Source organism: Nilaparvata lugens, chromosome 2, assembly GCF_014356525.2.
Source record: "Nilaparvata lugens isolate BPH chromosome 2, ASM1435652v1, whole genome shotgun sequence".
NCBI lineage: Eukaryota > Metazoa > Arthropoda > Insecta > Hemiptera > Delphacidae > Nilaparvata > Nilaparvata lugens.
The window spans coordinates 3,229,171-3,351,066 of record NC_052505.1 but is presented as its reverse complement, the minus strand read 5'-3'; the positions used below and the strand labels follow the sequence as shown (position 1 = coordinate 3,351,066).

At 36.4% G+C, this 121,896-nt stretch overlaps 2 protein-coding genes across 3 annotated transcripts in view; both read right to left on the bottom strand.

Annotated features, from left to right (window-relative positions):
- Positions 1-3,100: 3,100 nt before the first annotated feature.
- LOC111064443 (ras GTPase-activating protein-binding protein 2) lies at positions 3,101-59,100 on the bottom strand. 2 transcript variants are annotated; one of them, XM_039420330.1, is made up of 11 exons: positions 58,872-59,100; positions 48,090-48,258; positions 43,120-43,303; positions 38,767-38,988; positions 36,583-36,786; positions 21,843-22,122; positions 18,021-18,121; positions 14,896-15,094; positions 10,876-10,994; positions 8,374-8,523; positions 3,101-5,747 (listed from the first exon to the last, which is right to left on the bottom strand). In XM_039420330.1, the coding sequence occupies exons 2-11, from the start codon at positions 48,185-48,187 to the stop codon at positions 5,436-5,438; spliced, it is 1,869 nt and encodes a 622-aa protein (XP_039276264.1). In that variant the 5' UTR covers positions 48,188-48,258; positions 58,872-59,100; the 3' UTR covers positions 3,101-5,435. The 2 variants fall into 2 exon arrangements, with proteins under 2 accessions (XP_039276264.1, XP_039276265.1); XM_039420331.1 differs by lacking the exon at positions 58,872-59,100 and adding an exon at positions 58,303-58,515.
- A 13,120-nt stretch (positions 59,101-72,220) lies between these two features.
- LOC111056054 (leucine-rich repeat serine/threonine-protein kinase 1) overlaps positions 72,221-121,896 on the bottom strand; it is a 236,411-nt gene continuing 186,735 nt past the window's right edge. Inside the window, 11 exon segments of the mRNA XM_039420334.1 lie at positions 72,221-72,787; positions 77,958-78,091; positions 79,210-79,406; positions 82,677-82,931; positions 87,398-87,590; positions 93,240-93,438; positions 98,307-98,429; positions 100,702-100,811; positions 102,588-102,729; positions 110,022-110,273; positions 118,723-118,929. Of these exon segments, the coding sequence (XP_039276268.1) occupies positions 72,473-72,787; positions 77,958-78,091; positions 79,210-79,406; positions 82,677-82,931; positions 87,398-87,590; positions 93,240-93,438; positions 98,307-98,429; positions 100,702-100,811; positions 102,588-102,729; positions 110,022-110,273; positions 118,723-118,929 (2,127 nt within the window). The 3' untranslated portion in view covers positions 72,221-72,472.

The window sequence follows — 121,896 nt, the reverse complement described above, 5'->3', positions numbered from 1 at the left end:
CAGTAAGAAGTGGAAAAAAATCTCTCAAAATCCTTGTTTTTATGGTCTATGATGCGAGAAACACGAAACTGGAATCAGATTTGCAAAATTCCTCACCGTTCAGTTGATATGCCATTTGAAAATTTGCAAATTCCATGTTTGCAGCTTCATAACTCACCCTGTATAGTATATAACTATTTGTATATAACTCCCCTGCTGGGGGAGCCAAATTTGGCTCCGACATTTCTCAGGTCAAGCTCTATCATTGGAGCAAATTTCATCCAAATCTGAGATACTCATTGTCCCAGTGTGTTTCATGATGGTTAGTCCATGGTTTCTATCGATTGTCTGTAAAAAATAAAAATCGCTCAAACTTTGTAATCTTATGGTCTTTGATGCGAGAAACACGAATCTGGAATCAGATTTGCAAAATTCCTTACCGTTCAGGAGATATGACCATTTGAAAATTAGAAAATTTTATGTTTGCAGCTTCATAACTCATCTTGTATAGTAGCTGGGGGTGCCAAATTTGGCTCAGGTCATGCTTCATCTATTGTGCAAATTTCAGCCAGTATAGTATAAATAGTATAAATCATGGAAATTTTAATTTCCCGCTCAAATAGTATAAATAATAAGAAATTTGAATTTCCCGCTCAAATAGTACAAATCATGAGAAATTTGAATTTCCCGCTAATCATGAGAATTTTGAATTTCCCGCTCAAATAGTATAAAAAATCATGAGAAACTTGAATTTCCCGCTAGTCATGAGAAATTTGAATTTCCCGCTAGTCATGAGAAATTTAAATTTCCCGCTTGTCATGAGAAATTTGAATTTCCCGCTAGTCATGAGAAATTAAATTCCCGCTTGTCATGAGAAATTTGAATTTCCCGCTCAAATAGTATAAAAAATCATGAGAAATTTGAATTTCCCGCTAGTCATGAGAAATTTGAATTTCCCGCTCAAATAGTAGCTCATTTGCATATTAGAAATGACCAGATTTCTACCAGGGCAACAGAAACATGCAAGAGGTACACAAACTAGATCAGTGTTGCGGGTTGCCTATGCTTGCATTGGAAGGCGTTGAAAAAAAAAACCTCTTGAAGTGTTCTGACTCCCTGGTACGGAATTAAAAACCAACTAAATACTACCAGGGCAACAGAAACATGCAAGAGGTACCGACTGATTTGAGCGGGAAATTCAAATTTCTCAGAATTTTTGTGACTACTGAGCTCATTTGTATTGGATGAGAATTAGAACAGCACAGCAGAAAAAAGCAACAGGTAACGGATTCATTTTTCATGAATCCAAAAATTGATTAAAATTGCTATAACTCTCAGCAATGAGAAACTCAGCAACAATATATCATCACATTGGCAAAATTCCTTACCGTTCATTAGATATGGTCGTTTCAAAATTTGCAAATTTCATGTTTTAAGCCGCATAACTCATCCTGTATAGTAGCTGAGAATGCCAAATTTGGCTCCATCATTAATTTCTCAGTTTAAGATTCATCTATGGTGCAAATTTCAGCCGAATCCGAGATACTTGTTGTTTGTCCATGGATTTTGTCATTGATTTGTGAAAAATAAAAATCGCTCAAACTTCGTGATCTAATGGTCTTTGATGCGAGAAACACGAATTTGGAATCAGATTTTCAAAATCCCTTACTGTTCAGAAGATATGAACATATGGAAATTTTATGTTCATAGCTTCATAACTCAATCTGTATAGTGGATAAGGGTGCCAAATTTGGCTCAGACATTTCTCAGGTCAAGCTTCATCTATTGTGCAAATTTCAGCCTAATCTGAAATACTTTTTGTTTCAGTGTTTTACGATGGTTGTTAGTCCATGGATTTTATAAATTTTTGTGGAAAATAAAAATTGCTTAAACTTCGTAATCTTAAGATCGTTGATGCGAGAAAAACGAATCTGGAATCAGATTTGCAAAATTCCCTACCGTTCAGGAGATATAACCATTTGAAAATTTCATGTTTGCAGCTTCATAACTCAATCTGTATAGTAACTAGGGGTGCCACATTTGGCTCTGACATCTCAGGTCAAGTTAGTCCATGGTTTCTATCAATTATTTGTGAAGAATAAAAATTGCTTAAACTTCGTAATCTTAAGATCGTTGATGCGAGAAAAACGAATCTGGAATCAGATTTGCAAAATTCCCTACCGTTCAGGAGATATAACCATTTGAAAATTTCATGTTTGCAGCTTCATAACTCAATCTGTATAGTAACTAGGGGTGCCACATTTGGCTCTGACATCTCAGGTCAAGTTAGTCCATGGTTTCTATCAATTATTTGTGAAGAATAAAAATTGCTTAAACTTCGTAATCTTATGGTCCTTGATGCGAGAAATACGAATCTGGAATCAATTTTGTGAAATTCCTTACCGTTCAGGAAATATGATCATTTGAAAATTAAATGTTTGCACCTTCATAACTCATTCTGTATGGAAGCCGGGAGTGCCAAATTTGGCTCTGACTCAGGTCAAGCTGAGTTTCTATGGTGCAAATTTCAGCCAAATCTGAGATACAGTTCTTTTTGTTTCAAAAATAAAAAATTTGCTCAGACATTTCTCTAACCTCTTGTCAAGTACCATCATTCCTAAGAGTTTGTGTAATTTCAATTTTCAACCATTTTTGCAAAAATCCATGGATTTCATGTAAAATGCAAATTTACCAGATTTGATTGTTATTCGGCTATGGATAGTGGTTGCTCTAACAAATGTCATGCAAAAATATGAGACGTTTCTCTACAATACAGGGTGAGTTATTCACTGAAACGTGCAAAATTTAGAGATCTAAATCATTCCCGTTTCTCCGGTATGCAATCCACAAGTTGACATGTTCTGATGCGAACAAACACAACCTACTCTCTCTTATTATATAGATGATTCCCTTTTCAATATTTTTAAATACTGTAAATCCCAGTTTCTAGGACACTCATTAAATCTAATAGATCAATAAGTCTATCAGTCCATTAGACTTAATAAATGTCCCAGAAACCAGGTCTTAATCAATTCTCTGAAGAAAATTCATATAAAAGTTGATTGAGAATGGAAAGCGTATATAAAAAGATGCACAAGGTATGAGAAAATGCACACAATAATTATATTTTGAACTGGTATTCGTTCATGTATGAAACTTTAATTATCAGTTTTTACATAATATTATTATAAATATTATGAATAATTTCACTCAAAACTGCACTTGTTTTTCGACTTCCGAATTATTAGATGAATATATTATCATCGTCGACTCTTCAAGAAAAACAAATAAAATTAATTGAACTAACATTAACTAAGTTAACTAAGAATGGATCACCACTAGTACAATAAGAATACTTGAACAGAAAGATTCGCAATACTTCTGGTATTGTTCTTTTATAGATAATCAATTCACGCCAGACTATTATGCTAAAGAAATAAAATTATAATTTGATCCAAATCAGAAAAATGTAATTTATTGGAAAAAAATTAGCACATTAACATGTTATCACAATATTCAAACACTAGAAGTTAGCAAAGAATTTTAGTCTTCAATTTTGTAGATCCTAAGCACTAATATTCCCACTTTAAATTCTGGCTCAATTGTCGATTGATAAAGCAGGAAAACGTTAAAGCCTCTAAGAAATGAGTATTTAACAGTATTAATGAAATAAATGTCTATATATTGAAGGCATCCCAGGTAAATGCCAGAAGTATGTAAGAGAAGAAACCATTAGCAAGCAATGCTCAACTTAAATTTAGGCCTGTTCCAAGTTTTAAAAAATTTGACAAATAGTTCAATAAATAATAATCAGGTACAATACATCAAAGTTATCAGAGACATAAACTAAACTGCTCGAATTTGTAACAAGTTCTTGAAAATGTGAAAGAGACTATTACAAGAATGCAAAGTGCATAGCGAGTTAATGTGAAAAATTAGTCAAAAAAATTGTCAACCAATGTAAAATGTTCATGCTGCAATTTTCCGGAATAGTGGAGAAAGATATTATGATAAAACCATTTTCAATAAGAAAATTCTAGACTTTGTCTATTTCTATATAGTGGAGATTGATCAGCAATGCCATTATAAGGCAGCCTTTGACTTCTAAAACAATAAACGATATACTATAAATGGCATTATTTTCGATTGAAAAATTTACGAAGGCAATACAGTTTGAAATGCTGCAAGTGGAAAATGAGCTCTAAGAAAGCTTTACCCATACGACGTTCAAGCTTATCTCAAATGTTCTCGTATTATAACTAAAATACATTGAAATAATCGTGTTTAAAGATTTGTTTAATCAACTATTGCTCTAAGAATAGTAGAGTTTTATGAAGCTTCGAGAATCTATGGGACATGAGCAAAATTCATCGACCAAGCTCTGCTCTGTAGAGTCTTATTTGCACAAGTAAATTTTGGAGATCGTTCGCTGTTTACAAAAGAATACGACAAGAACAAAACAAAAATAAAATATAAATATATACATACGAAAGAATCATCACCGCTATACAACACCATTCTACAGTTCTCCAGGTAAAACACAGTTCTAAGTGATATGTAATACACATGGAAGATTTTCAAGACGAAACCATAGAGAAACGATAGCATAACAAGATATCCCAAGGTATAGTGCAGTGCGTTCATGTTCCAAATTTCAAGTCGATTTCTTTGTCATCTCAAGCCGACTACGAAGCTCCAATCTACGAATAGACATATTATTATTTCACGTATAGTGAAAAAGTACTGTCGACTACTGTATATTGTCACTGTTTTGGCCAAGTGAGAGTGGAAGAACGGCACAGTAAGGCTAGCTACACACACATCGATTTCTGTTCGTCCGTCCTTATAAATCCTATTACATTAAACAGATAATGTTTGTCAAGTTCCATTTAATCTGATAGGACGGAAAACATCGTACGAACAATATCGATGTGTATGTGTGGGGGGCTTAAGGCTAGCTACACACCCTTCGTTTTTGTTCGTACAATTTTTTGGCCGTCCTTATGAATTCTACCAGATTGACAAACATCATCTGTTTAATCCAATAGAATTTATAATGACAAGAGATCGATGCGTATGTAATTGGCTAAAGAGAGACTACAAGATTCACGACTATTGGCTTGATTTAACATTGAAAATTGCAACACAAATGCCCTACACCATGGAATATCTGTTGTATGTTGTCTCTATGACGAAACTCAAGTCACCAGTCGAAGCGAATATCAAACACAATACATTAATAATAATAGTCCACTGTTATTGTTGTTGTTGTAGTTTTATAAGAGAACCGTGTTGAAGCAAAATCTGACATCACAGACGGATAAGTTTGAAATTTATAATACCTAATTAACAGATATGCCAAAATAAGGTTCTCTTTAGTAGTGAAGCATCAGCATGGAGGGGATTAAGTCACTCGGAGCTTCAGAAAACCCTTTTTCACATGATACAACATTTTGCTAGCGATTGTTGGGGGCTCTGTTATTGTATCCACCGCCCCCGGGTCCGTTAGGCCTGATGGGTCCACCGCCACCACCGCCTCTCATGTAGTTGTGTCCGCCCCTGTTGGGCACGTAGCTCCTGTTGCCGCCTCCGCGCATTCCACCGCCTCCAGGCATTCCGCCGCCGCCTCGTGGCCCTCGGCCACCGCCTCCAATGTCGCCGCCACCCGAGCTCATGCGTGGCTCCATCGGTGGCCCCCCGCCGCCCCCGCGGCTGTTCCTCGCTCGCTTCTCCTCCACGTTCAACTTCAAGCCATCAAAGTAGAATGGCTGCAACAAACATTCACAATATTATCACAATATATTGGAACCGTTTTGAGCGTAAGTTAGCCTCTTGTACTTTTCTGTAAGTTGTATAATTCTGAATGATTAAATAAATAAATAAATATTATCATATAATATGTATATTCATATAATCAAGTATGAATCTTCACAATTCAAATAATCAATCACAATTTGGACCGATTTTATGTCTTAAATGGTTCAAGGTTTACAAATACATGACATGACACGATCCCGTGATGCATTGCAAGATCGCCATTTTGTGGGATTCTAGTTCACCAATTTACAAATTTATCAGCTGTTATCTATTAGAGCAATTTCTGTATATCTGTTTATATTTTTATATCTGGTTATTTATTTATGTTCAACGGATCTCGAAAACGGCTCTAACGATTTTCACGAAATTTGTAACATAGGTTTATGCAAACCTACCTAGGTAGGTTTATGTAAAAATTTGATTGCACAAGGTCTAATCCTTGGGAAAACTCGCTGAACGACATTAAAAGGATCATCCTTGGCTGAAACAGCTGTGGATAGTAAAAAAGTGAGAGAGCGAGTGAGTATGTGAAAAATCAAAATATTGCATCCCGCAAATTCAAAAGCTGACGTATAGCCAGTTGTAAAATATAAACACGATCATTTTAGAGAATTCTGTTCTGCTTATCAATAAATACTAATAACGAGCGAAGCTCGGTGCCCCGATATTTATAGATTTTACACCATGATGTGTTATTTGTATTTTTTTCAGGGGATATTGCTTGGCTTTGAAATGTAAAATAAATTCTTCGACAGAATAATAAAATAATAATAGATTCCAACTATGAATTAAATTGATGATTTTTGATTTAATTGATTGTTAATATTACATGAATAAACCTGTATAAGCTACCGTCTATAGAAGGCATTGGCAAGACAGAAGATCGGCAACGTTGTTCTGCTATCTTTCTCCACTGCCATTATAATGTGGACCTCACTCTAGTAGTATTTCATGTGACGACGATCCTCAAGGCCAATGATACACAAGGCGTTTGTTTTTCAGACGAGTCGGCACGGCAGGAGAGGAAGCTCTCCGATTGGCTGATTCTCGATACGCCCAACCAATCAGCTTCCTCCTCAGCTGATTGGTTTAGGCGTATCGAGAATCAGCCAATCGGAGAGCTTCCTCTCTTGTCATGACGACTCGTCTGAAAAACGCCCTGTGTGTCCGTGGCTTTACAGATCGCAGGCATAAAAATTACACTTTATATTAGAACTAGATTATATTTAGAACTCAAGAGAGTTCGTTCATATTATTCAATGAAACCATTTCCAATGTTAATCCAGAATCTTTTGGTACAAAGCAGATATACAAAAAATATGCGATAAAACCAGGGTGACGAAATAGTTATTTGTATAGGCCTATCTAGAGTGAAAAGTACGACTTTTTCTCCCTATGGGAGAAAAAGCCCGAGGCGAAGCCGAGGGCAACAATTTTCCTGAGGGAGAAAAAGTATTTTTCGCTCGTGATGCACACAACATTTTTCTCCATATACATTTTTTTATAGAAACTGCAAATAAAATCATTTTAATAACTTACGTATTGGTGACAATGTTTCCTAACAACATAACCTAAAATCTAAAACCTAAAAACCGGTCGTCTGATTGGCACTGCCAATTGCGCTATCGGCAAAAGTTGTAACAATTATATCAGCTGGGCGGCTACCAAAAATGGCTGACTCCAGATCACGCGGTTCAGATTTGAATCGCAGATCAAAAATATTTGTTGGCTGGTATTTTGAATAGAATAAAATATTTTGAAAATTGTATAAATTTTTATCGTCTACTAATATTAAGAATATAATATCATACAAACATATATTTCATGAGTTAATCAAATTTCTGGTTGTGGTGTTGAATTCAGTTGACTCAATGACAGACACCTCTATTATGCTTTCTCATCTGAGCTTAGACCTTCTAACCTATTACAATGTAAGTTTTTAAAATAGAGATGCTTCCCATGTTATTTAAATGGAATCACTTTTCCTCCCTAGGGAGTTTTTCTGTTTTTTAGTACCGAGAGCGAAAAAGTGACACTTTGGTATTATGTTTCAGGGAGTAAAGTAAGTACTTTATACAGTAGGTGGAGGAAAAAATAATGCTAGTTAGGTTCACGTTATAATGGCAGTGAAGAAAGATATGAGAACAGTGTTGACAATTCTCTACCCTATCACTGCCTTCTATAGAAGTTTGTATGGTGAAATATTAACTGCTCATTCTTGTTTGAAATAATCAATTATATTTTATTAGTAAGAACAAATACTTAACAATGATTATATTTTTACTTTCCTTGCCTTGTTGCTATAAAGTATTGCTTTCCGAAAAAAATTAAAGTACCCCAATTTCTAAATGTCTAGATACGTTTCAAGATCCTTTGAGTCCAAAAACATGATTTTTATAATTATGATAACATTTGTTAGTTAATTATATTTCTAATGTTAAAAACGATCTGACAACGTTGTACAGCTAGAAAAGGATAGCACACTCTGCTTTGTCGAATGATAGACAAGGATAGCAACACCGATGTTAATCAAATACTGCCATTATAACGTGGACCACACTATAGCTGAAAACTCACCTTTTTATCCAAGGTGTCAATGACAGCTCTTTGGTCTTCGAAGACAATGAACCCGTAGTTAGGCTTATTGATCATATGATTTTGACCCTTGATTGTGCCCTTTGACATAATCTTCAAATCCAAAATAGTTCCAAATTTGCTGAACATTTCCTGAAACAAATCAACATACATTACACAAAATTCATAAATGGTAATTCAACTGCGATTTACCATTTTCATGCCATTCAAAATGGGATCATAATTTCATCTATACTATAATAAAGGAAAGAACTGACTTATACAAGTACAGGATAGGAAAATTATGTTTGACGCATCATCACGTCTGAACTGATAACTTGAAATTTTGCATATAGATTCTTAACTAGTAGTTCTGTGAACAGCAGTATTCTCATCCACAAGTAGCTGATTGAAACTATAGACCTCATGGAAATACAGCAATAGACTGGCTTCTCCACACATCTATGTAATCACTTGTCAGCTGATTTATGATGAATAATTCTAGTCTTATTTTTACTCTAATACTGAAGTATGAAGGAGGCTCCTTTTTCTTTTCATATTATCCTTGAAATGCGAAATTTCCAAAAACCTTGTATATACGTCGACGCGCAATTGGAAAAGGAGCATACCTGTCAATTTTCATTAAAATCTATTACCGCGTTTCGCCGTAAAATGCGCAACATATAAACATTCAAACATTAAGAGAAATGCCAAACCGTCGACTTGAATCTTAGACCTCACTTCGCTCGGTCAATTAATCGAGGATGATTATAGGCCTATTTTCAATTCTTCAAGATTTCATCATGTCAAGTTTTAAAATAGACCCTAGTGGAGCACGGGTTACCTGCTGGTCAACCATAAATTATTGAATTAATAATTGGCTTAAATGGTATATTCAGGCGAGGTGGGTGGGTCCTTCCCACAAGGACCAACAAATTTATTTTCCTACAGTTACGTTGAAAAGTGGCCATTGCTGCACTGATTACAGAACGCAAAGAATCACGTTTCCGCTCTAGTGCGGCAAAAATTTTTCCTATACTCCAGATTTGCAACATGGCAACGCAAAATACTTAGTAAGTTATATGGAGCAACAGTGCAGCAAAATCAAAATGAAGTTGGTAACAGTGACTGCTGTGGCTGCTATAGTGAGCAGAGGTGCAACGAAGCACAACGAGCACCTTGTTAAGTAGATATTATAATGGAGGACAGCGACAGCACAGTGCCACCACAGCACACACCACACAGCTGCCCCCCGCCATTCAAACACTACTACTACATTCAATTTGACAATAAATTAAGGTTTTTATTTTCATATTCAATGGTAACTGTAGGAAAAATTTAATGTGAAATACGTGCGCAAAGTTCCTCTGCTGCACTCAACAAACCATTCCGCCCTCGCCTACGGCTCGGGCGTTAACGTTTCTTTCGGTGCAGCAAACTGTCACTTTGCGCACTAGTTGCACAAATAACTATTTTCTTACAGTTACCTTGAAAAGTGGCCATTCCTGCACTGATTACAGAACGAAAAGAATCACTTTTCCGCTCTAGTGCGGGAAACATTTTTTCCTACAGATACCTTGAAAAGTGACCATTCCTGCACTGATTACAGAACGAAAAGAATCACTTTTCCGCTCTAGTGCGGGAAACATTTTTTCCTATAGATACCTTGAAAAGTGACCATTTCTGCACTGATTGCAGGCCGTAAAGAATCACTTTTCCGCTCTAGTGTGCAAAGTATTACTTTGCGTAAAATGTTATACCTCTATGTTTTTTCTGAACGATGCGACAACGATTTTAAGAAGGCAGTGTCAAGCGTTTGAGCGTGGTTTCTAGGTTACATAGGCACTCTACTCCTACACATGGTATTTAGGCCTGCACGTTTGCAGTGAATAATAATAATTGTTGTAAATCGGAGTGTTTGCAAAAAATACATGATGAAATTGAGTCAAAAATACATGAAAATTGGTTACTCAACATTTGGGACTGTTCTCGGTTACAAAAGTTATTCTGACATTGGTGGACCCACTCCATTTCAGTTCCTGAAAACCCATTTTGATAGTGCTATTTTGTTTGAAAAAGTAGGAACCCTTAAATTAGGTTAAAATGTTTGCTTTTTTCTTTAAAATTTTCTTTTCTATTAAAAGTTTATTCCATATCAATAAATAAGAATGAAAAATCTTATTTGTGATCTACTTCATTTGGAACATTTCCTAAAAAAATCACTTTGATGGAAGAAGGGCCTCTGTTTGTAATGTTTTTTATCCAATATTAAACAATGTAGGAAGTGATTCTGAGTTATTGTAGCACAATTACTAGACAAATTAAACTTTGAATTTCCATCTAACTGGAATACTAACTGATACACAAGATAATAGTTTCCTATAAATTACTTTGAAATCTTTGACAGCGTTTTTCTCAAAACATGGTTTTTGCACATGGGCCCTTCTTCCATCAAACTCCTCAATTTTAAAAGACCAAAAATTCAAACTTTATTCAACAACTTACCCTAAGATCGTCCTCTGTTGCAGCAGGTGGCAGATTGCCGAGGAAGAGTTGATTGGTATCGGGATGCATGTACGAGTTTGAGCCTGAACGTCTCTTCTCAAAGTCACCACCAAAATTGCCTAAAATTAATAGAAAATATGTATGAGAACCAGAATCAACAAAACTAGTAAAAACTAATGAGCCTCTGTGCTAAAGAACTTACTTAAAGATGCTTAAAGATAAACCAAACACAATGCTTTAAAATGATTGGGGAAGTACTAACAGACATAGCCCAAAACTGTTTCTTTCCCGAATTTTGATTTATACACTATAAATAGTCCAGAAAGTAGGTAGGTTATGTCCCATACACTTGAATTCAGGTTGAAACATTTGAAAACAAAAAGTTAATAATTTTGAATATATACAAACCAAATAGAATAACAAAATAACACTCACTAATCACTTGAAATTGTCAAATAATGATCAACTTTGAAAACTATGATATACTCTAGTTTAGGAGGATAATCATGTCATGCCAACAAATCAGATTATGTTGATCAAATCGATTAAATTGTCTAGCTAGATAAAATTTCTCGCTGATTGATTATGATTACACAGCTGGAAATAATTCTGTCTCTCTCCCACACAGACACACGCATCTTCTGTTATCGAGAGACGACGAAATTATCATCTGTTTTCCAAGAATGAATTATCCTTTTAATGTCGTTCAGCGAGTTTTCCAAAGAATGAGACCTAGTGCGATCGAATCTTTATATCATAAACCTACTATGTTCCAAATTTCGTGAAAATCGTTAGAGCCGTTTTCGAGATCCGTAAAACATAAATAACCAGATATATAAATACAGAAATTTCTCGCTTGATATAATAGGATTACATAAGCACACAGTTGAACGTCAAGTTAAAAATACAGTTCACTGAAATTATGGGCAATAATCTACCATATTAGTCCAGTCAAGGAAGGGTTATAGAGGGAAAAGTTTGGAAGACAATTTTTATCCTCGCAGTTCTGTTTAGGGCAGTAAGGAGGTGAATATATCAAAAGTCCCCACCACTACCTCCTGTGCCGAGGGGGTGAGGGTGGTTCAAAAGTACCATTTTTTGGATTCTCGCGTATAACTCGAAAACTTTGCACCTTACGGACATAACTGTTACAAAATTATAGCTCACATAATTTTTTCTACAATATTTATTTCAAAACATAATATTTATTTCAAACGTTTTTCGAGTAGGTATCATTAACATAGTTATTTTACAAGCGAACTGGCCGATATAAAATACAGCACTGTATTTATTTTATTAAAAGGTACCTTGTAGGACCATTATTCTGTGTAATAGAGCGTTGTGCGATATATATATAATATATCTTCTATACTTTTCGAGATATCCACTTTTGAAGGTGTGACACGTTTGAAAAAATCTGGTGTGGCGCTCTCACACAACTTTCCTTGCCGTTATGAAAATTGATCACCTGACGCTAGTGTTCACGCGCATTTCAAGTTACTATTCACAGATCTAAGCCAGCTGGTGACAGGACGATAACGCTGGAGACACACGAGGTCTGCTATCTCTTTATAGTGGATGATTTAATAGAATCAACAGTTGCCAACAGTTTGCAATTGAATAATCACATTTTCTCGAATTTCAAGCTTATTTTCAATTTTAGGAGAAAATGTTACTAAACATCAATTGTAGAGATTTTCATGCTTGATCTTCTCCACTTGAATTTTTTTGTTTAAATTGTATCTGAAGCCTGATAATTGGGAATCTAAAATCAAACTTTGCATAAATGGGGCGAAGCTCCTGAAATTTTTACAGATATGGGACTAGTGACAGTTGATAGAGCTTATCAATGACTATTCTAGGTATAAATTTGATCAAAATCGTTGGAGCCGTTTTCGAAAAAATCGCGAAAGACCCTGTTTTGACAACATTTTCGCTATTTTAGCCGCCATCTTGAATTGCATTTGATCGAAATTGTTCGTGTCGGATCCTTATAATGTAAGGACCTCAAGTTCCAAATTTCAAGTCATTTCGTTAATTGGGATATGAAAAATTGTGTACACAGACGCACATACACTCATACACACACACACACACACACACACATACAGACCAATATCCAAAAAAGTGGTTTTTGGGTATTGGTCTGTATGTGTGTGTATATGAGCGTATGTGCGTCTGTGTGTACACGATATCTCATCACCCAATTAACGGAATGACTTGGAATTTGGAACTAAAGGTCCTTATAATATAAGGATCCGACACGAACAATTTCGATCAAATGCAATTCAAGATGGCGGCTAAAATGTTGTAAAAAAAAACAGGGGTTTTCGCGATTTTCTCGAAAACGGCTCCAACGATTTTTATCAAATTTATACCTAGAATAGTTATTGATAAGCTCTATCAACTGCCACAAGTCTCATATCTGTAAAAATTTCAGGAGCTCCGGTCCATCTATGCAAAGTTTGATTTTAGTTTCTCAATTATTAGGCTTCAGATACAATTTAAACAAAAAAGTAGAAAAGATTGAGCATGAAAATCTCTACAATTAATGTTCAGTAACATTTTCACCTAAAATTGAAAATAAGCTCGAAATTCGAGAAAATGTGATTATTCAATTGCAGGGGACCTTGAAACGTATAGAAATTTGGATATTGGGGTACCTTAATTTTTTTCGGAAAGCAATACTTTCCTTGCCTATGGTAATAGGGCAAGGAAAGTAAAAAAAACACACGTTCGGCTCCAATTGTTTGCTATTTTTGCTCTTATAACTTTTCAAAAGACGATGGAAAAACTCCATGCTGATTATGAGCTAATAGAGCATTAAATTCTCTTCAATTTGATGTATAAATCCCCTACGACAGTGAGTGTCATTAGGACAGCACATGTTTATTGGCCGAGCGTAGTGAGGTCTAAGATTCAAGTCCACGGTTTGGCATTTCTCTTAATGTTTAAATGTTTGAATTTTTAAATGTTGCGCATTTACAGCGAAACGCGGTAATAGATTTTCATGAAATTTGACAGGTATGTTCCTTTTTTAATTGCGCGTCGACGTATATACAAGGTTTTTGGAAATTTTGCATTTCAAGGATTTTTTTTTATTTTATTTTATTTATTTATTTTATTTTATTTATTTATTCCTTGAAAAAGCATTACAATAATTCACAATTTAGAAATATAACAACAAAATGAATCAATAGGAAATACAAATAAACATAAGGAACTACTTCCCCAAAAGAGCAAGCTCGAGCTTGGGGAAGGAGCAGCCGTACTTTGACTACTTACTTATTATTAATTAACATTACAGTATATACATTAACAACTAAAATCAAATCCTTTCAATAAACAAGATAAATCAGTGATGCTATAATAGATCAATATATTTACATACAATATGTGTTAGAATGCAACAAAATTTGTAAATTATAATAATGACCTGATATTGCCTAGCCCAGTGTATAACATGACATAAGATGGGGTACAAAATGAAATATATTCAATTGGAATAATTACTATACTAATGTAATCCAGAAATTCTCGGCACTATCCCAGCCATGAGAGCTAACCAGATACTTTTTCAAATGTAGTCCAAAGTTTTTTTGGGCGAGTAAACCTCTCAAATTACTTGGAAGAATATTAAAAAATAATGGAGATAAATATATGAAGCTACGCTGACCAGCAGTAGTCAATAATCTAGGAACAGTAACCAGACCTGACTCCTCCCGTCTTGTAATAGCACAATCCGTTCTATTAATGAAATGAAAAAGTGATAGCTTTTAAAGGATAATATAAAAAGAAAAAGGAGCCTCCTTTATACGCCAATATTAGAGTAAAAATCAGACTATGGAATTATTAATCATAAATCAGCTGACAAGTGATTACACAAATGTGTGGAGAAGCTAGTCTATTGCTGTATTTCCATAAGGTCTAGTTTCAAACAGGTAAGATTGTGGATGAGAATACTGCGTGAGGTCTACTGTTCACAGAACTACTAGTAACATGTGCTGGAATTGGACTGACCCGTGTCATCGTTGTGAGTAGGCCGTGGAGGCTGTGAGTTGCGCTCCCTGTCACCAAGTCCCGGACCCCTGCCGCCTCCAATGCCCCTGATGGCCGAGCCGCCCCTGCCACGGGGTGCACCGCCACCCCCCATCGGCCCCCGGCCGCCCCCCGACATCGACTCGCTCACGTTACGACTCTCCATGCGAATGCTGGGTGGCTGAAGCATACACACAACACATATCATTGTACAATAAATAAATTAACACTTTCAACGCATTGTTCAAAAGTCTGCGTGAACTCAATGAACAACATGTTCATTCTAACCAGGAATGACCTTCATCTAAAACCCTGTTTTAGTTTGAAATGAAGTTTTCCTCCACCTACTGTCAAAAGTACTTACTTTACTCCCTGAAACATGATACTAAAGTGTCACTTTTTCGCTCTCGGTACTCAAAAACAGAAAAACTCCCTAGGGAGTAAAAGTGACTCTATTTAAATAACATGGGAAGCATCTCTATTTTAAAAACGTACATTTGGAATAGGTCAGAAGGTCTAAGCTCAGATGAGGAAGCATATAGAGTAGTCATTAAACCAACTAAATTCAATACCTCAACCAGACATTTGATCGATATATAAAATTTATGTTTGTATGCTGAAATTATTATTACAAACTTCATATCACTATACTAGAAAAAAATTATATATTTTTTCTTTTAATCCATGTTATTCAAAATACCAGCCAACGAATATTACTTATTAACTAATCAAATTTTAAACGGGAACTTCATCATAGCTGTAGTTGTGGCTGTCATTGTTGTACAACTTTAGCCGACAAATAGTGCTGTCGGAGGATAACTGTGATTACAAGCCAGCTGTTTCTGTTTACTTTTTAGATTATGTTGTAACACATTGTTTGGTCACATACGTTTTTAAAAATTATTTTATTTGCAGTTTTTATAAAAATTAGGTGGAGGAAAAATGTTGTGTATATCACGAGTGAAAAATGTTTTTTCTCCCTCAGGAAAATTGTTGCCCTCGGCTTCGCCTCGGGCTTCAAACTTTTCCCTCAGGGAGAAAAAACAGCACTTTTCACTCTAGATATACAAATAACTATTAGTTCAAACTGACTTTGCAAACGGCGCAGAGTTGAATCTTTCCATATAACTTATATATTTTCTTGACTCTTAGTGCACATGTATAAGGCTAGTTTCACACACATTCGGTTCGGTTCAGTTTGCTTTCTGTTCGTTTTCGGCAAATTCCGATAAGTGTGAAACGGTGATTTGGTTTCGAATAGCGACCGCATAGCACCGAACGCCCCCTCGACACAAATAGGTTTTATCATATTCAAATTCGTTGCTAGAAAACAGAAAACAAAAACTAAGAGTTTCACACACGCTCGGTTTTTTGTTTTTTATTTTAACCTGATATCGTGATTATTTTTCAAAATCTTCTATGTCAAAATCATATGGACAATTCATTTTTTAGCTCACTGGAGGATTTTTTTTCAATGGATAGTTTGCTAAAAAATATGAAGATAAATTAAAACTGAGGGAGTATTATTTTATTTTCCATGAAAATTTACATGATTTCATTAATGGAGAGAAGAGATGAAGGTTATGTACCATGTCTCAAAACAAGAAACAAATTTTCAATATAAAAAAATAATCACTCTGAACGTCCAAAATTAACATAATCAAAAAGAAACTATACAAAAGAGTTCACAATTTTGAATGAAATTGAAAATATTTTGTAGTTCAAGAAATCACATCTTACTATTTGAACATAACAGCTTCTCTTTGTCTCAGATACAGAGTAACGGCCAGCAACCGTCACAGTTATCACATAGTTATTCAAAAGTATTCTTTGATTATGTATAGTGAGGTCCACGTTATAATGGCAGGGTGTGATTTGCAATGTTGTTGCTATCCTTGTGTATCATTCAACAAAGCAGATGGCGCTATCTCTTTCAAGCATTGGAAGGTTGCCACATCGATTATCAACAATAAGGAAGTTCAACTAATTGACAAAATAGGGTTAAGGGTTAGGTTTTATTTAGGTTATACAGTATTTAATAATGTTTCATAAGGATAGGTTAGGTTTTTGCTTTGAAATTGCAATATGCTAGAAGCGGCTAGGGTCCAGGTAGAGTTATTTTTTTTGTTGTTTCAAAGGTGAAAGGATAGGTTAGGGGGTTAGGAGTTTGCTTTGAAATCCAAAGTATTGAATGTGAAAGGGTTAGGGGTTAGGTTTTTTAAGTTATATTTGATAATGTATCATAAGGCTAGGTTAGGTTTTGCTTTAAAATTGCAATATGCTAGAAAGGATTATGGTTTTTGATATTTCAAAGGTGAAAAGATAGGTTAGGGGGTTAGGATTTTGCTTTGAAATTGCAATATGCTGGAAGGGATTACAGGTTTTTACCAAGATTCATGTTTATTAATGATTTAAATATAAAAGGGGAGGTTTGGGGGTTAGGTTTTTGCTTTGAAATGACAATATGCAGACTTAGTTGTAGTGTTTTTAACATTAGTTAAATAACAACCGTTATATTTTATTAATTATATTATTGAAGAGTACTCTTCCTTTTATTGAATGAAATGATGATAATATATTGATTGTTATATCGAATTTAATGATAAATCATCATTGGATAATAATATCATCGTCAAAGTGGAATGACGGCTCCAGTTACGGTGCTCGGTAACCATCATCACAAAGAACGTTACATTCAAAGAACTGACTGAATGGAACGGGAAAAACCCGTTACTAACGCATGCGCGATACGGTGCTGTCTGAGACAGAGAGTGGTTTGTTTTGAACACCAGCAGTTATATTTTAATACCAGCATGAATATCGTGAAAATCCAAACACAGCTGTGTCTGAGAAGAAAATACTGAATTAGAGCCGTACGAATTAGAACTTATTATGTATGAAACCTTTTATGTATGAAACCTTTTATGTATGATTGTGTTTTCGGTAACGAACCGAAGGTGTGTGAAGCTAGCCTTAAAAGGCTTGACTGAGAATAAATTACAGTATATCCTATTCCACCCATCTCAACACCATGAAGCCGAGTGAATATTTCTGTTTATAAATTTAATTTCTGTTAAATTATAGTTGAAAATAGTTGGAGTAATTACCGGTGATGATGGCTTGGGTGGTGCCTGGGGACTGGTGTTCAATCCTGATGTGCCAGACTTCACTAGGGTGGCGTATGTCTTCGGCTCGTTAGACTGAGGTGCTGCAAACAAATGTCCAACATCAGTTTATTTATTTATTTATTTATTTATACGCAAATACAATTCAGGTAAAAACAACAGGCATTTGCCCAAAACTGCTTCAAACCTTAATTTGGAATACACAGTCTAAAGGTTATGCTACTTACGTAACTTAAATGATAATTCGTACACAATTTTGAGTCCAAAAAATGTATCTACTACAATTTTGAATTTATCAGATTGATCAATTTCCAAATACAATTCCAAACAAAACTCTTGCATCACAATTATTGCAAAAAATATTGAAATTTTCACTCGAATCCACAAACTCATGTAAACATCAAAACAGTTGCAACTTATTCAAATATTATAAAGTACATTCAACGACACATCCGCAATCTTCATTACTATACAATAGATTACAATAATCTCAACACAAAAACCATTATTTTTTTTATCGATTATGTTTCATCACATGAAATCATATATTGGGAATACTCCCATTTGATAGTTGATTAGTCGAATAATTACATTACAATTGCATTTAAAAGCACATACGCATTTCATAATTGAAAATTCAATAATAAAGTAATAAATAAACAGAACCCAATGTGTAGAAAAAATATAAAAATTATATATGACAGATTGTAGCCGGGTAGCCGTCTAGTTGTGACCCCGACTACTTGACACCCGGTCATTTTGGCCATTGGCGACTACTTGTACCCTCGTAAAAATATACCATTGCCGTCAAGTTGTCCCCCCCGACTTCTTGACACCTACTGGACCAAAGGTGCCAACTAGTCATGACCGTAAACGACAACTTGACACCTCGCACCCTAGTGACAGGATGTTCCCCCGACTAGTTGTCACCTCTTCAGAATTGATTGATTGAGTACTTTATTTATGTAGATTACAATATATACTGGCTTATACACTTATATACAATAGCTTACAATACAGCAAAATTATAGATGAATTTACATAATATAGACTAAGAAAATAATTATTGAACTGTATATGATATGAAAAAGCAATTTGTAATATAATAACTATAGATAATAATTATACTGTTATGCATCCACATAAATTGGCGGAGCTTTGGACATATCAATGTCCATTCTTCGGAAAGAATATTAAAAATATCCTCCCCACTAACTCTCTACCAAAAAGAAGGAGAACTCTCCACAGAAAGGAGACAACTAGACGGGTATGGCTCACGTCTACTTGTCCCCTAAAAACCGGCTTAAAAAGGGGACAAGTAGTCGCGGTGGCACCTAGTCGCGTACCCGTGTTGCCTACATTGTCTATCATAATTCTAACTCAAGTCCTAAAATAGTCTACGACCAGCCACGGTCGAGGTAGAATGAAAACCGAGTTAGCAGTTATCTATTGGATATTGGTTCGCTCGTCCCAGCCGGCCGGCTCATGCTACAGTTCCGAAACTGCATCGAGTTATTAGTTAATAGTATATGTGCGATCATAAAGTGATTCATTTAATTTTCGTTAGGCAGTTTTCTGTGGTGACTTATTCTATAGGTTATTTATATTCTATACCACTATGTCCAAGTGCAAAGCGTGTAATGTCCCAGATTTAAAAGACATGATACAATGTTATGCTTGCGCGAATAATTTTCATGCAATCTGTACGCGAATAGGTGATCCGGATACTATGGATAAAATGAGTGCTGCTAACAAAAATTCCTGGAAATGCGATGTCTGTGTTCAAAATAAAAACAAAATAGTCGCCGATACTGAAAGCAAAAACACTTCGATACAGAAAGCAATTGGTGAACTAAGATCGGAATTAAAAAGATACATAGCTACAGTTGCTTCAGATCTGGTTCTCAAATTTGATAATCTTTCAAAGCCGTTTGAGGAGGCGTCGCGGGGGGGGGGGGGGGTCTATGACGAACTAAAAGCGGAATTTGTGAATCACAAAAATGAAAACGAAAACTTGAAATGTGCCGTGAAAAAACTAGAACTGCAAGTGAGTGACCTGCAACAATATAGCCGAAAAAGTAACGTTGAAATCCTATACTATTAAACGAGCAACTTCTGTTTACATGTTTATATGTTTGCATTTCACCGGATCTCGAAAACGGCTCTAAATTCAGAAAATAGTAGGTTTATAACATAGAGATTCGATTGCACTAGGTCTCATCCCTAAGGAAACTCGCTGAAGGACATTAAAAGGATATTTATTATTCATCCTTGGAAAAGCAGATGATAATAATTATTTCGTCGTCTGTTGGTGATGGAAGTGGGTGAGCGAGTTTATGTGTGTGGGAGGGACTATGTCAATATTATGACTCAACTGTTGAACTTTTTTTTGTAATCATTCAATCAGGTACTTAGTGCCGGTTGCAAAAAAGCCGGGTTATTTTCAATCCTGATTAATTCCAGTAGATCCATCTTTTTGAAATGGTCTTCTCTGATTTGGTTCACGTGAAGTTAATCAGGATTAAAATTTAAACGGATTTTGTGCAACTGGGCCTTTGAAGGAAATTTTTGCATTCTTCTGGGTATTAACATAGAGAAACAATAGCATAAGTGGATATCCCATGGTATAGGGCGTTTATGTCGCAACTTTTACTGTTATCCCAAGCCAATAGTTCACGTAGTTCTTTCCTATGCAGCTGTGTGATGCTGGTAGTCTCTCAAATTGTGCCGTTCATACACTATCACCCCAACAAAAGAGTAAAAATTGACAATAATCGACAGTAATCGGCTTGAGATAACAGTAAAAGTTGCGACATAATTCCTATACCATGGATATCTACTTACACTATTGTTTCTCTATGGTATTAATCTCAATTACTGTGATTAGATAGAACATTTCTGTATGAATGTTATTATAATTTCTTTTTCCTCCACCTACTGTCAAAAGTACTTACTTTACTCCCTCAAACGTGATACTAAAGTGTCACTTTTTCGCTCTCGGTACTAAAAAACAGAAAAACTCCCTAGGGAGTAAAAGTGACTCCATTTAAATAACATGGGAAGCATCTCTATTTTAAAAACGTACATTTGGAATAGGTCAGAAGGTCTAAGCTCAGATGAGGAAGCATATAGAGTAGTAATTAAACCAACTAAATTCAATACCTCAACCAGACATTTGATCGATATATAAAATTTATGTTTGTATGCTGAAATTATTATTACAAACTTCATATCACTATACTAAAAAAAAATTATATATTTTTTTCTTTTATTCCATGTTATTCAAAATATCAGCCAACGAATATTACTAATCAAATTTGAAACGGGAACTTCATCATAGCTGTAGTTTTGGCTGTCATTGTTGTTACAACTTTAGCCGACAGATAGTGCTGTCGGAGGAGAACTGTGATTACAAGCCAGCTGTTTCTGTTTACTTTTTAGATTATGTTGTAACACATTGTTTGGTCACATACGTTTTTAAAAATTATTTTATTAGCAGTTTTTATAAAAATGTAGGTGGAGGAAAAATGTTGTGTATATCACACGAGTGAAAAATGTTTTTTCTCCCTCAGGAAAATTGTTGCCCTCGGCTTCGCCTCGGGCTTCAAATTTTCCCTCAGGGAGAAAAAACAGCACTTTTCACTCTAGATATACAAATAACTATTTTCGTAATAATTTTCGTATTCTTTTGTACTCCAGAGCGAAAGCTCGGTCCCCGATATTAATTGTGAAAGCAACAGCAGCTCGACGTACTGAAGTTGCCTACTTAACCTTGAAGAAGTGAAGTAGGATTCAACTACTCACATGTGTCGAGAGAGTGCTCCTGTTCGAGCGATGGGTAGTTGTTGTTGTGCAGACTGGCGTCCTGCACCTGCGACACAGCGGCGACCGAGTCGTCCTCCTCAGCGACCGGGTCTTCGTCCTCCACGTCGCATCCCCCATCCACGTCCGCATCCGGCTGCGGCTGCTGCAGCTCGCTGACTGCAGACGTCGGCTGCTGCTGCTGCAGTCCCATCTGCTGTTGGCCGACTGCTGAAGGCTGCTGCAGCTCCATTGAAGGCGGTTGCTGGGCTGGTTGCTGTTGCTACAAACATCGATAAAATAATACATAACAAATATATCAGAAATTATATATAAGATAAAACAATACATAACTAGTAGTTCTGTGAACAGTAGACCTCACGCAGTTTTCTCATCTACAAGTATCTGATGTCACCAGTTCTAGTTGATTCAGTTGAATCACAATTCACAGTTTGAATCATCTATGTAATAAGAGAGAGTAGGGTTGTTTGTTCGTGTGTTCGTTTGTTCGCATCAAAACATGTCAACTTGTGGATTGCATACCGGAAAAACGGGAATGATTTAGATTTCCAAATTTTGCACATAGATTCTAAAAATATCAATCTCGTGCACCTGGAAGCCCAAATATTAATTTTCCTTTTAGATTTTTCAGAATTAATGTTTAATGGTACATGCGATTTCATTAAAAAAAGCACCAAATCATATGGTCGAAATTAAAAAAGGAACATCTGTTTATATATTGCTTTCTACCTGAAAAACATAGTTTTGAAACTTCGTTTTCCTGATGCAATGTTTAGGCCTACACGTGGCGTAGATTATTAATTTTTCAGGTAGAACAATTTTTGAGACAAATGCTAAATAAACGTCTACAGTTTCATCAATGCTGTTTCGGCAATATGAAAACGCATGCAGTTAATATGTCTTTCAATGAAGGTGTTGTTATTTACATAAAGAAATTATATTCTTCCAGTTTTATTTAATTAAAATTTCAAAATTATTCGAGCCCTGATAGAATGACTGACTCACTGTACATAGGTCTATTTTGAATTCTTCTAGATTCAATTACGTCAAGTTTTAAGAAAGACCCTTGCGAAGCACGGGTTACCTGCTAGTAATTTATATCTGATGTCACCTGTTCTAGTTGATTCAGTTGAATCACAATTCACAGTGAATCATCATTTACTCTTAAAAACTGTTATTTGTTTTCTCCAAGATCAAAAACTCACTTATGTTAATAAACACAGACACGTTTGAATTTGATCCCATATGATGATATATCCAATTTCGTGATAATCTTTCCATCTGATTAAAATATCTCTCTAATATTTTAAAATAAATTAATTGATGATATATCCAATTTCGTGATAATCTCTCCATCTAGTTAAAATATCTCTTAACTATTTTAAAATTTATTTTTTTCAATCAAGAATATTATAATTTCATCAGCATTATTCAGTTCATTCAATCATTTTTTATTTTATTTTCAATCACCTATTATTATAAGGATTATTATAATTTATTTGCCAAAAACAAAATTACATTATAAAACTTACTATAATTTAAATTATACAATACAATTCGAATAATTTAAGTTTTTTACAATAGAACAAAATAAATATTACTTGTTGGCACAGCCGGCAAGGAAAACCTGAGCGCCTGCTGCGAGTTCAAAAGCTGAAAATTAACTATTACATTCGTGGAGACAAATAAAGAATAAAAAATATAATAAGAATTTCGGTTTTAAGACAGAGTACAATTGATGAATATTCTGTGATTTTACATAATGTGGTTGTTATACATATATGTTTGGTTATTAGAATTTATACTTTAGGTAATGAGAAGTAAATGTGCTGTTTAGTCCAGTGATTTATTTCGTTTAAAAGAGTTTTTGTGATTTTATTACTGATGAATTTGAAAGGAATTTTATTAGAAAGTAGATTATAGTAGTATGTGAACTGGTGTCTACATACAGATAGTTTTATTAGATTGGCATTAAATGCATTTGTAGTTGCTGGACGGGTAAGGTAAGGCGTTCTTCTGGACTCAAGATGCTGAAAATTTTTATTAAGGTACAAGATAGTTCTAACAACATACGTTTGTCTAAGTGTCGGTACATCAAGGTCAACAAATAATTGTCTACTAGGGTATAGTCTTGGTTTACTTAAGGCTGCTCTAATCAAATGTTTTTGTAAAGTAAAAATTTTATTGAAGTGGGTGTCGCAAGTTCCACCCCATACCTCAATCGCATATTGAAATAGTGAATGAGCATAAGCATAATAGATTGATCTTATTATATTACGGTCTTTTAACTGGTTAATCTTGTAAAAATTGTATACTAGAAATTTGAGTTTAGATGATAGATAATTTAAATGTGCATCCCACTTCAAATGGTCATCCAACATCACACCAAGATATTTCATATTTTTAACTTTTTCAATTTTCTGACATGAACAGTTCAAGTCATTAACTGAGCAGTTTGAATTATTGTGTAATTTTAGATATAAATAGCTATTTGGTTGTCCGGTCTCTGTTGGGGAAAACGTAATGTATTTTGTCTTGTTTGAATTAACAGTCAAAATGTGATTATTCATCCACGTTTTCATTATTATTAAACCTTTATTAGCACTCTTATACACTTCTTCCCAGGTTTTACCAGAAAATACTAGAGCTGTATCATCAGCAAATGAGATTTGGATACAATTCGGTATATCCAGTTTTAAAGCATCATTTAAGTAAATTAAAAATAGTATTGGGGATAGAACTGTTCCCTGTGGTAAGCCAAAGTTGGTTAATGGAGCAGTAACGGACGTACCACTTAAATTCATTGTTTGTTTTCTGCCCTGTAGATAACTACGTAAAAGGTCGTTACATGAACCACGGATTCCACATTTTTCTAGTTTATCTAACAATATACTATGAGGGACTGTATCAAAAGCCTTTGCCAGGTCTAAGAATACAGTTAGTGTCTTTTGTTTTAGATCAAAATTCCTTGATATTATCTTGGTTAAGTGAATAATTGCATCAGATGTTGATTTACCAGATTGGAAACCGAATTGATTATTTTCCAAGAAATTATTTTTTTTTAAATATTCTAGAATCCGTATTTTTATAATCCTCTCAATAACCTTGGAAAAGCTGTTCAAGAGGCTTATGGGACGGTAATTTTCTGGCTTAGACCTATCACCAGATTTATGTAAAGCTATTATTTTTGCTACCTTGAATGCTTTAGGAAAATATCCCTCAGCAAAGCATCTGTTAATAATGTGTTTTAGTGGATAGGCAATACAATCACTTATTACTTTGAGACAATGCGTGTTAATATTATCTACTCCTGGAGAGGTATTATTTTTCAAATCACCTATAACTTTGGAGATTTCTGATTTGCTTGTTGGATTTAGGAATATACTATTTAACGGAGGTATATTTAATGATTTTGGTATATTTAAATTGCTTGAAGAATTACACAGTTTTTTTGCATGTTCAACTCCAACATTCACAAAATAGTTGTTTAAAACCTCTGCATCAATTTTAGGTTCAATGAATAATTTCTCCTTTTCCATTAGTTCAGTGATGCACTCCCATGTTTTCTTAGAATTATTTTTGTATTCCAAAAATTTATTGTTGTAATAGTCATACTTGGTTTTCTTTATTATTGAGTTCAAGTTATTCCTATAAGCTAAGTACTCTTGTTTGAGATTTACATTAAAAGGTTGTTTGCTTAATTTGTTATGCATTTTATCTCTTTTTCGAATTGCTGAAATTAAACCAGGCGTGATCCACTTCTTCAAGGGTTGCTTGCTATGCGGCAATTTTATGATTTTCGTGTGATTGGTAATATTCTCATTAATTATGTTTGTGAATTTATCCACCAATATGTCAATATCATCTGTTTCGTTTTTACAAATGAGATCCCAATCTTGTTCTCCCAGGCTAAACTTTAGATCATTGTAATTGATTTTTGATATGATATTACGTTTTTCTATTTTGGATTGACTCTCATGTTGTGACTTGTGGATATGTATTACAGTACTAAAATGATCAGTGATATTAGATTGAAGTATTGCACCCATTACGTCCTCCTCCCTGACAGATTCACCCTTGAAAAAAATATGATCGATGCAACTGTTAACTAGACCATTAGCGGAGTTACAAGACCTTGTACTTTTATTAATATAGGATTTGAAGCCTTTCAACTGCAAAACAGATAGGTACTCATTTGTGAGGCTATTGAGGTTGTTCTGGTCCATTATATCGATATTTATATCACCTAACAAAATTACTGATATATTACGTTTAATATTCTGCAAGTAATTATCAATACTTAATAAAAATGGGTTCACTTCCAAGGAAGGAGACCTGTAGAGCGCAATTAATTCGTAAGCTACATTTTTAAATTTAAAATCAATAACAATTGAGTTCACATTATCTATGGTTACATTTATCTCTTTGCAATCAAAATTTTTGTTGACAAAAACACATAATCCATCACTCTTAGTGAATCTATTGTTTCTATTAATAGCTTCATATCCTTCCAATTTGAAAACAAATTCAGACTCATTATCGATCCATGTTTCCGTCAAAACTATGATATTAAATTTAGTTCCACAATTATTTATGTAATAAACAAACTCATCAAAGTGTTTTCTAATGCTTCTAATGTTCATATGAATAATATTTATATTATAGGAGCTCACAGTTTCGTAATTAAGGCGAAACGCGGTAATAGATTGTCATGAAATTTGACAGGTATGTTCCTACGACGTATATACAATACAAGGTTTTTGGAAATTTTGCATTTCAAGGATAAGGGAAAGGAAATTAACTTCATACCCCAATATTGGAGTAAAAATTAGACTATGGAATTATTCATCATAAATGAGCTGTCGAGTGGATTATAAATTGCATGCAATGACGCATGTAATTCAATATCTCAATGTAACTTATTGAAAACACAGTTGTTGTGTGGACTATTAATTGCATGCAGTAAGGCATGCAACTGATAACCTGAAGCACTACCACTTGAAATTCAATTTTTCAATTTATTAAAAACACACAAAACAAGACAAAACAAAATTACAAAGATTTACGAAACAAATAAAACACAATAAAATGTTACAAATATAAAAAAACCATGGGCTTAGTGTTTTGGTATGTTGGAGAAGAGAGAAAAAAAAAGAGGAAGATACCTAGCCAACTATGGTTTCCCATGTAATAGGCAGGCAAAGAAGAGAAGAGAAGTAATGAGGAAAAAAGGAAGGGAGTAATGGGGGGAAGGAAGAAAACAGAGGAATAGGTACTCAAAATAAAGGTAAGCGAGTCCACTGAAAAATGAAAAAACTAATGAAAAAAAAAAAATGCTGGAGCAGAAATCTCAAGTCATATATCTAAATGGAAGAAGAAATTACTGTATGTCCAGTTTTTTATATCTAGTTTAATTTTTCCGCTGATCTTATTGTCCATGAGAAAGTGATTTGGAATGAGGTTTATTATTTTAGTACCGATGTAAATTAATTGCCTCCTTATACATTCAATATTAGTGTTATAGGTTACATATTTGTTAGCAGTGGCCCTTAGATTATAATAATTAAGAGTAGAGTTTATTGTGAGAGGAGAATCGGATCTATATTTTATTAAATACTCAATTACGGTTTTTATTTATAATTGACGTATAGTCATGACCTCAAAATCACTAAAAACCATATCCGTTGGATAGAGTCTGGGTTTGCTTAATATAGTTTTAATTATCAGTTTTTGTGCTACAAATAATTCAGCAATATGACAGTTGAAACAGCCTCCCCAAACAACTATGCCATACTGCAGAATTGACTTGACTAGAGCATGATACATCATTTTCAGGTGGTTCTTATTAAGAATTCTGTTAACTTGGTGTCACGATGTATATCGTAACTAGAGAAAGGAATTGAATTTAGGGCTTGTTTATTTGACGCTCAGCTATCTTTCATAGAATCTGAGGGGTCAACGTTCAAGCCAGCCACTGGCCTACCGCTCAGCGGTGCTGCGCATCCTCTCTCCCCTCCCTCCCGGTCACTGAGGGAGGCTCGAGAAAGGCTAGCAGGAGGCAGTCGAGTTCGGAGAGCCAAGTCGAGCGGTCGAGAGAGGTGAGAAGGAAGCAGCGAGCAGCTAGCAACGTCACAGTACACCAGTACTAAGTGAACTCCGATTTCTTCAGCGACCGGGAGTTGTATCGAGGCTAAATTCGATTAGCCTCTCACACAGTGAACTCCACTGCTCTACACTCGTTTGGGCGAGTGTTGAACGACATTTAACCTGTTTGGACGACGGGTTGCCAGTTTCGACCAACGACAACACGTCAGGTTTGGTCGAAACCTGACTCCCCATTGGTAGGCCACCAGTGGGACATCGAGGCGAGAAAGGACATCTGGGAAGGTGTGGAAAAGCCTTTCCCGCAACTCCGCGGCCGATCCGGACCCCAGGAGGACAGCTGGTGCCCGGCCAGTAGGACTTAGGAAAGTCCAGAGTGCTGGCCGCCGCAGCGCACTAGTCCAGTGCGGGATCGCAAGAGGACGTCTGGGAAGGCCAGGAAAAGCCTTTCCGCAACTCCGCGGCCGATCCGGACCCCAGGAGGACAGCTGGTGCCCGGCCAGTAGGACTTAGGAAAGTCCAGAGTGCTGGCCGCCGCAGCGCACTAGTCCAGTGCGGGATCGCAAGAGGACGTCTGGGAAGGCCAGGAAAAGCCTTTCCGCAACTCCGCGGCCGATCCGGACCCCAGGAGGACAGCTGGTGCCCGGCCAGTAGGACTTAGAAAGTCCAGAGTGCTGGCCGCCGCAGCGCACTAGTCCAGTGCGGGATCGCAAGAGGACGTCTGGGAAGGCCAGGAAAAGCCTTTCCCGCAACTCCGCGGCCGATCCGGACCCCAGGAGGACAGCTGGTGCCCGGCCAGTAGGACTTAGGAAAGTCCAGAGTGCTGGCCGCCGCAGCGCACTAGTCCAGTGCGGGATCGCAAGAGGACGTCTGGGAAGGCCAGGAAAAGCCTTTCCCGCAACTCCGCGGCCGATCCGGACCCCAGGAGGACAGCTGGTGCCGGCCAGTAGGACTTAGGAAAGTCCAGAGTGCTGGCCGCCGCAGCGCACTAGCCCAGTGCGGGATCGCAAGAGGACGTCTGGGAAGGCCAGGAAAAGCCTTTCCCGCTACTCCGCGGCCGATCCGGACCCCAGGAGGACAGCTGGTGCCCGGCAAGTCGGACTTAGGAAAGTCCAGAGCGCGGGCCGCCGCAGCGCACTAAACCAGTGCGGAACCGGAAGAGGACCTCTGGGAAGGCCAGGGAAAGCCTTTACCAGAGCTCCGCAACCAACCCGGACCCCGGGAAGACACCCGGTGCCCGAGGACTAAGACTTAGTCCCGACACGAAGCCCTTCTCACGACTAACACTGCAAGGTTCCTGTTCCCTTCTTTCCGCGACCAACCCTGTTTGGCAGTGCGAAAGCACGGCCCCTCTTTCCTAAAAGAGGGAAACATTCCTCCAAAGCACTCAAAACCCTGTTTCAACCCCCAACCCGAGCGAGGGTGGTTGACGGACGTCCCACCAAGACTCCCGTCCCCTGCCGCGGCCCTCCCCAGTCGCCGACTGAGTTTAGCCGGCCCAGAGCGACACTGGGAACTCTGATAGAGATAGGTGTGGGCAAAAATCTACTCAGAAGATTGGCACACGAACGTGGGGCCCAAGGCAGGAGAAGAAAAGCAGCAATGAGTGCAGAAGAGAAATGTAATCGCGCCGGAGAAGACCAGGAGGCGCGAGAGGATAGCAGCGATCCAGGAGTGTCCTGGATTTACAAACTCCACCGGAATGAAGCAGTGGATCTAGCAGCATCAGCAGGGCTACCTACAACAGGTACCATGGCAGAGCTCAGGAGAGCTCTTGTCGAAAACCACCGGAGGACAATGGTGGAGGCCGCGGGTCTAAACAGGATCGGTGGCGGAGCTGGCACAGGTCAGGAAGAGGAAGGAGCTGCAGCTCTGTGGCCACCAGTCGCGGAGGCCACTGCATGTTCCAGACTGGAAGAAATACCCAAGGAGACGTCTCCAGAGTTTGATGGAGACTCCAGCAACTCCTGGGTGTACAGAGTGCACGATCAAGGCTTGATTGATCTACTACTCGACTCAGTGCTGACAGATAGCACAAGTACGAGCCTGAGGAGGGCTCTACTGGAGCAACGACAGCGGATTGTTGCGATGCTCCCCATTCTGGATAATGGGGAGGAGGCGCTTCGTCGAAGAGCGCGAAGGCCAACACCAGTTAGCGAGGAGGCAGAGCCTGCGCCGGTGAGGCCGGAGAGGCATAATAACATGCCTAGGCATGTATTGAGGTCACCTACCAGGTCAGCGGTGCCTGCTACATCCTGTATGGACCCGGGTGCCGTGTGTGACAAGGTTCGAGGGTGGCGGCTCTCATATGATGGGAGTGGAGATGCTCCAAGTTTTATGGAGCGGCTCGAGGAGCTGCAACAAGCATATGGCTTGTCTGGCAGACAGTTATTTCCAGCGCTACCTGAAATGTTAGCGGGGAAATGTTCCTTATGGATGAGGAATAGGAGAGAACAGTGGAGACACTGGGACGATTCCTGAGAGACTTTCGGTCTCGTTACTATCCACCTACTTACGTGGAGGATCTTGAGAATGAAATTCTCGACAGGCGGCAGAAAGAAGGCGAGCTCATAGACGACTATGTTGAGGAGCTGCTAACGCTGATGAGGAGAAGAGGTGGTTTTTCAGAGAGGAGCCAGGTACAGAGATTGTACAAAAATCTTTTACCACGCTACAAGCTCTACATCAGGGAGGCTGAAGTGTACACCACCGACGACTTGCTACACTTAGCGAGGCAATATGAACGAATTAAATTCGAGGAGAAGAGTGCTCAACAGAGACAACGAGCTGTGAAGCAGGAGGAGGTGAGGAAGCAGACCAAGCCTCGACAGGAGGCGACTACTACACAGCGCCGGAGTGAACAGCCTACAGAAGGACCCTTGTGTTGGCAGTGTAAGAAGGTGGGACACTGGAGATCAGAGTGTCCGGAGGTTTCACTCTGCTCAAAGTGCGGGGAGCTACGACTGAATTGTTCCTGTGAGAGAGAGCAGAAGAAGACTTCTGATAAAACAGCTGTGGTTAAAACAAGACTTCAAATCCAGCTAGAGCCGGAGCTCCAGGATGACAGCCGTCTCTTCACTACGGTGGAAATAGGAGACAGACAGTATAGTGCTCTTCTCGACACCGGAGCAGAGTCCAACTATATTAGCTCTAAAGCTTTTCATAGTTTGGAAGCAGTGGAACGAGAGCCTGTGCAGCGCGGCGCTGCTATGGCTAATGGAGCGGCTGCACGTCTGCGAGGTGGTGTTATAATCAACCTGAAAATCGGCAGAATATCCCTATTAACAACACTCACAATAATGGATGGGCTTTCTCCAGATATTCTGCTCGGTATGGAGTTTCTTCGTGAGCACCGGGTGAAAATAGACCCCTATTCCCGGTCAGTGGAATGGGATCCTCATCTCGTCAAACCACACATTGGAGACGATATTTCCACTCCAAAAGTGGGAAAAGGAGCTATCAACTCGAGGCTGGCTACTGTTAAAACCCAGCCTGCCATAGGGAGGCCAAGGAAGCCACCTGGAATTATTCCTGTGAAGAAGCAGGAGAAGAAGAAATTTCCTCAAGTCCAGGAACACGTAGGAGCTGTGTGGAAGGCTGGAAAAGAGGAATTTATTTCTCAGAAAATTTCTCCAGCCCGTGGAAAGTTCATTTGCTGGCACTGTAAACGAGCTGGGCACTGGAGGTTCAACTGTCCCGAAAAGCTGTACCGGAGGCGGAAGAAGGAGGATAATTTTCAGCAAGGAGCTGGAAATAATCTTCGAGCAGTGCAGTCTAGAAGACTGCCAGTGCTGGAAACTACACTCAAAGTAGTTTCAGATGTTGGAGACAAGAATTATAATGCCAACCGGTATTATAATTGGAAAAGGAGGACAAGGAAGGTGAACTCTGGACAGCTAGTCTACAGGAAGGAGTGTCACCTGTCCTCGGGTGCTAATCAGCTCGCCGCGAAGTTAGCGCCGGAATTTTCTGGCCTCTATGAGGTCGAGGAAATGTTGAGTGCCGGTAAGAGGTTTACTGTGCACGAGAAGGGCACCAAGCTCCAGCCACACCTGCCCGAGGATGAGGAAGAGGATGGTGATGGAGCAGTTGCGGAAAAGGTGGACGGAATTCGAGCGGATGGACAGCAGGAGGCCGAGCGAGTCTATAGAGGGTCGCTGCCTATCCGGAGGATGGGATACCAGAGAGGTGTCACGCGCCGCCAATAAGGAGGTAAGAGGCAAGAAGGGGTGAATAACATAGAGTTCAATCAAACCACAGCTGTAGAGCTATTTCTGATTCATAAATTATCCCATTTAAAATGAGGAAATTAAATTTTGTTGTCAAAGACAAAATTGCATAGATATTGAAGAAAATTAATTCAGAATTATTAGCATGAATTTATTAGCCGAATTTTGAAAATTAATAGCATTAGCACGATTCCGAAAATAATGAGAATATTAAAAGACTGACATAATTTATTGTTGTTGAAGGAAATTTGTCAATAATATATTGAAAGAGAGAGAAGGAAAAAGCATATTCCGTTTAATTTTTCCTATGAAATAGAGTTCTACTTAAACTAAATGGCAACTCAACCATTACAGTTTAATTAATATAATCAGTCATAAAGCAATGGCTGAATTAAATGGAAAAAATTATTATTGACAAATCAATACGTTTCTTTTGATCTGAAGGCAATCCCAATAATTTCAGATTGAAATTTATTTACAATATTATGATGTGACCAAGCAAGGGTAATCAAGAAAATTTTCTACAGTCTATGACAAGTTAATAACAGCTAAAATCGATTCCAACTAGACTAAATTTTCTTAATCGGTACGTTACCGATATTGTTGTAACCAGGTACAGGTTAACAAACAAAACTTGCAGTAGCTTGTTTTCTACTTGCCATAAATAGATGATGGCGAAATGAGTGGATAGAGAATATTAGAAGATATTATAGATCGGTGTGATCCGAATAATATTTTAACCATGAGGTAATGGTTATAATAATTGAAATCATTTAATGAAGCTGGTGGTAATTGCTTTAATCCGTGTAAAGTGTTACGGTGCAGTTAATTAACAGACGTTATCTGTTATAATAAACACACTGTCATTTATATCCAATGGATGGTTACTTTGCATAAGTAAATCATGTGATTGATTTCGTTATTGAAATGAACAGTGAGAAGTGGAATATTGAGTTGAAGTTTATATTTTCGATTTTATTATTGTGATATAGTGAGAAGGCTGAGATCCTCATAACAGATCGAAAATTAATTATTATTTCGACCACATTTAATTGTGATATAAAATCGAAATATGTGGTGTAACATCACAACTAGTGGCTTCATGTCAATCATATAATTCAGTATTCCTCATCATATTATCATCTCTCATATTTTATTGTGAACAATAAGCTGCTGATACACTGAACTAACTGAGAGTATCCATCACTCTGACACTTGGTAATTTCCCTGGACTCCAATTCACCTCTATCAACTTCTGCCTCCTGTGAAGTGTTACATTGTTGTGTATCACGTTTCTTCTTGAGGATGGAGACTGCAACTTGAGTCTACTTCCTCGACGAGCTCCTGGGATTATTGGAGCTGTATCTCAGCTGACTATTGCTGAGACCACGACGAGTTCCTGGTCGTCTTAGAGATTCATCCCAGCTGTCTGACGCTGGAAGCAAGGCAGTGTGAAAACACGGCCATGCAGGGCGAAAGCCCGGCACATGCAGTGCGCAAGCACGGCGAAGCAAGGCAGTGTGAAAACACGGCCATGCAGGGCGAAAGCCCGGCACATGCAGTGCGCAAGCACGGCGAAGCAAGGCAGTGTGAAAACACGGCCATGCAGGGCGAAAGCCCGGCACATGCAGTGCGCAAGCACGGCGAAGCAAGGCAGTGTGAAAACACGGCCATGCAGGGCGAAAGCCCGGCACATGGAGTGCGCAAGCACGGCGAAGCAAGGCAGTGTGGAAACACGGCCATGCAGGGCGAAAGCCCGGCACACGCAGTGCGGAAGCACGGCGGCCTCTTGCAGTGTGCAAACACGGCGTCCCCCATTGCAGTGCGGAAGCACGGCGGTCCTTTGCAGTGCGAAAGCACGGCGCTTCTTGCAGTGCGAAAGCACGGCGTCCCCCATCGCAGTGCGGAAGCACGGCAGCCTCTTGCAGTGTGCAAACACGGCGTCCCCCATTGCAGTGCGGAAGCACGGCGGTCCTTTGCAGTGCGAAAGCACAGCGCTTCTTGCAGTGCGAAAGCACGGCGTCCCCCATCCCAGTGCGGAAGCACGGCGGTCCTTTCCAGTGCGAAAGCACGGCGCTTCTTGCAGTGCGAAAGCACGGCGTCCCCCATCGCAGTGCGGAAGCACGGCGGCCTCTTGCAGTGTGCAAACACGGCGTCCCCCATTGCAGTGCGGAAGCACGGCGGTCCTTTGCAGTGCGAAAGCACGGCGCTTCTTGCAGTGCGAAAGCACGGCGTCCCCCATCGCAGTGCGGAAGCACGGCGGTCTCTTGCAGTGTGCGAACACGGCGTCTCAGCGCAGTGCGAAAGCACGGCGCAGGTCTTCAAGATCTTTCCTGAAGCTAGGCCTAGGATCTGGCCGGGTAGCTTGCTCATTTCTTCGGATGGTGCCGACGCATCACCACCGGTTGGCGAGGAACCAACCTGGCGCCCAGTTTATGTTCGGTCTATGTTGACCGGCGGAGAGGCGGCAGAATGTACTCAGGCATTTGGGACATTCTGTCTGCCGTTTACCCCTTCCATCCTCAACCCCCCCCCTCTCCTCCCCCTCTCTTTTCCCCCCCTTCCCTTAGTAGGAACAGTGTGTCACGATGTATATCGTAACTAGAGAAAGGAATTGAATTTAGGGCTTGTTTATTTGACGCTCAGCTATCTTTCATAGAATCTGAGGGGTCAACGTTCAAGCCAGCCACTGGCCTACCGCTCAGCGGTGCTGCGCATCCTCTCTCCCCTCCCTCCCGGTCACTGAGGGAGGCTCGAGAAAGGCTAGCAGGAGGCAGTCGAGTTCGGAGAGCCAAGTCGAGCGGTCGAGAGAGGTGAGAAGGAAGCAGCGAGCAGCTAGCAACGTCACAGTACACCAGTACTAAGTGAACTCCGATTTCTTCAGCGACCGGGAGTTGTATCGAGGCTAAATTCGATTAGCCTCTCACACAGTGAACTCCACTGCTCTACACTCGTTTGGGCGAGTGTTGAACGACATTTAACCTGTTTGGACGACGGGTTGCCAGTTTCGACCAACGACAACACGTCAGGTTTGGTCGAAACCTGACTCCCCATTGGTAGGCCACCAGTGGGACATCGAGGCGAGAAAGGACATCTGGGAAGGTGTGGAAAAGCCTTTCCCGCAACTCCGCGGCCGATCCGGACCCCAGGAGGACAGCTGGTGCCCGGCAGTAGGACTTAGGAAAGTCCAGAGTGCTGGCCGCCGCAGCGCACTAGTCCAGTGCGGGATCGCAAGAGGACGTCTGGGAAGGCCAGGAAAAGCCTTTCCCGCAACTCCGCAGCCGATCCGGACCCCAGGAGGACAGCTGGTGCCCGGCCAGTAGGACTTAGGAAAGTCCAGAGTGCTGGCCGCCGCAGCGTACTAGTCCAGTGCGGGATCGCAAGAGGACGTCTGGGAAGGCCAGGAAAAGCCTTTCCCGCAACTCCGCGGCCGATCCGGACCCCAGGAGGACAGCTGGTGCCCGGCCAGTAGGACTTAGGAAAGTCCAGAGTGCTGGCCGCCGCAGCGCACTAGTCCAGTGCGGGATCGCAAGAGGACGTCTGGGAAGGCCAGGAAAAGCCTTTCCCGCAACTCCGCGGCCGATCCGGACCCCAGGAGGACAGCTGGTGCCCGGCCAGTAGGACTTAGGAAAGTCCAGAGTGCTGGCCGCCGCAGCGCACTAGCCCAGTGCGGGATCGCAAGAGGACGTCTGGGAAGGCCAGGAAAAGCCTTTCCCGCTACTCCGCGGCCGATCCGGACCCCAGGAGGACAGCTGGTGCCCGGCAAGTCGGACTTAGGAAAGTCCAGAGCGCGGGCCGCCGCAGCGCACTAAACCAGTGCGGAACCGGAAGAGGACCTCTGGGAAGGCCAGGGAAAGCCTTTACCAGAGCTCCGCAACCAACCCGGACCCCGGGAAGACACCCGGTGCCCGAGGACTAAGACTTAGTCCCGACACGAAGCCCTTCTCACGACTAACACTGCAAGGTTCCTGTTCCCTTCTTTCCGCGACCAACCCTGTTTGGCAGTGCGAAAGCACGGCCCCTCTTTCCTAAAAGAGGGAAACATTCCTCCAAAGCACTCAAAACCCTGTTTCAACCCCCAACCCGAGCGAGGGTGGTTGACGGACGTCCCACCAAGACTCCCGTCCCCTGCCGCGGCCCTCCCCAGTCGCCGACTGAGTTTAGCCGGCCCAGAGCGACACTGGGAACTCTGATAGAGATAGGTGTGGGCAAAAATCTACTCAGATTGGTAAAATTTAAAAGATAAATATCTAAGTTTTCTACATATGTATTTAATATGAACATCCCATTTAAGGTTTTCATCAATTATAATTCCCAAATACTTAGTATTATTGACTTTTTTAATGGTGGGACAATCACAAACAAAATGAAAGAGTAGAGGTGCTGCTTACCATATAGTCGACAGGCTGCGGCATATAGGCCGGCTGCGGCATTGGCTGAATGAGTGTTGGGGGCGGCAGTCCATGAGGCGCGGGGGCGGCAGGTGTGACCGGGGGTGGCACCTCGTCGTGGTGAGCGCCGCCTCCATTCACAGTGGCAGTCGGCACATTGCCGCCTCCGCCGTAGTAGCTGTTGGTCAGCTGGTTCTGTTGTTGCTGCAAAGCAGAGGAAGCAGTGAGTACTACATTACAACACACTCAATCACTTCACGGCTACAACAGAAATCCCCCTCAATTAACTGGTTATGTACTTCGACAATGCATCATACTATAAAAAATCTGGTGTGGCCAATTGTCCAATTCTTGAAGCAAAGGCAATTAACAATAAATAGTAAGAAATGTCAATTCCTACAATTCAAAAGTAAATATAATTCAGTAGAGGATAGAGAAATAAATGTGTTTGTAGAGGAAAATGAATTAGACCAAGAAGAGAAAGTAGCATTCTTGGGAATTTTATTGGACAGGAAATTAACATGGCATCCTTACATTGAGAGGATATGTAATAAGATATCATCTGGGGTATTTGTCCTGCGGCAGCTTGCTAGGCTGAATGATAAAAAACTACTGTTAACTGCTTACCATGGACTTATACTATCTCATATTAGGTATGCTATTTTAGTATGGGGTAATTCATCTCAACAAAATATGGACAGAGTGTTTAAGATTCAAAAGAAGGCACTCAGATGTATAGAGAAAGTGAATAGGTTAGACTCTTGTAGGCCTTTATTTAAAAAGCTTGGTCTATTAACTGTTCCATCTTTGTATGTATATGAAGTTGTAATGCATGTGAAAACGAGTGGTGTGATCCAGAATTCAGATGTTCATGAGTATAATACGCGAAACAGAGCAGATTATCATATAATGGGTCACAATAGTAGGTTATTTGAACAAAAACCAGATTATATTGGTAGGAAATTTTATAACAAGCTACCTCAAATCTTGAAAAGTAATGATGATTTGAAGATTTTCAAAAAACAAATGAAAAAATATTTAGTTGATAAAGCTTTTTATAGTGTACAAGAATTCCTTTCAAACCTGTAATAACATGACTTGTCTTATACTCCATGACTGGAGTCTTTAGGACGTAATCTAAAAAAAAATAAAAAAAAAAACACTTTTTTGGACTCGTCCCCTTGGAACGTATAGAAATTGGGGTACCTTAATTTTTTCAGAAAACAATACTTTCCTTACCTATGGTAATAGGGCAAGGAAAGTAAAACATTAGTTTTGATCACTTTTTCTAAACTGAGACTGCTATGCGTCAAAATGAAATGTTTAACAGTTGTTGATCAACAATAGAACTTGATAGGTCAAGACGGCAAGTCGTCCACTGTTAATTCAAAAACCTAATGGAATCCATAGAACGGGTTTACTTGTAGCAAATGCTTAAGGCTGTGCAAAGGCTGAAAATAAGCTTTCTACTCGTGATATTTTTCAAAGTTTTTCGATTTGTATATCATCAAGCTATCAAAATGAAAAAAGTTTTCTCAGGAAAACATTTTTTTTCTGATCATTACTTTTTGAGATATGAGCGCCTGAAGTTTAAATTTTTGGGACAGAACATTTCAAATTCGGTACGATATAAATCCATGAGAATCAGAGGATGGATTCTTCATGGTATTGTTGATTTAGTGAAACAAAAATTTTCTGAAAATATCAATTTTTAAGATAGTTATTCAATTTACTAAAAATAACCAAACTTTTAGTTGAGTTATTTTTGGTAAATCGAATAACTCTCTCAAAAATCGATATTTTTAGAGATTTTTTCTTTTACTAGATCAACAATACCATGAAGAATCCATCCTCTGAATCTCATGGATTTATATCGTACCGAATTTGAAATGTTCTGTCCCAAAAATTCAAACTTCAGTCGCTCATACCTCAAAAAGTAATGTTCGGAAAAAAATGTTTTCCTGAGAAAACTTTCTCATTTTGATAGCTTGATGATATACAAATCGAAAAACTTTGAAAAATATCACGAGTAGAAAGTTTATTTTTAGCCTTTGCACAGCCTTAACAGGTGAGTAACTCTTGTCAATCTCTTGCACAAGCCTTTCATGTGAGAATTCCAAGAGAGTTTGGGATCAATGGTGAATTTCAGAAATGAAATTTCTATTAAATTTCGTTCTGAATTACCTGAGATTGCATGTCAGCCACTTGGTTATGCTCCTGCTCAATTTGATCCTCCTCGGTCTCCGATCGTCCTGAGCCTTGTTCACCCTCCTCATCGAAGAACACATCCTGATACCTGAAGATGTCGTTGTGCACGTAATACTTGGTTGGACTCTGGGAGGCCAGCACAAACGTCTGCGTGAAACGTCTCATCGGTTGACCTCCGTTCGACAACTCGCCAGAAACCTACAACGCAAAAATTGCAAACATCAAGTTTCTTTGATCTAATACAATGGTCGCCAAACTTATGAACCTGTGAGCTAGAATAGCATTTATAAATCTTCTAGTGAGCTACCAAGGAATATTGGACTGAAGAAAGTATGGTACGCAAAATGAAATTTTCACACTTTTATTGCCTATAAAGATACATTTCTAATGTTGAAATCTACTTATCTCATAGAAAAAAGTATAACAAAAGTTGAAATGTACATTTCAATGAGAGCAGTAGAACTATTTTTGGTCATCAAGTATTTTCTTGATGTTTGGAGTGTACGTTGTAGCGGCCATTCTGATGCAGTTGTACAATAACATTGTTCATCAGTCAGTCTGTTCCTATATATCGATTTTTTATGTATTTCAATTTCATACTTGAAAAAGATGCTTCACACAAGTAGATAGAGTTGAACATAGCTTTCAACCTCAATGCAATTTAAATAAGATATGGATATTTTTCTTTGGGGACTTGAGGCCAAATATTTCCAGTTGTAGAAAGTGATCTGGCAGACAGATCATTTTGAAAATCCACAAATTCCATTTTAACTGGAGCCTGATCTCCACCAAATTTTTTTACAACACAAGCTGCAAAATCTTCTGAATAGATTTCTACAGAAGAGAGTTGATGAATTGTACCCTATTTGAAATGCTTTTAAAATCTTGAAATCGTTGATGAAACTGTTGTCTCAAGACTAAAAGAATTGTAACGTATTCTTGGTTATTGCTGCGGTGCTGTGGAGGATTTTTCTCGTCAATGATTTTCTTCAGACTGGGAAAGTGTATATATTAAACTGGACGACATTCTTTTGCACGAGCATTTCTGTGAGCTACCAAAAACTACCCCACGAGCTACCGGTAGCTCGCGATCGACTGTTTGATGACCACTGATTTAATAGAATCTATACTACTAACTGGTCAAGTTATATATGGTCGCCGTCTAGGTGTCACCCCGACTACCTGACACCTGGTCATTTTGGCCTTAAGCGACTACTTGTACCCTCGTAAAAATATACCATTGCCGTCAAGTTGTCCCCCCGACTACTTGTTACCTACTGGACCAAAGGTGCCAACTAGTCATGACCGTAAACGACAACTTGACACCTCGCACCCTCGCGTCAGTGTCCCCCCGACTACTTGACACCTACTGGACCGTAGGTGCCAACTAGTAATGACCGTAAACGACAACTTGACACCTCGCACCGCAGCGTCAGAGTGTCCCCCCGACTAGTTGTTACCTCCTTAGACCATAGCCGATGTTTTTAGATATTTGCTAGCCATAATAGTGTTTTTTATTTGAGTTTATTGTTACTGTACAGTTCTTTAGTAAATTAATTAAAATTTATGAAAAATGCATGAGTAATTGGAAAAAATCAAAAGGAATTCAAGGTTCTCCCGGTTTTACCGGTAGGTTGCCACCCTGAATCTCAATGTAGCTTGGTAAAAAAATCAGCTAACGTGAAAACTATCAATTGCATGCGTCATTGCTTGCAATTTTTATGCACTATTATTTGCATGCAATGACGCATGCAATTAAATTCAAAAGGAATTCAAGGTTCTCCCGGTTTTCCCGGTAGGTGGCCACCCTGAATTATATATCTCAATGTAGCTTGGTAAAAAAATCAGGTAACGTGAAAACTATTATTGCATGCGTCATTGCTTGCAATTTTTATGCACTATTAATTGCATGCAATGACGCATGCAATTAATAACTGAAAGTAGCATAGTTGACCGAGCGAAGTGAGGTCTAAGATTCAAGTCGACGATTTTGGCATTTCTCTTAATGTTTAAATGTTCAAATGTTTATATGTTGCGCATTTACGGCGAAACGCAGTAATAGATTTTAATGAAATTTGACAGGTATGTTCCTTTTTTAATTGCGCGTCGACGTATATACAAGGTTTTTGGAAATTTTGCATTTCAAGGATAATTTTAAAGGAAAAAGGAGCCTCCTCCATACGCCAATATTAGAGTAAAAATCAGACTATAGAACTATTCATCATAAATCAGCTGTCATGTGATTACACAGATGTGTGGAGAAGCCAGTCTATTGCTGTATTTTCATAAGGTCTATAGTTTCAATCAGGTACTTGTGGATGAGAATACTGCGTGAGGTCTACTGTTCACAGAACTACTAGTATTTTCTCTCGACTCGGGCTGACCTGTTGAAGGAAATGTATTGAAGGAAATTAGCTTTTGATGTTAGAATTTTTGATACACCAATTCCAACAGCCATTAGCCGTTTTCACACCGATATCTCGCCGACACGACATACAGACAGGATTCACTCTCATGGACAGTAGAAGAGGAGGCTGTGGTCTATAACTCCGCGAGGTCTTCTGTTCACCGAACTACTAGTACCCCGCGAACCATACCTTGCCAATTGGCCGTTTCAAAATCACAGAGGCAAAGCTACAGGACGCCTAGTACTGTACATAACCTCATGGGTTCACTCCTAGAGTGATGCTACCGTGAATGCTCACTTTCGGGTCTGTACACTGTCTAAAGCCGGGTACAGACGCTCAAGTTTGCCATCAGTCTTTCGCTCAAGCAAAAGACGGATCGTTTGATTCAATCAAAAGACGGATGTAAAATTGCGTCCACACGCATCCGTCTTATGTAGTCCGTTTTCCTATTTTTGTGCTCACAAGCTCAGTTCGTCATCAACAATGGAAGAGCTAGTACTCTTGGCAACTTTTGTTTTCTGTGTAAAAAATAGGAAGAAAGGTAGAGTTCATAGTTCACGTTGGAGTAGGGACTGGTTGTTAAAAAGACACAAATTTTCTCTCGTTGCATTGCTTCAAGAATTGCAAGATGAATCTGAAAATATGTTTATAATTTTGTTTATATGTTGGTTCCTCATTTACGGTGAAACGCGGCAATAGATTTTCATTAAATTTGACAGGTGAGGTATGTTATGTTCCTCTTTAAATTGCGCGTCGACGTACATACAAGGTTTTTTGAAATTTGTATTTTAAGGATAATACAAAAGGAAAAGAAGTCTCTTTCGAACGCCAATATTACCATAAAAATCAGACTATAGACATCATAAATCAGCTGTCGAGTGCATTATTACTTGCATGCAATTAATATCCCATTGTAATTTGGTAAAAAAATCAGCTGTCGTGTGCACTATTAATTGCAATCAAAGAGGCATGCAATATTGATAACTCGATGTAGCTTATTATTTTTTCTCCCGACTTTTCTCTGCTTTCAACTCGGTAAGCTTTAATGATATTAGCATAGTTGAAATTATTAGCATTCTAATGCTAATAATTATTTTCAATATTAATAATTATTGTCGATACAACTAAAGTGCGAGATAAATTACTTTTAACATGAAGAGGAGAAACCCATTTCTCCCTCCACAGTTTGTAGCGTAGACACAGACGGACATCCTGCGCACAATTGGATGCGCCGTGTCATTTTGTTTCATGTTCTTGTGATGAGCACATCTCCGTAACATACACAAACCAATATACCTGCTGACCAGTACACTTCTTGGAACATTGCCAGCAATAGATGGAAGGGAGTGTTGCCGCGTCGCGTTACAAAGCTCTCTCACTCAGACACAAAAGAAGGAGAATGCTGCTAGGTAGTGGGAGTGATTAGTGGAGGATAGAGCATCGGACCTCTCCGTCTTCGAGAAAGAGCCGTGTTAAAAGTAATTTATCTCGCACTTTAAACTCATAATATCAACATCAAATTCTGAGAGCATCATGAGAATCAAGAAAGAAAAAAGCGTTACATGAAATCGATAAAAAAACTCGCTTATTTTCGAGTACTCGCGAGGCATTTTATTAATTTGAGGGCGCTGAATCCGAATCTGAAATCAAAATTTCTCTATCTCCATTTTTACGCGATTTAGGTTTTGGTGGATAGGCAAAAGACGGACGGTTTGATGGAAAAAGATTTCCGGCCGATACATTAATTTTAAGTTTGCCTACTTAAGCTTGAAGACCGTCCGATCCGTTTTACCGTCCAGACGAAACGACTTACATGCTCCGACTTTTGCTTGAGCAAAAGACTGAAGCTAAACTTGAGCGTCTTGACCGGGCTTAAGATGGTTTATTGTGAAAATGAAGGCTAGAGCTTAGTTAGGCCTACCTGAACAACAACGCCATTGCCGAGGGTGGCCTGCGAGTCGACCTGGTTGATCTTGGCGTGACAGTCCTTGAAGTTGAGCTGCTCGATGCGCTGATGAATCTGCTTCTGACCGATCGCCGGACTCAGGTCAGGGTCCCGGTCGTCAGCCCCGTCATGCACGTAGAACGAGTTGTTGCTGTAGAATCTGCAAATGCAACACAAATGCAATAAAAATTATTATTTTATAGTATAAATAGTACTTCAAAGTTCTAAGTTTTTACTAGTAGAGTTAGGAGTCAAGTACCTGGCATACTAACTCTACCGAGCTAACTCTACTCTACTTACTTGGTCGAGTAACTGTTTTCACTACAATTGAGGTTCCTATACTATTAAACGAGCAACTTCTGTTTATATGTTCGTATTTCACCGGCTCTCGAAAACGGCTTCAACGATTCTCACGAAATTCAGAACATAGTAGGTTTATAATATAAAGATTCGATTGCACTAGGTCTCATCCCTGGGAAAACTCGCTGAAGAACATTAAAAGGATAGTTATTATTCATCCTAGGAAAAACAGCGGATAATAATTATTTCGTCGTCTGTTGGTGATGGAAGTGGGTGAGCGAGTTTATGTGTGTGGGAGGGACTATGTCAATATTATGACTCAGCTGTTGAACTTTTGTAATCATTCAATCAGGTACTTAGTGCCGGTTGCAAAAAAGCCGGGTTATTTTCAATCCAGATTAATTCCAGTAGATCCATCTTTTTGAAATGGTCTTCACTGATTTGGTTCACGTGAAGTTAATCAGGATTAAAATTTAACCGGCTTTTGTGCAACTGGGCCTTTGTGAGGGAAATTTTTGCATTCCTCTGAGAATTAATCTCAATTTATTGTGATTAGATAGAACATTTCTGTGTGAATGTTATTATAATTTCTTCTTTCGTAATAGATGTTTTATGTTTTTGTACTCCAGAGCGAAGCTCGGTCCCCGACATTAGTAGATAAAGTTTGTTGTCTATAGTGAGGTCCACGTTATAATGGCAGTGTTGGATTAGCAATGGTATTGCAATCCTTGTCTAACATTCAACAAAGCGAATAGCGCTATCTCTTTCTTGCTTTGCTCTGTTGCCAGATCGTCTTTTAACTATGTAGAACTGATCATTTATTTACAAAATATTTCATCTTTATTATGAAAATTCATTATAAAATTATTGAAAAATAGAACTCATTGCTTAATAAGATATAATGGATTATTTTAAACGAGAATGAACAATTAATATCCTACATTAATAAACCTGTATCAGCTACCGTCTAGAAGGCATTGGCAAGACAGTAAGGATCGGCAACATTGTTCTCCTATCTTTCTTCATTCATTATGAAATTATTGATAAATATAATTTCTTGCTTGAAAGAATATAATTGATTATTTTAAACGAGAATGAACAGTTAATAGACCGTTCCTCTGTCTTGTCAATGCCTTCTAGACGGTAGCTGATACAGGTTTATTAATGTAGGATATTAATTGTTCATTCTCGTTTTAAATAATCCATTATATCTTATTAAGCAATGAGTTCTATTTTTCAATAATTTCATAATGAATTTTCACAATTAAGTTGAAATGTTTTGTTAATTATTAATAATACATTGTTAAAAGACGATCTGTTGGCAACAGAGCGACGCGAGAAAAAGATAGCACTATCCGCTTTGTTGAATGATAGAAAAGGATAGCAATACCATCGCTAATCAAACACTGCCATTATAGCGTCGACCTCACTAGTACAGATGATGATGATCTGTGCTTATTTGAGATATTACAATAACGTAGACCTCACTACAGTAATATTGGAGAAACATAGTAGAACAACGTTGCCGATCCTCAGTCTTGTCAATGCCTTCTATGGGGAGTACCTGATACCGGTTTATTGATGTAATATTAACTGTTCATTCTCGTTTCAAATAATTGCTGTTAATCAAACATTGCAATGAAAACTTGGAAGAGAATCAATTTCGGAGTTAGGCCCGGTTGCACAACAGACGGTTAAATTTTAACCGTGATTAATTTCACGAGAACCAATCAGAGAATGCCTTTTTGATAAGACGGCTTCTCTGATTGGTTCCCGTGGAATTAATCACGGTTAAAGTTTAAACGGCTGCTGTGCAACCGGCACCCTGACTTTTGTCCTCTCCAAATTCTTGTATTATTGTTTTTGTTGTATATATTTGTGCCTGTATTGATAAACGAATAAATACTTCTTCAATTTGAAGACAGCTTTCTCCAATGTCGATTCTATCATCAAGTACTGAAGCCTATTACTGATAAATCCTTATCTAATGGCTTGAAAATCCTTATCGCGACAGTTTGTTTACACAGCACATTATTACAACAAAATAAATAATACGATAACAATTGAATAGCTAATAGAGGCGAGCACTTTTACAAGATCAGCAACTTTCATGTGACATTGGACTTGAAGCATACTAAGAACATTTCTACAATCAAAGGTTATCAAAATATTGTCATAGAATTTGTTAAATTCTTATAGAATTAAATACATTTAATCTTGAAAGTTAATACTAGAAATTCATAACTTCTTCAGTACGTATAAAATCTATGCTCATCAAGGATAATCAAGAGATTAGTTATTATAGATAATCCAAGCATGACAAGCTATTAAATCTAAACAAAATATTGAATCTCAATTGAGAAAATATTTTATAGGTTAAATAAATGAATAAATAAATGTTTATTTCCCCAAAAAATACTAAAACTACAACATCAATTACAGAAAATATTAGATAAATTACAATTACATACAATAGTTAGTTACAAAAAAATTCTTATAATGTGTCCTCTACATGTTTAGTTTTTTTCTATGTGGAAATTGACCTATTCTACTATGGCGTACCATGTTCTAGAGTAGGTTTAAAAAATGAATTGAAAAATATATTCACTTAGTGAATAAAATATAATTTATTATTTCAAACAAGAATGAACAGTTGATACTAGTAGTTCTGTGAACTGTAGACCTCGCGCAGTTATAAACCACAGCCTCCTTTAATACTATCCATCAGAGTGAGTTATGTCCGGTCCTGTCGTATCTACCAGATATCGGTGTGTAAACAACTAGGCTGTGTTTGGATTGTGTATCGACAATGCTTATAATTTGTTGTAAACAATAATGCTAGGCTCCTACTATCAACAGCTTACTGAGTTGAAAGCAGAGAAAAGTATGGAGAAAATACTATGCTACATCGAGTAATCAATTGCATGCCTCACCGCATGCAATTAATAGTCCACACGACAGCTGATTTTTCACCAAGTTTCATCGAGATAATAATTAATTCATCATTTACAATCAACTTAAGGACAAAGAAACAGACTACGGTCCAAAACTTCTTTTCATCCAAATTTCATAAAATAAATTGTACAAATAAACGTGACGTGTGACTTTCCAATTCTTCACTAATTTTCACATTGAAACAAAACACATTAATTTTAAATTTAGAAAGATTGAGTTATTGCATACAATTATTGATAATCCACTCGACAGCAGATTCATGATTAATAAAATAGTATGATTTTTACGGTACACTATTAGCGTTCGAAGGAGACTCCTTTTTGTTTTTGTATTATCCTTAAAATGCAAAATTTCATAAAACCTTTTAAATACGTCGACGCGAAATTCAAAAAGGAACATATCTGTCCAATTTAATGAAAATATATTGTTGCGTTTCGCCGTAAATGCGAAACATAAATATAAACTTGAAGAGAATTGCAAAACAGTTGACTTAAATCTTAGACCTCACTTCGCTCGGTAAATTAAATCTGATATACCGCTATCAGCAACCCTCTATAGAAGGTAGTGGAAGGCGAATGGGCTGTTCTCCCATCTTTCTCCACTGTAGACCTCACTATAGTGATCCTAATCCAATTGACCGAGCGAAGTGAGGTCTAAGATTCCAGTCGACGGTTCTGCATTTCTTTCTATGTTTATGTGTTCCGCATTTACGTCGAAACACGGCAATAGATTTGCATGAAATTTGACAGGTATGTTCCTTTTTGAATTTCGCGTCGACGTATATAAAAGGTTTTTTTTTTAATTTTTTCAAGGATAATACAAAAGGAAATGGAGTCTCCTTTGAACGACAATATTACCATTAAAATCAGACTAGGATTATTCATCATAAATCAGCTTTAAAGTGGATTATTAATTGCATGCAATGACGCATGCAATTAATATCTCATTGTAACTTGGTAAAAAATCAGCCGTCGCGTGGACTATTAATTGCTTGCAATGACGCATACAATATTGATAACTGAAAAAAACACAGTATTTTCTCTCGACCTTTCTCTGCTTTCAACTGGGGCTGATCTGTTGCCAGTATGTCTTGAAGGAGATTAGCTTTTGATTTTAGCATTTTTGATACACCAACCCCAACAACCATTAGCCGTTTTCTCACCGATATCTCGCCGACACGACATACAGACAGGATTTACTCTGATGGACAGTATAAGAGGAGACTGTGTTTATAACTGCGTGAGGGTCTACTGTTCACAGAACTACTAGTTGACCGAGCGAAGTGAGGTCTAAGATTCAAATCGACGGTTTGACATTTCTCTTAATGTTTATATGTTGCGCATTTACGGCGAAACGCGGTAATAGATATTCATGAAATTTGACAGGTATGTTCCTTTTTTAATTGCGCGTCGACGTATATACAAGGTTTTTTGGAAATTTTGTATTTCAAGGATAATGTGAAAGGAAAAAGGAGCCTCCTTCATAAGCCAATATTAGAGTAAAAATCAAACTATAAAATTATTCATCATAAATCAGCTGACAAGTAATTACACAGATGTGTGGAGATCTGCAGAAGCCAGTCTATTGCTGTATTTCCATAAGGTCTATAGTTTCAATCAGGTACTTGTGGATGAGAATATTGCGTGAGGTCTACTGTTCACAAAACTACTAGTACAATGGATGAAACTTACCGATGCAGATGTTCTGGCGACTGATTGAGTAGCGTGTAGTACTGACGCACAAACTCGCATCCCACAGATCGGGGGCTCGGCTGTGCTTCCATTACCATGCTAGCTTTGCAGTTGGAATTTTTTCAAAATTCGGATCAACGGATTTCACAAGGGCATCAAGGAACCAAAGCTGCAAAATCAAACAATTCACTGTAGCCTATAATATGCTTTCAAAATTCAAATTTATTTCATCAAATTGAAAACAATACAATATATATTACATAACAAGGTTCCATACAACACATAGACTCTTAGGGCCGTTTGCACAGTGTAAGTTCAAGCTAAAGCTTAAACCAAATCGGGTTTTTGAAATCTATGGGTCAGAAGTGGTAAAATTTTTCTAAGAAAGAAACAGGGATCAAATGTGATAACTGTTAGGAAAATTGAAGACCTGAAAGATTTGTAAGTCCTTTTGTTACTTTTATGTTATTCTATTATTTTTTGCATTGTTTTAAATTGATAAGCTATATTTTTATTTTTATTTTTTATACTCTTGTTTTCGTTACTCTTACTTTTGTTGTCACGGTGAGACCGAAGTACCCATTACTTGTAGGTATTTTTTATTAGTTTCTTTATTCAAAGACATATATAGATATTATAAGAAAAGCTCATTTCTTTCACATTATTCAATTCTCTTTATTGTTTTACATTTCTTTTAATCTCTCTATTACTAAATTGGAAATAATATCAATCTCTGTCTTTATTGCTAGAAGGCAAGCTCACAGAATGAGTATAAAAACAAAGTTCTTAGTATCAGTTCATTCTACAGTAATAATAAATTTGTCACATTCTTTCAATGTCTGATTCTAATCATGTTCTAGTTTTTATAAATCAGAATATCCGTAGCCTAAGGCAGAACTTTGATTTGTTTTTAGTTGAATTAAATAACTTTGAAATATCTCCGGACTTTATAATACTAACTGAAGTATGGATATCTACCGATGAGATAAACTTGTTTCGAATTGATGGTTACAATGCTTATGGTTGTTGTAATGATAACTATCGAGCCGGAGGGGTAATAGTTTACGCCAAATCACAATACAGATGTAGCATTTTAGGTAGCTCAGATAAGCGGTCAGCCGACTGTTTGCAGCTTAGTTGTTGTGATGATAACATTGAATTCATTGTTTTGGCAGTTTACCGTTTACATAGTATTCCAATACAGGAATTTCTCGATGATATCGATTGCATGATAGCTTCTCTAAAAGGAAAGAATATTATTTTCACCGGAGATATAAATTGCAATTTACTGCTTGATGATAGAGTAGCTGATTCTTATCTTAGCCAGATGGCTAGCCACGGATTAGACTGCCTTATAAATGAGCCTACAAGAATAGTTGGTGATAGTCAGAGTTGTTTAGATCATTGTTTCATCCGATTCAACCAAATAAAACAATTAGTTGATTACAATGCTATAGTACTGCACCTTGGAATTACTGACCATTCAATGGTACGTCTAGAGCTAGATATAAGAAAACGTTATCACGTTAAAGATGCCACGGAAAGAAGCAGCCTTGTGATTGATTTCGATCAACTGAAAGTAGAGTTACAAAGTTTGCAATGGGAGAGCGTCTTAGATAAGAACTCCGTCTCAGCTGCTTTCGTTTCGTTCACCAAGCTATTATCAGACTCAATAGATAAGTGTAAATGCAGTAGACCCCGAAAAAGTGTTTTTATCAATAATAAATTAACTCCATGGATTTCTGACTATTTATTTAAAGGAATCAATAGAAGGAAAAAACTGTACAAACTTACGATTTCAAGACCACATGATTTAAATTTGAAAGAATATTACAGAACATTCAGAAATAAATTAAAATCCGATCTGAGAAAAGCAAAAGAGCAGTACTACTTGAAAAAATTTGATAATTGCTCAGGTAATTTAAAAACTCAATGGAGAATAGTAAACAGCTTGATAGGAGATCGGGAATCAAAGCATGATGTTATAAGTTTAGAAATCAATTCAGAGACAATCACTGATAAAAAACGTATTGCTACAGAGTTTAATTCATTTTTCATTAAAATACCGCAACAGTTAAGACATTCAATTATTAATGTAGAGAATAATGCAGTATTTAATTCCCATTTCAAGTATAAAAATATTTTGCATTCCTTGTTTTTCATTCCCACTAATGAAACTGAAATTCTCAAGATAATAGCCGGTTTGAAAAACAATAAAGCTCCCGGGTTTGACAATATAAGCAGTTACATTGTTAAGAGAATTTCCATTCAGATTGCTGGTGTTTTGAGTAGGCTTTTTAATTGGAGCATGATGAGTGGTGAATTCCCTGACTGCTTGAAGGTTGCTATTGTAATCCCACTTTTCAAACAGGGCAGCAGAGAGAAACCAAATTGTTACCGTCCAATATCTCTATTGTCAGTTTTCACCAAGATTTTTGAAAAGATTATAAAAATTAGATTGATAGGTTTTTTCAAAAAAATAGATTATTTTAGTAAAAATCAATTTGGTTTCAGAGAGGGCCTGAGTACCGAAGATGCTTTAGTTTCATTTTTTGAGGATATCTATGAGAGTATAAATGAGGGTAAAAAATGTTCAGCATTATATCTAGATATCACAAAAGCCTTTGATACAGTGGATCATTCAATTTTATTAAATAAGTTATATGCAGCTGGGGTACGAGGCTTACCATACAAGTGGTTTCATAGCTATCTTCGAAACAGAAAGCAGTGTGTGAGGGTAGGGGGATGCTACAGTAGTTTCAAGAATATAGATTATGGTGTGCCCCAAGGTTCAGTCTTGGGACCTATTCTATTTCTTGTTTATATAAATGATTTATGTGATGCAAAATTGAATGGAAGGTTGACTGCTTTTGCAGATGATACTGCACTCACATATTCAGATGTAGCATGCAATACAATATACACAAGAATGAGCGCTGATTTAAGAGTCTTGAATTATTGGTTCAGCAAAAATTTCATGGTTTTAAGTGAAAAAACTAAGTACATGATCTTTAACTTGAGGGGAAATTTATTTTTTGATACAGATCTGTGTTATCATAGCTATTCCTGCTCTGTTGTTAATAACTGTAACTGTCTAACAATTAACATTGTGAATACTTTTAAATACTTAGGTTTAGTTATCGACTCTTTATTGTCTTGGAAAAATCATGTGGCGAAATTGAAAAAGGAGTTTTGTAGAGGAATAAGGAGCTTTTACATGCTACGGGATTTGTGTCCTACACGTGTATTATTGAATGCTTACCATGCACTTATTAACTCTCGTATGAGCTATGGTATTGTTTTGTGGGGTGGAACCTATGTCACAACACTGAATCCCATAATTATTTTTCAAAAATCATTTATACGTATAATTACCAGATCACTCAGAACTGATCATTCTTGGCCACTGTTTTTTCAGCTTAAGATACTTCCAATCAGAAATCTCTATGTTTTCAAAGTACTAAAGCTATTCTTTCTAAGAAGCCTCAATGCAAATCTTACTCGGGATATCAGATATGACTTCAGACGGGTTTTAGTTCAAGTTCCCCAATCTAATTTAACAATTTTTCAACATTCATTTTCTTTCAATGCACCTAGAATGTTTAATTTAATTTCAAGAAAATTTAATACCTCAGTCCCATTCAATATATTTCTTAAAAGTTTGAAGTTCTATCTGTTCACATTGAATGACTGTGAATCTTTTTTGAGGATTGTACATTAGTATAAATATTAGGCAGTATAATCTTATTCTTGAGTCAGTGGTTTTTTCCCTGTCTTTCTGTTTTCATAATTTAATTCGCTGTCCACTAAAACATTTTTGAATATTTTTATTTATTTTACTATATTATTTTTTCCATTTAACTTAATTTTTTCCATGAAAATCAATGGAAATTCATTCAATAACATTACAATTGTTATAATAGATTATGAAGACCTGTATAATACGCATTATGAAGACCGTAACACTGGTAAATTTATAATTAATTATTTTCACATAAATAAAGTTTATTTCATGTGTAGAGCGTAGCGGTCCTACTACTCTAGTCTTTAAATTTATTTTATTTTAAGAGAAGTGCACTCCAATAGGGCTTATGCCTAGGTGTGCTCATATTTATTTCGCTTTATGTTTTTGTCATCTGAAGCAAAACATATAATTTTCATCAGTATTTTTTTGTATTGTTAGATGGTACAATTTTTTGTAATAATATTATGTTGTGCGGAATAAATTATTTTTTGAATTGAAAATTGAATTGAATTTTTTTGTTTAAACTAAAATTCCGTTTGCACAGTATCAGTTTAAACTCTGTATTGAGTTTAAACTCTGGGAAAGTTTAAACCTCTAAAGCAGGAGGTTTAAACCAAATAATTTGGATTAACTTGACATCTGTAAAGATTCGATGGGGAAACAGCTGATAGTAAATTATTTTTCGACGGCTGTTTTTAATGCTTCTGTAGACGATAATTATAGTGAATCATTATTTGAATGTAAAAATAATTATAATGGAGGAATTGATAGAAGTTTTTAATGCTATTGATAAAGATGACTGCGAAGAAATTTTAAAACTGAGAAAAATTGGGCAAAAACGAATGATTTAAATTTCTGGGATGATACAGAATTTTCTGAACGGTTTTGCTTGAGTAAAGCAACTGCCAATCCAGTATTTGATTGAATAAACCACTAGATAGAAAATAAGACAACTTTCAACAGTGGTCTTTGATTAGGAAACATATTTTTAATTATACATAACTGAGATATTTTGCTTTCGAGAGATGTCTAATAAACAAGGAAGACCGTGGTAGATTTAAGTAGATTTACACTGTGCAAACGGCCCTTAAACTAAAACTAACTCGTTTTCAATCTGACAATGCCAGCTAAGCCTAGGTTTGTACGCTGGCTTGGATACATAAAGTGCTAAACTGATAAGAGTTTGTAAGGAAAAATGAAAATGCTTGATAATGTATTAAGCACATAGCCATAGACTAAGGGAAGACCTTATCAAGGGTTTAATAGAGTTTGTTACGACGTTTTCTCAGGGGCAACTTAATAAGCCTACCTGAGAGCTTCCTGACTCAAAGAACGCCTAAAAACGCTCAATGTAGTTTGGTCCATATACACCGTGATTCGAAAGGATTACCACAACTTTGAAAATTGATAACTCTGCAAAGAATAAACGGAGAGTGGAGCACTATCTGTCATCGATTCGAGGAAGCTCTGAAGTTTTCTTTATTTCCTTATTTGGAGCACCACCCCATTGGCACTCATCTGTCCGTGCCTATTTGAATGAAAACTATCCGAGGCGATGGATCGGCCGCCAAGCAGCTTGAGACAGAGCACTTCATCACTGGCCTCCAAGAAGCCCTGACCTCACCCCTAAGGGGGTACGTTAAAGATAAGGTGTATCGACCGCCTCTACCAGCTAACATTGAGGAGCTCAAACAAGAAATAACAGCAGCTATACAAACTGTTACGCCCGATATGCTACTGTGGGTGTGCAACGAGTTCGAGTATCGTATTGATATCACTCGAGTGTCTGGAGGGGGTCACATTGAACATTAAATTTGTGAACTTGTTTTCTAGTGGGGGAAAACTTATCTTAATACTCTTCATTTTGATTTACAACCCAAGTTTCTATTATGTTTCCTTGATTAAATACAGATTTTCAAAGTTGAGGTATTCTTTTTGAATCACGGTGTACTATAAAGTATTGAGCGTTTTTAAGCGTTCTATACTAGGCTATACTCTGAAATTGATTTATTTCTTCTTCTTTTACAACATATAATATAAAATGTGAAGAAGGCTCCTCATATGGGCAAATGCCTGTGAGTGAGGAGCGAATTCCAAATACAATTGAGTATTCTATAGCCTACTTATGAGAATGAAGACAAATCATAGAAAAGTAAAGATCTCAGCTTTTAGAATTATTGATAAATAATAAGCGACAAAATAATAAAGTATATGTTCATAATATAAGACAATATCCAATGATATAAGCGCGTTTATGTTCCAAATTTCACTGTCAACTAAAACCGATATAGTCCTATAGTGAGGTCCACGTTATAATGGCAGTGGAAGAAAATAGAACAACGTTGCCAATCCTCCTACTAGTCAATGCCTTCTATTAATACACGGTAGCTGATACAGGTTTATTGATGTAATATCAATTCTTCTTCATTCTCGTTTAAAACATTCAATAATTATATTTTATCCAGCAAGAAATTATAATTTTCAATAATTTCATAATGAATTTTCATGATTCAGATGAAATATTCTGTTAATAAATTATTAATTCTACATTGTTAAAAGACGATCTGGCAACAGAGCAAAGCGAGAAAAAGATAGCGCTATCTGCTTTGTTGGATGATAAGGTGCGTACAGATATACGCGCCGCGAACATGAGCAATTCACTTTTAATCAGCTGATGTCAAGCTTTTTATATATTTATCTTACCGTTTCTGTTAAAATAGATACAGTCAGCTGATTAAAAGTGAATTGCTCATGTTCACGGCGCGTATATCTGTACACACCTATAGACAAGGATTGCAATAACATCGCTTTAAGTTCCAAATTTCACTTTAAACTAAAGCCGATATAGTCCTAGTATTTCTTTTTCGTGAAGCTATGTAACGCTGGTAGTCAGACTCTCTTACTGTGCCGTTCTAACACACTTACCCGGCCAATAAACAGTAATAATAGACCGTAGTCTCCACCTAGGGAGTACAATACCTTGTATCTAGTGGTGGGACTTTTGTGTCCCAATGACCCAAAGATCGGTAGCAGGCGGTAGTTAAACTACCTACCTCCGCCTACCCTAGCCGGACAGGTAGATGGATAGGGGCCAGACCATAAGGTGGGCCGTCCACTGGAACCGACTTCGTCCGAACTAGCATCTGCCGAAAACTACCGAAATCGTCCGAACGATCCCCCAACAAAGAAAGGTATAAATTCTCGTCCATTGCAACAGGTAGATACAGCCTATTGCAACAGGTACGTACATACAGCCTATCAATTTTTCGATCCGAATTGAATGGGATTTTCCGGCTCTATCCGGCCGAACTAACTAGTCGAGCTGAGACAACAAAGTGTTCCTAACCTTAAATTGTTTCACAGTCTTGTTTGTTTTTTATGTTGTTCTGTTTTATAAAGTTGTAACGATGGACAATGAAAAGTTTTGTTCTGTTTTTAAAGTTTTTTAATAAAATTTTTAAATTTGTCAAATTGTGAAATTTGACAATATCTTTGTTTTCTTATTATTGATACGTTTGGTTCAAGAGCATGTTCCATTGTGGGATATGCGAGACAAAATATATCATAGGAGTCTGTGGACAAAGATTGCTGAGCAAATAGGATCTGGAGGTAAGATTATTGTAATGAATAACTAATTTAGTGGTTATTCAATTTTCAAAATCTCAATATAATTGTTGTTTTACGAAAAATGTTGGTGGCTATGATAGTAGTTAATTCAATAATCTCCAACTAGACTGAAAAACGGTTCCAATAGACGACCATATTCGGCCGAATTAACGGTCGGCAGATTCGTCCGATCCAACGGCCGAACGGATCGGTTGAATACGGTTCCAGTGAACGGCTACCCTAAAGTTCTCCCATGTAGCTACGTCAGGCCTAGCAAGTCAATTGGAACCGGACTGAATTAGCTGATAGGAATATTGAAAACACCAAACAAAAGAATGGATTACAGAATACCGGGTGTTTCAAAAAGAATGACCCAATTTTAAACAGTTATATTTATTTTTAAAATGGTGGACACAAACCAATTTTACATTAAATTACTCACAGAAGTATCAAGTTTATGATGATGTATTATAAATGTTCTATGTGTCGTCCTTTTGAGGCTCGGATGACATCTAGACAAATTCGTAGCCAAATTCGCAAAATGTCTTCTCGGACTATAGCTACTGCATCAGTTATCCTTGTTTTCAGCTCCTCAATATAAAGTGCTAAGGGAGGAACAACGTTAAAGCTCGTGTTTATGTTCCTCCTTCAGCACTTGATATTGAGAAGCTAAAAACCAGGATAACTGATGCAGTAGCTAACAGTCCGAAAACACATCTTGCGAACAGTCTGCGATGAATTTTGCTACCGTCTAGGTGTCGTCCGAACCTCAAAAGGAGGGCACATAGAACACTTATAACACATAATCATAAACACCCTGTACTTTGAACGACTTGAGAATAGGACCGCGACGACGATGAAAGAAACAATAAAGAAGAGAGGATACAGATGGCGAAAGGTTGAGAAGGATGGAGAGACATTAATCATATCCAGACCCAGCACTAGCTAACAGGACACGGATATGAAAGAATAGACAGTAGCCTAATTAGGTTCAGTTAAAAAAAATCGACTTGAAATTTGGAAAATGAACTACCTATACGGTACTATGGGATATCTTCTTAAGCTATCATTTCTCTATGTTAAATCAAGAATTTTAATTTCCAACATATTCACCAACCATCTTCAATGCTTTGTTCAACTCATTTTATATCCAAGCTAGGCTATGTTCTGACATACATTATAAAGATAATTTACTAAAATCATTCATTTTTATAGATTCATTTCAATCAAGTTGCAGAACTAAGTTTGGTTTTCGGTGATTCTTCAAAATTATATTTTTAATATTTCCTATTTTAGTTAGGTATAATAATGTGAAATATTTCTTCTATGTTTAGTTTTGAAGCATCTAAATTTGAAAATCTACTTTGTGAAAATACTTGAGGACTGAAAATTTTGTGGATCGAAGAACTAGAAGACAACCAATTTCGGACTAAGTGTTATCTAAATTTGAGAGAGGAATAGCACAAGGTTACCTTATTTTTCCTCTCCCTATCATTTTGATGATATACTTATTGTATAAATGAATAAAGAATGAATTAAATTGTATTAAAATATTGTGTACGGAACTAGTTATTTTTTATAATTGAAGGTTCAACAAGCCCTATTGACATAATTTATAAGTAATTTGTAGGCTATTCATATCTTGAACAGCAAATAAATTATGTTTGCTTTGATGGCCCAGTTGTTTTTGGACCTTATACTACAGAAAATTATTTTTAAAAAATTGATGACAATATTATCATAATTATATAATATATACATGGATATAGGCTACCTACCATAGAGCACTGGGTAATCTTTCATAACGGTATGAAGGTTCATAGATTTCATTGTAGGTTAAGCCCTATAGGTTCCTTCTACACTACTATAATTAAATTGTCGGATTCTAATCACTGAGAAGGTTTTCTTTCTAGAGAAGCATTTTTATTTGGTAGCATGCACCAATTTATCTGTTATGCTAGGTTTTTTCTTTTGTTTTTTTTTTCAGTATACTCTCATACCAAATCAAATTAGGCCTACATTTATCATGCATTACCGTACGAAATATTTTCTATCAAGAACTACAAGTCTCAACTATTTCGGACTGTGTGTAACCCCATCTAAATTTGAAAGAATATTACAAGGTTACCTTATTTTTTTCTCTCCCTATCACTTTGATGATGTATTTTATTAATGAATATAGAATAAAGAATATTTTATCTAGGCTAACCATTTGATAGAGCTTAAAATATCAATTCATTTGTGATGAGTTGGGTTAGGTCCAAGTGGAACAAAATTACCTATTTAAAACTGTGAGTTTATCTAACCAACTTAGTTTTATTGTTTAGAAAAAGTGGATTCTATAGCAGGAAGAAGTTAGACCTACCAATTTTCCTAAAAGTAGATAATTTTAAATTTCAAGTTAATAGCAATAGTTGAACATAGGAAAAAATCATATTGAATACCGAGGCTGATAATTGTGGCAACTTTCAAAGGACGAGACAATAAGACTAGCCTATATCTATTGTTTTTCTTTCATATGATTTCTCAATTTGAATAAAACTAGAAGATATATAGGTTAGTTAAAATTTCTAATAGGCTTATATGAATTGCATTAAAGATTATTTAAGGATAGAGGATAGCCTAATTCTTTGTAAAGCATTGAATATTTGGTCAGTCTTACAAAGACGTTTTGGTATTAGCCTACCGGTATTTTCGGTATACGGTACCTAAAGTAATTATTAGGCCTATACTTTCAAAAACGATTACATTTTCACAATTATCAGTGCATAATTTCAAGATAATAGTAGCTTTACATACTAGGTAAAGACAAAAATTTCATACAGTTTAATCAAGATAAGTTGTTTACCGTTGTGTTCAGACCTGTCCTGTAGATATCTAATCAAAACTCAGTAGTCTAATAAGCCAATGCAAAACGTTAAGTTACCACTTAAAAACAATGGATTAGGCTACCATCCTAATATAGAACAGGGATACAAATGTTTAAAATAGGTCTGGGATTGAACAAGTATGATTGAATCAAAGCTTGATAAATCCTGTAATGCTATGGGCTATTATATCTTCCAGTTACAAACTGTAACAAAGCCCAGTTTACTACAGAAGTTTTAGATTACTCCAAATTATGTACATCAACAAACTGAATTGATAATAATATTTAAAAGATAAAATATGAAAACTTTGTTGACTTAATAAACAAGCAATCAATGATAAAACTTGAAAAAAATTCAAGATAAAGTAACTTAGCCCTACAAGTAACAAATCTACTAAGAATTACATACGATTTCTGAATGGTAACACCACATAAATTGTCAAAAATAAAACATTTGTTTACTGAGAGTGGGATTGCAATGTAATATTCAAGGCAAAGATCAACTTTTAATTCACAGCAGAACCGTAAACCGATTTGATATGAATAATTGTTCGATACTAACCTCAAACAGATCAAACTGTTCAATAGTCTTCAATCGGCGATTAGGCGAACAACTTGGAAATTATTTTGAGAGAGAACTGTAATTTACACACTATAGAAATTGAATGGTACTGATGCAACTTATTAGCAAGATGATTTGAAAAGAACAGAATCCAAAGGCAATACACATGCAGTAGGCACACCAATCTTGAAATTTGCGCACCGTAATGCGCAGGAAGAACCGGAAATGTAGCCCACGAGGAGTGGGGTTCCAGATTGAAGGAACCGTGTTTTTAGTTGTGTAAACCATTTTTCCTCACAAACACAGATTAATTAAAGGCGAATCAACAAATTAAAACCATAATTATAGAGATTTTTTGTTCTTAAATAATATTTCATGTGAACTTTCCAACAAGACATTATAATCTCCTCCAAAAAATATTTTATACATTCATGTTTGACAGATAAGCAACCAATTTATCGGACAAAATACCACTGAAAGGAGATCAATTCCATTTATTAATATAATCCTCTCATTCTTATCTTTATTATCTTGAAATGAATTTTAAAAAATGTTTTGCAGTTTTGCTTTCTTTAATATAAGAACTGTATGGGCAGCGCAGCATGCATGTTTCTTGGCCCGGCAAAAACAAGTTGGGCGGGAAAATTTTCAAATTTGAAATTGGTTCTCATTCAGTCCAGACATTAGTCTGTGCATCTAGATTTTGTTTATTTGATAAATATCTTACAATCGAATGGTAATTTCTGTCATACATTTTTATATTCAAGTAAACCTACCAAATTTTGATAAGCTATACTATTATATCCTTAAAGAGCTGCTGTTTGCTCTATTATACACTATTATGTGAATAGAAGCCGTCACTTTACGCTTTTAAAACTCCAGTTTTATCACTTACTCAAATAATATATTCTACTGTATTGTTAATAAATGATAATAAAAAAGTTTTCTAGCCTGACATCATGATTCAACTCTTCAGATACATGACCTGAAAAGCCAGAAAAATTAAGAAAAAACCAAGTGCTCTACCTAGGTACTTTCCTACTTGAATATGTTAGAATGGAAGAAGTAAAAAAATGTTATAAACACAAATTAAGTGCCTAAGAAAATAAAAAAATAGAAGCAACAGAATGCCGCCTTCACATGTATACCAGAATGTTAGCCACGGTATTATCTTGAGTATGAGATAAAGATATGTAAAGCATTTATACAATATGAAATCTAACTCACATCTCTTGAAATAATAATCTTAGGCTATATACTTACATAAATACGAAATATATACGTCAAAGGATTCCTTTCTCCCCAAATATTTCCCTGAACGATCTGTGCTTCAGAGTAATTCTTTCGCGTCCATGACCAGTAAACTGGATTCATGGCGTAAAGTACATTAGACCCTTGTAACCTTTATCCATCTACCTTGCCTTGTATAATATTTTTTCATCTAATTAATTAATCAATTATTTATATATTTTTGCACTATACAGACCCCGTACATCAATCAACGTTTCTTTATATTAAGTCATCTACCACATGTACACTCATGAATCCAGATAACTTACTTTTACAATATTATTTTTTCCAAATTTATACAAAAAATCTGGTGTGGCGCACTCACACAACTTTCCTTGCCGTTATGAAAATTGATCACCTGACGCTAGTGTTCCCGCGCATCTTAAGTCTACTATTCAAAGATTTGAGCCAGCTGGTGACAGGGCAATAACACATGAGGTCTGATATCTATTTCTTCATAGTGAATGATTTAATAGAATCAACAATAATTTGCAATTGAATAATCACATTTTCTCGAATTTAAAGCTTATTTTCAATTTTAGGTGAAAATGTTACTGAACATTAATTGTAGAGATTCTCATGCTCAATCTACTCCACTTGATTTTTTCGTTTCAATTGTATCTGAAGCCTGATAATTGGGAATCTATCTGCATTGATGGGGCGAAGCTCCTGAAATTTTTACAGATATGGGACTTGTGGCAGTTGATAGAGCTTATCGATGACTATTTTAGGTATGAATTTGATCAAAATCGTTGGAGCCGTTTCCGAGAAAATCACGAAAAACCCTGTTTTTGACAACATTCTCGCCATTTTAGGCGCCATCTTGAATTGCATTTGATCGAAATTGTTAGTGTCGGATCCTTATAGTGAAAGGACCTTAAGTTCCAAATTTCATGTCATTCCGTTAATTGGGAGATGAGATATCTTGTACACAGACGCACATACACTCATACACACACACACACACACACACACACACACACACACACACACACACAGACCAATACCCAAAAACCAGTTTTTTGGACTCAGGGGACCTTGAAACGTATAGAAATTTAGAAATTGGGGTACCTTAATTTTTTTCGGAAAGCAATACTTTCCTTACCTATGGTAATAGGGCAAGGAAAGTAAGAATATCTGAAGGTTGAAGGAAGATATCCGATCAAATTTAGGAATGAAACTCAAAAATTGTTTTAAAAATAACACTTGTTTATTTGGTGAAGTCAGTTTTTCATGCAGAACAATATTAATTTATTTGAAGCAAAAAGCTCATTTTATTTAGTTACAAACGATTATCAAGTTATTTTATTTAATATAAATATTATGACAGATTGAAACTCTTCCATTTTCACTTTTGCTTTCCTTGTTCTATAGAATCATATTCAAACCACAAAATTCAATTACTGGATAATGCCCAATATAAAAATTACTGTAAATTATGTAGAAATACCTGTAAAGGTTCAGTATCTGTTCTCATTGGTAAAAATTACAAAACATAGCATATATTTGGAATACACTGAAAAACATTTCAAAGAAATGCTAAAATAATGTGAAGACTAAGAATTTAAAAAAGTAAGTATTTAAGGACAAATTTCAAAAAGTATTTTGAATGATCTAGGACAGTGGTCGCCAAACTGATGAGCCTTTGAGCTAGAATAGCATTTATAAATCTTCTAGTGAGCTACCAACGAATATTAGAATAAACAATGTATCTTTTATGGCCTATAAAGGTACATTTCTAGTATTGAAATCTACTTATCTCATAGCAAAAAGTACAACAAAAGTTGAAATTTACATTTCAATGAGAGCAGTGGAACTCTTTTTGGCGATCAAGTATTTTCTTGACGTTGTAGCCGCCATTCTGATGCAGTTGTCCAAAACATGTCCCTATATCGATTTTTTATGAATTTCATAATTGAAAAAGATGATTTTACACAAGGTAGAGCTGAGCATAGCTTTCAATCTCAATGCAACTTGAATAATAATTAAATATTTTTCTTTGGGGTCTTGAGGCAAAATATTTATAGTTGTAGAAAGTGATCTGAGAGACAAGATCATTTTAAAAATCCACAAATTCCATTTCAACTGAAGCCTGATCTCCACCAAAATGTTTTACAACACAAGCTGCAAAATCTTCTGCATCGATCTCTACAAAAGGAGAGTTGACGAATTGTCCCATATTCGATATGATTTTAAAATCTTGAAATCGTTGATCAAACTGTTGGCTCAAGTCTGAATTGTAACGTATTGTTGATTATGCTGAGGTGCTGTGGAGGATTTCTCTCGTCATTGATTTTCTTCAGACTGGAAAAGTGTTTATATTCAAACTGGACGACATTCTTTTCCCACATCTCAAGCTCCTTGGAAAACGATTTTACAGTTCAAATCATTCCACCGATGTCCTTATCTTAATTTAAATCATTCAACTTCTCAGTTATATCTGTGAGAAATGCAAAATTTTGTAGCCATGTTTCTCAATGCATGGTTGACAACCCAAGCATTTCTGTGAGCTACCAAAAACCACCCCACGAGCTACCGGTTGCTCGCGATCGACTGTTTGGCGACCACTGATCTAGGAGAACATTACAGTTGCTCTTTATCTTCAATATATTGTTAATCATTAACATCTTCTAGTTTATCTCTTTTCTGTATAGGGCTACTTGTAATAAAAATAGAAAGAAAAATAAAAATCTCAGTACACTTTTTGAATTATTTAATCACAACATGTTTCAACATTGATATCACTTGAAAATGGTATCAAGGTACTGAGATTTTTATTTTTCTTTCTATCTTCTAGTTTATATCAGTTGGATAATTCAGAAGTTTTTTGTCTAAAATAAGTTTGTGCAAAAACTAAGAAGATCAGGTATTATAGTGCTCTTTACAATACAACAGATAAGAGATCAATAAAAAATCAACGTAGAATTTGTGATCATAAAAACTGAACTAAGTTGACAAGAAGCAACCCATCACAAGAGAAACATAAAATAGATTTCTTAAAATAATTATTTTCATACTAGTCTACCAAAATAATAGAATGTTATACAGTACATCACCAACAGTAAAATTGTCATGGACATGAAAATAAAATTTGTTTTGATTAAAGTATTGGAAATGAATTACTGCTACAGAGTATGGATTTAAAATAAATGCTAGCCGATTTATGTTTGTAGAAACTACAATATTCACAACTAAAAGAAAGTAATAATAGATTATTGTGCATAACAATAAGGAAATAAAATCATAATACTGGATGTGAAATTTACAATAACATTGTTCACAATTATCACAGAATTACACAAACATATCCTAATATAGAAATCTGACTATTAATATAGATATCGTCTTTACAATATATGAACTGTATTCATACGAGTTACAAATATAAATCTTAATCAATCCAAAATAAATTTAATATTAGATCAGCGGTTGCTTGACTTATAATTATCACATCCTTCATATCAATTCCTTGTGAAGTGTTAAAATTCATCTTATTCCTAACCAAATACATTCAAACGAAAAGGAACTAAGCATTGGAATCAAAGACTTGCTTCAAATGTTTCATGCAAGAAGGCAAGAATAGAAAAAAAAACGAAATAGATTTTGTGTCAACCGAATTTCTGTATTTGATTCCAGCTAACAGCATGGTCCGTTCTTATAAAGTATTCAGCTTGAAACAAATTAAAATGAGCATAACAATGTATAATACAAATAATGCAAAGCATCAAGATATCAGTAAATCACTCTGGTATTGAGATCATCAAGTGATGTTCAATGCATATAACAATATTTGTTATTATTCTACTTAAGTAGAGATCTTTGGTTAAAAGCGTTAGCCTTGTTTTTAGTACAATTATTTGAAAAATACTGGCTTAATAGGAATTGGCCATATATTATATCACACTATATTATGATGAAACAGTAATATCAGAATTATGAGCTGATAATCGATTTGCTCTAGTATTCAAGTATTTCCACAACTCTGTATTTGCAATCTAAAGCCTCAACTCCAAAAGTTTTCCAAAAACTATCAAGGTTTGGAGTGCTATAAAGGATCTTTCAGTGTTAAGAACCTATAAAGGTATAAGAACACTATAAAGGTATAATAACACTATAAATAAGGTTGCCACAGTTAATGATAACTAGGAGTGCTATAGAGGTTCCTTCTCTGTTATAAGAATCTTTCACTATAAACATATACGAAGAATCAAGTCAAAATATTTAGCTGCCATGGTTTCATCAAATTCCAGCTACCCAGACAAAGTTGCGCCAGCTAGTTCTTCGTTAAACTAGGTATATCAACAATAATTGACCATTATAAAACATAAAGTAAGACTTTACAGGAAGATTATAGTCAAAAAAGTAAAGTGAGGTCCACGTTATAATGGCAGTAGAGAAAGATAGGAGAACAATGTTGCCGATCCTCACTGTCTTGCCAATGCCTTCTTGACGGTAGCTGATACAGGTTTATTAATGTAATATTAATTGGTCATTCTCGTTTAAAAAAATCCATTATATCTTATTAAGCAATGAGTTCTATTTTTCAATAATTTCATAATGAATTTTCATAATTGGGATGAAATATTTTGTTAATTCTACATTGTTGAATGACGATCTGGCAACAGAGCAAATCGAGAAAGAGATAGCGCTATCTGTTTTGTTAAATGGTAGACAAGGATAGCAATAGCATGGCTAATCAAACACTGCCATTATAACGTGGGCCTCACTGTAGATATGCCAACAATAAATTGACGGAAATTGTAAAACAGATAAGTAAGACCATAGAGAAACAATAGCATAAGTAGATATCCCATGGTATAGGGCGTTTATGTCGCAACTTTTACTGTTATCTCAAGCCGATAGTCCACGTGTTTCTTTCCTGTGAAGCTTTATGACGCTGGTAGTCTCTCATATTGTGCCGTTCATACACTCTTACCCGGTCAAAACAGTAAAAATCGACAATAATCGACAGTAATAGGCTTGAGATAACAGTAAGTTGCGACATAAACGCCATATACCATGGGATATCTACTTACGCTATTGTTTCTCTATGGTAAGACTATACAGTCAGTAAGATTATAGTCAAAAAAGTAAGTAGTTATTAACATATCACACTGATAGCAAATGAAGTGATCACTTCGGTTAATCTAAGAAAATAAAATGCATTGATTTAGCTACTTGTATAGCTTCGTACATACTTATGCGCCACGAACACACCCAACCCGCTTTCCATCAGCTGATGCTGAGCTTCTTAAACGAGCGAAGTGAGGTCTAAGATTCAAGCCGACGGTTTGGCATTTCTCTTAATGTTTATATGTTGCGCATTTACGGCGAAACGCGGTAATAGATTTTTATGAAATTTGACAGGTGTGTTCCTTTTTTAATTGCGCGTCGACGTATATAAAAGGTTTTTGGAAATTTTGCATTTCAAGGATAATATAAAAGAAAAAAAAGCCTCCCTCATACGCCAATAATAGAGTAAAAATCAGACTATAGAATTATTCATCATAAATCAGCTGATAAGTGATTACACAGATGTGTGGAGAAGCCAGTCTATTGCTGTATTTCCATCAGTTCTATAGTTTCAATCAGGTACGTGTGGATGAGAATACTGCTTGAGGTCTACTGTTCACAGAACTACTAGTTATTTTAGTGAAAACATAACAACAGGTCAATGTAACTTACTGAGCGCGAGGTCTACTTTTTTTATTAGCATGAGCAAAAGGTTTTGCTCACGTTTATTCATAGAAAATGAAGCAAATGCTCCATATTTTAGAATTATAAGAAAATGCTCAACTTTATTCATATAGCCCACTGAATCCGTATTATTGCAAGTGAACGTCGAATCATGCATGAGCCTAAAACCAAAATCTGGAAAGTGCCAGCCATTGTGACTTGCATGCAGCTGTTCACACTGAACACAACCAGCAAGTGCACGCTTTCAGTGTGAGTGTTCCCATCGGTCTTTCCACATTTTGTTTCTCATCTGCACGATTGGTCATGCATAACTAGGCTTGCACTTGCACATTAACGCATTCAATAAGATCACACACTTAATCCAGTTACACACACATCGATTCTTGGACGTAAAATTTTTTTGCCATCCTTATGAAATCTACCAGATTAAACGGAACTTGAAAAATCTGGTGTGGCGCACTCACACAACTTTCCTTGCCGTTATGAAAATTTATCACCTGACGCTAGTGTTCTCGCGCATCTCAAATCTACTATTCAAAAATATGAGACAGCTGGTGATAGGACAATAACGCTGGAGACACACGAGGTCTGCTATCTCTTCTTAGTGAATGATTTAATAGAACTAACAGTTGCCAACAGTTTGCAATTTAATAATCACATTTTCTCTAATTTCAAGCTTATTTTCAATTTTAGGTGAAAATGTTACTGGACATTAATTGCAGATATTTTCATGCTCAATTTTTCCACTTGAATGTTTTTGTTTAAATTGTATATGAAGGCTGCCAATTGAGAATCTAAAATCAAACTTTGCATAGATGGGGCGGAGCTCCTGAAATTTTTACAGATATGGGACTTGTTGCAGTTGATAGAGCTTACCAATGAATATTCCAGGTATGAATTTGATCAAAATCGTTGGAGCCGTTTTCGAGGAAATCGCGAAAAACCCTGTTTTTGACAACATTTTCGCCATTTTAGCCGCCATCTTGGATTGCATTTGATCGAAATTGTTCGTGTCGGATCCTTATAGTGTAAGGACCATACGATCCGAATTTCAAGTCATTCCGTTAACTGGGAGATGAGATATCGTGTACACAGACGCACATACACACACACATACACACACACACACACACATACAGACCAATACCCAAAAACCACTTTTTCGGACTCAGGGGACCTTGAAACGTATAGAAATTTAGAAATTGGGGTACCTTAATTTTTTTCGGAAAACAATACTTTCCTTACCTATGGTAATAGGGCAAGGAAAGTAAAAACATCATCTGTTTAATCTAATAGAATTTATAAGAACGGCAAAAGACGTACGTCTAAAAATCGATGTGTGTGTAAAGCCCGGTCCAAACGCTCAAGTTTAGCTTCAGTCTTTTGCTCAAGCAAAAGTCGGAGCATGTAAGTCGTTGCGTCTGGACGGTAAAACGGATCGGTCGGTCTTCAAGCTTAAGTCGTCAAACTTAAAATGTATCGGCCGGGAATCTTTTTCCATCAAACCGTCCGTCTTTTGCCTATCCACCAAAACCTAAATCGCGTAAAAATGGAGATAGAAAAATTGAGATTTCAGATTCGGATTCAGCGCCCTCAAATTAATAAAATGCCTCGCGAGTACTTGAAAATAAGCAAGTTTTTTTATCGATTTTATATAACGCTTTTTTCTTTTTTGATTCTCATGATACTATCAGATATTGATGTTGATATTATGAGTTTAGTTGTATCGACAATAATTATTGATATTAAAAATAATTATTAGCATTAGAATGCTAATAATTTGTTTTAAACAACTATGCTAATATCATTAAAAGCTTACCGAGTTGGAAGCAGAGAAAAGTCGGGAGAAAAAATAATAAGCTACATCGAGTTATCAATATTGCATGCCTCAATGATTGCAATTAATAGTCCATCCACACGACAGCTGATTTTTTACCAAATTACAATGGGATATTAATTGCATGCCAGTAATAATCCACTCGACAGCTGATTTATGATGACTGCATCAGAATGCTAATAATTTGTTTAAAATAACTAGCCTATGCTAATATCATTAAAAGCTTACCGAGTTGGAAGCAGAGAAAAGTCGGGAGAAAAAATAATAAGCTACATCGAGTTATCAATATTGCATGCCTCAATGATTGCAATTAATAGTCCATCCACACGACAGCTGATTTTTTACCAAATTACAATGGATATTAATTGCATGCAAGTAATAATCCACTCGACAGCTGATTTATGATGACTGCATCAGAATGCTAATAATTTGTTTAAAATAACTAGCCTATGCTAATATCATTAAAAGCTTACCGAGTTGGAAGCAGAGAAAAGTCGGGAGAAAAAATAATAAGCTACATCGAGTTATCAATATTGCATGCCTCAATGATTGCAATTAATAGTCCATCCACACGACAGCTGATTTTTTACCAAATTACAATGGGATATTAATTGCATGCCAGTAATAATCCACTCGACAGCTGATTTATGATGACTGCATCAGAATGCTAATAATTTGTTTAAAATAACTAGCCTATGCTAATATCATTAAAAGCTTACCGAGTTGGAAGCAGAGAAAAGTCGGGAGAAAAAATAATAAGCTACATCGAGTTATCAATATTGCATGCCTCATTGATTGCAATTAATAGTCCGTCCACACGACAGCTGATTTTTTACCAAATTACAATGGGATATTAATTGCATGCCAGTAATAATCCACTCGACAGCTGATTTATGATGACTGCATCAGAATGCTAATAATTTGTTTAAAATAACTAGCCTATGCTAATATCATTAAAAGCTTACCGAGTTGAAAGCAGAGAAAAGTCGGGAGAAAAAATAATAAGCTACATCGAGTTATCAATATTGCATGCCTCAATGATTGCAATTAATAGTCCATCCACACGACAGCTGATTTTTTACCAAATTACAATGGGATATTAATTGCATGCAAGTAATAATCCACTCGACAGCTGATTTATGATGTCTATAGTCTGATTTTTACGGTAATATTGGCGTTCGACAGAGACTTCTTTTCCTTTTGTATTATCCTTAAAATACAAAATTTCAAAAAACCTTGTATGTACGACGACGCGCAATTTAAAGAGGAACATAACATACCTCACCTGTCAAATTTAATGAAAATCTATTGCCGCGTTTCACCGTAAATGAGGAACCAACATATAAACAAAATTATAAACATATTTTCAGATTCATCTTTTGCAATTCTCGAAGCAATGCAACGTGAGAAAATTTGTGTCTTTTTAACAACCAGTCCCTACTCCAACGTGAACTATGAACTCTACCTTTCTTCCTATTTTTACTTTCCTTGCCCTACTACCATAGGTAAGGAAAGTATTGCTTTCCAAAAAAAATTAAGGTACCCTAATTTCAAGTTTTCTATACGTTTCAAGGTCCCCTGAGTCCAAAAACATGATTTTTAGGTGTTGGTCTGTGTGTGTGTGTGTGTGTGTGTGTGTGTGTGTGTGTGTGTGTGTGTGTGTGTGTGTGTGTGTGTGTGTGTGTGTATGTGTGTATGTCTGTGAACACGATAACTCCATTCCTAATCAACCGATTGACTTGAAATTTTAAACTTAAGGTCCTTATACCATGAGGATCTGACAATAAGAAATTCAATGAAATTGAATTCAAAATGGCGGAAAAAATGGCGGATAATTACTAAAAAACCATGTTTTTCACGGTTTTCTCGAAAACGGCTCTAACGATTTTCTTCAAATTTATACCATTGATAGCTATTTATAAGCCCTATCAACTGACATGAGTCTCATTTCTGGGAAAATTGCAGAAGCTCCGTAATATTCTTGTTAAAAATGGCGGATAATCACTAAAAACCATGTTATTCACGGTTTTCTCGAAAACGGCTTCAACGATTTTCTTTAAATTCATACCATGTACAGCTATTTATAAGCCCTATAAACTGACATGAGTCTCATTTCTGAGAAAATTGCAGGAGCTCCGTAATATACTTGAGAAAAATGGCGGATAATTACTAAAAAAACCATGTTTTTCACGATTTTCTTAAAATAACTTGACCGATTTTTTTCAAATTCATACTCTGTATAGTTATTTATCAGCTCTATTAACTGGCATGCGTCTCCTTTCTGGGAAACTAATGGGGGGGTCCCCATCATTGAGAAATGGACATTGTAATCTCCTTCTCGTGCATGAGGTAGGTAGGTAGAGCAGTTCATAAAAAGAACACATAGTCGAGATATTTTATCTGTAGAACAGCTGTTTTGACGACTAAAAAAATGACGACTAAAAAATATTATCGAATTTCACAATTTACACAAAGGAAAAAGTACTCTGAAAACAATTATAAATACACATACACAGAAGTCTGATTGTAGTTTCAAATATGAGCAAGGAAAGTTGTGTGAGTGTACAACACCAGATTTTTTACCCAGAAAACAGAAGTGGCCAAGAGTACTAGCTCTTCCATAGTTGATGACGAACTGAGCTTGTGAGCACAAAAATAGGAAAACGGACTACATAAGACGGATGCGTGTGGACGCAATTTTACATCCGTCTTTTGCTTGAACCAAACGATCCGTCTTTTGCTTGGGCAAAAGACTGATGGTAGACTTGAGCGTCTGGACCCGGCTAAAAAACACATATCGATTATACGACGTACGATTTTTGCCGTCCTTGAAAATTCTATTTGATTGAATAGATGACGTTTGTCAAGTTCTGATTAATCTGGTAGATTTCATAAGGATGGCGAAAAATTGTACGTCCAAAAAACGATGTGTTTGTAACTGGCTTCAACGTTTCAGTAAGAATACAGATGAAATAAAAAGACTAAGAAATTGTCAAAAACCACAGATTTATTGATAGTTAGAAAGACCAGTTTCGGTTGTTACACCAACGATAAACTCAGATATTGACAGTGGTGTAACAAGCGGGACCGGTCTTTCGAACTATCAATAAATCTGTGGTTTTTGACAATTTCTTAGTCTTTTTATTTAATATGAATAATTACCACAATATCAACTTCTCAACTACACAAAAATCTGGTGTGGCGCACTCACACAACTTTCCTTGCCGTTATGAAAATTGATCACCTGACGCTAGTGTTCCCGCGCATCTCAAGTCTACTATTCAGTGATTTGAGCCAGCTGGTGACAGGGTAATAACGCTGGAGACACACATGAGGTCTGCTATCTCTTCATAGTGAATGATTTAATAGAATCAACAATAATTTGCAATTGAATAATCACATTTTCTCGAATTTAAAGCTTATTTTCAATTTTAGGTGAAAATGTTACTGAACATTAATTGTAGAGATTTTCATGCTCAATCTACTCCACTTGATTTTTTTTTGTTTCAATTGTATCTGAAGCCTGATAATTTGGATTCTATCTGCATTGATGGGGCGGAGCTCCTGAAATTTTTACAGATATGGGACTTGTGGCAGTTGATAGAGCTTATCGATGACTATTTTAGGTATGAATTTGATCAAAATCGTTGGAGCCGTTTCCGAGAAAATCACGAAAACCCCTGTTTTTGACAACATTTTCGCCATTTTAGCCGCCATCCTGAATTGCATTTGATCGAAATTGTTCGTGTCGGATCCTTATAGTGAAAGGACCTTAAGTTCCAAATTTCAATTCATTCCGTTAATTGGGAGATGAGATATCGTGTACACAGACGCACATACACTCATACACACACAACACACACACACACACACACACACACACACACACACACACATACAGACCAATACCCAAAAACCAGTTTTTTGGACTCAGGGGACCTTCAAACGTATAGAAATTTAGAAATTGGGGTACCTTAATTTTTTTCGGAAAGCAATACTTTCCTTACCTATGGTAATAGGGCAAGGAAAGTAAAAAGGGAAAAATACAGATATAATCAGCTGATGACAAGCGAAATGGGTGTGTTCATGGCGCAAGTCTGTACGCAGCTCTAGGCTGGCCACTAACGACGGGACATGCATGTACATGCTTGCCAAACCGTTAGTGGCCAGCTCAAGAGATTGAAAGACATTTTCCATTAATAGATGAAGATGAAAGACACCATCAATTCCACATACTTCATTCAATAACTATAGTGAGGTCCACGTTATAATGACAGTGAAGAAAGATAGAGATCTGTCTTGTCAATGCCTTCTATAGACGGTAGCTGATACAGGTTTATTGATGTAATATTAACGGTTCATTCTCGTTTAAAATGATCAGTTATATTTTATTGAGCAAAAGATTATATTTTTAAATAATTTCATAATTAAGATGAAATATTTTGTTAATTAGTTATGAATTCTACATTGTTGAAAGACGATCTGGCAACAGAGCAAAACGAGAAAGAGATAGCGCTATCTGCTTTGTTAAATGATAGACAAGGATAGCAATAGCATTGCTAATCAATTACTGCCATTATAACGTGAACCTCACTATAGCTTTTGATGCCACTTGGTTCTACCATAGAGAAATGATAGCATAACATTATGGTTTATTTTCTGTATGGTTTTAAGCAGCAGCCAAGTTATCATAGGAGCGCAATGAGTTTATCATACAATTGAATAATTGCAATATTATTCCACATTATTATGATATTGTAATATTCTTTCTATCTAATTACGCTGCAGCCCAATTATCAGTGGCCCACAGTAACGCAAACGAGTTATTGTGTGTTTGCGAGCACTGACTGAGCAGAGTCGGCGTACCAATCACATCCTTGTAGCGTTTGATGAGACTGCGATAGCCCTGACCAATGGTCACCAACAGCGTCTCTGATTGGCCGAGCGGCTGCAACGCCAAGATGGCCGACACCTCCTCCTGGAACGGACGGAACACAGTGATTGGTCTCATGCTGGTCCTCTCCGCCACAACTATGCAGCCCCAGGTCGTCCCTATGTACAGCTCTGTGTTTAGCACACACAGACTTGTCACCTGAAAGTAGATTGCAAATTAGTCGGTTTCAATTCTCACCGGGAAGTAGATAAAACATGAGTCTATTTCAACTGAGGCTCAACGGAGTGATCCGTGGTCTAGTGCAGGGCTCTCCAACCTACGGCCCGCGGATAGATTTTGTCCGGCCCACCGAGTGTAAAGTTATTGCTGCAGATTTTTAAAAATATATATCTATACACATTTTTGACAACAACTGTGAGTTCAGTACTCTTCTCTTACTAAAGTGCGAGATAAATTACTTTTAACACGGCTCTTTCTTGAAGACGGAGAGGTCCGATGCTCCATCCTCCACTAATCACTCCCACTATCTAGCAGCATTCTCCTTCTTTTGTGTCTGAGTGAGAGAGCTTTGTAACGCGACGCGGCAACACTCCCCTCCATCTATTGCTGGCAATGTTCCAAGTAGTGTACTGGTCAGCAGGTATATTGGTTTGTGTATGTTACAGAGATGTTTTCATCACAAGAACATGAAGCAAAATGACACGGCGCATCCAATTGTGCGCAGGATGTCTGTCTGTGACTATGCTACAAGCTGTGGAGGGAGGAATGGGTTTCTCCTCTTCATGTTAAAAGTAATTTATCTCGCACTTTAGCAACTCCATTTCTTAATAAGTCCGACTGAGTCATTGTCAATATTGTAGAACCGTTCCATAATTGTGTAATTCTTAGTAAGTGTAAAATAAGCTGTAAACAAGCAGCGATCAACCATTGCGAGATATTAGCAAATGGTCTGCACGGACTGTACATGTCTCTCCCAGTAAAAGACTCTAAAAACATAAAAATCTGGTGTGGTAAACTCACACAACTTTCCTTGCTCATTGAACTGCAAGCCTCATTCTCAAACGAGAATAATTTAGGGGAATAACATAATGACGATTGGCGGCAACATATTTGCAACTACAATCAGACTACTGTATATGTGTATATTATAATTGTTTTCAGAGTACTTTTTCCTTTGTGTAAATTGTGAAATTCGATGATTTTTTTAAAAGTCGTCAAAACAGCTGTTCTACAGATGAAATATCTTGACTATGACTGTGTTCTTTTTATAAACTGCTCTACCTTCCTCATGCACGAGAAGGAGGTTACAAGTCCATTTCTCAAGGATGGGGTGGACCCCCCATTAGTTTCCCAGGAAAAATACTCATGTCAGTTGATAGGGCTTATGAATAGCTATTCATGGTATAAATTTAAAGAAAATCGTTAGAGCCGTTTTCAAGAAAACCGTGAAAAACATGGTTTTTTAGTCATTATCCGCCATTTTTCTCATGAATATTACGGAACTCCTGAAATTTTCCCAGAAATGAGACTCATGCCAATTGATAGGGCTTATAAATAGCTATCTATGGTATAAATTTGAAGAAAATCGTTAAAGTCGTTTTCGAGAAAACCGTGAAAAACATGGTTTTTCAGTCATTATCCGCCATTTTTCTCATGAATATTACGGAGCTCCTGAAATTTTCCCAGAAATGAGACTCATGCCAGTTGATAGGGCTTATGAATCCATGGTAAAAATTCCAGCTATCCATGGTAAAAATTTGAAGAAAATCGTTAGAGCCGTTTTTGAGAAAACCTTGAAAAACATTGTTTTTTAGTAATTATCCGCCATTTTTTCCGCCATATTGAATTGAATTTTATTGAATTTCTTATTGTCGGATCCTCATGGTATAAGGACCTTAAGTTTGAAATTTCAAGTCAATCGGTTAATTAGGAATGGAGTTATCGTGTTCACAGACATACACACATACACACACACACCACACACACACACACACACACACAACACACACACACACACACACACACACCACACACACACACACAGACCAACACCCAAAAATCATGTTTTTGGACTCAGGGGACCTTGAAACGTATAGAAAACTTGAAATTAGGGTACCTTTAATTTTTTTTGGAAAGCAATACTTTCCTCACCTATGGTAGTAGGGCAAGGAAAGTAAAAAACCATGCTCAAGCTATGTTTTCTCTTTTTTGGATCTACCTTCAAGTGTGAGCAGACATTTTCAAAAATGAAGTTTGTTAAATCCAAATACAGATCTACCTTGTCAGATGAACATTTGAAAACAATTTTAATGATCGGAACCACAAAGTTTGATCCTAAATGGGCGGACATTCTAAGCGGAAAAGAAATGCAATCTTCTCACTAAAAATAAGTATTCTCTTTTAGCTTGGTAACTTTCTGTAAATTCGTGTATTGTCAAGTTGTCTTATTACTATTAAAATATAATTTTGTTTAACTTTCTAAATTTATGCATTGTCAAGTTTTCTTATGACCTTTCTACACTCAATAAATTGGTCTTTGCATTGGAATGAAATTAATTGGTTTGTTTCTTCCTGTGTTTAAATTAAATCTACTTGAAACTCCTCATATTATTTAAATGGAAATATAGTAATTTTACACCCCACAAATTCCCGTCGTTTGTGTCCCCACAAGTCAAATTCCACGTACACCCTTGTTATTGGCCTTTTAAGCCTCCCATGAATTAACAATGTGGCCCTAGGATAAAAAAGGTTGGAGACCCCTGGTCTAGTGGATAGAGTGCTTGCGTAGCAGCATAGAGATCACCGGTTCAAATCCTATTAATACCAAAAGTATTTCAACCAGATCACTCCCGTGTTATCGGATGGGCACGTTAAACTGTCGGTCCCGGCTGAAGTATGACAGTCGTAAGGTCCATTGACAGCTTAAATGATATATTCAGGCGGTGGGACCTTCCCGCAAGGGACTCCCAACCAGCAAAAGCCATACAAATTTACTTTTACTAAAGTCTCAACTCACACTACCTCGACTCAAATCGTACGACTCCAGTTTTTCGACCTTACGACTTTCTTGCTCATTGTCACTACTTCAGTTCCATGCTACTCCATTTCTAATCTCACATTATTAAAAAAAATAAGATCCAATTCGTCACTTCTGTGCATGTAACAAACTTTATAACAATTATTTTGAATATATTGTCTTTCATTTCATTTATTCATAGACAATAGATACAATCATAGATAAACAATAGCATGAGTAGATATCCCATGGTATAGGGCTTTTATGTCGCAACTTTTACTGTTATCTCAAGCCTTTTACTGTCGATTATTGTCGATTTTTACTGTTTTGACCGGGTAAGAGTGTATGAACTGCACAATATGAGAGACTACCAGCGTCATAAAGCTTCACGGGAAAGAAATACGTGGACTATCGGCTTGAGATAACAGTAAAAGTTGCGCCATAAACGCCCTATACCATGGGATATCTACTCATGCTCATTGTTTCTCTATGATACAATGCAGTTAAAAACAACAGGCATTCGCCCAAAACTGCTTTAAACCTTAATTTGGAATACACAGTCTAGAGGTTATGTAAATGATAACTTAATTCACACACTATTTTGAGTTCAAAAAATGTATGTACTACAATAATTTTGAATTTATCAGATTAATTAATTTCAAAATACAAATCCAAACAGAAATCTTGCTTGACAATCACAAAAAATATTGAAAATTTCACTTAAATACACAAATTATACTCATGTTAAAATTCTACATGTCTTAGGGTTAAAATAATGTCTAAAATAGTCTTATCTAATAATTCTTAATATTGTTTTATCTGAAATAATAAAAAGTCACTTTCATAAAACATAAACACACTTTCATTTCATTTTAATTTCACCAACACCATCACAAGGATGAGGGTGAGGGGCACGTCAAGGAAGTCGCTACTTGTCAATCAAACTCTTCACTGGTATTTCCTTCAGTGAAAATGCACGGTACTACGCAACTCAAGTCGAGGCTCGACCCAACATGTCGAGTCGACGCTCGACTCAGTCTCACAGTCGTAAGGTCGCTGAGACTTGAGTCGACTGGTCTGAGTGTCACCATTTGGAAACACATGCTGCGTCGAGAAGAGACTATAGTGAGGTTCACGTTATAATGACAGTGTTTGATTAGCAATGGTATTGCTATCCTTGTCTATCATTCAACAAAGTTGATAGCACTATCTCTTTCTCGCTTTGCTCACTTGCCAAATCGTCTTTTAACAATGTAGAATTGATAATTAATTGACAAAGTATTTTCATCTTAGTTATGAAAATTCATTATGAAATTATTTAAAAATATAATTGATCATTTTAAACAAGGATAAACAGTTATTATTACATTAATAAACGTGATCAACTACCGTCTATAGAAGGCAAAAACAAGACCGAAGATCGGCAACGTTGTTCTCCTATCTTTCTCCACTGCCATTATAACGTGGACCTTACTATAGTCAAAATCTCTTCTCGAGTTGAGTCGCGTAAGTGTGAGTTGAGCCTAAAACCTTGAAGAGGTGTTGGAGAGAGAAGGTAACGAATGAAGAGGTGCTTCAAAGAGTCGGAGAGATAGGTTGTCTACTGAAAGAAATAAAAATGAGAAGAGCACAACTAGTTGGTCATATTCTTCGACATGAGGGACTAACAAAAAGAATAATGGAGGGAATGACTGAGGGAGGCCAAGACTGGAGTACATAGAACAACTGAAGGAGGATGTGAGATGTGCCAACTACAAAGACCTCAAAAGGATTGATTGATTGAGTACTTTATGTAGATTACAATATATACTGGCTTATACAATAGCTTACAATACAGCAAAATTATAGATGAATTTACATAATATAGACTAAGAAAATAATTATTGAACTGAATATGATATGAAAAAGCAATTTGTAATATAATAACTATAGATAATAATTATATTGTTATGCATCTACATAAATTGGCGGAGCTTTGGACATATCAATGTCCATTCTTCGGAAAGAATATTAAAAATATCCTCCCCACTAACTCTCTACCAAAGGATGGCAGATGATTAGATTAGATTAGATTTCTTTATTTATGTATGTTACAATATTTACTGGCTTATACACTAATTTACATTAAATGACGGTAATGCTAATTATTCAACGAATTTTACAAAGTATAGATAATTAATCAATGAGAATAAAGATTAAATGCAATTAGAATAACGATAGTATAAAATGTTAATATAAATGTCTGATGACAGAAAGGCATGGATCATCTAAAATTATCATTGAGAATGGTGCATTAAATATAAAATCTGAAGCGAAAAAAATTAAATTTACTAAATATCTGATAAAATTTACCTGACATCGACCAGGACTGAGATGTTCTTCTATACTGATGGATTTCAAACTTTCGGAGCAAGGAACCAATTTTGAACAATCAAGTTTATTGACAATGTTTCCAGATATTGGATCCCATTGATATACTACACAACCTGAAACAATGGAATACATGAATATTGTATTAAAAACAAAACAAAATCAGTCATGTTACTAATAATCAAGTGTATAATATATTGATCAGAGAAATATTCCTTTGCCCCCTTAGATATCCTTCAAGATTCTATATACCAGAGTTAATAACACTGAGTGCCGGTTGCACAAAAGCTGGTTAAATTTTAATTGTGATCAATTTCACGTGAACCAATCAGAGAAGCCTTATTTTCAAAAAGGCTACTCGGATTGGATCTCGTGGAATTTAATTAAGATTAACATTTAACAGTCTTTCGTGCAACCGTGCCTATGAGTAGTCGATTTCAAAATCACTACAACTATTCATTAGCGAGTTCTTCAGCGCAGGGGGCTCACAAGTGTTATATCCATTACATGGATTTATATTGTAGTAAATCTACTTCTCTACACAATAAAAGTTATCAAGTACCCTTTCACTTATTTTATTTATTATTTACACATCTCTTGAAAATTTGAAGCTACAGAGTGAGCATAAATTCGAAATTATTGAACATTTTTGAACACATTTAATAGGTGAATTCAATAAAAAATAACGAAAAAGTGTACTTACATGGACATTGATTTATTAAAAAGCCAATTTTAAAAAGTTTCATCTATAACACATGACAAGTCTGAAAAAATTCTATGTGAGCACTTTTTGCAGCACATTAAATTAATATCTAGATGATACTCAATTCCACGCCATACATTGTCGATCTGGAGTGATGTCCTGAATGCGCGGCTTTGATTATTTGTTTTAGTTGATCAATATTACATAACTTGGTTGCATACAACTTATTTTTCACGTCCGTACTCTAAACGAAAACGTCTTTGAACAGTGATAACCGATTTGCTTTCGTGGACCCACAGAACGCACATAGCTTTCTCCTGACGCTGTGTCACCCCCACCATGGAGCCGACTGTCATCACAAATATTGTAGCAGCTACACCAATTTTTGCCACAAAAATAGGCGCGCTACTACTTTTTGCTATTTTTTTCATTCACCTATGAAATGTGTTCAATAATTTATGCTCACCCTATAGTGGTGTTGGGATGAAATAAAAGAGTACTTGATAAATATCATGGTGTTTTGTAGTGTACCTGGATGCACATAAGTCCAGACGGCAGCCGGGCCGTCGTACATGATGGGCGAGTGTGAGGAGACAATCTGGTGGACATGCACGTTGGCGATGATCGGCTCAAAGTGGTTGAGCACTTTGTGTCCAGTCACCATGTTGTCATGCATCGTGTACACCGACAGAGCGCCGTCACTCTCTCCGCACCACAGCTGGCATTCACTGCAATCAATCAATCAATCAAACTAAAATAGAAGCAAATAACAGTAATAATAATAATAATAATAATAATAATATTTTATTCTCAACAAAAGTATAACAAAAACAATGTAATACAGTTGAAAAACGTCACAGATAAATAACATAATAACATAAAATATCAATCTTAAAATAAAACTCTAATAACATTTAACAATTCATTAAATTTAGATAATAATTTTTTCACTCTAACAAGAATTCGTCAACCTCATAGAAAACCTTCTCACTGAGAAAAGAATATAGTTTTATTTTGAATTGTTTTTCTTCAACAATACTTCTCAAATCAGCCGGAAGTTTCGCAAAAAACTTTTGTCCCCTATAAGTAGGTGTTTTCTCAAATACACTGAGCCTATGTCTCTCAACTGAAATGTTATTCCTTCCTCTAGTGTTATAGCCATGAATATCTGAGTTAACTTGGAATGAATTCAACCTATCCTTCACATGTAATATTGATTTGAAAATGTACAATGATGGAACAGTTAAAATACTTAGGCTACTGAAAGACTCCCGACATGTCTGTGGAAATTTGAGCCCTTCCAGGTATCTTATTGCGGACTTTTGCAGAACAAAAATTCTTTGAATGTTTTGCTTCGAGGTACTCCCCCATAATTCAATGCCATAAGTAATGTGGGATTCAATCAGTGCATAGTAGACACTTTTTGCTGTTGTTTTAGGCACCCGTTTAACAATATTTCTAAATGCAAAAAGTGACCTACTCAATTTCAATGATATCTTGTTTACATGATCCCCCCAATTAAACTTGGAATCCATCGACAAACCTAACATGTTCACAACAGTACAACTTTCAATGTTCGTTTCACCAAGTGTTATGGTGGGGTGAAAAGGACGATACTTATAATCAAAGCTGATGACATGACTTTTGTTTGAATTTATAGTGAGGTCTGAATCATTAAAAAACTGCACAACCTCATTTGCCATGTTATTTGCCTATTGTTATCTCAAAGTCTATGAACTTGGATACTGGAAATGCAGTAGTAGGTTACCAATCTATCAATCAATCCAACCAAGGGACCAGCCAAGAAAGATCTCAATCTCGGATAACATGAAATTCAGTAGCAACTTGATGAAATTATTTGTAGTCTGCCTGCACAACAGCTGACTCTCACTACAACAATTAATCAATGGAATGGGATTAACTAGTAGTTCTGTGAACAGTAGACCTCGCGTCCAGTAAGTTACATTGACCTGTTGTTATGTTTTCTCAAAAATAATTAAATAATTTATCAATTTAAAATGTCTAGAAAAGATCCTAAATAAACATAGAGCTTTCTGTCCTATCATACCGTGACTTGTCGTTCCGGAATGTGAGTGTGAGCGCTGTTATCCGGTCTGGCTGGCGTCGATACGCCAATCCAATCAACCCATCAGAGAACATTCTGTGTTGTCGTGTTGGCGAAAAATCGGTGTGTTGAAATTAACAAAATAAACTACCATAATGCTGATTTCCTACAAATTTCATTTCTCACTTTCTATGATCTTAGAAATCAATTTCTTTTCAATAATATTTGTTGCAATTTTAATCATCAGATTAAAAAAGAAAAATGTAAAAAAATTCTATCAATGACTCCAAACTAGAATCATGGCCTTATGGAAAGACAAAGTTAGTAGACAACTGTCTACTAACGTTAATGGAAAGATACATTTCCAAGATGTTCTATGTTTTTGAAGGGGTAGTATTATTGACCGAGCAAAGTAAGGTCTAAGATTCAAGTCGACGGTTTTGCATTTCTCTTTATGTTTATATTTATATGTTCCGCATTTACAGCGAAACGCAGCAATTGATTTTCATGAAATTTGACAGGTATGTTCCTTTTAAAATCGCGCGTCGACGTATATACAAGGTTTTTGGAAATTTTGCATTTCAAGGATAATATAAAAGGAAAAAGGAGCCTCCTTCGTAGGCCTATATTAGAGTAAAAATCAGACTATAGAACTATTCATCATAGCTGTCTAGTGGACTATAATACTACCCGTTCAAAAACATCGAACATCTTGATTTATTCATTTATTGTATAAAATACTATAATCATAATACATTTATGACATTGGAGGAAAAACTAGGCTGAGTCTGTACTATTTCTCTCCAAAAATTTTGATAAAATGTTAATGTTGCACAGAAGATAAGGTTATGTAATCACACACTGCTCCGTTACTTGATTTTACTTGAAAATGTATCTTGATTTTACTTGAAAATGTATCTATCAACATAGTAGACAGTTGCAGCCAGACCTGATAACAGCGCTCACACTCACATTCCGGGACGACACGTCACTGTACGATAAAACAGAAAGCTCTATGTTTATTTAGGATCTTTTCTAGACATTTCAAATTGATAAATTATTTATTAATTTTTGAGAAAACATAACAACAGGTCAATGTAACTTACTGAGCGCGAGGTCTACTGTTCACAAAACTACTAGTAGTCCACTAGACAGCTGATTTATTATGGATAATTCTAAAGTCTGATTTTACGGTAATATTGGCGTTCAAAGGAGACTCCCTTTCCTTTTGTATTATCTTTAAAATGCAAAATTTCAAAAAATCGTATGTATACGTCGACACGAAATTCAAAAAAGGAACATACCTGTCAAATTTCATGAAAATCTATTACCTCGTTTCGCCTTAAATGCGCAGCATATAAACATATAAAAATTTAAACATTCAAACATTTAAACATTAAACATTAAGAGAAATGCCAAACCGTTCGACTTGAATCTTAGACCTCACTTCGCTCGGTCAATTAACAAAAGTTGATGCGATAAAAGAGGCTTTTGTTATTAACATAACACATTTCCTTTGATCTTTACCGACTCTCGATGGATAACATAAATCTTGTTAATGACAAGGAATTTTCTGTTAAAAACACGAGTTATTAACTTTTGTTAAGAGAAATTTTTGTCGATTCAGTCAAGTTGATAACTTTTGTTAAGAACTGGTGTTATTAACTCCGGTGTAAACGCAGCTCAATAATGATGTTAGTGACTGTTGTAATTAACAACAGTTTATAACAGAAATGTTGAAAACTTGGGTTATTAACTCTGGTGTTATTAACGCAGCTTTAGAGTAGCAGTATTTCAGTAGCAGAAATCGGGGTGTTTTACAGCATTTAATTGGGATTTTCGTTTAATAGTAATCAATTCATTAATTAGCATTTGAACAAATGCAATTTCTAATTTATTTTCATCTGTAGAATTTTTTAAATAGTGAACTGACTTGTGTTTGTCGGTGTAGACAGTGGTGATAGCGTGCAACACACTACTACTGCCCAGCTCACTCATGACAAAGCTGCCCTCGCCCATTGTGGGTGCAGTCGGCGACATGTCGTCCCGTACCAGGAACACGCGCCCGTTGGACAGACCGACGGCGACACGCGCCTGCTGCTCCAGGTGCAGAATGGCGCACACGCCTGCGTTGGCCGGCGATTCGGGGTCCAGTGCGTAACTGAATATGTGCGTGCAATCGCCCGCGCTAAAACAAACACACAAATTAATTCAAGTTTACTAAAATAGATCAATATTCAAGATTACATCGATTATAAGGTGCAATGCAAGACCATTACTAACTATTACTTGTGACCCCCTGGGTTGGAGAACTCGCTCATGAACGGTTGTATTGTAATCTTTGAAAACAGCAACTTTTAATTATACAGAGTTGGTGAATAATAATAATAATAATAATAATAATAATTTTTATTGTTCAATACAGTACAGTCATTTTGAATCACAACTATACAATTGAACATTGTCATGTACAAAAAAATCTCTTCAATATTTAACAAAATAAAAATATTTAACATAATAAAAATATAGATATAGCCTATATGATATTACACATAATTGTCACATAAAAATTCATTTACATTTTAAAAACTTTTTTCAACAAGGAACTTATGAAGATCTTTTTTGAAAGTCATGCTCTTGAAATCTATATTACCAGGCAACTTGTTTAGAAATTTTGTCCCTATGTAGCTAGTTTTTTCTCAAAAAGAGTTAGCCTGTGAGGCTGAACGATAAAGTTGTTCCTGTTTCTTGTGAAGTGTGAATGTACGTGTGCATTGGTCGTTAAACTGCCCATATTCTTAATCACATATAATAAAGTTTTAAAAATAAAAATACAAGGTACAGTGAGTATGCACAGCCTTTTAAAATAATTTCGACAAGGATGATTGAACCCCAATCCCACTAAACACCTTTTGCAGAATGAATATCTTATTTATGTTCTGCAGAGACGTGTTACCCCAGAGCTCAATTTCATATGCAATATGTGAATGAATGAGTGCGAAATATAACGTTTTTCCTGTCTCAGGGGGCACACACTTGACTATGTTTCGCAGAACAAATAAACTGCTACTGATTCTGTTCGCCAGTCTGTCAGTATGGGCATTCCATGAGAGATCCTTATCCACAATCAGTCCCAACAGACTCGCCTCTGTCACATTCTCCACAATAGAGTCACCAATGCTAATTAAACGAGAAAAAGTTAAACGAGAAGATATTGAAAGAGAAACATATCCATAATCCTATTATATTAAGCGAGCAATTTCTGTATAATTATTTATATTTGGTTATTTATGTTCAACGGATCTCCAAAACGGCTCCAACGATTTTCACGAAATTTAGAACACAGTAGGCTTATGATATAAAAAATCGATTGCACCAGGTCTCATCCTTGGAAAAACTCGCTGAACGACATAATTCATCCTTGGCTAAAACAGCTGAGACTTTCGTCGTCTGTGGATAGTAAAAAGTGAGCGAGTGATTCTGTGGAAAATCAAAATATTGCATCCCCGAAATTCATAAGCTGACGTATAGCAGCTGTAGAATATAAACACAATCATTTTAGAGAATTGTGTTCTGTTTATCAATAAAAAGAAATAACGAGCGAAGCTCGGTGCCCCGATATCAGTTACAATACTAGAAACCAAATAGTTTATCTTCAGTACCCGCAACACAGAACAGCAAGTTTAGAGAAAGTGCCATATTATAGCGTACTAACAGCTTATAACTCTCTTCCTACTGAAATAAAATGTATTATTTATTTATTAGGTCAGCACAAACAATACAATGTATTGAGAGCTCAGAAACGTTTAAGAATGCAATAAAAGCTAAATGGATTGCTTGATGCATCTCCGTACAGTTTAGAGGAAAGCTTTAACTGTTGGCGTGTGTAAGAAATTTTTTGCAAGTGTCACCTGGTCATATGGGACATATATATGAATCATATATTTATCTCATATTGCTCAGGATTTTAGAGTTTTAAATTGTAAAAGTTTAATGGACAGTGTTTTTGTCTTTGAACAATTTTTATCATCGACAGAAAAATTGTTTATTTTATTTGTTGTCAAAATTAATGTAGCTTCTCTTTTGTTTTTAATAACAAACGTGCCGCTTGTGCGACAGATAAAAATATGTACTTGAAATGGCTTTCATGTTTGGCATTGACTGAGTTATATTTAATACCCAAAATTTTATTTTTGGTCAGTGTGAGTGTGAGCTCGTTCGATAGGACTGAAAGTTAAGTCCGGCTGATCCAGTGAAAAAGGCTAGATTTCGGTTCGTTTAATAGTACAGTTATTCTGTCACAGATCGGGCAGTATAAAAATAATTGTATTGTTAAGGGAGACGGGTTCTGAGCCTATTCATTGGTTCAGTTAATATTTGTTCTTTTAAAATACTAAAGTCGCGAAATACCAGTGGATGCCAAAGTGGGAAGCTATTTCAAAAAGGTAGGTGACTGCTGAATCATTGTTCTTAAATTTTCATAGCCACAAACATTGAATCATCATTAGCAGCAAGCGAGTGTTTTCCCCATTAATTCATATCAAATATTGTTTTAAATCAAAATTAATCTTGTTTTGTTCAAATGTATATATATGTTAAAGATTCATTAATTAAAGTTTTAGTTATTCTCTTCTTTTCTTGTTATCATAGGTTTTTTCCCCTTACATATTTGGTGTAGGCACATTCCTGCTTACACAAGCATATTTCAACTCCTTTGTATGTTCTGATTTTCTTCTCTTTTATAATCACTTTTTTGAGTGCTTTACTCAATATTTTTGACGTGCCAAATACTGCGACCAAGCCACAGTATACATACAGTATGGAAACTCGGCTAGTACCCTGGCACAAAAATCCATCTTGTTAGGAAGCGCCGCATTGTAATAGTATTGATGGAAGGTTCGGATCACTTTACTGATCTGGATCAATTGATCTCGTTCACTGCCGCGAGCCAATCAGAAGACCAGGATTGGAACTTCCTAAGGTCACGTGACTTGTCTAGATTTTTTGCCATGTAAAATGCATTGGTTGGATAGGCGTTTGATTGGCAGTTTCCATTTTGTATCTATTCTGTGATTGATTTTTGTAGTGTTATATGACAAAAATTAAACTAAACTAATATAGAAGCAGCTAAATATTTCTTTCACAAGAATAATTAGACATTCCTATTTGAAATGAAAAATCACTCTTTCGCTTAAACAATTTTGTCCCTCGTAACAATCCAAATTCATTTTTTTAATGAGAAGGTTGTCATGTGATCATGATTTCGATACAACTGAGTTCCAAGATTTTTGTAGTGTTATATGAAGAAAATTAAACTAAACTGATATGGAAGCAGCTAAATATCTCTTTCACAAGAATAATTAGACAGTAGGTTTCATTGGAGATCCTATTTGAAATGAAAAATTACTCTGTCACTTCAACAATTTTGTCCCTCATAACAATCCAAATTCATAATAAGAAAACAAAGATATTGTCAAATTTCACTAAACATTTATTAAAAACTTTAAAACAGAACCATGGTTTCACGTAGTTAACCAACGCATCATCAGCTGTACTGCGTTGGTTAACTACGTGAAACCATGGTTCTGTTTTAAAGTTTTTAATAAATTTTTAGTGAAATTTGACAATATCTTTGTTTTCTTATTATGGAGAGATTTCACAACATCACCATCAATTCTACTAATTTTATTAATGCAAATTCCTTTTTTTAATGAGAAGGTTGTCATGTGATCATGATTTCGATACAACTGAGTTCCAAGAGAAAATGAATGGCGAAAACCTCACATTGATATCTCAACCCGAATCAGTTTGTTGATGTAAAAGTTGAAAATTATCTTGTATATCAATCATATGTCAGCGCATGAAGGACTGTCTGTATGACAGCTTCTAAATAGCCTCAGCTGATGTTACTAGTAGTTCTGTGAACAGTAGACCTCACGCAGCATTCTCATCCACAAGTACCGGATTGAAACTATACACCTTATGGAAATACAGCAAAATACTGGATTCTCCAATCTCCACACATCTGTGTAATCACTTGTCAGCTGATTATGATGAATATTCTGATTTTTACTCTAATATTGGCGTATGGAAGAGGCTCCTTTTTCCTTTCATAATATCCTTGAAATGCAATATTTCCAAAAAAAACATGTATATACGTCGACGCGCAATTAAAAAAGGAACATACCTTTCAAATTTCATGAAAATCTATTACCGCGTTTCGCCGTAAATGCGCAACATATAAACATTTAAAACATTCAAACATTTAAATATTAAGAGAAATGCGAAACCATCGACTTTAATCTTAGACCTCACTTCGCTCGGTCAATGAATGAATGAATGAATGGAAAAAATGTTGTGATTGCATGCAATGAATTCTTCAGCTAACTAAATGATCAATCACAACATTTTTTCTACGAACTTTCAATGTTATTTGTTATATCCTGAAAAAGGACGAAGGAGTGATTCAATTTTGTTCTCCAACGAACTTGACCTATAAAAATGTTCGAATAATACGTGTTCAAAATTTTAATCTGATTGATCAATTATCCCTAAAGTTATTGTAGAACATACAAACAGACGGACAACGATTTTGACCTTGAGTGTCAAAAGTAAGAACTCGCTAACGCTCGTTCAATAAATGAATGAACTCACAAATAGGCATGTATCTGCCCCTTGCAATCGCCGAGCCAGATAGAGTTGCCGACGAGGCAAGCGGCTGTGGGTTCACCTGGCAGGACGAGGCTCGAGTACTGGACAAACGAGTGACCACTCACCACCAGCTGATCGGTCACTTTGTTGGCACATGCCAGCCAGATCTCACCTCCGCTCGCACAGGCGCCGTCTTCTGTCAATCCAAAGTGCAACACATAAATTATTCATCTCAATTAAATTAAATTCACATTTCAATGCATTCTATCTCGACTCGAATAACCACGTACTCAACTAAGTTGGATTTATTAACCACTGAATCAATACATTATCAGATAAACAATTACAAAGAACTAAAGAATAATTCACCACCCGATTTAAGATCATTTATCATTTGATAGATCAATGATCTAATACACTACAAGAGCACGATTGAAATGCAATAATATTTCTGAAAAATTCCCAATTTCTGAATCACAATTGAAACACCAGAATTTGAAATTACCTGATTGTAGATTTCTTCAACTTGAAAAATACGCAAGAAGCAGTCTATCACATCTGTAAAGTTTTTCAATGCCTAACCTGAGTACGGTATATCTTATAAGTTTTTCAAAATTTATTCGATATTTTTCAGGTTTTCAACTGATTACTAGAGTGAATTTTTCAAATTAATTTGTATATTAAGATTCTAAATTCAAATTTCTTGTCAATATACAGGATTATCATAAAATAATGGTGCGGTTTCGAGCATTGTTTAAAGAAAAACCAAATTACTTACAGTTAATGTTTTTTATTCACCTAATTTGTCGTCTGAAACAGTTTTTTTACATGATTAATAACTTTCAATAAGTGCGCCCTTAGTCGCTCGACAAATGTCCAAACGATAATAAATTTTCTCTCTTAACATTCAATAACATTTCTTCGATTATGGTTGTCATTGGTTCTTTAATCCTGTTTTAAAGTGGTTCAGTTCGCGATTTCTTGTGAATAAACAATGTTTTTGATGTAAGTTAACAAGAAAAAATCTACCTGAACCACTTAAAAACAGGATTAATGAAGCAATGACAACCATAACCAATGAAATGCTAGCGAATGTTTGGAGAGAAATTGATTATCGTTTGGATATTTTGTCGAACGACTAAAGGCGCACATATTTAAATTTATCAATTATGTAAAAAAACTGCCTGAGACGACAAATTAGATGAATAAACAACATCAACTGTAAGTAATTTGGTTTTTCTTTAAACCATGTTCGAAACCGCACCATTCTTTTATGATAACTCTGTATTTTGGGATCCGTGTTTGGAAGTGCTGACGAAACTAGTTGCCTACAGCAACTCAATTACTCAGAAAAAACAGCAGAGCAGAAAACAAAAAAATCTGGTGTGGTACACTCACACAACTTTCCTTTCTCATTGAACTGTAAGCCTCATTCTTAAACGAGAATAACTTAGGGGAATAACATAATGACGATTGGCGGCAACATATTTGAAACTACGATCAGACTACTGTATATATGTGTATATATAATTGCTTTCAGAGTACTTTTTTCTTCGTGTAAATTGTGAAATTCGATTACTTTTTTTAAATTCGTCAAAACAGCTGTTCTACAGATGCAATATCGACTATGTGTTTTTTTTAAACTGCTCTACCTACCTACCTCATGTACGAGAAGGAGGTTCCAAGGTCCATTTCTCGAAAGATGGACCCCCCATTGGTTTCCCAGGGAAAAAAACTGGCGCCAGTTGTTAGAGCTGATAAATAACTATACAGGGTATGAATTTGAAAAAAATCGGTCAAGTCATTTTTGAGAAAACCGTGAAAAACATGGTTTTTCAGTAACTATCTTCCATTTTTCTCAAGAATATTACGGAATTTCCCAGAAATGAGACCCAAGTCAGTTGATAGGGCATATGAATAGCTATCCATGGTATAAATTTGAAGAAAACCGTGAAAACATGGTTTTTTTAGTCATCATCCGCCATTTTTCTCAAGAATATTACGGAGCTCCTGAAATTTTCCCAGAAATGAGACTCATGTCAGTTGATGGGGCTTATAAATAGCTATCCATGGTATAAATTTGAAGAAAATCGTTAGAGCCGTTTTCAAGAAAAACGTAAAAAACATGGTTTTTTAGTAATTATCCGCCATTTTTTCCGCCATCTTGAATTGAATTTCTTATTGTCGAATCCTCATGGTATGAGGACCTTAAGTTTAAAATTTCAAGTCAATCGGTTAATTAGGAATGGAGTTATCGTGTTCACAGACATATACACATACACACACACAGACCAACACCCAAAAATCATGTTTTTGGACTCAGGGGACGTTGAAACGTATAGAAAACTTTAAATAAGGGTAGCTTAATTTTTTTGAGAAAGCAATACTTTCCTTACCTATGGTAATAGGGCAAGGAAAGTAACAAGCATGCACAACATGCGTTGTTGACAAGAGCGTGAATGGGTGGTGTTTTTCCAGCGCTGGTCTTCATTAACCTTCGCTGGGTTGGCAAAAATCGGAGCGATGGCCAATGAAGGCCAATGAAGGCGAGCGCCGGCAAACCAACCATCCACACTCTTGCGCTCGTCGTCATTTGTACGCATTGGGCCAACGTATGGATGCAGCATAATAAGGCATACTATAAGAAACTACCAGTGTCACATAGCTCCACGAAAAAATCTGGTGTGGTGCATTCACACAACTTTCCTTGCCGTTATGAAAATTGATCAACTGACGCTAGTGTTCCCGCGCATCTCAAGTCCACTTTTCTAAGATCTGAACCAGCTGGTGACAGGACAATAACGCTGGAGACACACGAAGTCTGCTATCTCTTCATAGTGAATGATTTAATAGAATCAACAGTTGCCAACAGTTTGCAATTGAATAATCTTATTTTCTTTAATTTCGAGCTTATTTTCAATTTTAGGTGAATATGTTACTGAACATTAATTGTAGAGATTTTCATGCTCAATCTTTTCCTCTTGAATTTTTCGTTTAAATTGTATCTGAAGCCTGATAATTGAAAATCTAAAATCAAACTTTGCATAGATGGTGCAGTGCTCCTGAAATTTTTACAGATATGGGACTTGTAGCAGTTGATAGAGCTTATCAATGACTTTTCTAGGTATGAATTTGATCAAAATCGTTGGAGCCGTTTTCGAGAAAATCGCGAAAAACCCTGTTTTTGACAACATTTTTGCCATTTTAGCCGCCATCTTGAATTGCATTTGATCGAAATTGTTAGTGTCGGATCCTTATAGTGTAAGGACCTTAAGTTTCAAATTTCAAGTCATTCCGTTAATTGGGAGATGAGATATCGTGTACACAGACGCACATACACACATACACACACACACACACACACACACACACACACACACACACACACACATACAGACCAATACCCAAAAACCAGTTTTTTAGACTCAGGGGACCTTGAAACGTATAGAAATATAGAAAATGGGGTACCTTAATTTTTTTCGGAAAGCAATACTTTCCTTACCTATGGTAATAGGGCAAGGAAAGTAAAAAAAACTATAAGGACTATCGGCTTGAGTTAATAGTAAAATTTGGAATTTGGAACATAAATGTCGTACACCATGTCACATAGCTTCATAGCGTCACATAGACTACCAGTGTCACATAGCTTCACGAAAAAAAACTATAAGGACTATCGGCTTGAGTTAATAGTAAAATTTGGAACATAAATGTCCTACACCATGTCACATAGCTTCATAGCGTCCCATAGACTACCAGTGTCACATAGCTTCACCAAAAAAAACTATAAGGACTATCGGCTTGAGTTAATAGTAAAATTTGGAACATAAATGTCCTACACCATGTCACATAGCTTCATAGCGTCCCATAGACTACCAGTGTCACATAGCTTCACGAAAAAAACTATAAGGACTATCGGCTTGAGTTAACAGTAAAATTTGGAACATAAATGTCGTACACCATGTCACATAGCTTCATAGCGTCACATAGACTACCAGTGTCACATAGCTTCACGAAAAAAAACTATAAGGACTATCGGCTTGAGTTAATAGTAAAATTTGGAACATAAATGTCCTACACCATGTCACATAGCTTCATAGCGTCCCATAGACTACCAGTGTCACATAGCTTCACGAAAAAAACTATAAGGACTATCGGCTTGAGTTAACAGTAAAATTTGGAACATAAATGTCGTACACCATGTCACATAGCTTCATAGCGTCACATAGACTACCAGTGTCACATAGCTTCACGAAAAAAAACTATAAGGACTATCGGCTTGAGTTAATAGTAAAATTTGGAACATAAATGTCCTACACCATGTCACATAGCTTCATAGCGTCCCATAGACTACCAGTGTCACATAGCTTCACGAAAAAAACTATAAGGACTATCGGCTTGAGTTAACAGTAAAATTTGGAACATAAATGTCCTACACCATGTCACATAGCTTCATAGCGTCACATAGCATACCAGTGTCACATAGCTTCACGAAAAAAACTATAAGGACTATCGGCTTGAGTTAACAGTAAAATTTGGAACATAAATGTCGTACACCATGTCACATAGCTTCATAGCGTCACATAGACTACCAGTGTCACATAGCTTCACGGAAAAAACTATAAGGACTATCGGCTTGAGTTAACAGTAAAATTTGGAACATAAATGTCCTACACCATGTCACATAGCTTCATAGCGTCACATAGACTACCAGTGTCACATAGCTTCACGAAAAAAAACTATAAGGACTATCGGCTTGAGTTAATAGTAAAATTTGGAACATAAATGTCCTACACCATGTCACATAGCTTCATAGCGTCCCATAGACTACCAGTGTCACATAGCTTCACGAAAAAAACTATAAGGACTATCGGCTTGAGTTAACAGTAAAATTTGGAACATAAATGTCCTACACAATGTCACATAGCTTCATTGCGTCACATAGACTACCAGTGTCACATAGACTACCAGTGTCACATAGCTTCACGAAAAAAACTATAAGGACTATCGGCTTGAGTTAATAGTAAAATTTGGAACATAAATGTCCTACACAATGTCACATAGCTTCATAGCGTCACATAGACTACCAGTGTCACATAGCTTCACGAAAAAAACTATAAGGACTATCGGCTTGAGTTAACAGTAAAATTTGGAACATAAATGTCCTACACAATGTCACATAGCTTCATAGCGTCACATAGACTACCAGTGTCACATAGCTTCACGAAAAAAACTATAAGGACTATCGGCTTGAGTTAACAGTAAAATTTGGAACATAAATGTCCTACACAATGTCACATAGCTTCATAGCGTCACATAGACTACCAGTGTCACATAGCTTCACGGAAAAAAACTATAAGGACTATCGGCTTGAGTTAATAGTAAAATTTGGAACATAAATGTCCTACACCAAGGGATATCTTCTCATGCTATCTTTTCTCTAAGATATAAATGAATGAATAAATGGATAAATTTGTATGTACATGGGGTATCTACCACATGCCATCTTTTCTCTTTGATATAACCATAGACAAACAATAGCGTAAGTAGATATCCCATGGTATAGGGCGTTTATGTCGCAACTTTTACTGTTATCTCAAGCTGATTACTGTCGATTATTGTCAATTTTTACTGTTTTGTTAGGGTGATAGTGTATGAACGGCACAATTTGAGAGACTATCAGCATGGTACAGCTGCATGGGAAAGAACTACGTGAACTATCGGCTTGGGATAACAGTAAAAGTTGCGACATAAACGCCCTATACCATGGGATATCTACTTATGTTATCGTTTCTCTATGATATAACTGAATGAATAAATAGATAAATATTCAAATAAGATGGCATACCGTTGTGGGCCTGGAACGAGGAGGCAGTGACCGTTGCGACTACAGTGGAGGGGTGATTGAGCGAGACAATGTCGAGCAGATGGGTGAATTCCGGCGCAGACGCAATCGACACTATCTGGCTGGCAGACGGCCGGTCACGTGGTTGCTGACACCAGCATAACACCATCAGGTCAAGCATGTATGAAGGGTACAATGTTTCCTGAAACAACATACAATAGAAAAACAAATCAGATCAAGTTTTATAGTTTTCATCATACTCTGTTCATGAAAAATAAAACTATTTATGATTTACATTTCTTTATCTTCATTTCCAATATTGTAATAATATTGTATGTAAGAATAATATTAAGTCAGAATTCTGCAGGAATGAATGAATGAATTTATTTGCCAAAAACAAAATACAAAAAAGCTTTACAAAAAATAAATATAAGTATATGCTACTGCACTTAAACCAAGATACATACATTTATTTAATTAGATATAATAACGAAATGATATCCTTTATATTAAATAATAGTTTTAAAATGAAGATTCAATTTATGATCACATGCATAAGTACAGTAGGTGAGGCAAAAACACCGGCAAAAGGAAGATTCCTTGTGCGCCAGCGTGAGTCGTAAATCAGCTTAATCAGGGATGTATTATATAAACTTGAATCTAGCGTATGAAGTGTTCGAAAATATAATTTATAATATGAAGTTGATTATTGTATAAAAGTCAACAATTGGAAATAATTCAAGTTTAGCCATGCCTCTATGGCTCTTTTTCTGTGTTTATTATTTCGGAAATTATTAAGTGGAAATTCACTTTCTAGTATATATTTATGAATTTACTGTTAATGTAGTAAAGTTGCCTTCTAGGAATTTTTACTTCCCAGTTTAAATCTATATAAATAAAAATCGAGCCTCAATTTTTGACTTTCAATAACTTTTTTATGTGTGCACCGAATTTGATGATTTTTCTTGTTGTGTTTGTTATGTTCAGGACCAGGTTTATGGCCTATCAAATTTATAATCTGACTTCAGGACACTTTCCTATGGTCCTTCAAAGTTTACATGTAATCCTTACGGGGCAAGATTTGTGAGTTGGCCACACACAGAAATAAAAATCAGCTGTTATAATCATTGTGTCATCTAACAGCCGTCGATAGCTAGTAGACAAGAGTGTGTGCTGCTCCATAACCGCCCATGTATTTTATTCTAAACGCCCCGACTAAAAACAAAATGACTGTTCTGTGTGTAACCATCCAGCAGTGCGGCATCAGGTTAAAGACATTGCTTTGTTTCGAATAATTGTTCTGTTTTAGGTGTTTAGAAATAATTGATTTTTAGTAATTTTTTGCAGTTGGAGAATCATCTATATAAATAAAGTCCATTAAAATTAATAATTAGAATAATATGAATAATATCATCCAAAGTTACCAGCTGTACACTAAGCTAAACATTAGTGTTTTCATCATTTATGCATAATAATACAATAATAATTGAAGTGAATAAAAGCATTTTTTTTGATAGCATGTTTGAAGTTTAGTAGACCTAGATATTGGCATGGAAAATATTCTTGGAAAATGCTTCTTGAAAATTGCAAATGCCGCATCGCGCCTCCTCAGGAGTGCATCCAGCTAATGTTTTTCATGAGATGCATTAACTATTTGGCGATAAGAAGTTCGCCGGGCCAGCTAGTTATAGATAAGAATTCTTTCCCCATACATGGACCAATATTCTATGTGGGGGAATATTAATTTCCTAATATGCATCGAATTGTGATGTGAATGTTTTATTAAAGTGTTTTGTTGATGGAAATAAACTACACTACATCAACAATTCATCCAATCTGATATAGCTTACGATATAAAGATACCATTTCTAACAGGTTCAAATTTATCAATATATAGAGTGCCCCACGAAACATGTAGCAGACGAAGACCATGGATTCTACATGAAATTTGCAACAAAAAGTTTTTAGTAAAATTTTCTCTAATTAATTTAAACGCAAATTTGAAATTTATTCATTTGAAAAAATAAATACTTACATTCATCATGCATAAAACTTAAATTATAAAAACAATATTTCAAACAAATTGTGCCGCAAATAAGATTTTCCACATTGCAAATAAAAGAAAACCTTAAGGCCAGTTTCCGAGGTCGGGATTTAGGTAAGTTCTAGACTTTAAACAGCTGAAGTCAGAAAATTGGCTTTCCAAAACGAGGCGTAGTCGCAGTAAATAGTTGCAGCAAAATAAATCTTTACTTTCTCATTTCTATTCCTAAATAATTCAAAATTAGCTGAAACTTTACACTATTTTCTCTTTATTTTGTGTTCTATTTTCTAGTTTTTCGAATTTTAATTTGAAGGTGACTTTGATTATGACTACGACTACGCCCCGTTTCGGAAAGCCAGTTTCTGACTCCAGCTGTTTACAGTCTAGAACTTACCTAAATCCCGACCTCAGAAACCGGCCCCAAGTGTTGTTTGGCACTGAGTCACAGAAAGCTACTCGAATAAAATTGGAATCGAATTATTAATAAATCAAGAGTTTAATGTCAAACATTTCAAGTGTTAAGGATTGGTTTCTATAATGAACACATATGTTAATTTATGATTTTATTCCAATTTGAATACCAATAAAAAGGTCGTCAAATTCCTCAGAGTTTGAACTCTTCTTAAGGTCATATGCACAGTCTACATTTAACGCTAAACCATGTTTACTATTGAATATGGTTGCATTTATTTATTTAATCATTCAGAATTGCACAACTTACAGAGAAGTACCACAGGCTTACGCCCAAAACGGTTCCAATTCCAATTTAGTAAATTCCAGTAAATTTATATATCGTTGGTTATAAGCACAAACATATATGAAAATATTATATGAAAATATATAATTATATATTATATAAAAATGTTATGTTGGTTTGTATACGCTTCAAAAACTCCAAAAGTACTGCACCGATTGAGTTGAAATTTTAACATGATATAAAATCCGCATCAAGGATTGTTTTTGGTCTATCAAATTTATAATCCGACTTCAGGACTCTTTCCTACGGTCCTTCAAAGTTTACTTGTAATCCTTATGGTAGAAGATTTGTGAGCTGGCCTCACACAGAAATAAAAATCAGCTGTTATAATCATCGCGTCATCCAACAGCCGTCGGTAGATCTGTTTTTCCATTTTCTTTCTACTGATTCACAAAATTTCAATTCTAATAATAATTTTAACATGTTTAAAATTTTAACATGAGTATAATTTGTGGATTTAAGTGAAATTTTTAATATTTTTTGTGATTGTGAAGGAAGATTTTGGTTTGTATTTATATTTTGAAATTAATTAATCTGATAAATCCAAAAATATTATAGTACATACATTTTTTGGACTCAAAATAGTGTATGAATTAAGTTATCATTTACATAACCTCTAGACCTTGTATTCCAAATTAAGGTTAAAAGCAGTTTTGGGCAAATGCCTGTTGTTTTTACATGCATTGAATCTATTGACTATGAATAAATTAAATGAAATAATGCCGCGGTGCGAACGACGTCCAAACTTGGGTCGTAGAACTCAGAATGCTGTTAACTTAGAATATGACGGAAAAATCAGCAGCAAGGAGATATACCATTTAATTCCCCAGCAAGGTGCATTCAACTATATCTAAAAATGCAAACTGCTGTACAACTAGCACATAGGAAATCAATATTGAGATATAAAATACTGATTGATGGATCATTTTCATAAAAATATAGTGCATCAGATTAAGCAAAGACTAGGCACACCTGAGGAGGCGCGGCTTGGTGATACAAAGTGTTGATCTTATGGAGATTGCCATATCACACTGTTAAATGCCATGTCCGAATCAGTGAGTGTGAGTTCTTCCATTCAAACCAAGAAGCACCTGGATGCAAAATGCCGCATCGCGCCTCCTCAGGTGTGCATCCAGCTAAAGTTTGTCATGAGATGCATTAACTGTTTGGCGGTACGAAGTTCGCCGGGCCAGCTAGTGTCAAAGTTAGTAGACAGAAGGTTGGTCACTCATCTATAGTATTTTAGTTGAAATGCAATTGGAGTGGGGGAACTGCAGCTGACGTAGGCTGTAGTACAGAGTAGGCAGAATATCGCATTCTTGAAAATCATACGGTGACCTATAGTCAAATTATATAACACAAACATTTTCTGACATGCAAGCTTTCTGTTTCTGCTTTACAATAATTATCAAAACATTTGAATTATACAAGCATTTTGCAATATAAAAGCAAAAAACCCACCTCCTAACCTTCCCTTTCAAACCCTTAAGGTTTCTTTATCTTCTAGGTCATGTTTATATTTTGTAGTTTGGCTATACATCAGCTTGTGAATTTCGGGGATGAGATATTTTGATTCTCGTAGGTAGAACATGTTGTGCTCGATACCAGCATGTGTTCAGTGCATTTATATGAATGAAACTCATTGGATTTATCGGGATCGGTTTATTGTTTTATTGCAATGCATTGGTTTATCAAGATTTTTTATGGGTTAATCTGAAATTATAATAGTGTAACGTTGTCTACTAACGCTTTTCCAGCTTATTAACTTTTCGTGTCACGTGTTTAGATTCTTGGAAAACCTTCAACTCCATTTTATTCATACAAGTTGAATGAACATGATATTTTAAACAACATCATTAGAATCGGTGATTAATTCGCTATAAGTATGGAGAATTTTTAAGTTCTAGGTCAATCTTGAAAGGATTAAACGACGATGTATTTGAAGATACAGTGAATAAACTATATGCTCAGTGTGGTTACTCTATCACTTTTTTACTACACGTGACGTCACGCTGGCATTCCCCCCACCACTTCGAATCTTACACATGTGAGTGATCAACCTTCTGTCTACTAACGTTGAGCTAGTGTATAATAAATACTATATTATTTATCATAATGTATTTCATACGGGGCTTGAACGAACAGCTGCATACAGGCCTTAGACAGCCATATATCTTATTCTTCAACTTGATTAGGATTCACACGTGACTATGAACCAGAACATAGGACAACATATGATAATAATAGTGAAAATCATGTTGATACTTACCCTATAAGTGAGAGGCGGTCTCCCACCTTCCAAGATGCACTCCTTCACGGATTCGTGACTCTCGAATGGCTGATGGAGAGTGAGCAGCTCGTATATAAACATGCCAAACGAAAAACAATCCACCTAAAATAGACAAGAAAACAATTAGAAACTCATCTCGAAACATACTAAATGTAATTAGTAGAATTGATAAATTTTAGTAAATTGGTAAATTTTTAGTGAAATTTGACAATATCTTTGTTTTCTTATTATAACATACTAAATGCTTATCGAATTGAGTTGGGTTGGAACTGGAATAACTAAAAAACACCACTGAACCTTTGAATTATAAAGGGCCGGTTTCCGAACTTGGGATTTAGTCAAGTTCTAGATTTTAAACAGCTGGAGTCAGAAAAATGGCTTCCCGAAACGGGGCGTAGTCGCAGTCCACGTTCAAATTAAATTTCGAAAAACTAGAAAATTGAACACAAAATAAAATAAAGAGAAAATAGTGTAAAGTTTCAGCTATTTTGAATTATTTAGGAATGTTTCATTTCGTCAAGGAAAAACGTTTCCAATTATAGAAATGAGAAAATTAGGATCATCATAAAACCTGCGACTACGCCCCGGTTTGGAGAGCCAATTTTCTGACTCCAGCTGTTTAAAGTCTAGAAGAGAGCTGATAAATAACTATACAGGGTATGAATTTGAAAAAATTGGTCAAGTCATTTTTAAGAAAATCGTGAAAAACATGGGTTTTTAGTAATTATCCGCCATCTATCTCAAGAATATTACGGAGCTCCTGCAATTTTCCCAGAAATGAGACTCATGTCAGTTGATAGGGCTTATGAATACATGGTATAAATTTGAATAAAATCGTTAGAGCCGTTTTCGATAAAACCGTGAAAAACATGGTTTTTTAGTGATTATCCGCCATTTCCCTCAAGAATATTACGGAGGTCCTGCAATTTTCCCAGAAATGAGACTCATGTCAGTTGATAGGGCTTATTATCCATTGTATAAATTTGAAGAAAATCGTTAGAGCCGTTCTCGAGAAAACCGTGAAAAACATGGTTTTTTTAGTGATTATCCGCCATTTATCTCAAGAATATAACGGAGCTCTTGCAATTTTCCCAGAAATGAGACTCATGTCAGTTGATAGGGCTTATGAATCCATTTTATTATCCATTGTATAAATTTGAAGAAAATCGTTAGAGCTGTTCTCGAGAAAACCGTGAAAAACATGGTTTTTTTAGTGATTATCCGCCATTTATCTCAAGAATATAACGGAGCTCTTGCAATTTTCCCAGAAATGAGACTCATGTCAGTTGATAGGGCTTATGAATAGCTATTCATTGTATAAATTTGAAGAAAATCGTTAAAGCCGTTTTTGAGAAAACCGTGAAAAACATGGTATTTTAGTAAATATCCGCCATTTTTCCGTCATCTTGATTTGAATTTTATTGAATTTCTTATTGTCGGATCCTCATGGTATAAGGACCTTAAGTTTACAATTTTAAGTCAATCGGTTAATTAGGAATGGAGTTATCGTGTTCTCAGACACACACACACACACACAGACCAACACCCAAAAATCATGTTTTTGGACTCAGGGGACCTTGAAACGTATAGAAAACTTGAAATTGGGGTACCTTAATTTTTTTTGGAAAGCAATACTTTCCTTACCTATGGTAATAGGGCAAGGGAAGTAAAAAACATTGTAATTGGAATAACGTCACACACTCATCATTAAATACAATTTTGAAATGCCTTACACTAAAAACTTCTTGAAATATTTGTTCCCAAAAAAGACACAATTTACCCACACAGTAAGACTGGGCCTACACCGGTTAGTCAAGACAAGACAAGGCATGATCAGACACGTTTAGTCACAATACTTCACATAGTTGCTTATGAAGACATGTCTAATTGCAATGACTAATCGGTGTGTGTTGCGTCATAAGCAACTATGTGAAGTATTGTGACTAAACGTCTCTGATCATGTCTTGTCTTGTCTTGACTAACGGGTGTGCGCCTAACCTAACAATTAAATTATCAGCCAAAAACATAGAATAAGCTATCAAAAATAGTTAAAATAGTCAGAAATGATTCAGTTGATAATGAGACAAGAAAATATAGCATAAGATGATAAATCCTATGGTATAGGTCGTTTATGTTCCAAATTTTCAAGCTGTTTTTTGTAATCTTGAGCCGATTACTGTCGACTACTCTTTACTATTACTGTTTTGGGCGGGTGAGAGTGTATGAACGGCACAGTATGAGATACGACCAGCATCACATAGCTTCACGAAAAAGAACTACTAGGACCACAGGTTTGAGTTAACAGTGAATTAGGAACTTGAACGCCCTATACCTTGAGATATTTTCTTTCTTTTCGCTATGATAATGTTGTCACCTTTTCAGTATATTCTTCTTCTCCATTGTAGCGCATGATTTCCGGGGCCATGAATCCTTCAGTGCCTCCGAAGCCTTTAGTTCCGGAAGGAAGAGTCAATCTACTTATACCTAGAAGAGACATACAGCTTGAGTCAATCATCAGAGGATATAAATTAATAGAATAGCGATATATTTGTGAACTCTAGTAGATTATTATTTATTTTGATTCATTACAATATTTTTACTTTATTAATTTTTTAACAATGATAAAAACATATAATTATAAAATGATTGGAAATGGAAAACAGGCTTATAACCCTTACTATTACATTCCCAAATTTTGATTGGAAATTAGTTCAAAAGTGAAGTGAAGAGTATATGGTTCGTCGGCACTAAGATTCAAACACAGATCATTTTGATCCCAAAATGATTAAAAAAAATTTTGAATTTGGAATATTAATATAAGAAATTAATTTGAACAAAGCATAAGCTCCAGTGAACGTTTTGATGAACTGTGGAGGTATTTATTCTTATACTTTGCTTAATAATTGAGGAATAGCTTGAATTGTTGGCTACCCTTATTAATTGTTGAATTCGCACCCTTATTTTCCCTCATAATAACCTCAAAATCATATAGCCTAAGTAAATGTTCATAAGAGACCAGAGATGGGTCAAACTCGAGGCACAAATGTGAGTCAAGGGTGGCCGGGCGCCCTAGGGGCAACTTGGCCGCCTCTTCCTCAGTGGAAGGACCTTCAAAGAAGGCCAGGAGTGGAACTCACGTAGGTCCCGAGGACTAATCAGTCTGAAGAGACTGCCAAGCATATCACACTGGATTGCGACAAGCAACCAGGTGATGAATGGGATGTTAGCATAAGGAAAAATTCCTGGTTCTTGTAAAGGACTCAGGTATTGGTTTGCCTAACTAACATACTACTTGAGAACACAATAAGCTTTGGTTGACGTGTGGGGTTATTTGAACCTTTGGATCCTTGAATCCATTCCTTCAAAAACAATTATAATAAATGTTCATTACAATTTTCTACTGTGACAATACATAAACTTTTACTGAGACCTGAAACATTTTTGTGAGATTTCTGGACAAAAAAATTTTTTTCTCTATTCTAACATCAAAATCATACAATTCATTCAAGCTCATTAACCTTCCGTCAGTCGCGCTGTTGTAAAAAGTACAACAGTGTCAGTTTTTTTTGCTGCACAAAACTATTGAATGGGGTGGTGTCAGTGAATGTGTCACCTATGCATTCCTAAACTTTCTCCCCATCACTCCACTGAATTGCAGTATCAACCGAGCAATGGTTCATTCTTTAGGTGCCGTTTAGTCGCGACAGTGTGTAAGTAGTGCATATGATAGGGAAAGAGACTGCCAACGAACCAATAACACAGAATTGTTGGCTTTGCTTGGTGTACCTTATTGGGCTACGGAAAGGTAATCATGCAAATGTTCATAGGCATAAAATAATCCAATGAGATGGAAATACTAATTCTACAATTCATTTTTATGTTTTGACAGTAAACAGAGTACATCTAAGGAGATGGAAATATTAATTCTACAATTAATTTTTATGTTTTGACAGTAAACAGAGTACATAACACTTGGAAAATTGGATGTTGTACAAAATACAACACGCGACTGCTCGTGTGATTGAGTAGGGCGCGACTTCTGGAAGTTTAAAATCTTTTACTGAGTCCTGATAAATAAATAAATAAATATCTTTATTGTCACAGACTGTTTACACATTATAGACAACGTCATGTTTGGTAACTCTAGTAAATACTCTAGTAGATACAGAGACCTGTGGTCCAAAGTAAATATTTCTTGTGACTGTAGTATTTCAAATTTCAATTTAAACAAGCTGAAGTTTACTGTAAATATATCCATACCATAGTCGGCCAATTTGATATAGACAGGCACATCTAGATGATCTTGGAAAGGAGGGGGCATTGACCACACAAGAACATTCTCAGACTTCAGATCCCGGTAAATAATGTGCTGCTGATGAAGATACTCAATAGCCTTTGCTACCTGCAAACACAAATTCAAATTGGCAATTTGCATATATATATATATAATAGTGAGGTATACCGAGTGTTTCAAAAAGAATTACCCAATTAAAACAGTTCTATTTATTCTAAAAAATTGTGCACACAAACCAATTATACATCAAATTACAGAGTAGCTGTGCTAGATTACATTTCATCATCCTATAATGAGAATTAATACAATTAGAATTATCAGCAAATTTTCATATTAATTTATTCAGTTAAAAAGTTGTCTTAAGTATTGTTTTATTATTCTTATTTGCTATATTTTTTTTTAGTTTTGTGTGCTGTTCTGTTGTAAAATTGGATGCGAAATAAAGAATCTTATTCTTACTCACTGAAGTATCAAGTTTATGATGATGTATTATAAGACTCAACTCACACTTACGCGACTCAGGAAGAGAAGAGACTCGACTCAAGTCGAGAGCTTGTGTTTTCAAATGGTGACGTCGCGCAGACTATAATCGACTGGTCTGAGTGCCACCATTTGGAAACACATGCTCTTGACTTGAGTCTCTCTCTTCTCGTCCTTAGTCGCGTAAGTGTGAGTTGAGCCTAAGAAGTGTTCTACAAGGTCTGTATAATAAGTAACCGGACTGACCTCAGGAAATTTTTTATTGGCAAAATATGTACAATTTTTCATTAGATATCTTCTTAGATATATACAGTTGGCCAAATAGTCGACTGTAACGTTGCCACATCCTCCTTACAGCCCGGATATGGGCACCACCGGACTTCTTTTTGTTCCCCAAGATCAAGAGACAACTTAAGGGGACGCGGTTCGGGACTCTGGAAAACATTCAACGTACTACGACGAAGGCTCTAGACAGCATAGAGGTTGCCGACTTCCAGGGAGCCTTCAGGGATTGGAAAATCCGGTATCAGCGTGTTATCGACTCCAATAGGGACTACTTTGAAGATATCTATTGAAAAATTGTACATATTTTGCCAATAAAAAATTTCCTGAGGTCAGTCCGGTTACTTATTATACAGACCCTGTATGTGCCCTCCTTTTGAAGCTCGGACGACATCTACACGGTAGCCAAATTCATCCCAGACTGTTCGCAAGATGTCTTCTCGGACTGTAGCTACTGCATCAGTTATCCTGGTTTTTAGCTCCTCAATATCAAGTGCTAAGGGAGGAACATAAACACGATCTTCAACGTTGTACCTCCCTTAGCACTTGATATTGAGGAGCTAAAGTCCAGGATAACTGATGCAGTAGCTACAGTCCGAGAAGACAGACATCTTGCGACGAGTCTGGGATGAATTTCGCTACCGTCTAGATGTCGTTCGGGCCTCAAAAGGAGGGCACATAGAACAATATATAATACATCATCATAAACTTAATACTTCATACTTAATACTTAATAAACAAATAAATTTAATACTTAAAATGGGCGCAGTGTATTTGTTCCAGCTTCCACAGTATCTCCAAAACAACATCTTTAACATCTTTAATGAATGCTGGAAGGGCCTCCCAGTGGTGCGCCTGGATACCTAAGTGTGGGATGGAGACCTGCACTTGGGGAACTAAATCAAATACAAGCCATAGCGGATCGGTAATAGCCGCCAAGCCATAAAAAGGGTTGTGGTGGCCGGAACAAGTATGAAGCTCCTGAACAACTATGAGCTCCTGGTCCAAAATGGGTGGGGTTGGTGAATGTTGGATATTGGCAGTAAGAGCATTATTCATGTCAATATTGTATTGGTGTTATAGAGAGTGCGCATAGTTATTTTGGCAGCCGAACTATCCATTGGATCTCCCGGCTTTTTTTATCATGGACAATTCGAGAAACAGTTCTTTTCAGAACTACTCTATGAGAAGACTTGGCCCTGGCATAAAAATATGTCACTTGAACATTGAGGGTATAAGCAGAGCTAAAAGCGAGTGTGTATCAAAACTGATGCTGGAGCTAGGTGTAGATGTTATAGCACTGCAGGAGACTCACACAGAAACACAAGAACAGCTTTGTTCAAGAGGGCATATTCCCGGCTATGACTTAATTGGTGCTACCTATCACAAATCCTATGGAACAGCAACTTATATAAGAAGTACTCTGGAGGAAGTTGAACTCATCTCAGAGAGTCAGGATAATAATATTCACCTGGTTGTGATTAAAATAAAAGATCTCACTATAGTGAATGTGTACAAGCCTCCAGCTTCAGATTGGCCAAGCCAAGTTCTACCAAAATTTGATCACCCATGTATGTTTGTTGGAGATTTCAACAGTCATCATGACATGTGGAACTATGCTCAAAATAACAGCTGTGGCTTATCACTTGTTGAATGGTCAGAGGACAATAATATGTATCTGGTTTTTGATGCCAAAGACAGAGGCTCCTTCCGATCAGCTGCATGGGGTAGAGACTACAACCCTGATCTGTGCTTCATCAGCAAGAATAGTTTGGGACAACCACTGCCTGCAGTGAGATATGTTTTATCTGATTTCCCTCATAGCCAGCACAGGCCTGTCCTTATAGACACTGGTATTCAGATACCTCTCATAAGATCAGTCAACCGGCCAAGGTGGAACTTTTCTAAGGCAAACTGGGAGAGGTATGCAGAGGACCTTGATAAGTGCGTCCGATGGATACCTCCCACCAAGGAGAACTACTGGAGGTTTGTGGGTGCAGTGACATCAACTGCAAAGAAATTTATTCCTAGAGGTTGCAGGAGGGAGTATATTCCTGGCTGGAATGAGAGATGCAACACCCTATTCAAAAGACTCAAGGAAAGTGGGGATAACGGGGTTGCTGATGAGCTACTGCAGGCGCTTGACAGTGCAAGGAGAGAGAGATGGGAGAAAACAGTGGAGGGGCTTGACTTCAAACACTCCAGCCGTCAGGCTTGGAGCTTGCTCAGAAAGCTTGGTGCAGCCAGGAAGCCTGCCAGACAGGTTAGTCAAATGGATCCAAACCTGGTTGCAGATCATATTATTGGAGTTTCAAGAGTTAGCCATAATATTGATCACACCATGAAGATAAAAGATCAATTAACAGACCTTAGAAAGAGAACCCTCCCAAATGAACACCTCTCTGCTCCTTTCACTGTAGATGATGTGAAAAGTGCTCTGAGAGATTTGAGGCCTGGCAAGGCCCCTGGATTTGATGGTATCCACCCAGAGTTCTTATTGCATGCAGGAAAAAATACTGTAAGATGGCTGAGTCGGTTCTATACAACCATGCTAATCACTGGGAAAATTCCTCATGAGTTGAAGAGATCAAAGATTGTTGCAATATTGAAGCCTGGGAAGCCAGGTGACTGTCCTGGTAGCTACCGCCCAATTGCTCTCCTAAGCATAGTCTATAAATTGCTTGAAAGACTACTTTTCAAGAGAATAAGTCCAGCAATTCTCAATGTTATCCCAGTAGACCAAGCGGGGTTCAGGCCAGAGCGTAGCTGTGAGGACCAGGTCTTGGCTCTCACAACTTACATTGAGGCTGGGTACCAGAGGCAGGAGAAAACAGCTGTTGCATTTGTAGACTTGAAGGCAGCATATGACACTGTCTGGAGAGAGGGGCTCATATTTAAATTGCTGCAAGTCATTCCATGTCAACTGATAGCTAGACTCATGAACAACATGCTGAAAAATAGATCATTTCAGGTCTCAATGGGACACAAGATGAGCAGAACTAGAAGACTGGATAATGGCCTGCCTCAAGGCTCTGTTCTGGCTCCCCTTCTCTTTAACCTATATGTTTCAGACCTTCCCTGTTTTAGGTCCAGAGTCTTTGCTTATGCAGATGACATAGCCCTTGCCACACAAAACAAGGACCTGGAGAGCAGCGAGGAGACCCTAACCAGTGACCTGGATGCTCTAGCAGTTTATTGCTCAAAATGGAGACTGTGCCCGAGCATGGGAAAAACTGAAGTGTCTGCCTTTCACCTGAATAATAAAATGGCAAATGCCAAGCTGAAGGTGACAATGAGCAACACTAAACTGCGCCACAACATTTTTCCAAAATACCTTGGTGTTACCCTTGATAGGACACTCTCCTTCAATCAACACATAAAAAACATGGTAGCCAAGGTGAAGACGAGGAATAATTTAATACAAAAATTATGTGGCACCACATGGGGCTCATCTCCATCAACTCTGAGGTGCTCAAGCCTTGGTCTGGTGTATTCTGCTGCCGAGTATTGTGCTTCATCCTGGATGAACAGCTACCACACTAAGTTGTTGGATGTGCAACTTAACAACACAATGCGCATTATTACTGGAGCCCTGAGAACAACACCAGTTCCCTGGCTACCTGTTCTTAGTGGGATACCACCGCCCAATCTGCGCAGATGTCAGGCCCTACTGCGACTGCACAACAGGATATGCTCCAGCCAGCAGCTCCCAATTCATGAGGATATCCCAGACCTGAACATGAGGAACCTCAAATCCAGAAAGCCAACAATAAAGCTGGCAGAGCGCCTCAAGAGTGAGAACTTTTGTTTGATGGAGAGATGGAGAGAGGAGGCACCCCCTATAATTCCAGATGCTCTCAGACAGTGCACCAGGCCACCAGGATTTGACCTTCCTAGACATGCATGGGTCGCATTAAACCGAATCCGAACATTGCACGGTAGATGCAAAGCATCTCTTTTCAAATGGGGCTTTATAGACTCTCCAGGATGCGATTGTGGAGCTCCATTGCAGACAATGAAACACATTGTCTATGAATGTGACAGACGTGCCTACCTGGGTGACAGTAATGACTTTACTGTGGCAAGCCCTCAGGCGATCCAGTACATTTTAAATTTGGACGTGCACTTGTAATCAGTGCGAAATTACAAGGACTTACAAATAAGGAAATGCCATACGCTATATATATATATATATATATATATATATATATATATATATATATATATATATATATATATATATATATATATATATATATATATATATATATATATATATATATATATATATATATATATATATATATATATATATATATAATTCAACCTATGAATGGGAAAATGAGATGAAACCAGTTGTCAATCAATGTAGAATGTAAGAAAACAACTAAAATAGAAAAGTATGGTACAAGAACATTGTGATTAGTTAGATTCTTTAATTTATAATTATTTACCTTCAAGGATATGAAAATTTGAAGTCAAGTAAACTTGACATCAAATTTTCAAAATTGCCCATTCAACTCAATCGTTGAAGAAATTTAATTCAAGGAAACTTGATTAATGTAAACCCTACTTTTTCGACGATAATCGGCTTGAAATGACAATGATAGTTGGAACACGAACGCTCTATACCAGGGCCCTCCAACCTACGGCCCGCGGGCCGCGGATAGATTTTGTCCGGCCGCCGAGAGTTTGAAATCAATTTTAATGATCGGAACCACAAAGTTTGATCGTAAGTGGGCGGGTATTTCAAGTGGAAAACAAATACAATCTTTTCACTTAAAATGAGTGTTTTATTTTAGCTTGGTAACTATTTGTAAAATCCGTGTATTGTCAAGTTGTCTTATTACTATTAAAAAAGTTATTATTTTGTCTAACTTGCTAAATTCATGCATTGTCAAGTTTTCTTATGACCTTTTTACACTCAACAGATTGGACTTTGTATTCAAGTGAAATGAATTGGTTCGTTTCTTCCTGTGTTTTAATTAAACCTACTTAAAACTCCTCATATTATTTTAATGGAAATATATAATTTTTCACCCCCAAGATCCTTCGTCGTGTGTGTCCCCACAAGTCAAATTCCGCGTACATCCTTGTTATTGGCCCTCTAAGCCTCCCAAGAATTAGCAATGTAGCCCTTGGATAAAAAAGGTTGGAGACCCCTGCTCTATACCATGGAATACATTCTTATACTAATTTTTCCCTACGGTATCATCATAAATTATACAGTATCACCACAAAATGATACATTATGAACACAATATGATACAGTATCATCTCAACTTGATACACAAAACCATATTTTGATACAAAACTTCCAAACTGAATGATATCTAAGCTATCTTTTCTCTACGGTATCACCATAAATGATACAGTATCACCACAAAATGATAGATTATCAACACAATACGGTACAGTATCATCTCAACTTGATACACAACATCATAAGCAAGGATGGAAGCTGACAGATGGGCGAAGACATGCACGGAATGGATACCACGGGACAGGACCAGAGGAAGGGGACGACCAGCACTCCGGTGGAGGGATGAACTTTCACAACGAGTTGGAGATTTGTGGCTGACCGAAGCTAGAGACTGGAGAAGGTGGGCAAAAATTATTGACAGTCTCTCAATTGAAAAGTGAATGTTATAATTTAAATTAATGTGAAATTGTATTCGCTGCCAACCACATATATACCTCATAAGAGAGGCTTTTGTTCTTTCAAGAATGTAAATAAAGCTATTATTATTATTATTATCATCCCTGTTTGAGGTTTTGCTTGACCACCCTTTCCCTGGGCTCCGACCCCCAAGGAAGAGTGACAAGCGATTTTTCCAGAGTGACTGCTCCACATGTCCATGTGGTAAACAATCATACTGGGTCCGTGACCATTAAATCGTTTGCTCTGAGTAGACGTAATGAACCAAGAATGACAGCCTTCTGCATCTGACCTGCAAGCACAGCAGCAGGTCTCTCACAGGCTGGAATCGTTCTAAAATTGGCCAAAAATGAAGGTCTCATGCCTCCCAGTACACCTACAATCAACACCACCATTCTCACAGAGTAGCCTGGGTTTAGCCTGCGCAGCTCCATTAGTAGGTCATGATATTTCGTCTGTTTTTCCTCCTGTTTGGTGACAATGTTACCCTCAGCTGGTGCTGAAAACTCAATGACATACATTGTCTTCGAAGTGATGTCAAGGAGGACAACATCAGGCTTTGTGGCTCTTCAAAGCCTGGTGGTAGAGAATGAGTAATTCCAATAAATTCGGCACCTCTCATTCCCCACAACAGATTCAGTCTGCCCTGGGGCATAAGGCAGCACTGGTGTTTTGTCGATACCATATGAGTGTCTAAGATGGTAATAGAGCACTCGCAGAGCAGCATTATGTCGATGGATGTAGCCTGCAGTTGCAGGCACAGAACAAGAAGACAGGATGTGCATGATCTTATTATTATATTATCACCATAAATGATAACACTATCACCACAAAATGATACATTATGAACACAATATGATACACTATCATGTCAACTTGATACACAACACCATAATTTGATACAAAACTTCCAAACTGAATGATTTCTACTGACCATGGGATATCTTCTTAGGCTATATTTCTCTAAGACATTACTCACTTGAAGAATAACCGCTTGCAGGGTGAAAGCACCAAGTTTGGCCCCCGATCTCCGGTAGTTCCTGAGCGTGACGTCAAGAGCACCAAGTGGCGCCAAGTCCAGCACCAAGGCGAGTGGTTTGGTGCAAACGCCCACCAGCGGAACGATGTTCGGGTGACGCAGTGTCAGCAAAATGTTCAGCTCCTGTCTGGCTGTGCAATAGGCTTTACTGGCGTACTGCAACGGGTCACGGTCCCATTTACCTTGGGCACCCTGTAGTCAAAATTGCAATTTGAAAATAATTAATAGAACTGAATTGTTCGCTAAAGGCTGGCAATTTACAAGATATAAAGATATAGACTTGGATTTTTCAACTTCAAGAGCTGGTTGCAATGAGTAAATCTACCATGCAACACTGCTTGGATTATTCAAGGCAAGGCTGTCATATTCACTGTTTGTAATCATGTACCTTGCAGTCGCTGAATTTTTCAATCGTTCTGTATTCTGGTTTTGTTGGTCCCAGCTATTGATAGCAAAATGGTGGACCACCATTCAGCCGCTCTCCTAATTTTAAAATTCTTAGTGACAAAAATACTATCATTCGGCTACTTTTGACAATTGGAAAAAAAAATTTCAATTATTTCCGAGAAACTTTCTCGCTTTCACCACCCACTTATCTCTTGAAACAAAACGTTTCTAGCATGTCGAAAATTAATGTCTCGGCATTGACGAACATAATCATTAATTAAAATGAAACTATGGGTCAAATAAAAATGATCTAGACACCAATAGGAAGGAGACATTACTTCCATTAGTTCGATATACTGTATATGTGTTATTTCAAAACATATACAGTAGACATATTCAAAAGTCCTGAAGAATCATAGCCTCTTTTGTTGTAATATGTGCACAGGTTTTAAACCTATGCAGGTATCATTTTCCCTCAAATATTACCCGTAATTATTTCTATTATAATCTATTTATCTAAACCCGTAATCTATTTATAATAGACATTATTTTTATTCTAGCAGCAATGTTACTATCTTATTAATAAACTGTAAATATATAGCTGCATTTAGCATCAATTTGCTAATGCAATAAGTAAGTTCCCTTATTGTTTTTCGTTTTCTTTGTTTGTAATGTTTTTTTGGAGAATAAAGTTTTTTGGAAGTTTTGGAATATACAATCAAAATTCGGTAATGGAATAGTAAGGGCTATTAACCTGTTTTTCCATTTCCAATCATTTTATGATGTGTTTTATCCTTATTGAATAAACAAATAAATATAGAATTCTTACTTATTACGACACCACATGATTCTCAAAGAAATTATATTCAAAAGGAAAACATACTCGCGATGTTTTCAATTTCATCATAAAAATTACTTTTGCTTTCAATCCTTTACCCTGAAAAATTTTCAAGCACTACTGGCATTATATCGGAGATGATATTCTACACACAATTCTGTGGTTAAATGAGTGATTGAGAGGGTTGCAATTTTACACAATTTGGAGCACTATTATTTCCTCCGATGGAGGCAGGACTTCCTATGTATAGGCAGAACTTCCTTGTACTATAAGAGATCCTGATGGAGGTTCAAGTCTCAACTTATTTCTTCTTCTTCTTCCTCTTCTTCTTCTTCTTCTTCTTCTTCTTCTTCTTCTTCTTCTTCTTCTTCTTCTTCTTCTTCTTCTTCTCTTCTTCTTCTTCTTCTTCTATTCAAGGTTTAGGCTCTTGCCTGTACAGACTCACTACAGTACCGTATAGGTTAGGTCCATTGCATTATACAGTAAATGTAAAATTAGAACCTAAATTTTCTAGCAGCTATTTATTTATTTATTTTATTGCCATCTTTCTTGCTTTCACCACCCACTTATCTCTTGAAACAAAACGTTTCTAGCATGTCGAAAATTAATGTCTCGACATTGACGAACATAATCATTAATTAAAATGAAACTATGGGTCAAATAAAAATGATCTAGACACCAATTATAGGAAGGAGACATTACTTCCATTTTTTTAAACATCTTTATTGCCCATAAAAACAAAAAACAAATAAAAACTTACAAAAGAAATATTCTAGATTAATATTATGCTATTTTACAAATAAATTAAAATTACATGGCACCACCCAGCAAGGGCAAATCCCTGACCGCTGAGTGAGAGTATCAGCTGTTTAGACAATATAAAAATTATTTACTAATATCAAAGCTACAAAAATCGAAGTTCAACAATAAATTACTAGTAATTATAATATTTGACTGATGTTGAAGAAATATTTTTGTATCACCCACTTATTTATCTGTTCCATCCTCTGTCTACCCCTATTAGAAAGAGATTCTGACAATGCATTTGGCATGATATTTATTATTTTTGAGCTAAGATACCCCAATTGTCTTCGCACTATTGTCAAATCTGAATAGTTAATATTATAAATGTTATGAGATGTAACTCTCAGGTTATACATAGAAACGTTATTATTCACTGTAAATTCATCCTTCCTCATCCATGCATAGTAGAGAAGTTTCTTTATATTCAAGATTCAAGATTCAAGATTTTTTATTGCCAGAACAACTTTACATTGTATGAGCACGTCAAAAAATAATAACAATAATATGACACTTGTGAAATAAAAGATAAATTATGATATAAAATTAAGCATATGATAAAAGAAATCGTATAATATATGAAGATATTACAATAACAATTTGACTTATTATTTTGTCTAAGTCTTAGGAACAAACTACAATTCATATTAATAAATTATTCAGTTTTACCAAAATATAAAAGGTAAATGTTGCATCATGACATTCATATATTGTAGACTGAAAATACTCATCTACCGAATAGTATGCACTCTCTGTCAATTTATTTTTTAAAATTTGTTTGAATTCATAGATTGGCAGCTCTCTAATTTCTAAAGAAAGATTGTTATAAATTTTGGCTTGTTGAAAAATATGGCTATTTCTTGTCTTGGAGAGTCTAATTTGAGGCAGTGATAGATCATTGCCACGTCGGGTGGAGTAAAAATGATTGGCTCCCAGACGCGGAAAAGATTCTATATTCATTTTAACATATAGCAAGGTATGAAGAGTAAAGAGAGAAGGGAACGTTAGAATTTTCAGACTTCGAAAACTCTCTTTACAAGACTCTCTGTTCTTCAAGTTATTCAATACTCTCACTGCCTTTTTTTGCCAAATAAAAACCTTTGTTGCATGACAAGAGTTGCCCCATAGACGAATTCCATAGGAGATGAGGGATTGGAAAAGTCCATAATACACAAGTAACAGCATTCAAAGATAACTTGAGTCTCCTTAAAAGAAAAACAACTCTGGAGAGTCTCCTGCACAAACTCAAGATATGAGGCTCCCAACCCAATCTTCTCTCCAATGTAAATCCCAACAGTTTGACATTATTCTTGACATTAGAATCCTCAGGGGGACCCCTAAGGGAGAAGCATATATATTCAGTCTTACTCTCATTAATGACTAGATTATTTGATTCAAACCACAACTTTGCAGAGTTAAGGGCTCCCAACAGCTTAGATTTAACTTTTTCATAATTCTGGTCAGAGGATATTAATGTCGTGTCATCGGTATATAAAACAGACAACGTTGGAACATTACAATACAGGTCATTAACAAAAATAAGAAAAAGAAGAGGGCCTAAAATAGAACCTTGTGGGACACCTGCCACAACATCTCTAAAGCCAGAACATTTACCATTAATAACAACCCTTTGCCTCCGATCAGACAGGTATGATTTTATCAGCTTCAGCTCATTCTCTCTCACTCCATAGAAGAAGAGCTTGTCATAAAGAATATCAAAGGGTAAACAATCGAAAGCTTTGGTGAGATCAATAAGGCTGCTGCTACCATGTTTTTATTCTCAAAGTTTTGGAGGACAAAATCAACAATTTTTTCAATAGCCATGATAGTACTGTGTTTGGGACGAAAGCCATGTTGATGTTCATACAATAAGTCATTATTTACAAAGTATTCGTATAATTGCAAGGCAAGACATGATTCAATAACTTTCCAAGAATAGGGACAATAGCTATGGGTCTGAAATTCTCTGGTTTACTCGAGTCACCCTTCTTAAAAATTGGAGTGACATTTGTGTATTTGAAACATTTAGGGAAAACACCGTCCTTGAGCACTTTGTTTATTATGAAAGTCATTGGATCTATCAGACTGTCACTAACTGCTTTTATTGTGAAATTAGAGAGACCAAAAACATCTTCACTTTTCGAGAGGCTGAGATTGGCCATAACCTGCTTTACCTGTTTACAATTGACTAATTTCCATTTGAAACCTGACATAGGAATAGGCTTACGAAAGTTCACCAATAGGTCAGAATGTTGCACTTCTCCATTTTCCAAGCCTGCTCTACATTGAGAAGATTTTACTGTCAAAGACACATTGACAAAATAATCATTGAGATCATCGGGAGTTATTAAAATTTCATTACTTGGTTTGATGGTCCCAGACTCTTTTTTGACAATCTTCCAAGCCATTCTACATCTATTTTTAGCCAATTTAATCAAGTTATCATTTTCTAATTTTTTCGTGATTTTAATTTGTTTATTGTATTCTTTCTTATAATTTGAAAATCTCAATTTGTCATCTATGTCATCAGTGAATTTCCACTTGTCATACAATAGGAGTAAATAATCACGCATGGCTTTTAATTCAGCATTGAACCATTTATTAGAGCTAGGGCTGTACTTATTATTTAGTTTTTTTGGTTTTTTATATATGAGCGGGCATATTTCATTGAATAACGAAGACAATACAGCAACAAAAGTTGTGGAGGAGAAATTCGCATCCTCTATGCTATATAGTCCAGACCAGTTAATTTTGAATAAGCACTAATTTTTTCCTCGTTCATCAATCTCACAAATGTACCTTGACTTTTTTTATATGGTCCATCTCTCTGGAATTCATTCATTCTAATCTTCAGCCAGACTCCTGCATGGTCGGAAATAATATCTTGCGGCAGTAAGGACACCTGTTGAGAGTCAGAGGGGATGTTCGTGTGGATGCTGTCCAGACATGCATTGAGGCGGGTTGGACTTTTGTTTGTACTGTACAGATTAAATGATCTTAACACTCCCAGAACCTCTGAAATTTCTCTTCTTTCATCATCTAAAAGATTCACATTCAGGTCACCAGCTACAGCAAGCCAATCATTCTTTTTGAGATGTTTTCCATTGAGATGCGCAAGAAGATTCTCTAGTTTTTCTACGAAAGCTTTAAAATTTGATTCCGGTGAACGATAAATGCACAGGATAGCCAGGCTGGATTGAGTCAATCTAACAGCCGATGCCTCGCAAATACTGTCTAGGCAAAATTGTGAGATGTCAATACATTTAAATGGTATTCCTATTTTCACAAATATAGATGAACCACCATATGGAGATTGCCTTGCATAAAAATTGGCTAGCTCAAAACTTTCAGGCACATAATAGTCAACTTCTTCTTTACAGAGCCAATGCTCATTTAGACAAACTACGTCAGCAGGTTTCGAGTTAAGGACAGCATCCAATTGACCAAGCTTGTTTCTAAGTGATCTGATATTAAGTAGGCAGATATTCATGTCACATCGAGAAAAAGGAGCTCTCTCTTGAGCCTTGTCGTTATTTATTCGTTTAAATCAGTCAATGAGACATTTTCTCCACACCTTCTAGAAGCATCTACATAGCCAAGTGATGAGTTCAATTCAGCGGAAACCGAACGGGATACTAAAGTGGCTGGACTAGATACTATGTGGTCGGTACATGATTTGTCTTTTGTTTCTTGACTAGCCAATGAAGAAACTTTTATAGAATTACAGGGCTGGCATGAGTGTGAAAGTTTGACTCTTCGAAATGTTTCACTGATTCTGTCTGCGATAATGTTCTTTCCTATTGTGTTCAAATGTAACCCATGTAGGGTGTGAAATCTTCTTCCCAAATTGTTCATATCCAATATTTCAACGTTACTGAATTCACTGGCAATTGATTCGATCATACTATTGGTGTCACATATGAGATTATTGATATGTGAGTTCGAAGGGAGGTCGTGCCTATGTGGAATATTTGCAAGTAGGATTCTAGTACATGTCAGCTTTGGGAGTAGACTATTTATCGAGCTCAGTAGATCATTATTCCGTGTAGCACCATCAATATCATTTGTACCGCCCATTATTACCATCATGTCATTGTGAGATAGATTTCCACCTTCATTCACACACTCCGAAGTCACTTTGGAGAATTTAGCTCCAGGCTTTAGAATTTAACATACTGTCATCACTTTAAATTCGGCAAATGTTTCACTACTAGAAAAAGCCCTTGCTTATTAAGAATTGCTTTTATTATCATTTTTTGAAATGTAAAAATGTTATTCATGAAAACATCATACGCTCCTCCCCATACCACTACCCTATTGCAGCACCGATTGAACATAGGCAAAGTAAAGGACCCTAAGTAATTTAATGTCTAATATTTTACGGACTTTATAAAAGATAAAGGAAATAAATTTTAAGCGTTTACAAATATATTCTATATGAGGCTCCCACTTAAGGTTACAATCAACCATGATGCCCAGATACTTAATAGATTTTTAATTTTTTAGTTGAGGGCATGCACAATCCTTCCATTTCTCAAAATCACAATTTGTATGTATTTTTAAATTCATAGCATCATTTGGTTGACCAACTATTGTAGGAGAAAATGTAATATATTTAGTTTTTGATGTAGTTATACTCAATGTATTAATATCAAGCCATGTTTAACAATGGATATTACTCTTTCTGCTCTCGAGTACGTCTCTAACCATGAGCGGTCCTTAACTATTACAGCCGTATCGTCAGCAAAGGAAATTATTTTCGAACTATCAATATTTAGTTTAAAGATGTCGTTGATATAGAGTAAAATAAAATCGGGGACAAGACGGTACCTTGTGGTAATCCAAAGTCGTTAAGTTTTGTAGTATTTGATTTGTAACTGTTGTTATCAGATATTAATTGTGTCCGATCACTTAAATAATTCTTAAATAATTCAAGGTGGAGTCCTCTAATCCCGTACCTCTCCAATTTTTTTAGTAATTTATTGTGGGGTATGGTATCATAGGCTTTTGCCAGGTCAATCATTATAGCTAGGCATTTGTTGTTATTGGAAGACATGACTTCAAAAACTTCATATGTAAACTTCCAAGAGTTCGATATACTGTATATATGTATTATTTCAAAACATATACAGTAGACATATTCAAAAGTCCTGAAGAATCATAGCCTCTTGTTCTAATATACAATCAAAATTCGGGAATGGAATAGTAAGGGCTATTAGCCTGTTTTTCCATTTTCAATAATTCTATTATTTGTTTTATCCTTGAACAAATAAATATAAAATTCTTACTTATTACGACACCCCATGATTCTCAAAGAAATAATATTCAAAAGGAAAACATACTCGCGATATTTTCAATTTCATCATAAAAATGACTTTTGCTTTCAATCCTTTACCCTGAAAAATTTTCAAGCACTACTGGCATTATATAGGAGATGATATTCTACACACAATTCTGTGGTTAAATGAGTGATTGAGAGGGTTGCAATTTTACACAATTTGGAGCACTATTATTTCCTCCGATGGAGGCAGGACTTCCTATGTATAGTGTAATGGTATCGAGAGGTTGTTGGTTGAACTAATTTGATTTATTTTGTAATTTAAAATTTGTAACAAAATAATTAATATTGATTGTATTCAACAAGAATTACAGGTCCTAACTCTCTAGGAGTTGGATACAGAAATTAATAAAAGATAATGCTGTTATATTATAATTGATAAATAAGATGTACTGATCAAATAAATGAGGGTTAAATATCGCTTGGCTAACGAGAGGTTAAATTTGGATCTTACTCTTTATCTCATGAGAAAGGTTTTAATTGTAAAATAATTAAATGTAGAATGAATAATATAATATTTATTGATAATTTAAAAAGAATTATTTTCAAAAGATAAAATATGATTTCAAATAATATTGACAAGATATACCCTCAGATAAAAATAATATAATTAATTTGGCACTCACTCTACCCAAATGGGAGACCCTCTCAGTAGGGAGAAGTCGGGCTGGTTGATCTGCTGTAGATGTTTCCAGGTCCCGTCCTTACCACCGACTGCCTAGAGCCTCTCATTTTTTCCATAATTTTACTTGTCATGAATTTTCACCGTCGTCAACAATTTATCGATTCATTGTGAAAATTCATGGCAAATAATAAAAATTATGTAGTTCTATTACAATAGGCAGAACTTCCTTGTACTATAAGAGATCCTGATGGAGGTTCAAGTCTCAACTTATTTCTTCTTCTTCTTCCTCTTCTTCTTCTTCTTCTTCTTCTTCTTCTTCTTCTTCTTCTTCTTCTTCTTCTTCTTCTTCTTCTTCTTCTTCTTCTTCTTCTTCTTCTATTCAAGGTTTAGGCTCTTGCCTGTACAGACTCACTACAGTACCGTATAGGTTAGGTCCATTGCATTATACAGTAAATGTAAAATTAGAACCTAAATTTTCTAGCAGCTATTTATTTATTTATTTTATTGCCATCTTTCTTGAGGTCTATACCGACCGAGGTCTACCTATATCTCATTTTATTTTAAACTGATTTACTTATTTATTTTTCCTATCGGGTAGATTTTATTTTATTAATTTATTCATTTATTATACAAACTAAAATAAATTACTGACCTTGTAAGCAATGACGGCCGACTGACTAGCATTGGGCCCAGGAGCGACAGGCTGCAGCATCTTCATGGCGACATCGATGCTTGCATTGGAGCCGCGCACTTTGCACGTGCCTTTGAACACAAAGCCAAATGCGCCCCTACCAAGCAGGTGGCCTCTGGTTATGCTGTTCGGACGGATCAGGTGCCTTTCGCCCAGGTCTAGGAACATCTGCGCAAATAGAACCATAAATAAATCATTTGTTACAATATTGCCGTATTAAAAAATAAACATATGATATAATATACAGAGTGATGCCCGGTTGCAGAGTCGCTACATAAAGTCACCCATAGTTAACAGTGCCATTAGTTAACAACTCGCCCATAAATAGATGTTCGTTGCAGATTCGTTTGCCACACCCCTTTCAACTATGGCTCTGATAAGGCACACACATAAGTCACACTGCTGCTCATACCACTTTTTGCATGGTTTGCTTCTATCCAACTAATGTATTGGCAACGGGGAGAGAATCACTGTGAACAGTTCTTCCAAACCTCCAGTCGGATGACGTCACACAACATGGCGCTTGTTTATCACAACACTGCTGTCTGCTTATTGTGTTGTTTATGATTGGAGGTTACGAATCAAGATCGTAAACTGCAGACTAATTTGTAATTATTTTCAGTTAGTTTGAGTTTTTGATAGCTAAATGAATGAATTAAGTAACATAAAATTAGAGGTAGAAGTAAAATAAGTGACTGGTCTATTTATTAATGTATAATATTGATTTAATAAAAAATTTGACCAGAATTATTTCATCGCCTTCTGGCATTTTGATATAATATCTTGGAAGCAAAGCAGCCAGTTCACAAGATATATTTCTAATGACTCTGCATACGGTGCTTAATATTAAAATTAATAATAATTGATTATTCAAATGTATTAAATTATACAATTCATTAAAAATTGTATTACATCTTCTTTCAAGCTACTCGAATAGTCAATGATATTTTATTCAGTTTATTTACATTTTATCTACAGTTTCAAATAGTTAACGTTATTATTATGTAATCAACTATTATGTATGACCATTTTCGTCTGTCTTTTAAAACATGCAAACAAGTCAACATATCCTTAAAATACACTTGGCGCGAATGTATAGTGGATTTATAAGCACGATTTTGGGGCATTTAAATAAAGAGCACTTTTATAAAGAACACTATTTAAATAAAGAACACTAGTTATTGGTAGCCTCAGATGACGTCATCTGCCTGTAAGTTTTTCGTCTCTGCAACGGAAAAACCTGTTTGTGGGCGCGCTGTTACCTATCGGCAGAGCAATAGCTAACAGCACGTCTCTGCAACGAAATTGGCCTGTTAAATAGTTAAGTCCGCGCTGTTTACTATGGGCGACGTTATTTGTCGACTCTGCAACCGGGCATGAGTCATATATATGGAAACCCTTCAATAAGTTGGAGACTGTTGTAGACATAACTGTAACTTTCAGGATAACTTATTGGTCGAATGCTCTACCTTTTGACGTACGACTGAATTTCAACCCCTCATAAGGGGGTGACTTAGAGGTTGTAACTCGAATACTTTAAATGTAAATAACCATTGCATAGTACATAATTTGAAGGCCTTTAAAATAACATCAATAAAATGTTCAGCCGCCATTTTCGATACAAGTATCATAGAACTGTAACAATTCAAACTCCCCGCTTTGAAAGGTTATTAATTATTAGAATAGCATCAGAGTCATCACTCAGGCCACCAAATTGGACTTTTGTACCGGTGAGCTGAGAGAGTGATGACCGCGTAGAGGCGAAACTAGAGGGAGAACGTTCCGAGACGCGCTAGAGGAAGATTGTGCTTGAGATAGTGAGATGTAGTTTTTAGTAATGTGATAGAGGAGTGATTATGTTTAGAGAGAGAGAGAGAGAGAGAGAGAGAGAGAGAGAGAGAGAGAGAGATTGATTGATTGATTGATTGAGTACTTTATTTATGTAGATTACAATATATACTGGCTTATACACTTATATACAATAGCTTACAATACAGCAAAATTATAGATGAATTTACATAATATAGACTAAGAAAATAATTATTGAACTGTATATGATATGAAAAAGCAATTTGTAATATAATAACTATAGATAATAATCATATTGTTATGCATCTACATAAATTGGCGGAGCTTTGGACATATCAATGTCCATTCTTTGGGAAGAATATTAAAAATATCCTCCCCACTAACTCTCTACCAAAACGTTAATTTCGTTATTTAAACTAAGGATTTATTTATTAATGGAAATATTGTAAAAGTTTTAATCAATATGAATATTAAAGAGAAAAAAAACAGAAATTGATAAAGTAAAATAATTATATAGGTAGATAAGATCAAATAATTGATTAATAAAATGAAGTAGGCTGAAAGTAGATCAGGGTTATCAACTTTCAGTAAGATACAGCAGTATGCAGTGGATAATTGAAATAACATGAGTTTATATAATATATATATATATATATATATATATATATATACATTTCGTTCTATAACATGGTTTAAAGGTTTATATTGGTGGAATGGGTGAGGGATGGTTGTCATGTGATCGTTCTAGGGCCGGACAGTTTCAGTCATTTGTTCCAAAATATGTTTTTTTAAAGTCAGGATGAAGCTCGCTCGGCTCTCGATAGACCTGATAGAAACAGGAAGTGTATTCCATGCACGACAGGCACTGACTAAGAAGGATTTTGTGAAAATAGTAGTTCGATGATTGGGTATCCTTGAAGTACTTTCTCCGGTTCTAGTATGTGAAGCATCTATCCTCCTACCTTCAGAGACACATTTGAAATCATCTTTAAAATAGTTCGGATTACCGTATTTCAAGATATCTCTAACAAGCTTGACTATTCGAAAAAGCCTCTGATCGGGAAGCTTCAATGTTGAACTAGCAATGTGGTCTGGGGTGATATGATCATGGCGTTGGAGAGAGTAGACGAAACGTAGACAATAATTTTGGCAACGCTGTAGTTTATCATTCAGAGTGACTTGCATATCGTTAAGAACAGAATTACAATACATTAAATGTGGGAAGATGAGAGATTGAACCGATAATAATTTAATGTTTCTAGGGAGGATATCGTGCATTTTCTTCAATAGAGTGAGATTGTTTTGGTGAATTTACGTATTATTTAA

Excerpts from the sequence above, each read along its gene's own strand:
- LOC111064443 (XM_039420330.1), bottom strand. The coding sequence starts at position 48,187 with ATGGTAATGGAAGCACAGCCGAGCCCCCGATCTGTGGGATGCGAGTTT. Across the intron at positions 38,989-43,119 it reads GCAATGGCGTTGTTGTTCAG|GTTTCTGGCGAGTTGTCGAA; the intron begins GTAGGCCTAACT and ends TTTGCGTTGTAG. Across the intron at positions 8,524-10,875 it reads CAACAGAGGACGATCTTAGG|GAAATGTTCAGCAAATTTGG; the intron begins GTAAGTTGTTGA and ends GATTTGTTTCAG.